Raw genomic sequence first — 139630 nt, 5'->3', positions numbered from 1 at the left:
TGTAAGTGCAAGAGAACCTGAAGCACTCACTCATCATGGGAAAGTACCAATGCGTTTCTTCATTGGTTGATGGAAGAAACATCTTACAAAAACTCTCCAGATTATTGACTTTTTAAAGTTTTCTAGGAAACGTTCTAGATGAATGCTTATTAGCCTTTGTCAGTATGTACTTTTGCAAAGTGTCTCTGTGGTGCAATCGGTTAGTGTGTTTGGTTATTAACCAAAGGGTTGGTGGTTCAATCCCACCCTGGGATGTTATTGACCTTGTCATCAGATTTTGGTGATCTTTAAGTAGACAAGTCAAAATTTCAAACCCCCTCTTATGGTGTAGGGTACCTGGCCTACTCTGATGTAATCAGAGTTAGAATTGATTAAGTGATTTTATCAAAAAACAGCTAGGAAGCACAATTTAGCAGTGGTTTGCAGAGAAAATGAAATATGCTGGCAGAAAAATCCAATTGAGTGATTAAACAGCTCTTCATTTTCTGGCTTTATTTTTATGCTAACTAATTTGTTCTCTGAAAAGTGTCCACAAAGCCAAGTATCGGATTAACATCTTTGTAGGGATGGTTTTTCACCTATTACTAAATTAAACTTGCTTCATTGGAAAGGCAGCAAGATGCATCCTCATTTCAATATCTACTGAAATAATACAGGTTGACACCAGGAAACATTAACGCCACTGCATCCTTGCTGCTTTCTCATGTGGAAGTCTGTTTAATGTGAAAACAAGGTGATATCTAATTAGCACACAGGTAAGGAATTAAGAAAATCTTTATTTAAGGGTGAAGATGTTTCTCACAAAATCGTTGCCCCAATGCATCATTGAAATTCAAGCTGGAAAGATGATTTTAATATATCACTTGTACATTTTGTATTGCTCTTCTGGTGACAATGTAGTTTGTTTTTGTCAATTACCATTTTAATAATCGGGTAAAGAAAATTAAGTGGATTTTTGAAAGAAAACAATACTGTCAATATACTATTAAAACAAATTAAAATGGTAAAAGTTATTGTACTTTAAGTAAAAATAAAAGAGCAAAAATATCAATACCAGTTTTGGATTACTTTAATTAACAAAAAAAAATGCATATAGCAGAGGATAGTTTCAATCTGCCTACCTCTGGGTTATGGACCCAGCATGCTTCCATTACAGTCCTCTGCTGCACATGTAAGTGCAAGAGATCCTGAAGCACTCACTCATCATGGGAAAGTACCAATGTGTTTCTTCATTGGTTGATGGAAGAAACATCTTACAAAAACTCTCCACATTATTGACTTTTTAAAATGTTTCTAGGAATCGTTCTAGATGAATGCTTATTAGCCTTTGTCAGTATGAACTTTTGCAAAGTGTTGCTGTGGCGCAATCAGTTACTGTGTAAGGCTATTAACCAAAAGGTTGGTGGTTCAATCCCACCCAGGGATGTAATTGACCTTGTTATCAGATTTTGGTGATCTTTAAGTAGACAAGTCAAAATTTCGAAAACCCCTGTTATGGTGTAGGGTACCTGGCCTTCTCTGATGTAATCAGAGTTAGATTTGATTCAGTGATTTTATAAAAACAGCTAGGAAGCACAATTTAGCAGTGGGTTGCAGAGAAAAAGAAATATGCTGGCAAAAAAATCCAATTGAGTGATTAAATAGCTCTTCATTTTCTGGCTTTATTTTTATGCTAACAAATTTGTTCTCTGAAAAGTGTCCACAAAGCCAAGTATCTGATTAACATCTTTGTAGGGATGGTTTTTCACCTATTACTAAATTAAACTTGCTTCATTGGAAAGGCAGCAAGATGCATCCTCATTTCAATATCTACTGAAATAATACAGGTTGACACCAGGAAACATTAACGCCACTGCATCCTTGCTGCTTTCTCATGTGGAAGTCTGTTTAATGTGAAAACAAGGTGATATCTAATTAGCACACAGGTAAGGAATTAAGAAAATCTTTATTTAAGGGTGAAGATGTTTCTCACAAAATCGTTGCCCCAATGCATCATTGAAATTCAAGCTGGAAAGATGATTTTAATATATCATTTGTACATTTTGTATTGCTCTTCTGGTGACAATGTAGTTTGTTTTTGTCAATTACCATTTTAATAATCGGGTAAAGAAAATTAATTGGATTTTTGAAAGAAAACAATACTGTCAATATACTATTAAAACAAATTAAAATGGTAAAAGTTATTGTACTTTAAGTAAAAATAAAAGAGCAAAAATATCAATCCCAGTTTTGGATTACTTTAATTAACAAAAAAAAATGCATATAGCAGAGGATAGTTTCAATCTGCCTACCTCTGGGTTATGGACCCAGCATGCTTCCATTACAGTACTCTGCTGCACATGTAAGTGCAAGAGATCCTGAAGCACTCACTCATCATGGGAAAGTACCAATGTGTTTCTTCATTGGTTGATGGAAGAAACATCTTACAAAAACTCTCCACATTATTGACTTTTTAAAATGTTTCTAGGAATCGTTCTAGATGAATGCTTATTAGCCTTTGTCAGTATGGACTTTCGCAAAGTGTTGCTGTGGCGCAATCAGTTACTGTGTAAGACTATTAACCAAAAGGTTGGTGGTTTAATCCCACCCAGGGACGTAATTGACCTTGTTATCAGATTTTGGTGATCTTTATGTAGACAAGTCAAAATTTCAAACCCCCTCCTATGGTGTAGGGTACCTGGCCTTCTCTGATGTAATCAGAGTTAGATTTGATTCAGTGATTTTATAAAAACAGCTAGGAAGCACAATTTAGCAGTGGGTTGTAGAGAAAAAGAAATATGCTGGCAAAAAAATCCAATTGAGTGATTAAACAGCTCTTCATTTTCTGGCTTTATTTTTATGCTAACAAATTTGTTCTCTGAAAAGTGTCCACAAAGCCAAGTTTCTGATTAACACCTTTGTAGGGATGGTTTTTCACCTATTACTAAATTAAACTTGCTTCATTGGAAAGGCAGCAAGATGCATCCTCATTTGAATATCTACTGAAATAATACAGGTTGACACCAGGAAACATTAACGCCACTGCATCCTTGCTGCTTTCTCATGTGGAAGTCTGTTTAATGTGAAAACAAGGTGATATCTAATTAGCACACAGGTAAGGAATTAAGAAAATCTTTATTTAAGGGTGAAGATGTTTCTCACAAAATCGTTGCCCCAATGCATCATTGAAATTCAAGCTGGAAAGATGATTTTAATATAACACTTGTACATTTTGTATTGCTCTTCTGGTGACAATGTAGTTTGTTTTTGTCAATTACCATTTTAATAATCGGGTAAAGAAAATTAAGTGGATTTTTGAAAGAAAACAATACTGTCAATATACTATTAAAACAAATGAAAATGGTAAAAGTTATTGTACTTTAAGTAAAAATAAAAGAGCAAAAATATCAATCCCAGTTTTGGATTACTTTAATTAACAAAAAAAAACGCATATAGCAGAGGATAGTTTCAATCTGCCTACCTCTGGGCTATGGACCCAGCATGCTTCCATTACAGTACTCTGCTGCACATGTAATTGCAAGAGATCCTGAAGTACTTACTCATCATGGGAAAGTACCAATGTGTTTCTTCATTGGTTGATGGAAGAAACATCTTACAAAAACTCTCCAGATTATTGACTATTTAAAGTTTTTCTAGGAAACGTTCTAGATGAATGCTTATTAGCCTTTGTCAGTATGTACTTTTGCAAAGTGTCGCTGTGGCGCAATCAGTTAGTGTGTACGGCTATTAACCAAAAGGTTGGTGGTTCAATCCCACCCAGGGATGTAATTGACCTTGTTATCAGATTTTGGTGATCTTTAAGTAGACAAGTCAAAATTTCAAAAACCCCTGTTATGGTGTAGGGTACCTGGCCTTCTCTGATGTAATCAGAGTTAGATTTGATTCAGTGATTTTATAAAAACAGCTAGGAAGCACAATTTAGCAGTGGTTTGCAGAGAAAAAGAAATATGCTGGCAAAAAAATCCAATTGAGTGATTAAACAGCTCTTCATTTTCTGGCTTTATTTTTATGCTAACAAATTTGTTCTCTGAAAAGTGTCCACAAAGCCAAGTATCTGATTAACATCTTTGTAGGGATGGTTTTTCACCTATTACTAAATTAAACTTGCTTCATTGGAAAGGCAGCAAGATGCATCCTCATTTCAATATCTACTGAAATAATACAGGTTGACACCAGGAAACATTAACGCCACTGCATCCTTGCTGCTTTCTCATGTGGAAGTCTGTTTAATGTGAAAACAAGGTGATATCTAATTAGCACACAGGTAAGGAATTAAGAAAATCTTTATTTAAGGGTGAAGATGTTTCTCACAAAATCGTTGCCCCAATGCATCATTGAAATTCAAGCTGGAAAGATGATTTTAATATATCATTTGTACATTTTGTATTGCTCTTCTGGTGACAATGTAGTTTGTTTTTGTCAATTACCATTTTAATAATCGGGTAAAGAAAATTAATTGGATTTTTGAAAGAAAACAATACTGTCAATATACTATTAAAACAAATTAAAATGGTAAAAGTTATTGTACTTTAAGTAAAAATAAAAGAGCAAAAATATCAATCCCAGTTTTGGATTACTTTAATTAACAAAAAAAATGCATATAGCAGAGGATAGTTTCAATCTGCCTACCTCTGGGTTATGGACCCAGCATGCTTCCATTACAGTACTCTGCTGCACATGTAAGTGCAAGAGATCCTGAAGCACTCACTCATCATGGGAAAGTACCAATGTGTTTCTTCATTGGTTGATGGAAGAAACATCTTACAAAAACTCTCCACATTATTGACTTTTTAAAATGTTTCTAGGAATCGTTCTAGATGAATGCTTATTAGCCTTTGTCAGTATGGACTTTCGCAAAGTGTTGCTGTGGCGCAATCAGTTACTGTGTAAGACTATTAACCAAAAGGTTGGTGGTTCAATCCCACCCAGGGACGTAATTGACCTTGTTATCAGATTTTGGTGATCTTTATGTAGACAAGTCAAAATTTCAAACCCCCTCCTATGGTGTAGGGTACCTGGCCTTCTCTGATGTAATCAGAGTTAGATTTGATTCAGTGATTTTATAAAAACAGCTAGGAAGCACAATTTAGCAGTGGGTTGTAGAGAAAAAGAAATATGCTGGCAAAAAAATCCAATTGAGTGATTAAACAGCTCTTCATTTTCTGGCTTTATTTTTATGCTAACAAATTTGTTCTCTGAAAAGTGTCCACAAAGCCAAGTTTCTGATTAACACCTTTGTAGGGATGGTTTTTCACCTATTACTAAATTAAACTTGCTTCATTGGAAAGGCAGCAAGATGCATCCTCATTTGAATATCTACTGAAATAATACAGGTTGACACCAGGAAACATTAACGCCACTGCATCCTTGCTGCTTTCTCATGTGGAAGTCTGTTTAATGTGAAAACAAGGTGATATCTAATTAGCACACAGGTAAGGAATTAAGAAAATCTTTATTTAAGGGTGAAGATGTTTCTCACAAAATCGTTGCCCCAATGCATCATTGAAATTCAAGCTGGAAAGATGATTTTAATATAACACTTGTACATTTTGTATTGCTCTTCTGGTGACAATGTAGTTTGTTTTTGTCAATTACCATTTTAATAATCGGGTAAAGAAAATTAAGTGGATTTTTGAAAGAAAACAATACTGTCAATATACTATTAAAACAAATGAAAATGGTAAAAGTTATTGTACTTTAAGTAAAAATAAAAGAGCAAAAATATCAATCCCAGTTTTGGATTACTTTAATTAACAAAAAAAAACGCATATAGCAGAGGATAGTTTCAATCTGCCTACCTCTGGGCTATGGACCCAGCATGCTTCCATTACAGTACTCTGCTGCACATGTAATTGCAAGAGATCCTGAAGTACTTACTCATCATGGGAAAGTACCAATGTGTTTCTTCATTGGTTGATGGAAGAAACATCTTACAAAAACTCTCCAGATTATTGACTATTTAAAGTTTTTCTAGGAAACGTTCTAGATGAATGCTTATTAGCCTTTGTCAGTATGTACTTTTGCAAAGTGTCGCTGTGGCGCAATCAGTTAGTGTGTACGGCTATTAACCAAAAGGTTGGTGGTTCAATCCCACCCAGGGATGTAATTGACCTTGTTATCAGATTTTGGTGATCTTTAAGTAGACAAGTCAAAATTTCAAAAACCCCTGTTATGGTGTAGGGTACCTGGCCTTCTCTGATGTAATCAGAGTTAGATTTGATTCAGTGATTTTATAAAAACAGCTAGGAAGCACAATTTAGCAGTGGTTTGCAGAGAAAAAGAAATATGCTGGCAAAAAAATCCAATTGAGTGATTAAACAGCTCTTCATTTTCTGGCTTTATTTTTATGCTAACAAATTTGTTCTCTGAAAAGTGTCCACAAAGCCAAGTATCTGATTAACATCTTTGTAGGGATGGTTTTTCACCTATTACTAAATTAAACTTGCTTCATTGGAAAGGCAGCAAGATGCATCCTCATTTCAATATCTACTGAAATAATACAGGTTGACACCAGGAAACATTAACGCCACTGCATCCTTGCTGCTTTCTCATGTGGAAGTCTGTTTAATGTGAAAACAAGGTGATATCTAATTAGCACACAGGTAAGGAATTAAGAAAATCTTTATTTAAGGGTAAGATGTTTCTCACAAAATCGTTGCCCCAATGCATCATTGAAATTCAAGCTGGAAAGATGATTTTAATATATCACTTGTACATTTTGTATTGCTCTTCTGGTGACAAAGTAGTTTGTTTTTGTCAATTACCATTTTAATAATCGGGTAAAGAAAATTAAGTGGATTTTTGAAAGAAAACAATACTGTCAATATACTATTAAAACAAATTAAAATGGTAAAAGTTATTGTACTTTAAGTAAAAATAAAAGAGCAAAAATATCAATACCAGTTTTGGATTACTTTAATTAACAAAAAAAAAATGCATATAGCAGAGGATAGTTTCAATCTGCCTACCTCTGGGTTATGGACCCAGCATGCTTCCATTACAGTCCTCTGCTGCACATGTAAGTGCAAGAGATCCTGAAGCACTCACTCATCATGGGAAAGTACCAATGTGTTTCTTCATTGGTTGATGGAAGAAACATCTTACAAAAACTCTCCACATTATTGACTTTTTAAAATGTTTCTAGGAATCGTTCTAGATGAATGCTTATTAGCCTTTGTCAGTATGGACTTTTGCAAAGTGTTGCTGTGGCGCAATCAGTTACTGTGTAAGGCTATTAACCAAAAGGTTGGTGGTTCAATCCCACCCAGGGATGTAATTGACCTTGTTATCAGATTTTGGTGATCTTTATGTAGACAAGTCAAAATTTCGAAAACCCCTGTTATGGTGTAGGGTACCTGGCCTTCTCTGATGTAATCAGAGTTAGATTTGATTCAGTGATTTTATAAAAACAGCTAGGAAGCACAATTTAGCAGTGGGTTGCAGAGAAAAAGAAATATGCTGGCAAAAAAATCCAATTGAGTGATTAAATAGCTCTTCATTTTCTGGCTTTATTTTTATGCTAACAAATTTGTTCTCTGAAAAGTGTCCACAAAGCCAAGTATCTGATTAACATCTTTGTAGGGATGGTTTTTCACCTATTACTAAATTAAACTTGCTTCATTGGAAAGGCAGCAAGATGCATCCTCATTTCAATATCTACTGAAATAATACAGGTTGACACCAGGAAACATTAACGCCACTGCATCCTTGCTGCTTTCTCATGTGGAAGTCTGTTTAATGTGAAAACAAGGTGATATCTAATTAGCACACAGGTAAGGAATTAAGAAAATCTTTATTTAAGGGTGAAGATGTTTCTCACAAAATCGTTGCCCCAATGCATCATTGAAATTCAAGCTGGAAAGATGATTTTAATATATCATTTGTACATTTTGTATTGCTCTTCTGGTGACAATGTAGTTTGTTTTTGTCAATTACCATTTTAATAATCGGGTAAAGAAAATTAATTGGATTTTTGAAAGAAAACAATACTGTCAATATACTATTAAAACAAATTAAAATGGTAAAAGTTATTGTACTTTAAGTAAAAATAAAAGAGCAAAAATATCAATCCCAGTTTTGGATTACTTTAATTAACAAAAAAAAATGCATATAGCAGAGGATAGTTTCAATCTGCCTACCTCTGGGTTATGGACCCAGCATGCTTCCATTACAGTACTCTGCTGCACATGTAAGTGCAAGAGATCCTGAAGCACTCACTCATCATGGGAAAGTACCAATGTGTTTCTTCATTGGTTGATGGAAGAAACATCTTACAAAAACTCTCCACATTATTGACTTTTTAAAATGTTTCTAGGAATCGTTCTAGATGAATGCTTATTAGCCTTTGTCAGTAAGGACTTTTGCAAAGTGTTGCTGTGGCGCAATCAGTTACTGTGTAAGGCTATTAACCAAAAGGTTGGTGGTTCAATCCCACCCAGGGACGTAATTGACATAGTTATCAGATTTTGGTGATCTTTATGTAGACAAGTCAAAATTTCAAACCCCCTCTTATGGTGTAGGGTACCTGGCCTTCTCTGATGTAATCAGAGTTAGATTTGATTCAGTGATTTTATAAAAACAGCTAGGAAGCACAATTTAGCAGTGGGTTGCAGAGAAAAAGAAATATGCTGGCAAAAAAATCCAATTGAGTGATTAAACAGCTCTTCATTTTCTGGCTTTATTTTTATGCTAACAAATTTGTTCTCTGAAAAGTGTCCACAAAGCCAAGTTTCTGATTAACACCTTTGTAGGGATGGTTTTTCACCTATTACTAAATTAAACTTGCTTCATTGGAAAGGCAGCAAGATGCATCCTCATTTGAATATCTACTGAAATAATACAGGTTGACACCAGGAAACATTAACGCCACTGCATCCTTGCTGCTTTCTCATGTGGAAGTCTGTTTAATGTGAAAACAAGGTGATATCTAATTAGCACACAGGTAAGGAATTAAGAAAATCTTTATTTAAGGGTGAAGATGTTTCTCACAAAATCGTTGCCCCAATGCATCATTGAAATTCAAGCTGGAAAGATGATTTTAATATATCACTTGTACATTTTGTATTGCTCTTCTGGTGACAATGTAGTTTGTTTTTGTCAATTACCATTTTAATAATCGGGTAAAGAAAATTAAGTGGATTTTTGAAAGAAAACAATACTGTCAATATACTATTAAAACAAATGAAAATGGTAAAAGTTATTGTACTTTAAGTAAAAATAAAAGAGCAAAAATATCAATCCCAGTTTTGGATTACTTTAATTAACAAAAAAAAACGCATATAGCAGAGGATAGTTTCAATCTGCCTACCTCTGGGTTATGGACCCAGCATGCTTCCATTACAGTACTCTGCTGCACATGTAAGTGCAAGAGATCCTGAAGCACTCACTCATCATGGGAAAGTACCAATGTGTTTCTTCATTGGTTGATGGAAGAAACATCTTACAAAAACTCTCCAGATTATTGACTATTTAAAGTTTTTCTAGGAAACGTTCTAGATGAATGCTTATTAGCCTTTGTCAGTATGTACTTTCACAAAGTGTCGCTGTAGCGCAATCAGTTAGTGTGTACGGCTATTAACCAAAAAGTTGGTGGTTCAATCCCACCCAGGGACGTAATTGACCTTGTGATCAGATTTTGGTGATATTTAAGTAGACAAGTCAAAATTTCAAACCCTCTCTTATGGTGTAGGGTACCTGGCCTACTCTGATGTAATCAGTTAGATTTGATTAAGTGATTTTATGAAAAAAAACAGCTAGGAAGCACAATTTAGCAGTGGGTTGCAGAGAAAAAGAAATATGCTGGCAGAAAAATCCAATTGAGTGATTAAACAGCTCTTCATTTTCTGGCTTTATTTTTATGCTAACAAATTTGTTCTCTGAAAAGAGTCCACAAAGCCAAGTATCTGATTAACACCTTTGTAGGGATGGTTTTTCACCTATTACTAAATTAAACATGCTTCATTGGAAAGGCAGCAATATGCATCCTCATTTCAATATCTACTGAAATAATACAGGTTGACACCAGGAAACATTAACGCCACTGCATCCTTGCTGCTTTCTCATGTGGAAGTCTGTTTAATGTGAAAACAAGGTGATATCTAATTAGCACACAGGTAAGGAATTAAGAAAATCTTTATTTAAGGGTGAAGAGGTTTCTCACAAAATCGTTGCCCCAATGCATCATTGAAATTCAAGCTGGAAAGATGATTTTAATATATCACTTGTACATTTTGTATTGCTCTTCTGGTGACAATGTAGTTTGTTTTTGTCAATTACCATTTGAATAATAGGGTAAAGAAAATTAAGTGGATTTTTGAAAGAAAACAATACTGTCAATATACTATTAAAACAAATTAAAATAATAAAAGTTATTGTACTTTAAGTAAAAATAAAAGAGCAAAAATATCAATCCCAGTTTTGGATTACTTTAATTAACAAAAAAAAATGCATATAGCAGAGGATAGTTTCAATCTGCCTACCTCTGGGTTATGGGCCCAGCATGCTTCCATTGCAGTACTCTGCTGCACATGTAAGTGCAAGAGATCCTGAAGCACTCACTCATCATGGGAAAGTACCAATGTGTTTCTTCATTGGTTGATGGAAGAAACATCTTACAAAAACTCTCCAGATTATTGACTTTTTAAAGTTTTTCTAGGAAACGTTCTAGATGAATGCTTATTAGCCTTTGTCAGTATATACTTTTGCAATGTGTCTCTGTGGCGCAATCAGTTAGCGTGTTCGGTTATTAACCAAAAGGTTGGTGGTTCAATCTTACCCAGGGACGTAATTTACCTTGTTATCAGATTTTGGTGATCTTTAAGTAGACAAGTCAAAATTTCAAACCCCCTCTTATGGTGTAGGGTACCTGGCCTTCTCTGATGTAATCAGAGTTAGATTTGATTAAGTGATTTTATAAAAGAACAGCTAGGAAGCACAACTTAGCAGTGGGTTGCAGAGAAAAAGAAATACGCTTGCAGAAAAATCCAATTGAGTGATTAAACAGCTCTTCATTTTTCTGGCTTTATTTTTATGCTAACTAATTTGTTCTCTGAAAAGTGTCCACAAAGCCAAGTATCTGATTAACACCTTTGTAGGGATGGTTTTTCACCTATTACTAAATTAAACTTGCTTCATTGGAAAGGCAGCAAGTGATGTCATCCAAGCAGTGGGTCAAAGTTGGCTTCATCCCTCGTCTGCTTATGAAAAGAGAAAAGGGATATGCAGGGCATGGCGGCCTTTTGCGACGCTTGGATGACCCCTAGTTCGCATTAAACACCCCCACCCTCCTTCGGTGTGGGGCTCATGTTGGCCATGCCCCAGCCCCTAAAGCATTCAAGCTGATTTCTTGCAGCAGCTGGGTACTGTAACAGCTCCAGAGCTGCTCTGTAAGGCAAGTAAAAGGGTGTGGGCCCTGCAGCACTACCTGTAGTTTGCATTGTGCATTGGAAGGCACAAAGTAAGCAGACGGGAGGAGAAGTCAGGATAGTGCACAAGGTTATAGAAGGGATGGGCTCAAGAAAAGAGAAGTGGAAACAGACAGCATACTAGGCTGGAGAGAGACCTGAGACAAAGAGATCTGAATTATACGAGAGCCGTCCAGGGGAAACACAAATTATGCAGTCAAGTTTCCCACATTTGGGGAAATCGCAAGGGGCAGCACACCCAGAGTGCAATGGGTGAGCCTTGCCCTGGGAGAAGCACCTTCATGATCATAGTATCTCACCTGGCAGGTTAGTAGGAGTTGGGCTAGAGCTGGGGAGGGTCGCTGCTCGGGCACTACCTTTCAAGTGAAGGAGATCCAACTGAGGCAGCACAAGGGAACTCTCAAAAGAAGAACAAGGCTAGAGGAAGATCTGAGACAAAGAAATCTGACTTTTACCAGAGCTGACCAGAGGAAAGCACAAACACAGTCCACCACTACCACAAATAATGCAGTCGAGTTTCCCACATTTGGGGAAATCACAGGGGTCAGCATACCCAGAATGCAATGAATGAACCTCACCCTGGGAGAACAATCTTCATGACAATAGTATCTCCTATGCAAAATAAGTATGATTTGGGATAGGGCTGGGGAGGGCCGTTGCTCAGGCACATCTCTGTCAAGTAAAGGAGATTCAACTGAGGCAGCACAAGGGAACTCTCATCTGGGGACAACAACTGCAGGGAGAACACATATTTTCAGATGAACATGGGGTGGCAGAAGGCTGCCTAATACTGAAGCACCCCCAAACAACAAACCAAATGCAACAACTAGTGCAAGCATTCCTGGGGGATGGCCTGCAGCAGATGGATTTGAATATGGTGATGTCATCCAAGCAGTGGGTCAAAGTTGGCTTCAACCCTCGTCTGCATATGAAAAGAGAAAAGGAGCGTGCAGGGCATGGAGGCCTTTTGTGGTGCTTGGATGACCCCTAGTTCGCATTAAGCACCCCCACCCTCCTTCGGTGTGGGGCTCATGTTGTCCATTCCCCAGCCCCTGAAGCATTCAAGCTGATTTCTTGCAGCAGCTGGGCACTGTAACAGCTCCAGAGCTGCTCTGTAAAGCAAGTAAAAGGGTGTGGGCCCTGCAGCACTACCCGTAGTTTGCATTGTGCATTGGGAGGCACAAAGTAAGCAGACGGGAGGAGAAGTCAGGATAGTGCACAAGGGTATAGAAGGGAGGGGCTCAAGAAAAAAGAAGTGGAACCAGACAGCAAACTAGGCTGGAGAGAGACCTGAGACAAAGAGATCTGAATTACATGAGAGCCGACCAGGGAAAACTCAAATTATGCAGTCAAGTTTCCCACATTTGGGGAAATCGCAGGGGCAGCACACCCAGAGTGCAATGGGTGAGCCTTGCCCTGGGAGAAGCAACTTCATGATCATAGTATCTCACCTGGCAGGTAAGTAGGAGTTGGGCTAGAGCTGGGGAGGGTCGCTGCTCGGGCACCCCCCTGTCAAGTGAAGGAGATCCAACTGAGGCAGCACAAGGGAACTCTCGAAAGAAGACAAAGGCTAGAGGAAGATCTGAGACAAAGAAATCTGACTTTTACCAGAGCTGACCAGAGGAAAGCACAAACACAGTCCCCCACTACCACAAATAATGCAGTCGAGTTTCCCACATTTGGGGAAATCACAGGGGTCAGCATACCCAGAATGCAATGAATGAACCTAACCCTGGGAGAACAATCTTCATGACCATGGTATCTCCTATGCAAAATAAGTATGATTTGGGATAGGGCTGGGGAGGGCCGTTGCTCAGGCACATCTCTGTCAAGTAAGTTGCATTTGATTTGTTGTTTGGGGGTGCTTCAGTATTAGGCAGCCTTCTGCCCTCCCATGTTCATCTGAAAATATGTGTTCTCCCTGCAGTTGTTGTCCCCAGATGAGAGTTCCCTTGTGCTGCCTCAGTTGAATCTCCTTTTGAAGAAGACCTCAATAAGATTGTAGCTGATCTGGCTACTGCTAAAACAGCTTGCCTACCTAGTATGACTCCTACCACGCAGAAGGCTAAAAGTACTTTTCTTGGCCCTTTCATCCTCCAGGTAAAGCGTACCCAAGGTCAGGCATACCCAAAGCAAGCTCATGTTTCCAGACCTGCCAAGCCCAGACTGAAGCAATCCTGGGCTGCCCATCAGCCTGCTTCCAAAACGGACAAGCCTGCCGCATGACGGTGCAGGCCTCCCTCTGGGGGATCCCAGGGTGGGGGGCCCGACTTCTAGGTTTGGCAAAGAAAGGTATAATTCTAAGCTAGAGAATTCTGTTTGGAGCTCACCTTGTACTTTGTGAAGAAATAATCAGCATTGTGGCTGAGCAGATACATGTAGTGTGTGGCTGCAAACTGCATGGATCTGCTGCGTTGTAATGCTGATTCTTTTTTTTTGCAAAGTACCAATAGCTTCATATAATGTTCACAATTTTTATGCAGGATCAAATAGCTCAATAGGTAGGGTGTTTGATTAGAATTCAACAGGTTATAGGTTTGAATCCTGGGTATGGTAGTTTGAGATGTGTTATTTAATAAAGTATGTTGTTCTGACTGCCGGCATCCTATCACCTGGGATATCATACTAAATAAATGGAGTTGATAAAAAAATTTTTTTTTTTTTAACTAGGGACAATTTCCAGATACTTCTCTTTATAACTGAGATTGCCCCCTGGAACTTCACATCAGTTGACAACTATGCATGAGTGGGCAGTGCTTGCCCTGGATCTGTCCACCCATTTATGTGCCGCCATAAAATAAAGCATGACTAACAGTTATCCTGGGCGTACACTACACAATTATCTGTCAGGCTATCTATCCAGTCTGGATGGATGGAATGAAAATCTGGTAATGTATAGGAGCAAATGTCAATTAACCATTTGCTCCCAAACACTAGAAAAGTGGTCAAAAATGGTCATTACACAAATTGGTTAAACCCAAAATTTAACCAATTTGTTTAGGGGACCATTTTTGTCCATTTTTTAGTGTTTGAGAGTAAATCGTTGATGGTCATTTGCTCACATAGATAACCGGATTTCTATTCCAACCAGCCAGTGTTGGAGAGATGGTCTGCCAGATTACATAATGCATACCAGAGCCATAACTAGACTTTTTGGTGCCCTGTGACAGAGAATTATATGCCCTCCCCCCCATTTTTGCAATATGGACAAAAGGCGCATGCCTTGTGGGGAAGGGGCATAACAAGATTGGTCTCAGAGAAAGCACATGAGATATGAAGATATATCTAGTATACTTGACACTCAATGGTTTGTGGTATTGCAGGGGTGCCCTCCTTAAATGCATATACAGTCACACATGGCATGTTTGTGTAAATGGCATATCAGCAGTCAGCACTAACTGGTGACATGCCATTTGTACAAGTAAGCCATGTGTGACTAATATATAAACATACTTTATTAAATAACACCTCAAACTATCATACCCAGGATTCAAACCTATAACCTGTTAAATTCTAATCAAACACCCTACCCATTGAGCTACTTGATCCTGCATCTATTCTAACCTCCAAAAACAGATTCAGTTGCATTTTCCAGCGTGTTTTGTTTGCGCCTTTGCAAATGTCTTACATCGACAAACTTATTTAGTACTATTTTGCAAATAGGGTTACATTGTCGCAACATTGTGTTCCCTAATTGCTTGATTTTTTAAATGCAAAAATTGATAAAGACACCTGATAATTGCTCTGTGGAGTCTTCTTTTGTGTCTACTTCTTATCTACATTTAATTCCCTACCTATAATCAAGGCATTTTTAAATGCTGGGTGCTGCCAGGACGTGAGGCCTACCTAGTCTTTAGATCTGAATTTGAATGTACTTGTGAACTAACTTAATTTCCTACTTCTAAACTCATTCCTAAATTCACTACTTACATTAATCCTGTAGTTGGGCATTTTGAGCCTTCAATTGTGGGCATTGTTTTGTGTCCAGACCAGCAGCTGGTGGTGTGCATTTGCTGGAAAGGCATCGAAGACCTCCGATATGCTGCATCTCCTGATGTGTGTCTGCCTCAAGTGGCTGTCAGCAAATGCATGCTAGACACCCCATTCCAAGCTGATTGTGACATCACGGAACATGCATCATAGAACAGGCATGCTAGAACATGGGTCTTCAACCTGCGACCCTCCAGCTGCTGTGGAACTACATATCCCAGCATGCCCTGCCTCAGTTTTAGCATACCTTAATAGCAAAACTGTGGCAGGGCATGCTGGGATGTGTAGTTTCACAGCAGCTGGAGGGCCACAGGATGAAGACCCATGTGCTAGAACCAAACCGCAGGTACATTGAATGCTAGCAAGCTGAATGTTTAAATCCTTTTTGTTCCGCAGCATTCCAATGCGGAAGATTCCATGGAACCAGAGATTATTCCATTGAGAAGGACATGCTGCCTGGATGACTGCACTGTGCAAATTAAATCACGGAGCCAGTTGGCTTGTGGGTGGCTCTGGTGACTGGGTGGTTGGGTGGGCGGTGTGTCGGAGGTGGAGCACATGCAAATGAATGTGTATCATCCAGCTAGTGAGAGAGAAAACTCATGCAGGAGTGTGCCTGCTTGTCAGTGAGTTATGCACCTTGCCATACGTCAAATCTACATGGAGCAACTGGAGGGGACAAGAGCAGGTTTGGAAAATATACACAGAAGAGCATATATGCTGGCGCATTCTCCATGATTGTGTCAGCTTATGTTTTGGTGCACTGCACTTTCCTCCACTAAGTTTTAGCCATTTTGTTTAAACGCAAGTGTAGTTGCTTCTCGCTCTTTTGGCTGTGATATTGTATTGTGGTTGAAGAGTCTGCTGGAGGGATTGTTTTCTTCATTGGCGAGAGACTGAAGATATTCCAGGATGGAAGGCTTGGGAACACTATCCGTTTTTCAGTTGTGGAAGAGTTGAAAGACCGGATTGGACTACATTCTATAGTAAAGGGTATCTTTGTATTTATTAATCCTCCCTTTATATGTGTCTGTCTTTCAATAAAGCTTTGGGCTTGTGATTCCGTCACCCTCTTACACTCCACACCCATAGCCTTATTAACTATTGTATTGTTTAAATGTATAGTGCAGTTCATGATTTATAGTGTAGGCTGACCTGTACTGTAGTTCTTGAACTGTACTATACCGACAGCATTTGTATTGTGTTTTGGCTGTGCTGCAACACAGTACTTATGTGTGTAATGTTTATGTATGTTTTTTTGCTTCTTTATGTCAATAAAGACAGCTTTTTCAATCCAATATCTGAAAACAATCAATGTTTATCTTTGATGGCAATAGAAGTGGTATGATATTTGCTGCTTTTGAAAGGCAATATCTGATATGTCCCCTATCTGGGAACCATATATTAAATGGCTTTTCAGAAAAGGGAGATGGGAGAAGAGCTTTCAGTACTTGTAGGACCGATGCACATTTCCTATTCTAGCCTCCAAAAACAGATTCAGTTGCATTTTCCAGCGTGTTTTGGATGCGCCTTTGCAAATGTCTTACATCGACAAACTTATTTAGTACTATTTTGCAAATAGGGTTACATTGTTGCAACATTGTGTTCCCTAATTGCTTGATTTTTTAAATGCAACAATTGATAAAAACACCTGATAACTGCTCTGCGGAGTCTTATTTTGTGTCTACTTCTTATCTACATTTAATTCCGTACCTCTAATCAAGGCATTTTTAAATGCTGGCGGCTGCCAGGACGTGAGGCCTACCTAGACTTTAGATCTGAATTTGAATGTACTTGTGAACTAACTTAATTTCCTACTTCTAAATTCATTCCTAAATTCACTACTTACATGAATCCTGTAGTTGGGCATTTTGGGACTTCGATTGTGGGCATTGTTTTGTGTCCAGACCAGCAGCAGGTGGTGTGCATTTGCTGGAAAGGCATCAAAGACCTCCGATATGCTGCATCTCCTGATGTGTGTCTCCCTCAAGTGGCTGTCAGCAAATGCCTGCTAGACACCCCATTCCAAGCTGATTGTGACATCACGGAACATGCATCATAGAACAGGCATGCTAAAACATGGGTCTTCAACCTGCGACCCTCCAGCTGCTGTGGAACTACACATCCCAGCATGCCCTGCCTCAGTTTTAGCATACCTTATAGCAAAACTGTGGCAGGGCGTGCTGGGATGTGTAGTTTCACAGCAGCTGGAGGGCCACAGGATGAAGACCCATGTGCTAGAGCCAAGCCGCAGGTACATTGAATGCTAGCAAGCTGAATATTTAAATCCTTTTTGTTCCGCAGCATTCCAATGCGGAAGATTCCATGGAACCAGAGATCCTTCCATTGAGAAGGACATGCTGCCTGGATGACTACACTGTGCAAATTAAATCACGGAGCCAGTTGGTTTGTGGGTGGCTCTGGTGACTGGGTGGTTGGGTGGGTGGTGTGTCGGAGGTGGAGCACATGCAAATGATTGTGTATCATCCAGCTAGTGAGAGTGAAAACTCATGCAGGAGTGTGCCTGCTTGTCAGTGGGTTATGCACCTTGCCAGACGTTAAATCTACATAGAGCAGCTGGAGGGGACAAGAGCATGTTTGCAAAATATAGATAGAAGAGCATATATGCTGGCGCATTCTCCATGATTGTGTCAGCTTATGTTTTGGTGCACTGCACTTTCCTCCACTAAGTTTTAGCCATTTTTGTTAAGCTCAAGTGTAGTTGCTTCTCGGCCTTTTGGCTGTGATCTTGTATTGTGGTTGAAGGGTCTGCTGGAGGGAGGGATTGCTTTCTTCATTGGCGAAAGACCAAAGATATTCCAGGATGGAAGGCTTGGGAACACTATCTGTTTTTCAGTTGTGGAAGAGCACAGAGGTCGGATTGGACTACATTCTATAGTAAAGGATGTCTTTCTATTTATTAAACCTCCCCTTATATGTGTCAGTCTTTCAATAAAGCTTCGGGCTTGTGATTCCCTCACCCTCTTACACTCCACACCCATAGCCTTATTAACTGTTGTATTATTGTACAGTTTAAATGTATAGTGCAGTTCATGATTTATAGTGTAGGCTGGCCTGTGCTGTAGTTCTTGAACTGTACTATACCATCAGCATTTCTATTGTGTTTTGGCTGTGCCGCAACGCGGTACTTATGTGTGTAATGTTTATGTATGTTTTTTTGCTTCTTTATGTGCATCGGTCCTACAAGTAATGAAAGCTCTTCTCCCATCTCCCTTTTCTGAAAAGCCATTTAATATATGGTTCCCAGATAGGGGACATATCAGATATTGGATTTCAAAAGCATCAAATATCATACCACTTTTATTGCCATCAAAGATAAACATTGATTGTTTTCAGATATTGGCTTGAAAAAGCAGTCTTTATTGACATAAAAAAAAACATACATAAACATTGCACACATAAATACAGTGTTGCAGCACAGCCAAAACACAATACAAATGCTGACGGTATAGTACAGTTCAAGAACTACAGCACAGGCCAGTCTACACTATAAATCATGAACTGCACTATACATTTAAAGTATACAATAATACAACAGTTAATAAGGCTATGGGTGTGGAGTGTAAGAGGGTGAGGGATTCACAAAACCGAAGCTTTATTGTAACACAGACACATATAAGGGGAGGGTCAATAAATAGAAAGATATCCTTTACTATAGAATGTAGTCCAATCCGACCTCTGTGCTCTTCCACAACTGAAAAACAGATAGTGTTCCCAAGCCTTCCATCCTGGAATATCTTTGGTCTTTCGCCAATGAAGAAAACAATCCCTCCCTCCAGCAGACCCTTCAACCACGATACAAGATCACAGCCAAAAGTCCGAGAAGCAACTACACTTGAGCTTAACAAAAATGGCTAAAACTTAGTGGAGGAAAGTGCAGTGCACCAAAACATAAGCTGACACAATCATGGAGAATGCGCCAGCATATATGCTCTTCTATCTATATTTTGCAAACCTGCTCTTGTCCCCTCCAGCTGCTCTATGTAGATTTAACGTCTGGCAAGGTGCATAACCCACTGACAAGCAGGAACACTCCTGCATGAGTTTTCTCTCTCACTAGCTGGATGATACACAATCATTTGCATGCGCTCCACTTCCGACACACCACCCACCCAACCACCCAGTCACCAGAGCCACCCACAAGCCAACTGGCTCCGTGATTTAATTTGCACAGTGTAGTCATCCAGGCAGCATGTCCTTCTCAATGGAAGGATCTCTGGTTCCATGGAATCTTCCGCATTGGAATGCTGCGGAACAAAAAGGATTTAAATATTCAGCTTGCTAGCATTCAATGTACCTGCGGCTTGGCTCTAGCACATGGGTCTTCATCCTGTGGCCCTCCAGCTGCTGTGAAACTACACATCCCAGCATGCCCTGCCACAGTTTTGCTATTAAGGTATGCTAAAACTGAGGCAGGGCATGCTGGGATGTGTAGTTCCACAGCAGCTGGAGGGTCGCAGGTTGAAGACCCATGTTTTAGCATGCCTGTTCTATGATGCATGTTCCATGATGTCACAATCAGCTTGGAATGGGGTGTCTAGCAGGCATTTGCTGACAGCCACTTGAGGGAGACACACATCAGGAGATGCAGCATATCGGAGGTCTTCGATGCCTTTCCAGCAAATGCACACCACCTGCTGCTGGTCTGGACACAAAACAATGCCCACAATCGAAGTCCCAAAATGCCCAACTACAGGATTCATGTAAGTAGTGAATTTAGGAATGAATTTAGAAGTAGGAAATTAAGTTAGTTCACAAGTACATTCAAATTCAGATCTAAAGACTAAACACAAAACACAAAATAAGACTCCACAGAGCAATTATCAGGTGTCTTTATCAATTGTTGCATTTAAAAAATCAAGCAATTAGGGAACACAATGTTGCGACAATGTAACCCTATTTGCAAAATAGTACTAAATAAGTTTGTCGATGTAAGACATTTGCAAAGGCGCAAACAAAACACGCTGGAAAATGCAACTGAATCTGTTTTTGGAGGTTAGAAAAGATGCAGGATCAAGTAGCTCCATGGGTAGGGTGTTTGATTAGAATTCAACAGGTTATAGGTTTGAATCCTGGGTATGATAGTTTGAGGTGTTATTTAATAAAGCATGTTTATATATTAGTCACACATGGCTTACTTGTACAAATGGCATGTCACCAGTTAGTGCTGACTGCTGATATGCCATTTGCACTAAAACAAATTAAAATGGTAAAAGTTATTGTACTTTAAGTAAAAATAAAAGCTAAAATATCAATCCCAGTTTTGGATTACTTTAATGAACAAAAAAAAAATGCATATAGCAAAGGATAGTTTCAATCTGCCTACCTCTGGGTTATGGACCCAGCATGCTTCCATTACAGTACTCTGCTGCACATGTAAGTGCAAGAGATCCTGAAGCACTCACTCATCATGGGAAAGTACCAATGTGTTTCTTCATTGGTTGATGGAAGAAACATCTTACAAAAACTCTCCACATTATTGACTTTTTAAAATGTTTCTAGGAATCGTTCTAGATGAATGCTTATTAGCCTTTGTCAGTATGGACTTTTACAAAGTGTTGCTGTGGCGCAATCAGTTACTGTGTAAGGCTATTAACCAAAAGGTTGGTGGTTCAATCCCACCCAGGGACGTAATTGACCTTGTTATCAGATTTTGGTGATCTTTATGTAGACAAGTGAAAATTTCAAACCCCCTCTTATGGTGTAGGGTACCTGGCCTTCTCTGATGTAATCAGAGTTAGATTTGATTCAGTGATTTTATAAAAACAGCTAGGAAGCACAATTTAGCAGTGGGTTGCAGAGAAAAAGAAATATGCTGGCAAAAAAATCCAATTGAGTGATTAAACAGCTTTTCATTTTCTGGCTTTATTTTTATGCTAACAAATTTGTTCTCTGAAAAGTGTCCACAAAGCCAAGTTTCTGATTAACACATTTGTAGGGATGGTTTTTAACCTATTACTAAATTAAACTTGCTTCATTGGAAAGGCAGCAAGATGCATCCTCATTTCAATATCTACTGAAATAATACAGGTTGACACCAGGAAACATTAACGCCACTGCATCCTTTGTGCTTTCTCATGTGGAAGTCTGTTTAATGTGAAAACAAGGTGATATCTAATTAGCACACAGGTAAGGAATTAAGAAAATCTTTATTTAAGGGTGAAGATGTTTCTCACAAAATCGTTGCCCCAATGCATCATTGAAATTCAAGCTGGAAAGATGATTTTAATATATCACTTGTACATTTTGTATTGCTCTTCTGGTGACAATGTAGTTTGTTTTTGTCAATTACCATTTTAATAATCGGGTAAAGAAAATTAAGTGGATTTTTGAAAGAAAACAATACTGTCAATATACTATTAAAACAAATGAAAATGGTAAAAGTTATTGTACTTTAAGTAAAAATAAAAGAGCAAAAATATCAATCCCAGTTTTGGATTACTTTAATTAACAAAAAAAAAACGCATATAGCAGAGGATAGTTTCAATCTGCCTACCTCTGGGCTATGGACCCAGCATGCTTCCATTACAGTACTCTGCTGCACATGTAATTGCAAGAGATCCTGAAGCACTCACTCATCATGGGAAAGTACCAATGTGTTTCTTCATTGGTTGATGGAAGAAACATCTTACAAAAACTCTCCAGATTATTGACTATTTAAAGTTTTTCTAGGAAACGTTCTAGATGAATGCTTATTAGCCTTTGTCAGTATGTACTTTTGCAAAGTGTCGCTGTGGCGCAATCAGTTAGTGTGTACAGCTATTAACCAAAAGGTTGGTGGTTCAATCCCACCCAGGGATGTAATTGACCTTGTTATCAGATTTTGGTGATCTTTAAGTAGACAAGTCAAAATTTCAAAAACCCCTGTTATGGTGTAGGGTACCTGGCCTTCTCTGATGTAATCAGAGTTAGATTTGATTCAGTGATTTTATAAAAACAGCTAGGAAGCACAATTTAGCAGTGGTTTGCAGAGAAAAAGAAATATGCTGGCAAAAAAATCAAATTGAGTGATTAAACAGCTCTTCATTTTCTGGCTTTATTTTTATGCTAACAAATTTGTTCTCTGAAAAGTGTCCACAAAGCCAAGTATCTGATTAACATCTTTGTAGGGATGGTTTTTCACCTATTACTAAATTAAACTTGCTTCATTGGAAAGGCAGCAAGATGCATCCTCATTTCAATATCTACTGAAATAATACAGGTTGACACCAGGAAACATTAACGCCACTGCATCCTTGCTGCTTTCTCATGTGGAAGTCTGTTTAATGTGAAAACAAGGTGATATCTAATTAGCACACAGGTAAGGAATTAAGAAAATCTTTATTTAAGGGTGAAGATGTTTCTCACAAAATCGTTGCCCCAATGCATCATTGAAATTCAAGCTGGAAAGATGATTTTAATATATCACTTGTACATTTTGTATTGCTCTTCTGGTGACAATGTAGTTTGTTTTTGTCAATTACCATTTTAATAATAGGGTAAAGAAAATTAAGTGGATTTTTGAAAGAAAACAATACTGTCAATATACTATTAAAACAAATTAAAATGGTAAAAGTTATTGTACTTTAAGTAAAAATAAAAGAGCAAAAATATCAATCCCAGTTTTGGATTACTTTAATTAACAAAAAAAAAAATGCATATAGCAGAGGATAGTTTCAATCTGCCTACCTCTGGGTTATGGACCCAGCATGCTTCCATTACAGTCCTCTGCTGCACATGTAAGTGCAAGAGATCCTGAAGCACTCACTCATCATGGGAAAGTACCAATGTGTTTCTTCATTGGTTGATGGAAGAAACATCTTACAAAAACTCTCCACATTATTGACTTTTTAAAATGTTTCTAGGAATCGTTCTAGATGAATGCTTATTAGCCTTTGTCAGTATGGACTTTTACAAAGTGTTGCTGTGGCGCAATCAGTTACTGTGTAAGGCTATTAACCAAAAGGTTGGTGGTTCAATCCCACCCAGGGACGTAATTGACCTTGTTATCAGATTTTGGTGATCTTTATGTAGACAAGTGAAAATTTCAAACCCCCTCTTATGGTGTAGGGTACCTGGCCTTCTCTGATGTAATCAGAGTTAGATTTGATTCAGTGATTTTATAAAAACAGCTAGGAAGCACAATTTAGCAGTGGGTTGCAGAGAAAAAGAAATATGCTGGCAAAAAAATCCAATTGAGTGATTAAACAGCTTTTCATTTTCTGGCTTTATTTTTATGCTAACAAATTTGTTCTCTGAAAAGTGTCCACAAAGCCAAGTTTCTGATTAACACATTTGTAGGGATGGTTTTTAACCTATTACTAAATTAAACTTGCTTCATTGGAAAGGCAGCAAGATGCATCCTCATTTCAATATCTACTGAAATAATACAGGTTGACACCAGGAAACATTAACGCCACTGCATCCTTTGTGCTTTCTCATGTGGAAGTCTGTTTAATGTGAAAACAAGGTGATATCTAATTAGCACACAGGTAAGGAATTAAGAAAATCTTTATTTAAGGGTGAAGATGTTTCTCACAAAATCGTTGCCCCAATGCATCATTGAAATTCAAGCTGGAAAGATGATTTTAATATATCACTTGTACATTTTGTATTGCTCTTCTGGTGACAATGTAGTTTGTTTTTGTCAATTACCATTTTAATAATCGGGTAAAGAAAATTAAGTGGATTTTTGAAAGAAAACAATACTGTCAATATACTATTAAAACAAATGAAAATGGTAAAAGTTATTGTACTTTAAGTAAAAATAAAAGAGCAAAAATATCAATCCCAGTTTTGGATTACTTTAATTAACAAAAAAAAAACGCATATAGCAGAGGATAGTTTCAATCTGCCTACCTCTGGGCTATGGACCCAGCATGCTTCCATTACAGTACTCTGCTGCACATGTAATTGCAAGAGATCCTGAAGCACTCACTCATCATGGGAAAGTACCAATGTGTTTCTTCATTGGTTGATGGAAGAAACATCTTACAAAAACTCTCCAGATTATTGACTATTTAAAGTTTTTCTAGGAAACGTTCTAGATGAATGCTTATTAGCCTTTGTCAGTATGTACTTTTGCAAAGTGTCGCTGTGGCGCAATCAGTTAGTGTGTACAGCTATTAACCAAAAGGTTGGTGGTTCAATCCCACCCAGGGATGTAATTGACCTTGTTATCAGATTTTGGTGATCTTTAAGTAGACAAGTCAAAATTTCAAAAACCCCTGTTATGGTGTAGGGTACCTGGCCTTCTCTGATGTAATCAGAGTTAGATTTGATTCAGTGATTTTATAAAAACAGCTAGGAAGCACAATTTAGCAGTGGTTTGCAGAGAAAAAGAAATATGCTGGCAAAAAAATCAAATTGAGTGATTAAACAGCTCTTCATTTTCTGGCTTTATTTTTATGCTAACAAATTTGTTCTCTGAAAAGTGTCCACAAAGCCAAGTATATGATTAACATCTTTGTAGGGATGGTTTTTCACCTATTACTAAATTAAACTTGCTTCATTGGAAAGGCAGCAAGATGCATCCTCATTTCAATATCTACTGAAATAATACAGGTTGACACCAGGAAACATTAACGCCACTGCATCCTTGCTGCTTTCTCATGTGGAAGTCTGTTTAATGTGAAAACAAGGTGATATCTAATTAGCACACAGGTAAGGAATTAAGAAAATCTTTATTTAAGGGTGAAGATGTTTCTCACAAAATCGTTGCCCCAATGCATCATTGAAATTCAAGCTGGAAAGATGATTTTAATATATCACTTGTACATTTTGTATTGCTCTTCTGGTGACAATGTAGTTTGTTTTTGTCAATTACCATTTTAATAATAGGGTAAAGAAAATTAAGTGGATTTTTGAAAGAAAACAATACTGTCAATATACTATTAAAACAAATTAAAATGGTAAAAGTTATTGTACTTTAAGTAAAAATAAAAGAGCAAAAATATCAATCCCAGTTTTGGATTACTTTAATTAACAAAAAAAAAAATGCATATAGCAGAGGATAGTTTCAATCTGCCTACCTCTGGGTTATGGACCCAGCATGCTTCCATTACAGTCCTCTGCTGCACATGTAAGTGCAAGAGATCCTGAAGCACTCACTCATCATGGGAAAGTACCAATGTGTTTCTTCATTGGTTGATGGAAGAAACATCTTACAAAAACTCTCCACATTATTGACTTTTTAAAATGTTTCTAGGAATCGTTCTAGATGAATGCTTATTAGCCTTTGTCAGTATGGACTTTTACAAAGTGTTGCTGTGGCGCAATCAGTTACTGTGTAAGGCTATTAACCAAAAGGTTGGTGGTTCAATCCCACCCAGGGACGTAATTGACCTTGTTATCAGATTTTGGTGATCTTTATGTAGACAAGTGAAAATTTCAAACCCCCTCTTATGGTGTAGGGTACCTGGCCTTCTCTGATGTAATCAGAGTTAGATTTGATTCAGTGATTTTATAAAAACAGCTAGGAAGCACAATTTAGCAGTGGGTTGCAGAGAAAAAGAAATATGCTGGCAAAAAAATCCAATTGAGTGATTAAACAGCTTTTCATTTTCTGGCTTTATTTTTATGCTAACAAATTTGTTCTCTGAAAAGTGTCCACAAAGCCAAGTTTCTGATTAACACATTTGTAGGGATGGTTTTTAACCTATTACTAAATTAAACTTGCTTCATTGGAAAGGCAGCAAGATGCATCCTCATTTCAATATCTACTGAAATAATACAGGTTGACACCAGGAAACATTAACGCCACTGCATCCTTTGTGCTTTCTCATGTGGAAGTCTGTTTAATGTGAAAACAAGGTGATATCTAATTAGCACACAGGTAAGGAATTAAGAAAATCTTTATTTAAGGGTGAAGATGTTTCTCACAAAATCGTTGCCCCAATGCATCATTGAAATTCAAGCTGGAAAGATGATTTTAATATATCACTTGTACATTTTGTATTGCTCTTCTGGTGACAATGTAGTTTGTTTTTGTCAATTACCATTTTAATAATCGGGTAAAGAAAATTAAGTGGATTTTTGAAAGAAAACAATACTGTCAATATACTATTAAAACAAATGAAAATGGTAAAAGTTATTGTACTTTAAGTAAAAATAAAAGAGCAAAAATTTCAATCCCAGTTTTGGATTACTTTAATTAACAAAAAAAAAACGCATATAGCAGAGGATAGTTTCAATCTGCCTACCTCTGGGCTATGGACCCAGCATGCTTCCATTACAGTACTCTGCTGCACATGTAATTGCAAGAGATCCTGAAGCACTCACTCATCATGGGAAAGTACCAATGTGTTTCTTCATTGGTTGATGGAAGAAACATCTTACAAAAACTCTCCAGATTATTGACTATTTAAAGTTTTTCTAGGAAACGTTCTAGATGAATGCTTATTAGCCTTTGTCAGTATGTACTTTTGCAAAGTGTCGCTGTGGCGCAATCAGTTAGTGTGTACAGCTATTAACCAAAAGGTTGGTGGTTCAATCCCACCCAGGGATGTAATTGACCTTGTTATCAGATTTTGGTGATCTTTAAGTAGACAAGTCAAAATTTCAAAAACCCCTGTTATGGTGTAGGGTACCTGGCCTTCTCTGATGTAATCAGAGTTAGATTTGATTCAGTGATTTTATAAAAACAGCTAGGAAGCACAATTTAGCAGTGGTTTGCAGAGAAAAAGAAATATGCTGGCAAAAAAATCAAATTGAGTGATTAAACAGCTCTTCATTTTCTGGCTTTATTTTTATGCTAACAAATTTGTTCTCTGAAAAGTGTCCACAAAGCCAAGTATATGATTAACATCTTTGTAGGGATGGTTTTTCACCTATTACTAAATTAAACTTGCTTCATTGGAAAGGCAGCAAGATGCATCCTCATTTCAATATCTACTGAAATAATACAGGTTGACACCAGGAAACATTAACGCCACTGCATCCTTGCTGCTTTCTCATGTGGAAGTCTGTTTAATGTGAAAACAAGGTGATATCTAATTAGCACACAGGTAAGGAATTAAGAAAATCTTTATTTAAGGGTGAAGATGTTTCTCACAAAATCGTTGCCCCAATGCATCATTGAAATTCAAGCTGGAAAGATGATTTTAATATATCACTTGTACATTTTGTATTGCTCTTCTGGTGACAATGTAGTTTGTTTTTGTCAATTACCATTTTAATAATAGGGTAAAGAAAATTAAGTGGATTTTTGAAAGAAAACAATACTGTCAATATACTATTAAAACAAATTAAAATGGTAAAAGTTATTGTACTTTAAGTAAAAATAAAAGAGCAAAAATATCAATCCCAGTTTTGGATTACTTTAATTAACAAAAAAAAAAATGCATATAGCAGAGGATAGTTTCAATCTGCCTACCTCTGGGTTATGGACCCAGCATGCTTCCATTACAGTCCTCTGCTGCACATGTAAGTGCAAGAGATCCTGAAGCACTCACTCATCATGGGAAAGTACCAATGTGTTTCTTCATTGGTTGATGGAAGAAACATCTTACAAAAACTCTCCACATTATTGACTTTTTAAAATGTTTCTAGGAATCGTTCTAGATGAATGCTTATTAGCCTTTGTCAGTATGGACTTTTACAAAGTGTTGCTGTGGCGCAATCAGTTACTGTGTAAGGCTATTAACCAAAAGGTTGGTGGTTCAATCCCACCCAGGGACGTAATTGACCTTGTTATCAGATTTTGGTGATCTTTATGTAGACAAGTGAAAATTTCAAACCCCCTCTTATGGTGTAGGGTACCTGGCCTTCTCTGATGTAATCAGAGTTAGATTTGATTCAGTGATTTTATAAAAACAGCTAGGAAGCACAATTTAGCAGTGGGTTGCAGAGAAAAAGAAATATGCTGGCAAAAAAATCCAATTGAGTGATTAAACAGCTTTTCATTTTCTGGCTTTATTTTTATGCTAACAAATTTGTTCTCTGAAAAGTGTCCACAAAGCCAAGTTTCTGATTAACACATTTGTAGGGATGGTTTTTAACCTATTACTAAATTAAACTTGCTTCATTGGAAAGGCAGCAAGATGCATCCTCATTTCAATATCTACTGAAATAATACAGGTTGACACCAGGAAACATTAACGCCACTGCATCCTTTGTGCTTTCTCATGTGGAAGTCTGTTTAATGTGAAAACAAGGTGATATCTAATTAGCACACAGGTAAGGAATTAAGAAAATCTTTATTTAAGGGTGAAGATGTTTCTCACAAAATCGTTGCCCCAATGCATCATTGAAATTCAAGCTGGAAAGATGATTTTAATATATCACTTGTACATTTTGTATTGCTCTTCTGGTGACAATGTAGTTTGTTTTTGTCAATTACCATTTTAATAATCGGGTAAAGAAAATTAAGTGGATTTTTGAAAGAAAACAATACTGTCAATATACTATTAAAACAAATGAAAATGGTAAAAGTTATTGTACTTTAAGTAAAAAAAAAAGAGCAAAAATATCAATCCCAGTTTTGGATTACTTTAATTAACAAAAAAAAACGCATATAGCAGAGGATAGTTTCAATCTGCCTACCTCTGGGCTATGGACCCAGCATGCTTCCATTACAGTACTCTGCTGCACATGTAATTGCAAGAGATCCTGAAGCACTCACTCATCATGGGAAAGTACCAATGTGTTTCTTCATTGGTTGATGGAAGAAACATCTTACAAAAACTCTCCAGATTATTGACTATTTAAAGTTTTTCTAGGAAACGTTCTAGATGAATGCTTATTAGCCTTTGTCAGTATGTACTTTTGCAAAGTGTCGCTGTGGCGCAATCAGTTAGTGTGTACAGCTATTAACCAAAAGGTTGGTGGTTCAATCCCACCCAAGGATGTAATTGACCTTGTTATCAGATTTTGGTGATCTTTAAGTAGACAAGTCAAAATTTCAAAAACCCCTGTTATGGTGTAGGGTACCTGGCCTTCTCTGATGTAATCAGAGTTAGATTTGATTCAGTGATTTTATAAAAACAGCTAGGAAGCACAATTTAGCAGTGGTTTGCAGAGAAAAAGAAATATGCTGGCAAAAAAATCAAATTGAGTGATTAAACAGCTCTTGATTTTCTGGCTTTATTTTTATGCTAACAAATTTGTTCTCTGAAAAGTGTCCACAAAGCCAAGTATCTGATTAACATCTTTGTAGGGATGGTTTTTCACCTATTACTAAATTAAACTTGCTTCATTGGAAAGGCAGCAAGATGCATCCTCATTTCAATATCTACTGAAATAATACAGGTTGACACCAGGAAACATTAACGCCACTGCATCCTTGCTGCTTTCTCATGTGGAAGTCTGTTTAATGTGAAAACAAGGTGATATCTAATTAGCACACAGGTAAGGAATTAAGAAAATCTTTATTTAAGGGTGAAGATGTTTCTCACAAAATCGTTGCCCCAATGCATCATTGAAATTCAAGCTGGAAAGATGATTTTAATATATCACTTGTACATTTTGTATTGCTCTTCTGGTGACAATGTAGTTTGTTTTTGTCAATTACCATTTTAATAATAGGGTAAAGAAAATTAAGTGGATTTTTGAAAGAAAACAATACTGTCAATATACTATTAAAACAAATGAAAATGGTAAAAGTTATTGTACTTTAAGTAAAAATAAAAGAGCAAAAATATCAATCCCAGTTTTGGATTACTTTAATTAACAAAAAAAAAATGCATATAGCAGAGGATAGTTTCAATCTGCCTACCTCTGGGTTATGGACCCAGCATGCTTCCATTACAGTCCTCTGCTGCACATGTAAGTGCAAGAGATCCTGAAGCACTCACTCATCATGGGAAAGTACCAATGTGTTTCTTCATTGGTTGATGGAAGAAACATCTTACAAAAACTCTCCACATTATTGACTTTTTAAAATGTTTCTAGGAATCGTTCTAGATGAATGCTTATTAGCCTTTGTCAGTATGGACTTTTACAAAGTGTTGCTGTGGCGCAATCAGTTACTGTGTAAGGCTATTAACCAAAAGGTTGGTGGTTCAATCCCACCCAGGGACGTAATTGACCTTGTTATCAGATTTTGGTGATCTTTATGTAGACAAGTGAAAATTTCAAACCCCCTCTTATGGTGTAGGGTACCTGGCCTTCTCTGATGTAATCAGAGTTAGATTTGATTCAGTGATTTTATAAAAACAGCTAGGAAGCACAATTTAGCAGTGGGTTGCAGAGAAAAAGAAATATGCTGGCAAAAAAATCCAATTGAGTGATTAAACAGCTTTTCATTTTCTGGCTTTATTTTTATGCTAACAAATTTGTTCTCTGAAAAGTGTCCACAAAGCCAAGTTTCTGATTAACACATTTGTAGGGATGGTTTTTAACCTATTACTAAATTAAACTTGCTTCATTGGAAAGGCAGCAAGATGCATCCTCATTTCAATATCTACTGAAATAATACAGGTTGACACCAGGAAACATTAACGCCACTGCATCCTTTGTGCTTTCTCATGTGGAAGTCTGTTTAATGTGAAAACAAGGTGATATCTAATTAGCACACAGGTAAGGAATTAAGAAAATCTTTATTTAAGGGTGAAGATGTTTCTCACAAAATCGTTGCCCCAATGCATCATTGAAATTCAAGCTGGAAAGATGATTTTAATATATCACTTGTACATTTTGTATTGCTCTTCTGGTGACAATGTAGTTTGTTTTTGTCAATTACCATTTTAATAATCGGGTAAAGAAAATTAAGTGGATTTTTGAAAGAAAACAATACTGTCAATATACTATTAAAACAAATGAAAATGGTAAAAGTTATTGTACTTTAAGTAAAAATAAAAGAGCAAAAATATCAATCCCAGTTTTGGATTACTTTAATTAACAAAAAAAAAACGCATATAGCAGAGGATAGTTTCAATCTGCCTACCTCTGGGCTTAGGACCCAGCATGCTTCCATTACAGTACTCTGCTGCACATGTAATTGCAAGAGATCCTGAAGCACTCACTCATCATGGGAAAGTACCAATGTGTTTCTTCATTGGTTGATGGAAGAAACATCTTACAAAAACTCTCCAGATTATTGACTATTTAAAGTTTTTCTAGGAAACGTTCTAGATGAATGCTTATTAGCCTTTGTCAGTATGTACTTTTGCAAAGTGTCGCTGTGGCGCAATCAGTTAGTGTGTACAGCTATTAACCAAAAGGTTGGTGGTTCAATCCCACCCAGGGATGTAATTGACCTTGTTATCAGATTTTGGTGATCTTTAAGTAGACAAGTCAAAATTTCAAAAACCCCTGTTATGGTGTAGGGTACCTGGCCTTCTCTGATGTAATCAGAGTTAGATTTGATTCAGTGATTTTATAAAAACAGCTAGGAAGCACAATTTAGCAGTGGTTTGCAGAGAAAAAGAAATATGCTGGCAAAAAAATCAAATTGAGTGATTAAACAGCTCTTCATTTTCTGGCTTTATTTTTATGCTAACAAATTTGTTCTCTGAAAAGTGTCCACAAAGCCAAGTATCTGATTAACATCTTTGTAGGGATGGTTTTTCACCTATTACTAAATTAAACTTGCTTCATTGGAAAGGCAGCAAGATGCATCCTCATTTCAATATCTACTGAAATAATACAGGTTGACACCAGGAAACATTAACGCCACTGCATCCTTGCTGCTTTCTCATGTGGAAGTCTGTTTAATGTGAAAACAAGGTGATATCTAATTAGCACACAGGTAAGGAATTAAGAAAATCTTTATTTAAGGGTGAAGATGTTTCTCACAAAATCGTTGCCCCAATGCATCATTGAAATTCAAGCTGGAAAGATGATTTTAATATATCACTTGTACATTTTGTATTGCTCTTCTGGTGACAATGTAGTTTGTTTTTGTCAATTACCATTTTAATAATAGGGTAAAGAAAATTAAGTGGATTTTTGAAAGAAAACAATACTGTCAATATACTATTAAAACAAATTAAAATGGTAAAAGTTATTGTACTTTAAGTAAAAATAAAAGAGCAAAAATATCAATCCCAGTTTTGGATTACTTTAATTAACAAAAAAAAAAAATGCATATAGCAGAGGATAGTTTCAATCTGCCTACCTCTGGGTTAAGGGGCCCAGCATGCTTCCATTGCAGTACTCTGCTGCACATGTAAGTGCAAGAGATCCTGAAGCACTCACTCATCATGGGAAAGTACCAATGCGTTTCTTCATTGGTTGATGGAAGAAACATCTTACAAAAACTCTCCAGATTATTGACTTTTTAAAGTTTTCTAGGAAACGTTCTAGATGAATGCTTATTAACCTTTGTCAGTATGTACTTTTGCAAAGTGTCTCGGTGGTGCAATCGGTTAGTGTGTTTGGTTATTAACCAAAGGGTTGGTGGTTCAATCCCACCCAGGGATGTTATTGACCTTGTCATCAGATTTTGGTGATCTTTAAGTAGACAAGTCAAAATTTCAAACCCCCTCTTATGGTGTAGGGTACCTGGCGTTCTCTGATGTAATCAGAGTTAGATTTGATTAAGTGATTTTATAAAAGAACAGCTAGGAAGCACAACTTAGCAGTGGGTTGCAGAGAAAAAGAAATACGCTTGCAGAAAAATCCAATTGAGTGATTAAACAGCTCTTCATTTTCTGGCTTTATTTTTATGCTAACTAATTTGTTCTCTGAAAAGTGTCCACAAAGCCAAGTATCTGATTAACACCTTTGTAGGGATGGTTTTTCACCTATTACTAAATTAAACTTGCTTCATTGGAAAGGCAGCAAGTGATGTCATCCAAGCAGTGGGTCAAAGTTGGCTTCAACCCTCGTCTGCTTATGAAAAGAGAAAAGGGATATGCAGGGCATGGCGGCCTTTTGCGACGCTTGGATGACCCCTAGTTCGCATTAAACACCCCCACCCTCCTTCGGTGTGGGGCTCATGTTGGCCATGCCCCAGCCCCTGAAGCATTCAAGCTGATTTCTTGCAGCAGCTGGGTACTGTAACAGCTCCAGAGCTGCTCTGTAAGGCAAGTAAAAGGGTGTGGGCCCTGCAGCACTACCTGTAGTTTGCATTGTGCATTGGAAGGCACAAAGTAAGCAGACGGGAGGAGAAGTCAGGATAGTGCACAAGGTTATAGAAGGGAGGGGCTCAAGAAAAGAGAAGTGGAAACAGACAGCATACTAGGCTGGAGAGAGACCTGAGACAAAGAGATCTGAATTATACGAGAGCCGTCCAGGGGAAACACAAATTATGCAGTCAAGTTTCCCACATTTGGGGAAATCGCAAGGGGCAGCACACCCAGAGTGCAATGGGTGAGCCTTGCCCTGGGAGAAGCACCTTCATGATCATAGTATCTCACCTGGCAGGTTAGTAGGAGTTGGGCTAGAGCTGGGGAGGGTCGCTGCTCGGGCACTACCTTTCAAGTGAAGGAGATCCAACTGAGGCAGCACAAGGGAACTCTCAAAAGAAGAACAAGGCTAGAGGAAGATCTGAGACAAAGAAATCTGACTTTTACCAGAGCTGACCAGAGGAAAGCACAAACACAGTCCACCACTACCACAAATAATGCAGTCGAGTTTCCCACATTTGGGGAAATCACAGGGGTCAGCATACCCAGAATGCAATGAATGAACCTCACCCTGGGAGAACAATCTTCATGACAATAGTATCTCCTATGCAAAATAAGTATGATTTGGGATAGGGCTGGGGAGGGCCGTTGCTCAGGCACATCTCTGTCAAGTAAAGGAGATTCAACTGAGGCAGCACAAGGGAACTCTCATCTGGGGACAACAACTGCAGGGAGAACACATATTTTCAGATGAACATGGGGTGGCAGAAGGCTGCCTAATACTGAAGCACCCCCAAACAACAAACCAAATGCAACAACTAGTGCAAGCATTCCTGGGGGATGGCCTGCAGCAGATGGATTTGAATATGGTGATGTCATCCAAGCAGTGGGTCAAAGTTGGCTTCAACCCTCGTCTGCATATGAAAAGAGAAAAGGAGCGTGCAGGGCATGGAGGCCTTTTGTGGTGCTTGGATGACCCCTAGTTCGCATTAAGCACCCCCACCCTCCTTCGGTGTGGGGCTCATGTTGGCCATTCCCCAGCCCCTGAAGCATTCAAGCTGATTTCTTGCAGCAGCTGGGCACTGTAACAGCTCCAGAGCTGCTCTGTAAAGCAAGTAAAAGGGTGTGGGCCCTGCAGCACTACCCGTAGTTTGCATTGTGCATTGGGAGGCACAAAGTAAGCAGACGGGAGGAGAAGTCAGGATAGTGCACAAGGGTATAGAAGGGAGGGGCTCAAGAAAAAAGAAGTGGAACCAGACAGCAAACTAGGCTGGAGAGAGACCTGAGACAAAGAGATCTGAATTACATGAGAGCCGACCAGGGAAAACTCAAATTATGCAGTCAAGTTTCCCACATTTGGGGAAATCGCAGGGGCAGCACACCCAGAGTGCAATGGGTGAGCCTTGCCCTGGGAGAAGCAACTTCATGATCATAGTATCTCACCTGGCAGGTAAGTAGGAGTTGGGCTAGAGCTGGGGAGGGTCGCTGCTCGGGCACCCCCCTGTCAAGTGAAGGAGATCCAACTGAGGCAGCACAAGGGAACTCTCGAAAGAAGACAAAGGCTAGAGGAAGATCTGAGACAAAGAAATCTGACTTTTACCAGAGCTGACCAGAGGAAAGCACAAACACAGTCCCCCACTACCACAAATAATGCAGTCGAGTTTCCCACATTTGGGGAAATCACAGGGGTCAGCATACCCAGAATGCAATGAATGAACCTAACCCTGGGAGAACAATCTTCATGACCATGGTATCTCCTATGCAAAATAAGTATGATTTGGGATAGGGCTGGGGAGGGCCGTTGCTCAGGCACATCTCTGTCAAGTAAGTTGCATTTGATTTGTTGTTTGGGGGTGCTTCAGTATTAGGCAGCCTTCTGCCCTACCATGTTCATCTGAAAATATGTGTTCTCCCTGCAGTTGTTGTCCCCAGATGAGAGTTCCCTTGTGCTGCCTCAGTTGAATCTCCTTTTGAAGAAGACCTCAATAAGATTGTAGCTGATCTGGCTACTGCTAAAACAGCTTGCCTACCTAGTATGACTCCTACCACGCAGAAGGCTAAAAGTACTTTTCTTGGCCCTTTCATCCTCCAGGTAAAGCGTACCCAAGGTCAGGCATACCCAAAGCAAGCTCATGTTTCCAGACCTGCCAAGCCCAGACTGAAGCAATCCTGGGCTGCCCATCAGCCTGCTTCCAAAACGGACAAGCCTGCCGCATGACGGTGCAGGCCTCCCTCTGGGGGATCCCAGGGTGGGGGGCCCGACTTCTAGGTTTGGCAAAGAAAGGTATAATTCTAAGCTAGAGAATTCTGTTTGGAGCTCACCTTGTACTTTGTGAAGAAATAATCAGCATTGTGGCTGAGCAGATACATGTAGTGTGTGGCTGCAAACTGCATGGATCTGCTGCGTTGTAATGCTGATTCTTTTTTTTTGCAAAGTACCAATAGCTTCATATAATGTTCACAATTTTTATGCAGGATCAAATAGCTCAATAGGTAGGGTGTTTGATTAGAATTCAACAGGTTATAGGTTTGAATCCTGGGTATGGTAGTTTGAGATGTGTTATTTAATAAAGTATGTTGTTCTGACTGCCGGCATCCTATCACCTGGGATATCATACTAAATAAATGGAGTTGATAAAATTTTTTTTTTTTTTTTAACTAGGGACAATTTCCAGATACTTCTCTTTATAACTGAGATTGCCCCCTGGAACTTCACATCAGTTGACAACTATGCATGAGTGGGCAGTGCTTGCCCTGGATCTGTCCACCCATTTATGTGCCGCCATAAAATAAAGCATGACTAACAGTTATCCTGGGCGTACACTACACAATTATCTGTCAGGCTATCTATCCAGTCTGGATGGATGGAATGAAAATCTGGTAATGTATAGGAGCAAATGTCAATTAACCATTTGCTCCCAAACACTAGAAAAGTGGTCAAAAATGGTCATTACACAAATTGGTTAAACCCAAAATTTAACCAATTTGTTTAGGGGACCATTTTTGTCCATTTTTTAGTGTTTGAGAGTAAATCGTTGATGGTCATTTGCTCACATAGATAACCGGATTTCTATTCCAACCAGCCAGTGTTGGAGAGATGGTCTGCCAGATTACATAATGCATACCAGAGCCATAACTAGACTTTTTGGTGCCCTGTGACAGAGAATTATATGCCCTCCCCCCCATTTTTGCAATATGGACAAAAGGCGCATGCCTTGTGGGGAAGGGGCATAACAAGATTGGTCTCAGAGAAAGCACATGAGATATGAAGATATATCTAGTATACTTGACACTCAATGGTTTGTGGTATTGCAGGGGTGCCCTCCTTAAATGCATATACAGTCACACATGGCATGTTTGTGTAAATGGCATATCAGCAGTCAGCACTAACTGGTGACATGCCATTTGTACAAGTAAGCCATGTGTGACTAATATATAAACATACTTTATTAAATAACACCTCAAACTATCATACCCAGGATTCAAACCTATAACCTGTTAAATTCTAATCAAACACCCTACCCATTGAGCTACTTGATCCTGCATCTATTCTAACCTCCAAAAACAGATTCAGTTGCATTTTCCAGCGTGTTTTGTTTGCGCCTTTGCAAATGTCTTACATCGACAAACTTATTTAGTACTATTTTGCAAATAGGGTTACATTGTCGCAACATTGTGTTCCCTAATTGCTTGATTTTTTAAATGCAAAAATTGATAAAGACACCTGATAATTGCTCTGTGGAGTCTTCTTTTGTGTCTACTTCTTATCTACATTTAATTCCCTACCTATAATCAAGGCATTTTTAAATGCTGGGTGCTGCCAGGACGTGAGGCCTACCTAGTCTTTAGATCTGAATTTGAATGTACTTGTGAACTAACTTAATTTCCTACTTCTAAACTCATTCCTAAATTCACTACTTACATTAATCCTGTAGTTGGGCATTTTGAGCCTTCAATTGTGGGCATTGTTTTGTGTCCAGACCAGCAGCTGGTGGTGTGCATTTGCTGGAAAGGCATCGAAGACCTCCGATATGCTGCATCTCCTGATGTGTGTCTGCCTCAAGTGGCTGTCAGCAAATGCATGCTAGACACCCCATTCCAAGCTGATTGTGACATCACGGAACATGCATCATAGAACAGGCATGCTAGAACATGGGTCTTCAACCTGCGACCCTCCAGCTGCTGTGGAACTACATATCCCAGCATGCCCTGCCTCAGTTTTAGCATACCTTAATAGCAAAACTGTGGCAGGGCATGCTGGGATGTGTAGTTTCACAGCAGCTGGAGGGCCACAGGATGAAGACCCATGTGCTAGAACCAAACCGCAGGTACATTGAATGCTAGCAAGCTGAATGTTTAAATCCTTTTTGTTCCGCAGCATTCCAATGCGGAAGATTCCATGGAACCAGAGATTATTCCATTGAGAAGGACATGCTGCCTGGATGACTGCACTGTGCAAATTAAATCACGGAGCCAGTTGGCTTGTGGGTGGCTCTGGTGACTGGGTGGTTGGGTGGGCGGTGTGTCGGAGGTGGAGCACATGCAAATGAATGTGTATCATCCAGCTAGTGAGAGAGAAAACTCAGGCAGGAGTGTGCCTGCTTGTCAGTGAGTTATGCACCTTGCCAGACGTCAAATCTACATGGAGCAACTGGAGGGGACAAGAGCAGGTTTGGAAAATATACACAGAAGAGCATATATGCTGGCGCATTCTCCATGATTGTGTCAGCTTATGTTTTGGTGCACTGCACTTTCCTCCACTAAGTTTTAGCCATTTTGTTTAAACGCAAGTGTAGTTGCTTCTCGCTCTTTTGGCTGTGATATTGTATTGTGGTTGAAGAGTCTGCTGGAGGGATTGTTTTCTTCATTGGCGAGAGACTGAAGATATTCCAGGATGGAAGGCTTGGGAACACTATCCGTTTTTCAGTTGTGGAAGAGTTGAAAGACCGGATTGGACTACATTCTATAGTAAAGGGTATCTTTGTATTTATTAATCCTCCCTTTATATGTGTCTGTCTTTCAATAAAGCTTTGGGCTTGTGATTCCGTCACCCTCTTACACTCCACACCCATAGCCTTATTAACTATTGTATTGTTTAAATGTATAGTGCAGTTCATGATTTATAGTGTAGGCTGACCTGTACTGTAGTTCTTGAACTGTACTATACCGACAGCATTTGTATTGTGTTTTGGCTGTGCTGCAACACAGTACTTATGTGTGTAATGTTTATGTATGTTTTTTTGCTTCTTTATGTCAATAAAGACAGCTTTTTCAATCCAATATCTGAAAACAATCAATGTTTATCTTTGATGGCAATAGAAGTGGTATGATATTTGCTGCTTTTGAAAGGCAATATCTGATATGTCCCCTATCTGGGAACCATATATTAAATGGCTTTTCAGAAAAGGGAGATGGGAGAAGAGCTTTCAGTACTTGTAGGACCGATGCACATTTCCTATTCTAGCCTCCAAAAACAGATTCAGTTGCATTTTCCAGCGTGTTTTGGATGCGCCTTTGCAAATGTCTTACATCGACAAACTTATTTAGTACTATTTTGCAAATAGGGTTACATTGTTGCAACATTGTGTTCCCTAATTGCTTGATTTTTTAAATGCAACAATTGATAAAAACACCTGATAACTGCTCTGCGGAGTCTTATTTTGTGTCTACTTCTTATCTACATTTAATTCCGTACCTCTAATCAAGGCATTTTTAAATGCTGGCGGCTGCCAGGACGTGAGGCCTACCTAGACTTTAGATCTGAATTTGAATGTACTTGTGAACTAACTTAATTTCCTACTTCTAAATTCATTCCTAAATTCACTACTTACATGAATCCTGTAGTTGGGCATTTTGGGACTTCGATTGTGGGCATTGTTTTGTGTCCAGACCAGCAGCAGGTGGTGTGCATTTGCTGGAAAGGCATCGAAGACCTCCGATATGCTGCATCTCCTGATGTGTGTCTCCCTCAAGTGGCTGTCAGCAAATGCCTGCTAGACACCCCATTCCAAGCTGATTGTGACATCATGGAACATGCATCATAGAACAGGCATGCTAAAACATGGGTCTTCAACCTGCGACCCTCCAGCTGCTGTGGAACTACACATCCCAGCATGCCCTGCCTCAGTTTTAGCATACCTTATAGCAAAACTGTGGCAGGGCGTGCTGGGATGTGTAGTTTCACAGCAGCTGGAGGGCCACAGGATGAAGACCCATGTGCTAGAGCCAAGCCGCAGGTACATTGAATGCTAGCAAGCTGAATATTTAAATCCTTTTTGTTCCGCAGCATTCCAATGCGGAAGATTCCATGGAACCTGAGATCCTTCCATTGAGAAGGACATGCTGCCTGGATGACTACACTGTGCAAATTAAATCACGGAGCCAGTTGGTTTGTGGGTGGCTCTGGTGACTGGGTGGTTGGGTGGGTGGTGTGTCGGAGGTGGAGCACATGCAAATGATTGTGTATCATCCAGCTAGTGAGAGTGAAAACTCATGCAGGAGTGTGCCTGCTTGTCAGTGGGTTATGCACCTTGCCAGACGTTAAATCTACATAGAGCAGCTGGAGGGGACAAGAGCATGTTTGCAAAATATAGATAGAAGAGCATATATGCTGGCGCATTCTCCATGATTGTGTCAGCTTATGTTTTGGTGCACTGCACTTTCCTCCACTAAGTTTTAGCCATTTTTGTTAAGCTCAAGTGTAGTTGCTTCTCGGCCTTTTGGCTGTGATCTTGTATTGTGGTTGAAGGGTCTGCTGGAGGGAGGGATTGCTTTCTTCATTGGCGAAAGACCAAAGATATTCCAGGATGGAAGGCTTGGGAACACTATCTGTTTTTCAGTTGTGGAAGAGCACAGAGGTCGGATTGGACTACATTCTATAGTAAAGGATGTCTTTCTATTTATTAAACCTCCCCTTATATGTGTCAGTCTTTCAATAAAGCTTCGGGCTTGTGATTCCCTCACCCTCTTACACTCCACACCCATAGCCAAGTAAGTCAAGTAAGTTGCATTTGATTTGTTGTTTGGGGGTGCTTCAGTATTAGGCAGCCTTCTGCCCTACCATGTTCATCTGAAAATATGTGTTCTCCCTGCAGTTGTTGTCCCCAGATGAGAGTTCCCTTGTGCTGCCTCAGTTGAATCTCCTTTTGAAGAAGACCTCAATAAGATTGTAGCTGATCTGGCTACTGCTAAAACAGCTTGCCTACCTAGTATGACTCCTACCACGCAGAAGGCTAAAAGTACTTTTCTTGGCCCTTTCATCCTCCAGGTAAAGCGTACCCAAGGTCAGGCATACCCAAAGCAAGCTCATGTTTCCAGACCTGCCAAGCCCAGACTGAAGCAATCCTGGGCTGCCCATCAGCCTGCTTCCAAAACGGACAAGCCTGCCGCATGACGGTGCAGGCCTCCCTCTGGGGGATCCCAGGGTGGGGGGCCCGACTTCTAGGTTTGGCAAAGAAAGGTATAATTCTAAGCTAGAGAATTCTGTTTGGAGCTCACCTTGTACTTTGTGAAGAAATAATCAGCATTGTGGCTGAGCAGATACATGTAGTGTGTGGCTGCAAACTGCATGGATCTGCTGCGTTGTAATGCTGATTCTTTTTTTTTGCAAAGTACCAATAGCTTCATATAATGTTCACAATTTTTATGCAGGATCAAATAGCTCAATAGGTAGGGTGTTTGATTAGAATTCAACAGGTTATAGGTTTGAATCCTGGGTATGGTAGTTTGAGATGTGTTATTTAATAAAGTATGTTGTTCTGACTGCCGGCATCCTATCACCTGGGATATCATACTAAATAAATGGAGTTGATAAAAAATTTTATTTTTTTTTTAACTAGGGACAATTTCCAGATACTTCTCTTTATAACTGAGATTGCCCCCTGGAACTTCACATCAGTTGACAACTATGCATGAGTGGGCAGTGCTTGCCCTGGATCTGTCCACCCATTTATGTGCCGCCATAAAATAAAGCATGACTAACAGTTATCCTGGGCGTACACTACACAATTATCTGTCAGGCTATCTATCCAGTCTGGATGGATGGAATGAAAATCTGGTAATGTATAGGAGCAAATGTCAATTAACCATTTGCTCCCAAACACTAGAAAAGTGGTCAAAAATGGTCATTACACAAATTGGTTAAACCCAAAATTTAACCAATTTGTTTAGGGGACCATTTTTGTCCATTTTTTAGTGTTTGAGAGTAAATCGTTGATGGTCATTTGCTCACATAGATAACCGGATTTCTATTCCAACCAGCCAGTGTTGGAGAGATGGTCTGCCAGATTACATAATGCATACCAGAGCCATAACTAGACTTTTTGGTGCCCTGTGACAGAGAATTATATGCCCTCCCCCCCATTTTTGCAATATGGACAAAAGGCGCATGCCTTGTGGGGAAGGGGCATAACAAGATTGGTCTCAGAGAAAGCACATGAGATATGAAGATATATCTAGTATACTTGACACTCAATGGTTTGTGGTATTGCAGGGGTGCCCTCCTTAAATGCATATACAGTCACACATGGCATGTTTGTGTAAATGGCATATCAGCAGTCAGCACTAACTGGTGACATGCCATTTGTACAAGTAAGCCATGTGTGACTAATATATAAACATACTTTATTAAATAACACCTCAAACTATCATACCCAGGATTCAAACCTATAACCTGTTAAATTCTAATCAAACACCCTACCCATTGAGCTACTTGATCCTGCATCTATTCTAACCTCCAAAAACAGATTCAGTTGCATTTTCCAGCGTGTTTTGTTTGCGCCTTTGCAAATGTCTTACATCGACAAACTTATTTAGTACTATTTTGCAAATAGGGTTACATTGTCGCAACATTGTGTTCCCTAATTGCTTGATTTTTTAAATGCAAAAATTGATAAAGACACCTGATAATTGCTCTGTGGAGTCTTCTTTTGTGTCTACTTCTTATCTACATTTAATTCCCTACCTATAATCAAGGCATTTTTAAATGCTGGGTGCTGCCAGGACGTGAGGCCTACCTAGTCTTTAGATCTGAATTTGAATGTACTTGTGAACTAACTTAATTTCCTACTTCTAAACTCATTCCTAAATTCACTACTTACATTAATCCTGTAGTTGGGCATTTTGAGCCTTCAATTGTGGGCATTGTTTTGTGTCCAGACCAGCAGCTGGTGGTGTGCATTTGCTGGAAAGGCATCGAAGACCTCCGATATGCTGCATCTCCTGATGTGTGTCTGCCTCAAGTGGCTGTCAGCAAATGCATGCTAGACACCCCATTCCAAGCTGATTGTGACATCACGGAACATGCATCATAGAACAGGCATGCTAGAACATGGGTCTTCAACCTGCGACCCTCCAGCTGCTGTGGAACTACATATCCCAGCATGCCCTGCCTCAGTTTTAGCATACCTTAATAGCAAAACTGTGGCAGGGCATGCTGGGATGTGTAGTTTCACAGCAGCTGGAGGGCCACAGGATGAAGACCCATGTGCTAGAACCAAACCGCAGGTACATTGAATGCTAGCAAGCTGAATGTTTAAATCCTTTTTGTTCCGCAGCATTCCAATGCGGAAGATTCCATGGAACCAGAGATTATTCCATTGAGAAGGACATGCTGCCTGGATGACTGCACTGTGCAAATTAAATCACGGAGCCAGTTGGCTTGTGGGTGGCTCTGGTGACTGGGTGGTTGGGTGGGCGGTGTGTCGGAGGTGGAGCACATGCAAATGAATGTGTATCATCCAGCTAGTGAGAGAGAAAACTCATGCAGGAGTGTGCCTGCTTGTCAGTGAGTTATGCACCTTGCCAGACGTCAAATCTACATGGAGCAACTGGAGGGGACAAGAGCAGGTTTGGAAAATATACACAGAAGAGCATATATGCTGGCGCATTCTCCATGATTGTGTCAGCTTATGTTTTGGTGCACTGCACTTTCCTCCACTAAGTTTTAGCCATTTTGTTTAAACGCAAGTGTAGTTGCTTCTCGCTCTTTTGGCTGTGATATTGTATTGTGGTTGAAGAGTCTGCTGGAGGGATTGTTTTCTTCATTGGCGAGAGACTGAAGATATTCCAGGATGGAAGGCTTGGGAACACTATCCGTTTTTCAGTTGTGGAAGAGTTGAAAGACCGGATTGGACTATATTCTATAGTAAAGGGTATCTTTGTATTTATTAATCCTCCCTTTATATGTGTCTGTCTTTCAATAAAGCTTTGGGCTTGTGATTCCGTCACCCTCTTACACTCCACACCCATAGCCTTATTAACTATTGTATTGTTTAAATGTATAGTGCAGTTCATGATTTATAGTGTAGGCTGACCTGTACTGTAGTTCTTGAACTGTACTATACCGACAGCATTTGTATTGTGTTTTGGCTGTGCTGCAACACAGTACTTATGTGTGTAATGTTTATGTATGTTTTTTTGCTTCTTTATGTCAATAAAGACAGCTTTTTCAATCCAATATCTGAAAACAATCAATGTTTATCTTTGATGGCAATAGAAGTGGTATGATATTTGCTGCTTTTGAAAGGCAATATCTGATATGTCCCCTATCTGGGAACCATATATTAAATGGCTTTTCAGAAAAGGGAGATGGGAGAAGAGCTTTCAGTACTTGTAGGACCGATGCACATTTCCTATTCTAGCCTCCAAAAACAGATTCAGTTGCATTTTCCAGCGTGTTTTGGATGCGCCTTTGCAAATGTCTTACATCGACAAACTTATTTAGTACTATTTTGCAAATAGGGTTACATTGTTGCAACATTGTGTTCCCTAATTGCTTGATTTTTTAAATGCAACAATTGATAAAAACACCTGATAACTGCTCTGCGGAGTCTTATTTTGTGTCTACTTCTTATCTACATTTAATTCCGTACCTCTAATCAAGGCATTTTTAAATGCTGGCGGCTGCCAGGACGTGAGGCCTACCTAGACTTTAGATCTGAATTTGAATGTACTTGTGAACTAACTTAATTTCCTACTTCTAAATTCATTCCTAAATTCACTACTTACATGAATCCTGTAGTTGGGCATTTTGGGACTTCGATTGTGGGCATTGTTTTGTGTCCAGACCAGCAGCAGGTGGTGTGCATTTGCTGGAAAGGCATCAAAGACCTCCGATATGCTGCATCTCCTGATGTGTGTCTCCCTCAAGTGGCTGTCAGCAAATGCCTGCTAGACACCCCATTCCAAGCTGATTGTGACATCACGGAACATGCATCATAGAACAGGCATGCTAAAACATGGGTCTTCAACCTGCGACCCTCCAGCTGCTGTGGAACTACACATCCCAGCATGCCCTGCCTCAGTTTTAGCATACCTTATAGCAAAACTGTGGCAGGGCGTGCTGGGATGTGTAGTTTCACAGCAGCTGGAGGGCCACAGGATGAAGACCCATGTGCTAGAGCCAAGCCGCAGGTACATTGAATGCTAGCAAGCTGAATATTTAAATCCTTTTTGTTCCGCAGCATTCCAATGCGGAAGATTCCATGGAACCTGAGATCCTTCCATTGAGAAGGACATGCTGCCTGGATGACTACACTGTGCAAATTAAATCACGGAGCCAGTTGGTTTGTGGGTGGCTCTGGTGACTGGGTGGTTGGGTGGGTGGTGTGTCGGAGGTGGAGCACATGCAAATGATTGTGTATCATCCAGCTAGTGAGAGTGAAAACTCATGCAGGAGTGTGCCTGCTTGTCAGTGGGTTATGCACCTTGCCAGACGTTAAATCTACATAGAGCAGCTGGAGGGGACAAGAGCATGTTTGCAAAATATAGATAGAAGAGCATATATGCTGGCGCATTCTCCATGATTGTGTCAGCTTATGTTTTGGTGCACTGCACTTTCCTCCACTAAGTTTTAGCCATTTTTGTTAAGCTCAAGTGTAGTTGCTTCTCGGCCTTTTGGCTGTGATCTTGTATTGTGGTTGAAGGGTCTGCTGGAGGGAGGGATTGCTTTCTTCATTGGCGAAAGACCAAAGATATTCCAGGATGGAAGGCTTGGGAACACTATCTGTTTTTCAGTTGTGGAAGAGCACAGAGGTCGGATTGGACTACATTCTATAGTAAAGGATGTCTTTCTATTTATTAAACCTCCCCTTATATGTGTCAGTCTTTCAATAAAGCTTCGGGCTTGTGATTCCCTCACCCTCTTACACTCCACACCCATAGCCTTATTAACTGTTGTATTATTGTACAGTTTAAATGTATAGTGCAGTTCATGATTTATAGTGTAGGCTGGCCTGTGCTGTAGTTCTTGAACTGTACTATACCATCAGCATTTCTATTGTGTTTTGGCTGTGCCGCAACGCGGTACTTATGTGTGTAATGTTTATGTATGTTTTTTTGCTTCTTTATGTGCATCGGTCCTACAAGTAATGAAAGCTCTTCTCCCATCTCCCTTTTCTGAAAAGCCATTTAATATATGGTTCCCAGATAGGGGACATATCAGATATTGGATTTCAAAAGCATCAAATATCATACCACTTTTATTGCCATCAAAGATAAACATTGATTGTTTTCAGATATTGGCTTGAAAAAGCAGTCTTTATTGACATAAAAAAAAAACATACATAAACATTGCACACATAAATACAGTGTTGCAGCACAGCCAAAACACAATACAAATGCTGACGGTATAGTACAGTTCAAGAACTACAGCACAGGCCAGTCTACACTATAAATCATGAACTGCACTATACATTTAAAGTATACAATAATACAACAGTTAATAAGGCTATGGGTGTGGAGTGTAAGAGGGTGAGGGATTCACAAAACCGAAGCTTTATTGTAACACAGACACATATAAGGGGAGGGTCAATAAATAGAAAGATATCCTTTACTATAGAATGTAGTCCAATCCGACCTCTGTGCTCTTCCACAACTGAAAAACAGATAGTGTTCCCAAGCCTTCCATCCTGGAATATCTTTGGTCTTTCGCCAATGAAGAAAACAATCCCTCCCTCCAGCAGACCCTTCAACCACGATACAAGATCACAGCCAAAAGTCCGAGAAGCAACTACACTTGAGCTTAACAAAAATGGCTAAAACTTAGTGGAGGAAAGTGCAGTGCACCAAAACATAAGCTGACACAATCATGGAGAATGCGCCAGCATATATGCTCTTCTATCTATATTTTGCAAACCTGCTCTTGTCCCCTCCAGCTGCTCTATGTAGATTTAACGTCTGGCAAGGTGCATAACCCACTGACAAGCAGGAACACTCCTGCATGAGTTTTCTCTCTCACTAGCTGGATGATACACAATCATTTGCATGCGCTCCACTTCCGACACACCACCCACCCAACCACCCAGTCACCAGAGCCACCCACAAGCCAACTGGCTCCGTGATTTAATTTGCACAGTGTAGTCATCCAGGCAGCATGTCCTTCTCAATGGAAGGATCTCTGGTTCCATGGAATCTTCCGCATTGGAATGCTGCGGAACAAAAAGGATTTAAATATTCAGCTTGCTAGCATTCAATGTACCTGCGGCTTGGCTCTAGCACATGGGTCTTCATCCTGTGGCCCTCCAGCTGCTGTGAAACTACACATCCCAGCATGCCCTGCCACAGTTTTGCTATTAAGGTATGCTAAAACTGAGGCAGGGCATGCTGGGATGTGTAGTTCCACAGCAGCTGGAGGGTCGCAGGTTGAAGACCCATGTTTTAGCATGCCTGTTCTATGATGCATGTTCCATGATGTCACAATCAGCTTGGAATGGGGTGTCTAGCAGGCATTTGCTGACAGCCACTTGAGGGAGACACACATCAGGAGATGCAGCATATCGGAGGTCTTCGATGCCTTTCCAGCAAATGCACACCACCTGCTGCTGGTCTGGACACAAAACAATGCCCACAATCGAAGTCCCAAAATGCCCAACTACAGGATTCATGTAAGTAGTGAATTTAGGAATGAATTTAGAAGTAGGAAATTAAGTTAGTTCACAAGTACATTCAAATTCAGATCTAAAGACTAAACACAAAACACAAAATAAGACTCCACAGAGCAATTATCAGGTGTCTTTATCAATTGTTGCATTTAAAAAATCAAGCAATTAGGGAACACAATGTTGCGACAATGTAACCCTATTTGCAAAATAGTACTAAATAAGTTTGTCGATGTAAGACATTTGCAAAGGCGCAAACAAAACACGCTGGAAAATGCAACTGAATCTGTTTTTGGAGGTTAGAAAAGATGCAGGATCAAGTAGCTCCATGGGTAGGGTGTTTGATTAGAATTCAACAGGTTATAGGTTTGAATCCTGGGTATGATAGTTTGAGGTGTTATTTAATAAAGCATGTTTATATATTAGTCACACATGGCTTACTTGTACAAATGGCATGTCACCAGTTAGTGCTGACTGCTGATATGCCATTTGCACTAAAACAAATTAAAATGGTAAAAGTTATTGTACTTTAAGTAAAAATAAAAGCTAAAATATCAATCCCAGTTTTGGATTACTTTAATGAACAAAAAAAAAATGCATATAGCAAAGGATAGTTTCAATCTGCCTACCTCTGGGTTATGGACCCAGCATGCTTCCATTACAGTACTCTGCTGCACATGTAAGTGCAAGAGATCCTGAAGCACTCACTCATCATGGGAAAGTACCAATGTGTTTCTTCATTGGTTGATGGAAGAAACATCTTACAAAAACTCTCCACATTATTGACTTTTTAAAATGTTTCTAGGAATCGTTCTAGATGAATGCTTATTAGCCTTTGTCAGTATGGACTTTTACAAAGTGTTGCTGTGGCGCAATCAGTTACTGTGTAAGGCTATTAACCAAAAGGTTGGTGGTTCAATCCCACCCAGGGACGTAATTGACCTTGTTATCAGATTTTGGTGATCTTTATGTAGACAAGTGAAAATTTCAAACCCCCTCTTATGGTGTAGGGTACCTGGCCTTCTCTGATGTAATCAGAGTTAGATTTGATTCAGTGATTTTATAAAAACAGCTAGGAAGCACAATTTAGCAGTGGGTTGCAGAGAAAAAGAAATATGCTGGCAAAAAAATCCAATTGAGTGATTAAACAGCTTTTCATTTTCTGGCTTTATTTTTATGCTAACAAATTTGTTCTCTGAAAAGTGTCCACAAAGCCAAGTTTCTGATTAACACATTTGTAGGGATGGTTTTTAACCTATTACTAAATTAAACTTGCTTCATTGGAAAGGCAGCAAGATGCATCCTCATTTCAATATCTACTGAAATAATACAGGTTGACACCAGGAAACATTAACGCCACTGCATCCTTTGTGCTTTCTCATGTGGAAGTCTGTTTAATGTGAAAACAAGGTGATATCTAATTAGCACACAGGTAAGGAATTAAGAAAATCTTTATTTAAGGGTGAAGATGTTTCTCACAAAATCGTTGCCCCAATGCATCATTGAAATTCAAGCTGGAAAGATGATTTTAATATATCACTTGTACATTTTGTATTGCTCTTCTGGTGACAATGTAGTTTGTTTTTGTCAATTACCATTTTAATAATCGGGTAAAGAAAATTAAGTGGATTTTTGAAAGAAAACAATACTGTCAATATACTATTAAAACAAATGAAAATGGTAAAAGTTATTGTACTTTAAGTAAAAATAAAAGAGCAAAAATATCAATCCCAGTTTTGGATTACTTTAATTAACAAAAAAAAAACGCATATAGCAGAGGATAGTTTCAATCTGCCTACCTCTGGGCTATGGACCCAGCATGCTTCCATTACAGTACTCTGCTGCACATGTAATTGCAAGAGATCCTGAAGCACTCACTCATCATGGGAAAGTACCAATGTGTTTCTTCATTGGTTGATGGAAGAAACATCTTACAAAAACTCTCCAGATTATTGACTATTTAAAGTTTTTCTAGGAAACGTTCTAGATGAATGCTTATTAGCCTTTGTCAGTATGTACTTTTGCAAAGTGTCGCTGTGGCGCAATCAGTTAGTGTGTACAGCTATTAACTAAAAGGTTGGTGGTTCAATCCCACCCAGGGATGTAATTGACCTTGTTATCAGATTTTGGTGATCTTTAAGTAGACAAGTCAAAATTTCAAAAACCCCTGTTATGGTGTAGGGTACCTGGCCTTCTCTGATGTAATCAGAGTTAGATTTGATTCAGTGATTTTATAAAAACAGCTAGGAAGCACAATTTAGCAGTGGTTTGCAGAGAAAAAGAAATATGCTGGCAAAAAAATCAAATTGAGTGATTAAACAGCTCTTCATTTTCTGGCTTTATTTTTATGCTAACAAATTTGTTCTCTGAAAAGTGTCCACAAAGCCAAGTATCTGATTAACATCTTTGTAGGGATGGTTTTTCACCTATTACTAAATTAAACTTGCTTCATTGGAAAGGCAGCAAGATGCATCCTCATTTCAATATCTACTGAAATAATACAGGTTGACACCAGGAAACATTAACGCCACTGCATCCTTGCTGCTTTCTCATGTGGAAGTCTGTTTAATGTGAAAACAAGGTGATATCTAATTAGCACACAGGTAAGGAATTAAGAAAATCTTTATTTAAGGGTGAAGATGTTTCTCACAAAATCGTTGCCCCAATGCATCATTGAAATTCAAGCTGGAAAGATGATTTTAATATATCACTTGTACATTTTGTATTGCTCTTCTGGTGACAATGTAGTTTGTTTTTGTCAATTACCATTTTAATAATAGGGTAAAGAAAATTAAGTGGATTTTTGAAAGAAAACAATACTGTCAATATACTATTAAAACAAATTAAAATGGTAAAAGTTATTGTACTTTAAGTAAAAATAAAAGAGCAAAAATATCAATCCCAGTTTTGGATTACTTTAATTAACAAAAAAAAAAATGCATATAGCAGAGGATAGTTTCAATCTGCCTACCTCTGGGTTAAGGGGCCCAGCATGCTTCCATTGCAGTACTCTGCTGCACATGTAAGTGCAAGAGATCCTGAAGCACTCACTCATCATGGGAAAGTACCAATGCGTTTCTTCATTGGTTGATGGAAGAAACATCTTACAAAAACTCTCCAGATTATTGACTTTTTAAAGTTTTCTAGGAAACGTTCTAGATGAATGCTTATTAACCTTTGTCAGTATGTACTTTTGCAAAGTGTCTCGGTGGTGCAATCGGTTAGTGTGTTTGGTTATTAACCAAAGGGTTGGTGGTTCAATCCCACCCAGGGATGTTATTGACCTTGTCATCAGATTTTGGTGATCTTTAAGTAGACAAGTCAAAATTTCAAACCCCCTCTTATGGTGTAGGGTACCTGGCCTTCTCTGATGTAATCAGAGTTAGATTTGATTAAGTGATTTTATAAAAGAACAGCTAGGAAGCACAACTTAGCAGTGGGTTGCAGAGAAAAAGAAATACGCTTGCAGAAAAATCCAATTGAGTGATTAAACAGCTCTTCATTTTCTGGCTTTATTTTTATGCTAACTAATTTGTTCTCTGAAAAGTGTCCACAAAGCCAAGTATCTGATTAACACCTTTGTAGGGATGGTTTTTCACCTATTACTAAATTAAACTTGCTTCATTGGAAAGGCAGCAAGTGATGTCATCCAAGCAGTGGGTCAAAGTTGGCTTCAACCCTCGTCTGCTTATGAAAAGAGAAAAGGGATATGCAGGGCATGGCGGCCTTTTGCGACGCTTGGATGACCCCTAGTTCGCATTAAACACCCCCACCCTCCTTCGGTGTGGGGCTCATGTTGGCCATGCCCCAGCCCCTGAAGCATTCAAGCTGATTTCTTGCAGCAGCTGGGTACTGTAACAGCTCCAGAGCTGCTCTGTAAGGCAAGTAAAAGGGTGTGGGCCCTGCAGCACTACCTGTAGTTTGCATTGTGCATTGGAAGGCACAAAGTAAGCAGACGGGAGGAGAAGTCAGGATAGTGCACAAGGTTATAGAAGGGAGGGGCTCAAGAAAAGAGAAGTGGAAACAGACAGCATACTAGGCTGGAGAGAGACCTGAGACAAAGAGATCTGAATTATACGAGAGCCGTCCAGGGGAAACACAAATTATGCAGTCAAGTTTCCCACATTTGGGGAAATCGCAAGGGGCAGCACACCCAGAGTGCAATGGGTGAGCCTTGCCCTGGGAGAAGCACCTTCATGATCATAGTATCTCACCTGGCAGGTTAGTAGGAGTTGGGCTAGAGCTGGGGAGGGTCGCTGCTCGGGCACTACCTTTCAAGTGAAGGAGATCCAACTGAGGCAGCACAAGGGAACTCTCAAAAGAAGAACAAGGCTAGAGGAAGATCTGAGACAAAGAAATCTGACTTTACCAGAGCTGACCAGAGGAAAGCACAAACACAGTCCACCACTACCACAAATAATGCAGTCGAGTTTCCCACATTTGGGGAAATCACAGGGGTCAGCATACCCAGAATGCAATGAATGAACCTCACCCTGGGAAAACAATCTTCATGACAATAGTATCTCCTATGCAAAATAAGTATGATTTGGGATAGGGCTGGGGAGGGCCGCTGCTCAGGCACATCTCTGTCAAGTAAAGGAGATTCAACTGAGGCAGCACAAGGGAACTCTCATCTGGGGACAACAACTGCAGGGAGAACACATATTTTCAGATGAACATGGGGTGGCAGAAGGCTGCCTAATACTGAAGCACCCCCAAACAACAAACCAAATGCAACAACTAGTGCAAGCATTCCTGGGGGATGGCCTGCAGCAGATGGATTTGAATATGGTGATGTCATCCAAGCAGTGGGTCAAAGTTGGCTTCAACCCTTGTCTGCATATGAAAAGAGAAAAGGAGCGTGCAGGGCATGGAGGCCTTTTGTGGTGCTTGGATGACCCCTAGTTCGCATTAAGCACCCCCACCCTCCTTCGGTGTGGGGCTCATGTTGGCCATTCCCCAGCCCCTGAAGCATTCAAGCTGATTTCTTGCAGCAGCTGGGCACTGTAACAGCTCCAGAGCTGCTCTGTAAAGCAAGTAAAAGGGTGTGGGCCCTGCAGCACTACCCGTAGTTTGCATTGTGCATTGGGAGGCACAAAGTAAGCAGACGGGAGGAGAAGTCAGGATAGTGCACAAGGGTATAGAAGGGAGGGGCTCAAGAAAAAAGAAGTGGAACCAGACAGCAAACTAGGCTGGAGAGAGACCTGAGACAAAGAGATCTGAATTACATGAGAGCCGACCAGGGAAAACTCAAATTATGCAGTCAAGTTTCCCACATTTGGGGAAATCGCAGGGGCAGCACACCCAGAGTGCAATGGGTGAGCCTTGCCCTGGGAGAAGCAACTTCATGATCATAGTATCTCACCTGGCAGGTAAGTAGGAGTTGGGCTAGAGCTGGGGAGGGTCGCTGCTCGGGCACCCCCCTGTCAAGTGAAGGAGATCCAACTGAGGCAGCACAAGGGAACTCTCGAAAGAAGAACAAGGCTAGAGGAAGATCTGAGACAAAGAAATCTGAATTTTACCAGAGCTGACCAGAGGAAAGCACAAATACAGTCCCCCACTACCACAAATAATGCAGTCGAGTTTCCCACATTTGGGGAAATCACAGGGGTCAGCATACCCAGAATGCAATGAATGAACCTAACCCTGGGAGAACAATCTTCATGACCATGGTATCTCCTATGCAAAATAAGTATGATTTGGGATAGGGCTGGAGAGGGCCGTTGCTCAGGCACATCTCTGTCAAGTAAGTTGCATTTGATTTGTTGTTTGGGGGTGCTTCAGTATTAGGCAGCCTTCTGCCCTACCATGTTCATCTGAAAATATGTGTTCTCCCTGCAGTTGTTGTCCCCAGATGAGAGTTCCCTTGTGCTGCCTCAGTTGAATCTCCTTTTGGAGAAGACCTCAATAAGATTGTAGCTGATCTGGCTACTGCTAAAACAGCTTGCCTACCTAGTATGACTCCTACCACGCAGAAGGCTAAAAGTACTTTTCTTGGCCCTTTCATCCTCCAGGTAAAGCGTACCCAAGGTCAGGCATACCCAAAGCAAGCTCATGTTTCCAGACCTGCCAAGCCCAGACTGAAGCAATCCTGGGCTGCCCATCAGCCTGCTTCCAAAACGGACAAGCCTGCCGCATGACGGTGCAGGCCTCCCTCTGGGGGATCCCAGGGTGGGGGGCCCGACTTCTAGGTTTGGCAAAGAAAGGTATAATTCTAAGCTAGAGAATTCTGTTTGGAGCTCACCTTGTACTTTGTGAAGAAATAATCAGCATTGTGGCTGAGCAGATACATGTAGTGTGTGGCTGCAAACTGCATGGATCTGCTGCGTTGTAATGCTGATTCTTTTTTTTTGCAAAGTACCAATAGCTTCATATAATGTTCACAATTTTTATGCAGGATCAAATAGCTCAATAGGTAGGGTGTTTGATTAGAATTCAACAGGTTATAGGTTTGAATCCTGGGTATGGTAGTTTGAGATGTGTTATTTAATAAAGTATGTTGTTCTGACTGCCGGCATCCTATCACCTGGGATATCATACTAAATAAATGGAGTTGATCAAATTTTTTTTTTTTTTTTAACTAGGGACAATTTCCAGATACTTCCCTTTATAACTGAGATTGCCCCCTGGAACTTCACATCAGTTGACAACTATGCATGAGTGGGCAGTGCTTGCCCTGGATCTGTCCACCCATTTATGTGCCGCCATAAAATAAAGCATGACTAACAGTTATCCTGGGCGTACACTACACAATTATCTGTCAGGCTATCTATCCAGTCTGGATGGTTGGAATGAAAATCTGGTAATGTATAGGAGCAAATGTCAATTAACCATTTGCTCCCAAACACTAGAAAAGTGGTCAAAAATGGTCATTACACAAATTGGTTAAACCCAAAATTTAACCAATTTGTTTAGGGGACCATTTTTGTCCATTTTTTAGTGTTTGAGAGTAAATCGTTGATGGTCATTTGCTCACATAGATAACCGGATTTCTATTCCAACCAGCCAGTGTTGGAGAGATGGTCTGCCAGATTACATAATGCATACCAGAGCCATAACTAGACTTTTTGGTGCCCTGTGACAGAGAATTATATGCCCTCCCCCCCATTTTTGCAATATGGACAAAAGGCGCATGCCTTGTGGGGAAGGGGCATAACAAGATTGGTCTCAGAGAAAGCACATGAGATATGAAGATATATCTAGTATACTTGACACTCAATGGTTTGTGGTATTGCAGGGGTGCCCTCCTTAAATGCATATACAGTCACACATGGCATGTTTGTGTAAATGGCATATCAGCAGTCAGCACTAACTGGTGACATGCCATTTGTACAAGTAAGCCATGTGTGACTAATATATAAACATACTTTATTAAATAACACCTCAAACTATCATACCCAGGATTCAAACCTAAAACCTGTTAAATTCTAATCAAACACCCTACCCATTGAGCTACTTGATCCTGCATCTATTCTAACCTCCAAAAACAGATTCAGTTGCATTTTCCAGCGTGTTTTGTTTGCGCCTTTGCAAATGTCTTACATCGACAAACTTATTTAGTACTATTTTGCAAATAGGGTTACATTGTCGCAACATTGTGTTCCCTAATTGCTTGATTTTTTAAATGCAAAAATTGATAAAGACACCTGATAATTGCTCTGTGGAGTCTTCTTTTGTGTCTACTTCTTATCTACATTTAATTCCCTACCTATAATCAAGGCATTTTTAAATGCTGGGTGCTGCCAGGACGTGAGGCCTACCTAGTCTTTAGATCTGAATTTGAATGTACTTGTGAACTAACTTAATTTCCTACTTCTAAATTCATTCCTAAATTCACTACTTACATTAATCCTGTAGTTGGGCATTTTGAGCCTTCAATTGTGGGCATTGTTTTGTGTCCAGACCAGCAGCTGGTGGTGTGCATTTGCTGGAAAGGCATCGAAGACCTCCGATATGCTGCATCTCCTGATGTGTGTCTGCCTCAAGTGGCTGTCAGCAAATGCATGCTAGACACCCCATTCCAAGCTGATTGTGACATCACGGAACATGCATCATAGAACAGGCATGCTAGAACATGGGTCTTCAACCTGCGACCCTCCAGCTGCTGTGGAACTACATATCCCAGCATGCCCTGCCTCAGTTTTAGCATACCTTAAAAGCAAAACTGTGGCAGGGCATGCTGGGATGTGTAGTTTCACAGCAGCTGGAGGGCCACAGGATGAAGACCCATGTGCTAGAACCAAACCGCAGGTACATTGAATGCTAGCAAGCTGAATGTTTAAATCCTTTTTGTTCCGCAGCATTCCAATGCGGAAGATTCCATGGAACCAGAGATTATTCCATTGAGAAGGACATGCTGCCTGGATGACTGCACTGTGCAAATTAAATCACGGAGCCAGTTGGCTTGTGGGTGGCTCTGGTGACTGGGTGGTTGGGTGGGCGGTGTGTCGGAGGTGGAGCACATGCAAATGAATGTGTATCATCCAGCTAGTGAGAGAGAAAACTCATGTAGTAGTGTGCCTGCTTGTCAGTGAGTTATGCACCTTGCCAGACGTCAAATCTACATGGAGCAACTGGAGGGGACAAGAGCAGGTTTGGAAAATATAGACAGAAGAGCATATATGCTGGCGCATTCTCCATGATTGTGTCAGCTTATGTTTTGGTGCACTGCACTTTCCTCCACTAAGTTTTAGCCATTTTGTTTAAACGCAAGTGTAGTTGCTTCTCGCTCTTTTGGCTGTGATATTGTATTGTGGTTGAAGAGTCTGCTGGAGGGATTGTTTTCTTCATTGGCGAGAGACTGAAGATATTCCAGGATGGAAGGCTTGGGAACACTATCCGTTTTTCAGTTGTGGAAGAGTTGAAAGACCGGATTGGACTACATTCTATAGTAAAGGGTATCTTTGTATTTATTAATCCTCCCTTTATATGTGTCTGTCTTTCAATAAAGCTTTGGGCTTGTGATTCCGTCACCCTCTTACACTCCACACCCATAGCCTTATTAACTATTGTATTGTTTAAATGTATAGTGCAGTTCATGATTTATAGTGTAGGCTGACCTGTGCTGTAGTTCTTGAACTGTACTATACCGACAGCATTTGTATTGTGTTTTGGCTGTGCTGCAACACAGTACTTATGTGTGTAATGTTTATGTATGTTTTTTTGCTTCTTTATGTCAATAAAGACTGCTTTTTCAATCCAATATCTGAAAACAATCAATGTTTATCTTTGATGGCAATAGAAGTGGTATGATATTTGCTGCTTTTGAAAGGCAATATCTGATATGTCCCCTATCTGGGAACCATATATTAAATGGCTTTTCAGAAAAGGGAGATGGGAGAAGAGCTTTCAGTACTTGTAGGACCGATGCACATTTCCTATTCTAGCCTCCAAAAACAGATTCAGTTGCATTTTCCAGCGTGTTTTGGATGCGCCTTTGCAAATGTCTTACATCGACAAACTTATTTAGTACTATTTTGCAAATAGGGTTACATTGTTGCAACATTGTGTTCCCTAATTGCTTGATTTTTTAAATGCAACAATTGATAAAAACACCTGATAACTGCTCTGCGGAGTCTTATTTTGTGTCTACTTCTTATCTACATTTAATTCCGTACCTCTAATCAAGGCATTTTTAAATGCTGGCGGCTGCCAGGACGTGAGGCCTACCTAGACTTTAGATCTGAATTTGAATGTACTTGTGAACTAACTTAATTTCCTACTTCTAAATTCATTCCTAAATTCACTACTTACATGAATCCTGTAGTTGGGCATTTTGGGACTTCGATTGTGGGCATTGTTTTGTGTCCAGACCAGCAGCAGGTGGTGTGCATTTGCTGGAAAGGCATCGAAGACCTCCGATATGCTGCATCTCCTGATGTGTGTCTCCCTCAAGTGGCTGTCAGCAAATGCCTGCTAGACACCCCATTCCAAGCTGATTGTGACATCACGGAACATGCATCATAGAACAGGCATGCTAAAACATGGGTCTTCAACCTGCGACCCTCCAGCTGCTGTGGAACTACACATCCCAGCATGCCCTGCCTCAGTTTTAGCATACCTTATAGCAAAACTGTGGCAGGGCATGCTGGGATGTGTAGTTTCACAGCAGCTGGAGGGCCACAGGATGAAGACCCATGTGCTAGAGCCAAGCCGCAGGTACATTGAATGCTAGCAAGCTGAATATTTAAATCCTTTTTGTTCCGCAGCATTCCAATGCGGAAGATTCCATGGAACCAGAGATCCTTCCATTGAGAAGGACATGCTGCCTGGATGACTACACTGTGCAAATTAAATCACGGAGCCAGTTGGTTTGTGGGTGGCTCTGGTGACTGGGTGGTTGGGTGGGTGGTGTGTCGGAGGTGGAGCACATGCAAATGATTGTGTATCATCCAGCTAGTGAGAGTGAAAACTCATGCAGGAGTGTGCCTGCTTGTCAGTGGGTTATGCACCTTGCCAGACGTTAAATCTACATAGAGCAGCTGGAGGGGACAAGAGCAGGTTTGCAAAATATAGATAGAAGAGCATATATGCTGGCGCATTCTCCATGATTGTGTCAGCTTATGTTTTGGTGCACTGCACTTTCCTCCACTAAGTTTTAGCCATTTTTGTTAAGCTCAAGTGTAGTTGCTTCTCGGCCTTTTGGCTGTGATCTTGTATTGTGGTTGAAGGGTCTGCTGGAGGGAGGGATTGCTTTCTTCATTGGCGAAAGACCAAAGATATTCCAGGATGGAAGGCTTGGGAACACTATCCGTTTTTCAATTGTGGAAGAGTTGAAAGACCGGATTGGACTACATTCTATAGTAAAGGATGTCTTTCTATTTATTAATCCTCCCCTTATATGTGTCAGTCTTTCAATAAAGCTTCGGGCTTGTGATTCCCTCACCCTCTTACACTCCACACCCATAGCCTTATTAACTGTTGTATTATTGTACAGTTTAAATGTATAGTGCAGTTCATGATTTATAGTGTAGGCTGGCCTGTGCTGTAGTTCTTGAACTGTACTATACCGTCAGCATTTCTATTGTGTTTTGGCATTGCCGCAACGCGGTACTTATGTGTGTAATGTTTATGTATGTTTTTTTGCTTCTTTATGTGCATCGGTCCTACAAGTACTGAAAGCTCTTCTCCCATCTCCCTTTTCTGAAAAGCCATTTAATATATGGTTCCCAGATAGGGGACATATCAGATATTGCCTTTCAAAAGCATCAAATATCATACCACTTTTATTGCCATCAAAGATAAACATTGATTGTTTTCAGATATTGGCTTGAAAAAGCAGTTTTTATTGACATTAAAAAAACATACATAAACATTACACACATAAGTACAGTGTTGCAGCACAGCCAAAACACAATACAAATGCTGACGGTATAGTACAGTTCCAGAACTACAGCACAGGCCAGCCTACACTATAAATCATGAACTGCACTATACATTTAAACTATACAATAATACAACAGTTAATAAGGCTATGGGTGTGGAGTGTAAGAGGGTGAGGGATTCACAAAACCGAAGCTTTATTGTAACACAGACACATATAAGGGGAGGGTCAATAAATAGAAAGATATCCTTTACTATAGAATGTAGTCCAATCCGACCTCTGTGCTCTTCCACAACTGAAAAACAGATAGTGTTCCCAAGCCTTCCATCCTGGAATATCTTTGGTCTTTCGCCAATGAAGAAAACAATCCCTCCCTCCAGCAGACCCTTCAACCACGATACAAGATCACAGCCAAAAGGCCGAGAAGCAACTACACTTGAGCTTAACAAAAATGGCTAAAACTTAGTGGAGGAAAGTGCAGTGCACCAAAACATAAGCTGACACAATCATGGAGAATGCGCCAGCATATATGCTCTTCTATCTATAATTTGCAAACCTGCTCTTGTCCCCTCCAGCTGCTCTATGTAGATTTAACGTCTGGCAAGGTGCATAACCCACTGACAAGCAGGCACACTCCTGCATGAGTTTTCTCTCTCACTAGCTGGATGATACACAATCATTTGCATGCGCTCCACTTCCGACACACCACCCACCCAACCACCCAGTCACCAGAGCCACCCACAAGCCAACTGGCTCCGTGATTTAATTTGCACAGTGTAGTCATCCAGGCAGCATGTCCTTCTCAATGGAAGGATCTCTGGTTCCATGGAATCTTCCGCATTGGAATGCTGCGGAACAAAAAGGATTTAAATATTCAGCTTGCTAGCATTCAATGTACCTGCGGCTTGGCTCTAGCACATGGGTCTTCATCCTGTGGCCCTCCAGCTGCTGTGAAACTACACATCCCAGCATGCCCTGCCACAGTTTTGCTATTAAGGTATGCTAAAACTGAGGCAGGGCATGCTGGGATGTGTAGTTCCACAGCAGCTGGAGGGTCGCAGGTTGAAGACCCATGTTTTAGCATGCCTGTTCTATGATGCATGTTCCATGATGTCACAATAAGCTTGGAATGGGGTGTCTAGCAGGCATTTGCTGACAGCCACTTGAGGGAGACACACATCAGGAGATGCAGCATATCGGAGGCCTTCGATGCCTTTCCAGCAAATGCACACCACCTGCTGCTGGTCTGGACACAAAACAATGCCCACAATCGAAGTCCCAAAATGCCCAACTACAGGATTCATGTAAGTAGTGAATTTAGGAATGAATTTAGAAGTAGGAAATTAAGTTAGTTCACAAGTACATTCAAATTCAGATCTAAAGACTAAACACAAAACACAAAATAAGACTCCACAGAGCAATTATCAGGTGTCTTTATCAATTGTTGCATTTAAAAAATCAAGCAATTAGGGAACACAATGTTGCGACAATGTAACCCTATTTGCAAAATAGTACTAAATAAGTTTGTCGATGTAAGACATTTGCAAAGGCGCAAACAAAACACGCTGGAAAATGCAACTGAATCTGTTTTTGGAGGTTAGAAAAGATGCAGGATCAAGTAGCTCCATGGGTAGGGTGTTTGATTAGAATTCAACAGGTTATAGGTTTGAATCCAGGGTATGATAGTTTGAGGTGTTATTTAATAAAGTATGTTTATATATTAGTCACACATGGCTTACTTGTACAAATGGCATGTCACCAGTTAGTGCTGACTGCTGATATGCCTTTTGCACTAAAACAAATTAAAATGGTAAAAGTTATTGTACTTTAAGTAAAAATAAAAGCTAAAATATCAATCCCAGTTTTGGATTACTTTAATGAACAAAAAAAAAATGCATATAGCAAAGGATAGTTTCAATCTGCCTACCTCTGGGTTATGGGCCCAGCATGCTTCCATTGCAGTACTATGCTGCACATGTAAGTGCAAGAGATCCTGAAGCACTCACTCATCATGCGAAAGTACCAATGTGTTTCTTCATTGGTTGCTGGAAGAAACATCTTACAAAAACTCTCCAGATTATTGACTTTTTAAAGTTTTTCTAGGAAACGTTCTAGATGAATGCTTATTAATCTTTGTCAGTATGTACTTTTTGCAAAGTGTCTCTGTGGCGCAATCGGTTAGTGTGTTCAGCTATTAATCAAAAGGTTGGTGGTTCAATCCCACCCAGGGACGTAATTGACCTTGTAATCAGATTTTGGTGATATTTAAGTAGACAAGTCAAAATTGCAAACCCCCTCTTATGGTGTAGGGTACCTGGCCTTCTCTGATGTAATCAGAGTTAGATTTGATTAAGTGATTTTATAAAAAAAACAGCTAGGAAGCACAATTTAGCAGTGGGTTGCAGAGAAAAAGAAAAATGCTGGCAGAAAAATCCAATTGAGTGATTAAACAGCTCTTCATTTTCTGGGTTTATTTTTATGATAACAAATTTGTTCTCTGAAAAGTGTCCACAAAGCCAAGTATCTGATTAACATCTTTGTAGGGATGTTTTTTCACCTATTACTAAATTAAACTTGCTTCATTGGAAAGGCAGCAAGATGCATCCTCATTTCAATATCTACGGAAATAATACAGGTTGACACCAGGAAACATTAACGCCACTGCATCTTTGCTGTTTTCTCATGTGGAAGTCTGTTTAATGTGAAAACAAGGTGATATCTAATTAGCACACAGGTAAGGAATTAAGAAAATCTTTATTTAAGGGTGAAGATGTTTCTCACAAAATCGTTGCCCCAATGCATCATTGAAATTCAAGCTGGAAAGATGATTTTAATATATCACTTGTACATTTTGTATTGCTCTTCTGGTGACAATGTAGTTTGTTTTTGTCAATTACCATTTTAATAATCGGGTAAAGAAAATTAATTGGATTTTTGAAAGAAAACAATACTGTCAATATACTATTAAAACAAATTAAAATGGTAAAAGTTATTGTACTTTAAGTAAAAATAAAAGAGCAAAAATATCAATCCCAGTTTTGGATTAATTTAATTAACAAAAAAAAATGCATATAGTAGAGGATAGTTTCAATCTGCCTACCTCTGGGTTATGGACCCAGCATGCTTCCATTACAGTACTCTGCTGCACATGTAAGTGCAAGAGATCCTGAAGCACTCACTCGTCATGGGAAAGTACCAATGTGTTTCTTCATTGGTTGATGGAAGAAACATCTTACAAAAACTCTCCACATTATTGACTTTTTAAAATGTTTCTAGGAATCGTTCTAGATGAATGCTTATTAGCCTTTGTCAGTATGTACTTTTGCAAAGTGTCGCTGTGGCGCAATCAGTTAGTGTGTAAGGCTATTAACCAAAAGGTTGGTGGTTCAATCCCACCCAGGGACTTAATTGACCTTGTTATCAGATTTTGGTGATCTTTAAGTAGACAAGTCAAAATTTCAAACCCCCTGTTATGGTGTAGGGTACCTGGCCTTCTCTGATGTAATCAGAGTTAGATTTGATTCAGTGATTTTATAAAAACAGCTAGGAAGCACAATTTAGCAGTGGGTTGCAGAGAAAAAGAAATATGCTGGCAGAAAAATCCAATTGAGTGATTAAACAGCTCTTCATTTTCTGGCTTTATTTTTATGCTAACTAATTTGTTCTCTGAAAAGTGTCCACAAAGCCAAGTATCTGATTAACATATTTGTAGGGATGGTTTTTCACCTATTACTAAATTAAACTTGCTTCATTGGAAAGGCAGCAAGATGCATCCTCATTTCAATATCTACTGAAATAATACAGGTTGACACCAGGAAACATTAACGCCACTGCATCCTTGCTGCTTTCTCATGTGGAAGTCTGTTTAATGTGAAAACAAGGTGATATCTAATTAGCACACAGGTAAGGAATTAAGAAAATCTTTATTTAAGGGTGAAGATGTTTCTCACAAAATCGTTGCCCCAATGCATCATTGAAATTCAAGCTGGAAAGATGATTTTAATATATCACTTGTACATTTTGTATTGCTCTTCTGGTGACAATGTAGTTTGTTTTTGTCAATTACCATTTTAATAATAGGGTAAAGAAAATTAAGTGGATTTTTGAAAGAAAACAATACTGTCAATATACTATTAAAACAAATTAAAATGGTAAAAGTTATTGTACTTTAAGTAAAAATAAAAGCTAAAATATCAATCCCAGTTTTGGATTACTTTAATGAACAAAAAAAAATGCATATAGCAAAGGATAGTTTCAATCTGCCTACTTCTGGGTTATGGGCCCAGCATGCTTCCATTGCAGTACTCTGCTGCACATGTAAGTGCAAGAGATCCTGAAGCACTCACTCATCATGCGAAAGTACCAATGTGTTTCTTCATTGGTTGCTGGAAGAAACATCTTACAAAAACTCTCCAGATTATTGACTTTTTAAAGTTTTTCTAGGAAACGTTCTAGATGAATGCTTATTAGTCTTTGTCAGTATGGACTTTTTGCAAAGTGTCTCTGTGGCGCAATCGGTTAGTGTGTTCAGCTATTAGTCAAAAGGTTGGTGGTTCAATCCCACCCAGGGACGTAATTGACCTTGTGATCAGATTTTGGTGATATTTAAGTAGACAAGTCAAAATTGCAAACCCCCTCTTATGGTGTAGGGTACCTGGCCTTCTCTGATGTAATCAGAGTTAGATTTGATTAAGTGATTTTATAAAAAATCAGCTAGGAAGCACAATTTAGCAGTGGGTTGCAGAGAAAAAGAAAAATGCTGGCAGAAAAATCCAATTGAGTGATTAAACAGCTCTTCATTTTCTGGCTTTATTTTTATGATAACAAATTTGTTCTCTGAAAAGTGTCCACAAAGCCAAGTATCTGATTAACATCTTTGTAGGGATGGTTTTTCACCTATTACTAAATTAAACTTGCTTCATTGGAAAGGCAGCAAGATGCATCCTCATTTCAATATCTACGGAAATAATACAGGTTGACACCAGGAAACATTAACGCCACTGCATCTTTGCTGTTTTCTCATGTGGAAGTCTGTTTAATGTGAAAACAAGGTGATATCTAATTAGCACACAGGTAAGGAATTAAGAAAATCTTTATTTAAGGGTGAAGATGTTTCTCACAAAATCGTTGCCCCAATGCATCATTGAAATTCAAGCTGGAAAGATGATTTTAATATATCACTTGTACATTTTGTATTGCTCTTCTGGTGACAATGTAGTTTGTTTTTGTCAATTACCATTTTAATAATCGGGTAAAGAAAATTAATTGGATTTTTGAAAGAAAACAATACTGTCAATATACTATTAAAACAAATTAAAATGGTAAAAGTTATTGTACTTTAAGTAAAAATAAAAGAGCAAAAATATCAATCCCAGTTTTGGATTACTTTAATTAACAAAAAAAATGCATATAGCAGAGGATAGTTTCAATCTGCCTACCTCTGGGTTATGGACCCAGCATGCTTCCATTACAGTACTCTGCTGCACATGTAAGTGCAAGAGATCCTGAAGCACTCACTCATCATGGGAAAGTACCAATGTGTTTCTTCATTGGTTGATGGAAGAAACATCTTACAAAAACTCTCCACATTATTGACTTTTTAAAATGTTTCTATGAATCGTTCTAGATGAATGCTTATTAGCCTTTGTCAGTATATAGTTTTGCAAAGTGTCGCTGTGGCGCAATCAGTTAGTGTGTAAGGCTATTAACCAAAAGGTTGGTGGTTCAATCCCACCCAGGGACTTAATTGACCTTGTGATCAGATTTTGGTGATCTTTAAGTAGACAAGTCAAAATTTCAAACCCCCTGTTATGGTGTAGGGTACCTGGCCTTCTCTGATGTAATCAGAGTTAGATTTGATTCAGTGATTTTATAAAAACAGCTAGGAAGCACAATTTAGCAGTGGGTTGCAGAGAAAAAGAAATATGCTGGCAGAAAAATCCAATTGAGTGATTAAACAGCTCTTCATTTTCTGGCTTTATTTTAATGCTAACTAATTTGTTCTCTGAAAAGTGTCCACAAAGCCAAGTATCTGATTAACATATTTGTAGTGATGGTTTTTCACCTATTACTAAATTAAACTTGCTTCATTGGAAAGGCAGCAAGATGCATCCTCATTTCAATATCTACTGAAATAATACAGGTTGACACCAGGAAACATTAACGCCACTGCATCCTTGCTGCTTTCTCATGTGGAAGTCTGTTTAATGTGAAAACAAGGTGATATCTAATTAGCACACAGGTAAGGAATTAAGAAAATCTTTATTTAAGGGTGAAGATGTTTCTCACAAAATCGTTGCCCCAATGCATCATTGAAATTCAAGCTGGAAAGATGATTTTAATATATCACTTGTACATTTTGTATTGCTCTTCTGGTGACAATGTAGTTTGTTTTTGTCAATTACCATTTTAATAATCGGGTAAAGAAAATTAATTGGATTTTTGAAAGAAAACAATACTGTCAATATACTATTAAAACAAATTAAAATGGTAAAAGTTATTGTACTTTAAGTAAAAATAAAAGCTAAAATATCAATCCCAGTTTTGGATTACTTTAATGAACAAAAAAAAATGCATATAGCAAAGGATAGTTTCAATCTGCCTACCTCTGGGTTATGGGCCCAGCATGCTTCCAGTGCAGTACTCTGCTGCACATGTAAGTGCAAGAGATCCTGAAGCACTCACTCATCATGCGAAAGTACCAATGTGTTTCTTCATTGGTTGCTGGAAGAAACATCTTACAAACACTCTCCAGATTATTGACTTTTTAAAGTTTTTCTAGGAAACGTTCTAGATGAATGCTTATTAGTCTTTGTCAGTATATACTTTTTGCAAAGTGTCTCTGTGGCGCAATCGGTTAGTGTGTTCAGCTATTAATCAAAAGGTTGGTGGTTCAATCCCACCCAGGGACGTAATTGACCTTGTGATCAGATTTTGGTGATATTTAAGTAGACAAGTCAAAATTGCAAACCCCCTCTTATGGTGTAGGGTACCTGGCCTTCTCTGATGTAATCAGAGTTAGATTTGATTCAGTGATTTTATAAAAACAGCTAGGAAGCACAATTTAGCAGTGGGTTGCAGAGAAAAAGAAATATGCTGGCAGAAAAATCCAATTGAGTGATTAAACAGCTCTTCATTTTCTGGCTTTATTTTTATGCTAACTAATTTGTTCTCTGAAAAGTGTCCACAAAGCCAAGTATCTGATTAACATATTTGTAGTGATGGTTTTTCACCTATTACTAAATTAAACTTGCTTCATTGGAAAGGCAGCAAGATGCATCCTCATTTCAATATCTACTGAAATAATACAGGTTGACACCAGGAAACATTAACGCCACTGCATCCTTGCTGCTTTCTCATGTGGAAGTCTGTTTAATGTGAAAACAAGGTGATATCTAATTAGCACACAGGTAAGGAATTAAGAAAATCTTTATTTAAGGGTGAAGATGTTTCTCACAAAATCGTTGCCCCAATGCATCATTGAAATTCAAGCTGGAAAGATGATTTTAATATATCACTTGTACATTTTGTATTGCTCTTCTGGTGACAATGTAGTTTGTTTTTGTCAATTACCATTTTAATAATCGGGTAAAGAAAATTAATTGGATTTTTGAAAGAAAACAATACTGTCAATATAGTATTAAAACAAATTAAAATGGTAAAAGTTATTGTACTTTAAGTAAAAATAAAAGCTAAAATATCAATCCCAGTTTTGGATTACTTTAATGAACAAAAAAAAAATGCATATAGCAAAGGATAGTTTCAATCTGCCTACCTCTGGGTTATGGGCCCAGCATGCTTCCAGTGCAGTACTCTGCTGCACATGTAAGTGCAAGAGATCCTGAAGCACTCACTCATCATGCGAAAGTACCAATGTGTTTCTTCATTGGTTGCTGGAAGAAACATCTTACAAACACTCTCCAGATTATTGACTTTTTAAAGTTTTTCTAGGAAACGTTCTAGATGAATGCTTATTAGTCTTTGTCAGTATGTACTTTTTGCAAAGTGTCTCTGTGGCGCAATCGGTTAGTGTGTTCAGCTATTAATCAAAAGGTTGGTGGTTCAATCCCACCCAGGGACGTAATTGACCTTGTGATCAGATTTTGGTGATATTTAAGTAGACAAGTCAAAATTTCGAAAACCCCTGTTATGGTGTAGGGTACCTGGCCTTCTCTGATGTAATCAGAGTTAGATTTGATTCAGTGATTTTATAAAAACAGCTAGGAAGCACAATTTAGCAGTGGGTTGCAGAGAAAAAGAAATATGCTGGCAAAAAAATCCAATTGACTGATTAAACAGCTCTTCATTTTCTGGCTTTATTTTTATGCTAACAAATTTGTTCTCTGAAAAGTGTCCACAAAGCCAAGTATCTGATTAACATCTTTGTAGGGATGGTTTTTCACCTATTACTAAATTAAACTTGCTTCATTGGAAAGGCAGCAAGATGCATCCTCATTTCAATATCTACTGAAATAATACAGGTTGACACCAGGAAACATTAACGCCACTGCATCCTTGCTGCTTTCTCATGTGGAAGTCTGTTTAATGTGAAAACAAGGTGATATCTAATTAGCACACAGGTAAGGAATTAAGAAAATCTTTATTTAAGGGTGAAGATGTTTCTCACAAAATCGTTGCCCCAATGCATCATTGAAATTCAAGCTGGAAAGATGATTTTAATATATCACTTGTACATTTTGTATTGCTCTTCTGGTGACAATGTAGTTTGTTTTTGTCAATTACCATTTTAATAATCGGGTAAAGAAAATTAATTGGATTTTTGAAAGAAAACAATACTGTCAATATACTATTAAAACAAATTAAAATGGTAAAAGTTATTGTACTTTAAGTAAAAATAAAAGAGCAAAAATATCAATCCCAGTTTTGGATTACTTTAATTAACAAAAAAAAAATGCATATAGCAGAGGATAGTTTCAATCTGCCTACCTCTGGGTTATGGACCCAGCATGCTTCCATTACAGTACTCTGCTGCACATGTAAGTGCAAGAGATCCTGAAGCACTCACTCATCATGGGAAAGTACCAATGTGTTTCTTCATTGGTTGATGGAAGAAACATCATACAAAAACTCTCCACATTATTGACTTTTTAAAATGTTTCTAGGAATCGTTCTAGATGAATGCTTATTAGCCTTTGTCAGTATGTACTTTTGCAAAGTGTCGCGGTGGCGCAATCAGTTAGTGTGTAAGGCTATTAACCAAAAGGTTGGTGGTTCAATCCCACCCAGGGACTTAATTGACCTTGTTATCAGATTTTGGTGATCTTTAAGTAGACAAGTCAAAATTTCAAACCCCCTGTTATGGTGTAGGGTACCTGGCCTTCTCTGATGTAATCAGAGTTAGATTTGATTCAGTGATTTTATAAAAACAGCTAGGAAGCACAATTTAGCAGTGGGTTGCAGAGAAAAAGAAAAATGCTGGCAGAAAAATCCAATTGAGTAATTAAACAGCTCTTCATTTTCTGGCTTTATTTTTATGCTAACTAATTTGTTCTCTGAAAAGTGTCCACAAAGCCAAGTATCTGATTAACATATTTGTAGGGATGGTTTTTCACCTATTACTAAATTAAACTTGCTTCATTGGAAAGGCAGCAAGATGCATCCTCATTTCAATATCTACTGAAATAATACAGGTTGACACCAGGAAACATTAACGCCACTGCATCCTTGCTGCTTTCTCATGTGGAAGTCTGTTTAATGTGAAAACAAGGTGATATCTAATTAGCACACAGGTAAGGAATTAAGAAAATCTTTATTTAAGGGTGAAGATGTTTCTCACAAAATCGTTGCCCCAATGCATCATTGAAATTCAAGCTGGAAAGATGATTTTAATATATCACTTGTACATTTTGTATTGCTCTTCTGGTGACAATGTAGTTTGTTTTTGTCAATTACCATTTTAATAATAGGGTAAAGAAAATTAAGTGGATTTTTGAAAGAAAACAATACTGTCAATATACTATTAAAACAAATTAAAATGGTAAAAGTTATTGTACTTTAAGTAAAAATAAAAGCTAAAATATCAATCCCAGTTTTGGATTACTTTAATGAACAAAAAAAAATGCATATAGCAAAGGATAGTTTCAATCTGCCTACCTCTGGGTTATGGACCCAGCATGCTTCCATTGCAGTACTCTGCTGCACATGTAAGTGCAAGAGATCCTGAAGCACTCACTCATCATGCGAAAGTACCAATGTGTTTCTACATTGGTTGCTGGAAGAAACATCTTACAAACACTCTCCAGATTATTGACTTTTTAAAGTTTTTCTAGGAAACGTTCTAGATGAATGCTTATTAGTCTTTGTCAGTATATACTTTTTGCAAAGTGTCTCTGTGGCGCAATCGGTTAGTGTGTTCAGCTATTAATCAAAAGGTTGGTGGTTCAATCCCACCCAGGGACGTAATTGACCTTGTGATCAGATTTTGGTGATATTTAAGTAGACAAGTCAAAATTGCAAACCCCCTCTTATGGTGTAGGGTACCTGGCCTTCTCTGATGTAATCAGAGTTAGATTTGATTCAGTGATTTTATAAAAACAGCTAGGAAGCACAATTTAGCAGTGGGTTGCAGAGAAAAAGAAATATGCTGGCAGAAAAATCCAATTGAGTGATTAAACAGCTCTTCATTTTCTGGCTTTATTTTTATGCTAACTAATTTGTTCTCTGAAAAGTGTCCACAAAGCCAAGTATCTGATTAACATATTTGTAGTGATGGTTTTTCACCTATTACTAAATTAAACTTGCTTCATTGGAAAGGCAGCAAGATGCATCCTCATTTCAATATCACCTGAAATAATACAGGTTGACACCAGGAAACATTAACGCCACTGCATCCTTGCTGCTTTCTCATGTGGAAGTCTGTTTAATGTGAAAACAAGGTGATATCTAATTAGCACACAGGTAAGGAATTAAGAAAATCTTTATTTAAGGGTGAAGATGTTTCTCACAAAATCGTTGCCCCAATGCATCATTGAAATTCAAGCTGGAAAGATGATTTTAATATATCACTTGTACATTTTGTATTGCTCTTCTGGTGACAATGTAGTTTGTTTTTGTCAATTACCATTTTAATAATCGGGTAAAGAAAATTAATTGGATTTTTGAAAGAAAACAATACTGTCAATATACTATTAAAAAAAATTAAAATGGTAAAAGTTATTGTACTTTAAGTAAAAATAAAAGCTAAAATATCAATCCCAGTTTTGGATTACTTTAATGAACAAAAAAAAATGCATATAGCAAAGGATAGTTTCAATCTGCCTACCTCTGGGTTATGGGCCCAGCATGCTTCCAGTGCAGTACTCTGCTGCACATGTAAGTGCAAGAGATCCTGAAGCACTCACTCATCATGCGAAAGTACCAATGTGTTTCTTCATTGGTTGCTGGAAGAAACATCTTACAAAAACTCTCCAGATTATTGACTTTTTAAAGTTTTTCTAGGAAACGTTCTAGATGAATGCTTATTAGTCTTTGTCAGTATGTACGTTTTGCAAAGTGTCTCTGTGGCGCAATCGGTTAGTGTGTTCAGCTATTAATCAAAAGGTTGGTGGTTCAATCCCACCCAGGGACGTAATTGACCTTGTGATCAGATTTTGGTGATATTTAAGTAGACAAGTCAAAATTTCGAAAACCCCTGTTATGGTGTAGGGTACCTGGCCTTCTCTGATGTAATCAGAGTTAGATTTGATTCAGTGATTTTATAAAAACAGCTAGGAAGCACAATTTAGCAGTGGGTTGCAGAGAAAAAGAAATATGCTGGCAAAAAAATCCAATTGACTGATTAAACAGCTCTTCATTTTCTGGCTTTATTTTTATGCTAACAAATTTGTTCTCTGAAAAGTGTCCACAAAGCCAAGTATCTGATTAACATCTTTGTAGGGATGGTTTTTCACCTATTACTAAATTAAACTTGCTTCATTGGAAAGGCAGCAAGATGCATCCTCATTTCAATATCTACTGAAATAATACAGGTTGACACCAGGAAACATTAACGCCACTGCATCCTTGCTGCTTTCTCATGTGGAAGTCTGTTTAATGTGAAAACAAGGTGATATCTAATTAGCATACAGGTAAGGAATTAAGAAAATCTTTATTTAAGGGTGAAGATGTTTCTCACAAAATCGTTGCCCCAATGCATCATTGAAATTCAAGCTGGAAAGATGATTTTAATATATCACTTGTACATTTTGTATTGCTCTTCTGGTGACAATGTAGTTTGCTTTTGTCAATTACCATTTTAATAATCGGGTAAAGAAAATTAATTGGATTTTTGAAAGAAAACAATACTGTCAATATACTATTAAAACAAATTAAAATGGTAAAAGTTATTGTACTTTAAGTAAAAATAAAAGAGCAAAAATATCAATCCCAGTTTTGGATTACTTTAATTAACAAAAAAAAAATGCATATAGCAGAGGATAGTTTCAATCTGCCTACCTCTGGGTTATGGACCCAGCATGCTTCCATTACAGTACTCTGCTGCACATGTAAGTGCAAGAGATCCTGAAGCACTCACTCATCATGGGAAAGTACCAATGTGTTTCTTCATTGGTTGCTGGAAGAAACATCTTACAAAAACTCTCCAGATTATTGACTTTTTAAAGTTTTTCTAGGAAACGTTCTAGATGAATGCTTATTAGTCTTTGTCAGTATGGACTTTTTGCAAAGTGTCTCTGTGGCGCAATCGGTTAGTGTGTTCAGCTATTAATCAAAAGGTTGGTGGTTCAATCCCACCCAGGGACGTAATTGACCTTGTGATCAGATTTTGGTGATATTTAAGTAGACAAGTCAAAATTGCAAACCCCCTCTTATGGTGTAGGGTACCTGGCCTTCTCTGATGTAATCAGAGTTAGATTTGATTAAGTGATTTTATAAAAAATCAGCTAGGAAGCACAATTTAGCAGTGGGTTGCAGAGAAAAAGAAAAATGCTGGCAGAAAAATCCAATTGAGTGATTAAACAGCTCTTCATTTTCTGGCTTTATTTTTATGATAACAAATTTGTTCTCTGAAAAGTGTCCACAAAGCCAAGTATCTGATTAACATCTTTGTAGGGATGGTTTTTCACCTATTACTAAATTAAACTTGCTTCATTGGAAAGGCAGCAAGATGCATCCTCATTTCAATATCTACGGAAATAATACAGGTTGACACCAGGAAACATTAACGCCACTGCATCTTTGCTGTTTTCTCATGTGGAAGTCTGTTTAATGTGAAAACAAGGTGATATCTAATTAGCACACAGGTAAGGAATTAAGAAAATCTTTATTTAAGGGTGAAGATGTTTCTCACAAAATCGTTGCCCCAATGCATCATTGAAATTCAAGCTGGAAAGATGATTTTAATATATCACTTGTACATTTTGTATTGCTCTTCTGGTGACAATGTAGTTTGTTTTTGTCAATTACCATTTTAATAATCGGGTAAAGAAAATTAATTGGATTTTTGAAAGAAAACAATACTGTCAATATACTATTAAAACAAATTAAAATGGTAAAAGTTATTGTACTTTAAGTAAAAATAAAAGAGCAAAAATATCAATCCCAGTTTTGGATTACTTTAATTAACAAAAAAAATGCATATAGCAGAGGATAGTTTCAATCTGCCTACCTCTGGGTTATGGACCCAGCATGCTTCCATTACAGTACTCTGCTGCACATGTAAGTGCAAGAGATCCTGAAGCACTCACTCATCATGGGAAAGTACCAATGTGTTTCTTCATTGGTTGATGGAAGAAACATCTTACAAAAACTCTCCACATTATTGACTTTTTAAAATGTTTCTAGGAATCGTTCTAGATGAATGCTTATTAGCCTTTGACAGTATATAGTTTTGCAAAGTGTCGCTGTTGCGCAATCAGTTAGTGTGTAAGGCTATTAACCAAAAGGTTGGTGGTTCAATCCCACCCAGGGACTTAATTGACCTTGTTATCAGATTTTGGTGATCTTTAAGTAGACAAGTCAAAATTTCAAACCCCCTGTTATGGTGTAGGGTACCTGGCCTTCTCTGATGTAATCAGAGTTAGATTTGATTCAGTGATTTTATAAAAACAGCTAGGAAGCACAATTTAGCAGTGGGTTGCAGAGAAAAAGAAATATGCTGGCAGAAAAATCCAATTGAGTGATTAAACAGCTCTTCATTTTCTGGCTTTATTTTTATGCTAACTAATTTGTTCTCTGAAAAGTGTCCACAAAGCCAAGTATCTGATTAACATATTTGTAGTGATGGTTTTTCACCTATTACTAAATTAAACTTGCTTCATTGGAAAGGCAGCAAGATGCATCCTCATTTCAATATCTACTGAAATAATACAGGTTGACACCAGGAAACATTAACGCCACTGCATCCTTGCTGCTTTCTCATGTGGAAGTCTGTTTAATGTGAAAACAAGGTGATATCTAATTAGCACACAGGTAAGGAATTAAGAAAATCTTTATTTAAGGGTGAAGATGTTTCTCACAAAATCGTTGCCCCAATGCATCATTGAAATTCAAGCTGGAAAGATGATTTTAATATATCACTTGTACATTTTGTATTGCTCTTCTGGTGACAATGTAGTTTGTTTTTGTCAATTACCATTTTAATAATCGGGTAAAGAAAATTAATTGGATTTTTGAAAGAAAACAATACTGTCAATATACTATTAAAACAAATTAAAATGGTAAAAGTTATTGTACTTTAAGTAAAAATAAAAGCTAAAATATCAATCCCAGTTTTGGATTACTTTAATGAACAAAAAAAAAATGCATATAGCAAAGGATAGTTTCAATCTGCCTACCTCTGGGTTATGGGCCCAGCATGCTTCCAGTGCAGTACTCTGCTGCACATGTAAGTGCAAGAGATCCTGAAGCACTCACTCATCATGCGAAAGTACCAATGTGTTTCTTCATTGGTTGCTGGAAGAAACATCTTACAAAAACTCTCCAGATTATTGACTTTTTAAAGTTTTTCTAGGAAACGTTCTAGATGAATGCTTATTAGTCTTTGTCAGTATGTACTTTTTGCAAAGTGTCTCTGTGGCGCAATCGGTTAGTGTGTTCAGCTATTAATCAAAAGGTTGGTGGTTCAATCCCACCCAGGGATGTAATTGACCTTGTGATCAGATTTTGGTGATATTTAAGTAGACAAGTCAAAATTTCGAAAACCCCTGTTATGGTGTAGGGCATAGGTTCTCAAACTCGGTCCTCAGGACCCCACACAGTGCATGTTTTGCAGGTAACCCAGCAGGTGCACAGGTGTATTAATTACTCACTGACACATTTTTAGAGGTCCACAGGTGGAGCTAATTATTTCTCTTGCGATTCTGTGAGGAGACCTGCAAAACATGCACTGTGTGGGGTCCTGAGGACTGAGTTTGAGAACCTGTGGTGTAGGGTACCTGGCCTTCTCTGATGTAATCAGAGTTAGATTTGATTCAGTGATTTTATAAAAACAGCTAGGAAGCACAATTTAGCAGTGGGTTGCAGAGAAAAAGAAATATGCTGGCAAAAAAATCCAATTGACTGATTAAACAGCTCTTCATTTTCTGGCTTTATTTTTATGCTAACAAATTTGTTCTCTGAAAAGTGTCCACAAAGCCAAGTATCTGATTAACATCTTTGTAGGGATGGTTTTTCACCTATTACTAAATTAAACTTGCTTCATTGGAAAGGCAGCAAGATGCATCCTCATTTCAATATCTACTGAAATAATACAGGTTGACACCAGGAAACATTAACGCCACTGCATCCTTGCTGCTTTCTCATGTGGAAGTCTGTTTAATGTGAAAACAAGGTGATATCTAATTAGCACACAGGTAAGGAATTAAGAAAATCTTTATTTAAGGGTGAAGATGTTTCTCACAAAATCGTTGCCCCAATGCATCATTGAAATTCAAGCTGGAAAGATGATTTTAATATATCACTTGTACATTTTGTATTGCTCTTCTGGTGACAATGTAGTTTGCTTTTGTCAATAACCATTTTAATAATCGGGTAAAGAAAATTAATTGGATTTTTGAAAGAAAACAATACTGTCAATATACTATTAAAACAAATTAAAATGGTAAAAGTTATTGTACTTTAAGTAAAAATAAAAGAGCAAAAATATCAATCCCAGTTTTGGATTACTTTAATTAACAAAAAAAAAATGCATATAGCAGAGGATAGTTTCAATCGGCCTACCTCTGGGTTATGGACCCAGCATGCTTCCATTACAGTACTCTGCTGCACATGTAAGTGCAAGAGATCCTGAAGCACTCACTCATCATGGGAAAGTACCAATGTGTTTCTTCATTGGTTGATGGAAGAAACATCATACAAAAACTCTCCACATTATTGACTTTTTAAAATGTTTCTAGGAATCGTTCTAGATGAATGCTTATTAGCCTTTGTCAGTATGTACTTTTGCAAAGTGTCGCGGTGGCGCAATCAGTTAGTGTGTAAGGCTATTAACCAAAAGGGTGGTGGTTCAATCCCACCCAGGGACTTAATTGACCTTGTTATCAGATTTTGGTGATCTTTAAGTAGACAAGTCAAAATTTCAAACCCCCTGTTATGGTGTAGGGTACCTGGCCTTCTCTGATGTAATCAGAGTTAGATTTGATTCAGTGATTTTATAAAAACAGCTAGGAAGCACAATTTAGCAGTGGGTTGCAGAGAAAAAGAAAAATGCTGGCAGAAAAATCCAATTGAGTGATTAAACAGCTCTTCATTTTCTGGCTTTATTTTTATGCTAACTAATTTGTTCTCTGAAAAGTGTCCACAAAGCCAAGTATCTGATTAACATATTAGTAGGGATGGTTTTTCACCTATTACTAAATTAAACTTGCTTCATTGGAAAGGCAGCAAGATGCATCCTCATTTCAATATCTACTGAAATAATACAGGTTGACACCAGGAAACATTAACGCCACTGCATCCTTGCTGCTTTCTCATGTGGAAGTCTGTTTAATGTGAAAACAAGGTGATATCTAATTAGCACACAGGTAAGGAATTAAGAAAATCTTTATTTAAGGGTGAAGATGTTTCTCACAAAATCGTTGCCCCAATGCATCATTGAAATTCAAGCTGGAAAGATGATTTTAATATATCACTTGTACATTTTGTATTGCTCTTCTGGTGACAATGTAGTTTGTTTTTGTCAATTACCATTTTAATAATAGGGTAAAGAAAATTAAGTGGATTTTTGAAAGAAAACAATACTGTCAATATACTATTAAAACAAATTAAAATGGTAAAAGTTATTGTACTTTAAGTAAAAATAAAAGCTAAAATATCAATCCCAGTTTTGGATTACTTTAATGAACAAAAAAAAATGCATATAGCAAAGGATAGTTTCAATCTGCCTACCTCTGGGTTATGGACCCAGCATGCTTCCATTGCAGTACTCTGCTGCACATGTAAGTGCAAGAGATCCTGAAGCACTCACTCATCATGCGAAAGTACCAATGTGTTTCTTCATTGGTTGCTGGAAGAAACATCTTACAAACACTCTCCAGATTATTGACTTTTTAAAGTTTTTCTAGGAAACGTTCTAGATGAATGCTTATTAGTCTTTGTCAGTATATACTTTTTGCAAAGTGTCTCTGTGGCGCAATCGGTTAGTGTGTTCAGCTATTAATCAAAAGGTTGGTGGTTCAATCCCACCCAGGGACGTAATTGACCTTGTGGTCAGATTTTGGTGATATTTAAGTAGACAAGTCAAAATTGCAAACCCCCTCTTATGGTGTAGGGTACCTGGCCTTCTCTGATGTAATCAGAGTTAGATTTGATTCAGTGATTTTATAAAAACAGCTAGGAAGCACAATTTAGCAGTGGGTTGCAGAGAAAAAGAAATATGCTGGCAGAAAAATCCAATTGAATGATTAAACAGCTCTTCATTTTCTGGCTTTATTTTTATGCTAACTAATTTGTTCTCTGAAAAGTGTCCACAAAGCCAAGTATCTGATTAACATATTTGTAGTGATGGTTTTTCACCTATTACTAAATTAAACTTGCTTCATTGGAAAGGCAGCAAGATGCATCCTCATTTCAATATCTACTGAAATAATACAGGTTGACACCAGGAAACATTAACGCCACTGCATCCTTGCTGCTTTCTCATGTGGAAGTCTGTTTAATGTGAAAACAAGGTGATATCTAATTAGCACACAGGTAAGGAATTAAGAAAATCTTTATTTAAGGGTGAAGATGTTTCTCACAAAATCGTTGCCCCAATGCATCATTGAAATTCAAGCTGAAAAGATGATTTTAATATATCACTTGTACATTTTGTATTGCTCTTCTGGTGACAATGTAGTTTGTTTTCGTCAATTACCATTTTAATAATCGGGTAAAGAAAATTAATTGGATTTTTGAAAGAAAACAATACTGTCAATATACTATTAAAAAAAATTAAAATGGTAAAAGTTATTGTACTTTAAGTAAAAATAAAAGCTAAAATATCAATCCCAGTTTTGGATTACTTTAATGAACAAAAAAAAAATGCATATAGCAAAGGATAGTTTCAATCTGCCTACCTCTGGGTTATGGGCCCAGCATGCTTCCAGTGCAGTACTCTGCTGCACATGTAAGTGCAAGAGATCCTGAAGCACTCACTCATCATGCGAAAGTACCAATGTGTTTCTTCATTGGTTGCTGGAAGAAACATCTTACAAAAACTCTCCAGATTATTGACTTTTTAAAGTTTTTCTAGGAAACGTTCTAGATGAATGCTTATTAGTCTTTGTCAGTATGTAGTTTTTGCAAAGTGTCTCTGTGGCGCAATCGGTTAGTGTGTTCAGCTATTAATCAAAAGGTTGGTGGTTCAATCCCACCCAGGGACGTAATTGACCTTGTGATCAGATTTTGGTGATATTTAAGTAGACAAGTCAAAATTTCGAAAACCCCTGTTATGGTGTAGGGTACCTGGCCTTCTCTGATGTAATCAGAGTTAGATTTGATTCAGTGATTTTATAAAAACAGCTAGGAAGCACAATTTAGCAGTGGGTTGCAGAGAAAAAGAAATATGCTGGCAAAAAAATCCAATTGACTGATTAAACAGCTCTTCATTTTCTGGCTTTATTTTTATGCTAACAAATTTGTTCTCTGAAAAGTGTCCACAAAGCCAAGTATCTGATTAACATCTTTGTAGGGATGGTTTTTCACCTATTACTAAATTAAACTTGCTTCATTGGAAAGGCAGCAAGATGCATCCTCATTTCAATATCTACTGAAATAATACAGGTTGACACCAGGAAACATTAACGCCACTGCATCCTTGCTGCTTTCTCATGTGGAAGTCTGTTTAATGTGAAAACAAGGTGATATCTAATTAGCACACAGGTAAGGAATTAAGAAAATCTTTATTTAAGGGTGAAGATGTTTCTCACAAAATCGTTGCCCCAATGCATCATTGAAATTCAAGCTGGAAAGATGATTTTAATATATCACTTGTACATTTTGTATTGCTCTTCTGGTGACAATGTAGTTTGCTTTTGTCAATTACCATTTTAATAATCGGGTAAAGAAAATTAATTGGATTTTTGAAAGAAAACAATACTGTCAATATACTATTAAAACAAATTAAAATGGTAAAAGTTATTGTACTTTAAGTAAAAATAAAAGAGCAAAAATATCAATCCCAGTTTTGGATTACTTTAATTAACAAAAAAAAAATGCATATAGCAGAGGATAGTTTCAATCTGCCTACCTCTGGGTTATGGACCCAGCATGCTTCCATTACAGTACTCTGCTGTACATGTAAGTGCAAGAGATCCTGAAGCACTCACTCATCATGGGAAAGTACCAATGTGTTTCTTCATTGGTTGATGGAAGAAACATCATACAAAAACTCTCCACATTATTGACTTTTTAAAATGTTTCTAGGAATCGTTCTAGATGAATGCTTATTAGCCTTTGTCAGTATGTACTTTTGCAAAGTGTCGCGGTGGCGCAATCAGTTAGTGTGTAAGGCTATTAACCAAAAGATTGGTGGTTCAATCCCACCCAGGGACTTAATTGACCTTGTTATCAGATTTTGGTGATCTTTAAGTAGACAAGTCAAAATTTCAAACCCCCTGTTATGGTGTAGGGTACCTGGCCTTCTCTGATGTAATCAGAGTTAGATTTGATTCAGTGATTTTATAAAAACAGCTAGGAAGCACAATTTAGCAGTGGGTTGCAGAGAAAAAGAAAAATGCTGGCAGAAAAATCCAATTGAGTGATTAAACAGCTCTTCATTTTCTGGCTTTATTTTTATGCTAACTAATTTGTTCTCTGAAAAGTGTCCACAAAGCCAAGTATCTGATTAACATATTTGTAGGGATGGTTTTTCACCTATTACTAAATTAAACTTGCTTCATTGGAAAGGCAGCAAGATGCATCCTCATTTCAATATCTACTGAAATAATACAGGTTGACACCAGGAAACATTAACGCCACTGCATCCTTGCTGCTTTCTCATGTGGAAGTCTGTTTAATGTGAAAACAAGGTGATATCTAATTAGCACACAGGTAAGGAATTAAGAAAATCTTTATTTAAGGGTGAAGATGTTTCTCACAAAATCGTTGCCCCAATGCATCATTGAAATTCAAGCTGGAAAGATGATTTTAATATATCACTTGTACATTTTGTATTGCTCTTCTGGTGACAATGTAGTTTGTTTTTGTCAATTACCATTTTAATAATCGGGTAAAGAAAATTAATTGGATTTTTGAAAGAAAACAATACTGTCAATATACTATTAAAACAAATTAAAATGGTAAAAGTTATTGTACTTTAAGTAAAAATAAAAGAGCAAAAATATCAATCCCAGTTTTGGATTACTTTAATTAACAAAAAAAAAATGCATATAGCAGAGGATAGTTTCAATCTGCCTACCTCTGGGTTATGGACCCAGCATGCTTCCATTACAGTACTCTGCTGCACATGTAAGTGCAAGAGATCCTGAAGCACTCACTCATCATGGGAAAGTACCAATGTGTTTCTTCATTGGTTGATGGAAGAAACATCATACAAAAACTCTCCACATTATTGACTTTTTAAAATGTTTCTAGGAATCGTTCTAGATGAATGCTTATTAGCCTTTGTCAGTATGTACTTTTGCAAAGTGTCGCGGTGGCGCAATCAGTTAGTGTGTAAGGCTATTAACCAAAAGGTTGGTGGTTCAATCCCACCCAGGGACTTAATTGACCTTGTTATCAGATTTTGGTGATCTTTAAGTAGACAAGTCAAAATTTCAAACCCCCTGTTATGGTGTAGGGTACCTGGCCTTCTCTGATGTAATCAGAGTTAGATTTGATTCAGTGATTTTATAAAAACAGCTAGGAAGCACAATTTAGCAGTGGGTTGCAGAGAAAAAGAAAAATGCTGGCAGAAAAATCCAATTGAGTGATTAAACAGCTCTTTATTTTCTGGCTTTATTTTTATGCTAACTAATTTGTTCTCTGAAAAGTGTCCACAAAGCCAAGTATCTGATTAACATATTTGTAGGGATGGTTTTTCACCTATTACTAAATTAAACTTGCTTCATTGGAAAGGCAGCAAGATGCATCCTCATTTCAATATCTACTGAAATAATACAGGTTGACACCAGGAAACATTAACGCCACTGCATCCTTGCTGCTTTCTCATGTGGAAGTCTGTTTAATGTGAAAACAAGGTGATATCTAATTAGCACACAGGTAAGGAATTAAGAAAATCTTTATTTAAGGGTGAAGATGTTTCTCACAAAATCGTTGCCCCAATGCATCATTGAAATTCAAGCTGGAAAGATGATTTTAATATATCACTTGTACATTTTGTATTGCCCTTCTGGTGACAATGTAGTTTGTTTTTGTCAATTACCATTTTAATAATAGGGTAAAGAAAATTAAGTGGATTTTTGAAAGAAAACAATACTGTCAATATACTATTAAAACAAATTAAAATGGTAAAAGTTATTGTACTTTAAGTAAAAATAAAAGCTAAAATATCAATCCCAGTTTTGGATTACTTTAATGAACAACAAAAAAATGCATATAGCAAAAGGATAGTTTCAATCTGCCTACCTCTGGGTTATGGACCCAGCATGCTTCCATTGCAGTACTCTGCTGCACATGTAAGTGCAAGAGATCCTGAAGCACTCACTCATCATGCGAAAGTACCAATGTGTTTCTTCATTGGTTGCTGGAAGAAACATCTTACAAACATTCTCCAGATTATTGACTTTTTAAAGTTTTTCTAGGAATCGTTCTAGATGAATGCTTATTAGTCTTTGTCAGTATATACTTTTTGCAAAGTGTCTCTGTGGCGCAATCGGTTAGTGTGTTCAGCTAACCCTTGTGCACTATCCTGACTTCTCCTCCTGTCTGCTTACTTTGTGCCTTCCAATGCACAATGCAAACTACAGGTAGTGCTGCAGGGCCCACACCCTTTTACTTGCCTTACGGAGCAGCTCTGGAGCTGTTTCAGTGCCAAGCTGCTGTAAGAAATAAGCTTGAATGCTTCAGAGGCTGGGGCATTGTCAACATGAGCCCCACACCAAAGGAGGGTGGAGGTGTTTAATGCGAACTAGGGGTCATCCAAGCGCCGCAAAAGGCCGCCATGCCCTGCATGCCCCTTTTCTCTTTTCATATGCAGATGAGGGTTCCAGCCAACTTTGGCCCACTGCTTGGATGACATCACCGTATGCAAATCCATCTTCTGCAGAACTTCCCCCAGGAATGCTTGTACTAGTTGTTGCATTTGGTTTGTTGTTTGGGGGTGCTTCAGTATTAGGCAGCCTTCTGCCCTCCCATGTTCATCTGAAAATATGTGTTCTCCCTGCAGTTGTTGTCCCCAGATGAGAGTTCCCTTGTGCTGCCTCAGTTGAATCTCCTATACTTGACAGAGATGTGCCTGAGCAGCGGCCCTCCCCAGCCCTATCCCAAATCATACTTATTTTGCATAGGCGATACCATGGTCATGAAGATTGTTCTCCCAGGGTGAGGTTCATTCATTGCATTCTGGGTATGCTGACCCCTGTGATTTCCAAAATGTGGGAAACTCGACTGCATTATTTGTGGTAGTGGGGGACTGTGTTTGTGCTTTCCTCTGGTCAGCTCTGGTAAAAGTCAGATTTCTTTGTCTCAGATCTTCCTCTAGCCTTGTTCTTCTTTCGAGAGTTCCCTTGTGCTGCCTCAGTTGGATCTCCTTCACTTCACAGGGGGTGCCCGAGCAGCAATCCTCCACAGCTCTGGCCCAACTCCTACTTACCTGCCAGGTGAGATACTATGATCTTCACTGTTAGGGCAATCAGGATGTGGAATTCCCTGCCAGGGAAGGTGGTAATGGCGGACTCTGTAATTGGATTTAAAAAAGGAATGGATACATTTCTGAATGAAAAAGCTATCCAAGTTTATAATACTTAAAATATCAACATGGTTAATCCGGGGGTAACATGAGTTGTAGTAGCTAACTAGTCATAATACATTATTAAGCAAGTATGTAGAATCATCACAACTTAAAACAGGTTGAACACGATGGGCAATTTGCCTCTATTCAACCTCAAAAACTATGTTACTATATGTTACTATATTACTATGTTACTGTAGTATACAGAACACCACAATGCAATGAGCAGTGATAGTGAGCACTGATGAGGATACTAGAACTGACACTGAGCAGCAAGATGCAGCACTGGACTATTAGTAATGTACTGTAGTATGCTGAGCACAACAATGCAGCACAAGACAATGAGCAGTGATACTGAGCACTGATGAGGATACTACTGAGAACTGACACTGAGCAGGAGAGACACACTACTAGTATTACTGAGCAGCAATAAGTATCCACTGATACTGAGCACTGATATTGAGATTTCCACTGAGAGAACATAGCCACGTCCTCTCCGCTCTCTCTTCAATGCACGAGTAAAAATGGCGGCAACGCGCAGCTCTTTATATGGAATCCGAATCTCGCGAGAATCCGACAGCGGGATGATGACATTTTCCCTTGTTCATAGAATTTGGGAGTCATTTTGATCCCAAAGTATTATTAACCTCAATAACCATAATTTCCACTCATTTTCAGTCTATTCTTAACACCTTACACCTCACAATATTATTTTTAGTCCTAAAATTTGCACCGAGGTCGCTGGATGACTAAGCTCAGCGACCCAAGTGGCCGACACAAACACCTGGCCCATCTAGGAGTGGCACTGCAGTGTCACGCAGGATAGCCCTTCCAAAAAACACTCCCCAAACAGCACATGACGCAAAGAAAAAAAGAGGCGCAATGAGGTAGCTGTGTGACTAAGCTCAGCGACCCAAGTGGCCGACACAAACACCTGGCCCATCTAGGAGTGGCACTGCAGTGTCACGCAGGATGGCCCTTCCAAAAACCACTCCCCAAACAGCACATGACGCAAAGAAAAAAAGAGGCGCAATGAGGTAGCTGTGTGACTAAGCTCAGCGACCCAAGTGGCCGACACAAACACCTGGCCCATCTAGGAGTGGCACTGCAGTGTCACGCAGGATGGCCCTTCCAAAAACACTCCCCAAACAGCACATGACGCAAAGAAAAAAAGAGGCGCAATGAGGTAGCTGTGTGACTAAGCTCAGCGACCCAAGTGGCCGACACAAACACCTGGCCCATCTAGGAGTGGCACTGCAGTGTCACGCAGGATGGCCCTTCCAAAAAACACTCCCCAAACAGCACATGACGCAAAGAAAAAAAGAGGCGCAATGAGGTAGCTGTGTGACTAAGCTCAGCGACCCAAGTGGCCGACACAAACACCTGGCCCATCTAGGAGTGTCACTGCAGTGTCACGCAGGATGGCCCTTCCAAAAAACACTCCCCAAACAGCACATGACGCAAAGAAAAAAAGAGGCGCAATGAGGTAGCTGTGTGACTAAGCTCAGCGACCCAAGTGGCCGACACAAACACCTGGCCCATCTAGGAGTGGCACTGCAGTGTCACGCAGGATGGCCCTTCCAAAAAACACTCCCCAAACAGCACATGACGCAAAGAAAAATGAAAGAAAAAAGAGGTGCAAGATGGAATTGTCCTTGGGCACTCCCACCCACCCTTATGTTGTATAAACAGGACATGCACACTTTAACCAACCCATCATTTCAGTGACAGGGTCTGCCACACGACTGTGACTGAAATGACGGGTTGGTTTGGACCCCCACCAAAAAAGAAGCAATTAATCTCTCCTTGCACAAACTGGCTCTACAGAGGCAAGATGTCCACCTCATCATCATCCTCCGATTCATCACCGTGTACATCCCCCTCCTCACAGATTATCAATTCGTCCCCACTGGAATCTACCATCTCAGCTCCCTGTGTACTTTGTGGAGGCAATTGCTGCTGGTCAATGTCTCCACGGAGCAATTGATTATAATTCATTTTAATGAACATCATCTTCTCCACATTTTCTGGAAGTAACCTCGTACGCCGATTGCTGACAAGGTGAGCGGCGGCACTAAACACTCTTTCGGAGTACTACTTGTTGGAGGGCAACTTAGGTAGAATAAAGCCAGTTTGTGCAAGGGCCTCCAAATTGCCTCTTTTTCCTGCCAGTATACGTACGGACTGTCTGACGTGCCTACAGGTACTTGGATGCGGTCACTCATATAATCCTCCACCATTCTTTCAATGGTGAGAGAATCATATGCAGTGACAGTAGACGTCATGTCCGTAATCGTTGGCAGGTCCTTCAGTCCGGACCAGATGTCAGCATCAGCAGTCGCTCCAGACTGCCCTGCATCACCGCCAGCGGGTGGGCTCGGAATTCTGAGCCTTTTCCTCGCACCCCCAATTGCGGGAGAATGTGAAGGAGGAGCTGTTGACCGATCAAGTTCCACTTGACTTGATAATTTTCTCACCAGCAGGTCTTTGAACCCCTGCAGACTTGTGTCTGCCGGAAAGAGAGATACAACGTAGGTTTTAAATCTAGGATCGAGCACGGTGGCCAAACTGTAGTGCTCTGATTTCAACAGATTGACCACCCGTGAATCCTGGTTAAGCGAATGAAGGGCTCCATCCACAAGTCCCACATGCCTAGCGGAATCGCTCTGTCTTAGCTCCTCCTTCAATGTCTCCAGCTTCTTCTGCAAAAGCCTGATGACGGGAATGACCTGACTCAGGCTGGCAGTGTCTGAACTGACTTCACGTGTGGCAAGTTCAAAAGGTTGCAGAACCTTGCACAACGTTGAAATCATTCTCCACTGCGCTTGAGACAGGTGCATTCCACCTCCTATATCGTGGTCAGATGTATAGGCTTGAATGGCCTTTTGCTGCTCCTCCATCCTCTGAAGCATATAGAGGGTTGAATTCCACCTCGTTACCACTTCTTGCTTCAGATGATGGCAGGGCAGGTTCAGGCGTTTTTGGTGTTGCTCCAGTCTTCTGTACGTGGTGCCTGTACGCCGAAAGTGTCCCGCAATTCTTCTGGCCACCGACAGCATCTCTTGCACACCCCTGTCGTTTTTTAAATAATTCTGCACCACCAAATTCAAGGTATGTGCAAAACATGGGACGTGCTGGAATTTGCCCAGATATAATGCACGCACAATATTGCTGGCGTTGTCCGATGCCACAAATCCACAGGAGAGTCCAATTGGGGTAAGCCATTCTGCGAAGATCTTCCTCAGTTGCCGTAAGAGGTTTTCAGCTGTGTGCGTATTCTGGAAAGCGGTGATACAAAGCGTAGCCTGCCTAGGAAAGAGTTGGCGTTTGCGAGATGCTGCTACTGGTGCCGCCGCTGCTGTTCTTGCGGCGGGAGTCAATACATCTACCCAGTGGGCTGTCACAGTCATATAGTCCTGAGTCTGCCCTGCCCCATTTGTCCACATGTCCGTGGTTAAGTGGACATTGGGTACAACTGCATTTTTTAGGACACTGGTGAGTCTTTTTCTGAGGTCTGTGTACATTTTCGGTATCGCCTGCCTAGAGAAATGGAACCTAGATGGTATTTGGTACCGGGGACACAGTACCTCAATCAAGTCTATAGTTGGCTCTGAAGTAATGATGGATACCGGAACCACGTTTCTCACCGCCCAGGATGCCAAGGCCTCAGTTATCCGCTTTGCAGCAGGATGACTGCTGTGATATTTCATCTTCCTTGCAAAGGACTGTTGGACAGTCAATTGCTTGGTGGAAGTAGTAAAAGTGGTCTTACGACTTCCCCTCTGGGATGACCATCGACTCCCAGCAGCAACAACAGCAGCGCCAGCAGCAGTAGGCGTTACACTCAAGGATGCATCGGAGGAATCCCAGGCAGGAGAGAACTCGTCAGAATTGCCAGTGACATGGCCTGCAGGACTATTGGCATTCCTGGGGAAGGAGGAAATTGACACTGAGGGAGTTGGTGGGGTGGTTTGCGTGAGCTTGGTTACAAGAGGAAGGGATTTACTGGTCAGTGGACTGCTTCCGCTGTCGCCCAAAGTTTTTGAACTTGTCACTGACTTATGATGAATGCGCTGCAGGTGACGTATAAGGGAGGATGTTCTGAGGTGGTTAACGTCCTTACCCCTACTTATTACAGCTTGACAAAGGCAACACACGGCTTGACACCTGTTGTTCGCATTTCTGTTGAAATACTTCCACACCGAAGAGCAGTTTTTTTTGGTATTTTCACCAGGCATGTCAATGGCCATATTCCTCCCACGGACAACAGGTGTCTCCCCGGGTGCCTGACTTAAACAAACCACCTCACCTCCCCAGCGCCAGCAACACCCATATCCTCCTCATCCTGGTGTACTTCAACACTGACATCTTCAATCTGACTATCAGGAACTGGACTGCAGGTGCTCCTTCCAGCACTTGCAGGGGGTGTGCAAATGGTGGAAGGTGCATGCTCTTCACGTCCAGTGTTGGGAAGGTCAGGCATCGCAACCGACACAATTGGACTCTCCTTGTGGATTTGTGATTTTGAAGAACGCACAGTTCTTTGCTGTGCTTTTGCCAGCTTAAGTCTTTTCATTTTTCTAGCGAGAGGCTGAGTGCTTCCATCCTCATGTGAAGCTGAACCACTAGCCATGAACATAGGCCAGGGCCTCAGCCGTTCCTTGCCACTCCGTGTGGTAAATGGCATATTGGCAAGTTTACGCTTCTCCTCCGACGATTTTTATTTAGATTTTTGAGTCCTTTTTTTTACTGATCTTTTGTGTTTTGAATTTTACATGCTCTGTACTATGACATTGGGCATCGGCCTCGGCAGACGACGTTGATGGAATTTCATCGTCTCGGCCATGACTAGTGGCAGCAGCTTCAGCACGAGGTGGAAGTGGATCTTGATCTTTCCCTATTTTTGGAACCTCAACATTTTTGTTCTCCATATTTTAATAGGCACAACTAAAAGGCACCTCAGGTAAACAATGGAGATGGATGGATACTAGTATACTTATGGATGACGAGTGACTGACGACACAGAGGTAGCTACAGCCGTGGACTACCGTACTGCGTCTGCTAGTATAGAGATGATAATTAATGATATAAAAAAAATATATATATAACTACTGTAGGTATATATTATATAATGACGGACCTGGTGGACACTGTCAGCAGACTGCTAAACTACTAGTATGATGAAGATAGAAAAAAAAACCCCACCACAGGTAGGTAGGTATACAATTATGGACGAGCACTGACGACACAGAGATAGCCACAGCCGTGGCCTACCGTACTGCGTCTGCTAGTATAGAGATGATAATTAATGATATAAAAAAAAATATATATAACTACTGTAGGTATATATAATGTAATGACGGACCTGGTGGACACTGTCAGCAGACTGCTAAACTACTAGTATGAAGAAGATAGAAAAAAAACTTCACCACAGGTAGGTATACAATTATGGACGAGTGACGACACAGAGGTAGGTACAGCCGTGGACTACCGTACTGCGTCTGCTAGTATAGATAATATACTAAATATATTACTACTGTAGGTATATAATATAATGACGGACCTGGTGGACACTGTCAGCAGACTCCTAAACTACTAGTATGAAGAAGATAGAAAAAAAAACCACCACAGGTAGGTAGGTATACAATTATGGACGAGCACTGACGACACAGAGATAGCCACAGCCGTGGCCTACCGTACTGCGTCTGCTAGCATAGATAATATACTAAATATATTACTACTGTAGGTATATAATATAATGACGGACCTGGTGGACACTGTCAGCAGACTGCTAAACTACTAGTATGAAGAAGATAGAAAAAAAAACCCCACCACAGGTAGGTATACAATTATGGACGAGTGACGACACAGAGGTAGGTACAGCCGTGGACTACAGTACTGCGTCTGCTAGTATAGATAATATACTAAATATATTACTACTGTAGGTATATAATATAATGACGGACCTGGTGGACACTGTCAGCAGACTCCTAAACTACTAGTATGAAGAAGATAGAAAAAAAACCCCCACCACAGTTAGGTATACAATTATGGACGAGTGACGACACAGAGGTAGGTACAGCCGTGGACTACCGTACTGCGTCTGCTAGTATAGATAATATACTAAATATATTACTACTGTAGGTATATAATATAATGACGGACCTGGTGGACACTGTCAGCAGACTCCTAAACTACTAGTATGAAGAAGATAGAAAAAAAACACCCCACCACAGGTAGGTATACAATTATGGACGAGCACTGACGACACAGAGATAGCCACAGCCGTGGACTACCGTACTGCGTCTGCTAGTATAGATAATATAATAAATATATTACTACTGTAGGTATATAATATAATGATGGACCTGGTGGACACTGTCAGCAGACTCCTAAACTACTAGTATGAAGAAGATAGAAAAAAAAAAACCACCACAGGTAGGTAGGTATACAATTATGGACGAGCACTGACGACACAGAGATAGCCACAGCCGTGGACTACCGTACTGCGTCTGCTAATATAGAGATGATAAAGATGATAGAGATGAAAAAAAAATATAACACTACTGCAGGTAAATATTTATATAATATAATGTATGACCGACCTGCTGGACACTGTCAGCAGAATGCGTTTATAGAATAAAAAAAAAAAACACCACAGGAGTGTTTAACTTTTTCAGGCAGACAATATACTGGTGGTCACACTGGCAGCAAAAGTGTGCACTGTACTCCTGCTATAACTGCTCCCCAGTCTCCCCCACAATTAAGCTGTGTGAGCAGTGAGCACTCAGCACAGTCAGATATACATAGATGATATATCATGCAGCACACTGAGGCTGAGCACATATATGGTATGTGTATCGTTTTTTTTCAGGCAGAGAACGGATTATAAATAATAAAACTGGTGGTCACTATCAGCAAAACTCTGCACTACTGAGTACTCCTGACAAGTTCAACTGCTCCCCAAATTAGTAGTAAATCAAATGTCACTCGTCTCTATCTTCTAATCTAAACGGAGAGGACGCCAGCCACGTCCTCTCCCTATCAATCTCAATGCACGTGTGAAAATGGCGGCGACGCGCGGCTCCTTATATAGAATCCGAGTCTCGTGAGAATCCGACAGCGGGATGATGACGTTCGGGCGCGCTCGGGATAACCGAGCAAGGCGGGAGGATCCGAGTCTGCTCGGACCCGTGCAAAAAAGGGTGAAGTTCGGGCGGGTTCGGATTCCGAGGAACCGAACCCGCTCATCTCTAATGGCCACCCAGCATGACGCCTCCCTTCTTGACCATGCTGTAATTGCAGTCGCACTGCAGTTCAGCGTGATCATAAAAAATGGTGTAGCCTCCTGCTGGTGCAGACTGTATGTGCGCGCAGGAAGCCGCCACCATTTTTGTGATCACAGCGGCTGAATGTGATGTCATACAGCCGCTGTGACCACGCCCCCTGTGTCTCCTCCATTGCAGACCCCATTTTGAAGCCTTGCCCCCGCACCGCTCCATCCCTGACTTGGAAATGGAGTGTTGCTGACCCCCCTCTCCCCCCCTGCCCCGATTGACAGGCAGAGGCGATCGCATTCTCTGCGGGGTGCCGCAGAAAATGCAGGCACATGCGTATGCTCTTAGCAATTTTTGCAGTTGGATCGCTTATTGTGATTGCAATCCAACCTGAATCAGGCCCTATTACCTATCACAATGCGCTGCGGGCAGTACAAAATTGGTTTAATATAGGAGAAAAACCCCCAGACCTGTGCTCCTTAACTGTACCTGGTGGCTAGTGGAGCGGCTGCCCAGTAATCAGTGTCCACGCCAGTGCGCACACGGTCCACCCCCTACGGCCACGCTCCCCTTCATCAGCGGCCTCGTGATCCGGAAGGGCGGTGTGTGTGTGTGACTGACCTTAGGAAGAAACCGGAGCCTCCGCTGCAGTGACCCAGCAACCAGGGCACGGGAGTATACAGCGCCGCTGGGAGTGATGAAGCTGCAGTAAAGATGTCTATTAGACCTAGCCTGCTGCAGCCCTTGTAGATTCTCATAAAACAAGTTCTTCTTTTCTTGTCAAAATTAATAGCTAAGAATAGGCTGCCTGAGGCAGGCCCCTGTTAAGTGGCCTGCTACTGAAGGCACCAACTACAAACTGAGCTCCCTGTTCATGGAAGCGGGGTTATAGAGGAGAATGCACTGAGCTTCTTGGGAACAGTCAAAAGCTTTGAGCCGGTTGGTGCCTCAGATCAAGATCCTACTCTACACCCCAATGTGAATCCTTGTGGAGTCCAGTGTACCCCACAGAAGAAATTAATGTGTCACACCCATTGGCAGCAACCTTAGAATAGCTGCTGACGGGCACAATTGAGAAAGGAAGGGGGGGGGGACATTTGAATCCAACACATAGATGCAATTCAAATATGTAATTTGTACCTTCCTATTTTAAAATATAATGGATGAACCTCACCCTGTGAGAACAATCTTCATGATCAAGAGATCTCATATGCAAAATAAGTATGAGTTGGGATAGGGCTGGGGAGGGTGGCTGCTCGGGCAGCCCCTCCCCCGTCAAGTTAAGGAGATTCAACTGAGGAAGCACAAGGGAACTTTCGTCTGGGGACAACAACTGCAGGGAGACCACATCTTTTCAGATGAACATGGGAGGGCGGAAGGCTGCCTAATACTGAAGCACCATCAAATATCAAACCATATGCAACAACTAGTACAAGCATTCCTGGGGGAAGGTCTGCAGAAGACGGATTTGCATACGGTGATGTCATCCAAGCAGTGGGCCAAAGTTGGCTGGAACCCTCATCTGCATATGAAAAGAGAAAAGGGGCATGCAGGGCATGGCGGCCTTTTGCGGTGCTTGGATGACCCTTAGTTCGCATTAAACACCCCCACCCTCCTTTTGTGTGGGGCTCATGTTGGCTATGCCCCAGCCCCTGAAGCATTCAAGCTGATTTCTTGCAGCAGCTGGGCACTGTAACAGCTCCAGAGCTGCTCTGTAAGGCAACTAAAAGGGTGTGGGCCCTGCAGCACTACCTGTAGTTCGCATTGTGCGTTTGAAGGCACAAAGTAAGCAGACAGGAGGATAAGTCAGGATAGTGCGCAAGGGCATAGAAGGGAGCGGCTCAAGAAAAGAGAAGTGGAAACAGACAGCAAACTAGGCTGGAGAGAGACCTGAGACAAAGAGATCTGAATTATACGAGAGCCGACCAGGGGAAACACAAATTATGCAGTCAAGTTTCCCACATTTGGGGAAATCGCAGGGGCAGCACACCCAGAGTGCAATGGGTGAGCCTTGCCCTGGGAGAAGCACCTTCATGATCATAGTATCTCACCTGGCAGGTAAGTAGGAGTTGGGCTAGAGCTGGGGAGGGTCGCTGCTCGGGTACCCCCCTGTAAAGTGAAGGAGATCCAACTGAGGCAGCACAAGGGAACTCTCGAAAGAAGAACAAGGCTAGAGGAAAATCTGAGACAAAGAAATCTGACTTTTACCAGAGCTGACCAGAGGAAAGCACAAACACAGTCCCCCACTACCAAAAATAATGCAGTCAAGTTTCCCACATTTGGGGAAATCACAGGGGTCAGCATACCCAAAATGCAATGAATGAACCTCACCCTGGGAGAACAATCTTCATGACCATGGTATCTCCTATGCAAAATAAGTATGATTTGGAATAGGGCTGGGGAGGGCCGCTGCTCAGGCACATCTCTGTCAAGTAAAGGAGATTCAACTGAGGCAGCACAAGGGAACTCTCATCTGGGGACAACAACTGCAGGGAGAACACATATTTTCAGATGAACATGGGAGGGCAGAAGGCTGCCTAATACTGAAGCACCCCCAAACAACAAACCAAATGCAACAACTAGTGCAAGCATTCCTGGGGGAAGTTCTGCAGAAGACGGATTTGCATACGGTGATGTCATCCAAGCAGTGGGTCAAAGTTGGCTTCAACCCTCATCTGCATATGAAAAGAGAAAAGGGGCGTGCAGGGCTTGGCGGCCTTTTGCGGTGCTTGGATGACCCCTAGTTCGCATTAAACTCCTCCACCCTCCTTTGGTGTGGGGCTCATGTTGGCCATGCCCCATCCCCTGAAGCATTCAAGCTGATTTCTTGCAGCAGCTGGGCACTGTAACAGCTCCAGAGCTGCTCTGTAAGGCAAGTAAAAGGGTGTGGGCCCTGCAGCACTACCTGTAGTTTGCATTGTGCATTGGAAGGCACAAAGTAAGCAGACGGGAGGAGAAGTCAGGATAGTGCACAAGGGTATAGAAGGGAGCGGCTAAAGAAAAGAGAAGTGGAAACAGACAGCAAACTAGGCTGGAGAGAGACCTGAGACAAAGAGATCTGAATTATACGAGAGCCGACCAGGGGAAACACAAATTATGCAGTCAAGTTTCCCACATTTGGGGAAATCGCAGGGGCAGCACACCCAGAGTGCAATGGGTGAGCCTTGCCCTGGGAGAAGCACCTTCATGATCATAGTATCTCACCTGGCAGGTAAGTAGGAGTTGGGCTAGAGCTGGGGAGGGTCGCTGCTCGGGCACCCCCCTGTCAAGTGAAGGAGATCCAACTGAGGCAGCACAAGGGAACTCTCGAAAGAAGAACAAGGCTAGAGGAAGATCTGAAACAAAGAAATCTGACTTTTACCAGAGCTGACCAGAGGAAAACACAAACACAGTCCCCCACTACCACAAATAAAGCAGTCGAGTTTCCCACATTTGGGGAAATCACAGGGGTCAGCATACCCAGAATGCAATGAATGAACCTCACCCTGGGAGAATAATCTTCATGACCATGGTATCTCCTATGCAAAATAAGTATGATTTGGGATAGAGCTGGGGAGGGCCGCTGCTCAGGCACATCTCTGTCAAGTAAAGGAGATTCAACTGAGGCAGCACAAGGGAACTCTCATCTGGGGATAACAACTGCAGGGAGAACACATATTTTCAGATGAACATGGAGGGCAGAAGGCTGCCTAATACTGAAGCACCCCCAAACAACAAACCAAATGCAACAACTAGTGCAAGCATTCCTGGGGGAAGGCCTGCCGCAGATGGATTTGCATATGGTGATGTCATCCAAGCAGTGGGTCAAAGTTGGCTTCAACCCTCGTCTGCATATGAAAAGAGAAAAGGGGCGTGCATGGCATGGTGGCCTTTTGCGGCGCTTGGCTGACCCCTAGTTTGCATTAAACACCTCCACCCTCCTTCGGTGTGGGGCTCATGTTGGCTATGCCCCAGCCCCTGAAGCATTCAAGCTGATTTCTTGCAGCAGCTGGGCACTGTAACAGCTCCAGAGCTGCTCTGTAAGGCAAGTAAAAGGGTGTGGGCCCTGCAGCACTACCTGTAGTTTGCATTGTGCATTGGAAGGCACAAAGTAAGCAGACGGGAGGAGAAGTCAGGATAGTGCACAAGGGTATAGATGGGAGGGGCTCAAGAAAAAAGAAGTGGAAACAGACAGCAAACTAGGCTGGAGAGAGACCTGAGACAAAGAGATCTAAATTATACGAGAGCCGACCAGGGGAAACACAAATTATGCAGTCAAGTTTCCCACATTTCGGGAAATCGCAGGGGCAGCACACCCAGAGTGCAATGGTGGGCCTTGCCCTGGGAGAAGCACCTTCATGATCATAGTATCTCACCTGGCAGGTAAGTAGGAGTTGGGCTAGAGCTGGGGAGGGTCGCTGCTCGGGCACCCCCCTGTCAAGTGAAGGAGATCCAACTGAGGCAGCACAAGGGAACTCTCGAAAGAAGAACAAGGCTAGAGGAAGATCTGAAACAAAGAAATCTGACTTTTACCAGAGCTGACCAGAGGAAAACACAAACACAGTCCCCCACTACCACAAATAAAGCAGTCGCGTTTCCCACATTTGGGGAAATCACAGAGGTCAGCATACCCAGAATGCAATGAATGAACCTCACCCTGGGAGAACAATCTTCATGACCATGGTATCTCCTATGCAAAATAAGTATGATTTGGAATAGGGCTGGGGAGGGCCGCTGCTCATGCACATCTCTGTCAAGTAAAGGAGATTACACTGAGGCAGCACAAGGGAACTCTCATCTGGGGACAACAACTGCAGGGAGAACACATATTTTCAGATGAACATGGGAGGGCAGAAGGCTGCCTAATACTGAAGCACCCCCAAACAACAAACCAAATGCAACAACTAGTACAAGCATTCCTGGGGGAAGTTCTGCAGAAGACGGATTTGCATATGGTGATGTCATCCAAGCAGTGGGTCAAAGTTGGCTTCAACCCTCGTCTGCATATGAAAAGAGAAAAGGGGCGTGCAGGGCATGGCGGCCTTTTGCGGCGCTTGGATGACCCCTAGTTCGCATTAAACACCTCCACCCTCCTTCGGTGTGGGGCTCATGTTGGCTATGCCCCAGCCCCTGAAGCATTCAAGCTGATTTCTTGCAGCAGCTGGGCACTGTAACAGCTCCAGAGCTGCTCTGTAAGGCAAGTAAAAGGGTGTGGGCCCTGCAGCACTACCTGTAGTTCGCATTGTGCGTTGGAAGGCACAAAGTAAGCAGAGAGGAGGAGAAGTCAGGATAGTGCGCAAGGGCATAGAAGGGAGCGGCTCAAGAAAAGAGAAGTGGAAACAGACAGCAAACTAGGCTGGAGAGAGACCTGAGACAAAGAGATCTGAATTATACGAGAGCCGACCAGGGGAAACACAAATTATGCAGTCAAGTTTCCCACATTTGGGGAAATCGCAGGAGCAGCACACCCAGAGTGCAATGGGTGAGCCTTGCCCTGGGAGAAGCACCTTCATGATCATAGTATCTCACCTGGCAGGTAAGTAGGATTTGGGCTAGAGCTGGGGAGGGTCGCTGCTCGGGTACCCCCCTGTCAAGTGAAGGAGATCCAACTGAGGCAGCACAAGGGAACTCTCGAAAGAAGAACAAGGCTAGAGTAAAATATGAGACAAAGAAATCTGACTTTTACCAGAGCTGACCAGAGGAAAGCACAAACACAGTCCCCCACTACCACAAATAATGCAGTCAAGTTTCCCACATTTGGGGAAATCACAGGGGTCAGCATACCCAAAATGCAATGAATGAACCTCACCCTGAGAGAACAATCTTCATGACCATGGTATCTCCTATGCAAAATAAGTATGATTTGGAATAGGGCTGGGGAGGGCCGCTGCTCATGCACATCTCTGTCAAGTAAAGGAGATTCAACTGAGGCAGCACAAGGGAACTCTCATCTGGGGACAACAACTGCAGGGAGAACACATATTTTTAGATGAACATGGGAGGGCAGAAGGCTGCCTAATACTGAAGCACCCCCAAACAACAAACCAAATGCAACAACTAGTGCAAGCATTCCTGGGGGAAGTTCTGCAGAAGACGGATTTGCATACGGTGATGTCATCCAAGCAGTTGGTCAAAGTTGGCTTCAACCCTCATCTGCATATGAAAAGAGAAAAGGGGCGTGCAGGGCATGGCGGCCTTTTGCGGTGCTTGGATGACCCCTAGTTCGCATTAAACACCTCCACCCTCCTTTGGTGTGGGGCTCATGTTGGCCATGCCCCATCCCCTGAAGCATTCAAGCAGATTTCTTGCAGCAGCTGGGCACTGTAACAGCTCCAGAGCTGCTCTGTAAGGCAAGTAAAAGGGTGTGGGCCCTGCAGCACTACCTGTAGTTTGCATTGTACATTGGAAGGCACAAAGTAAGCAGACGGGAGGAGAAGTCAGGATAGTGCACAAGGGTATAGAAGGGAGCGGCTGAAGAAAAGAGAAGTGGAAACAGACAGCAAACTAGGCTGTAGAGAGATCTGAGACAAAGAGATCTGAATTATACGAGAGCCGACCAGGGGAAACACAAATTATGCAGTCAAGTTTCCCACATTTGGGGAAATCGCAGGGGCAGCACACCCAGAGTGCAATGGGTGAGCCTTGCCCTGGGAGAAGCACCTTCATGATCATAGTATCTCACCTGGCAGGTAAGTAGGAGTTGGGCTAGAGCTGGGGAGGGTCGCTGCTCGGGCACCCCCCTGTTAAGAGAAGGAGATCCAACTGAGGCAGCACAAGGGAACTCTCAAAAGAAGAACAAGGCTAGAGGAAGATCTGAAACAAAGAAATCTGACTTTTACCAGAGCTGACCAGAAGAAAACACAAACACAGTCCCCCACTACCACAAATAAAGCAGTCGAGTTTCCCACATTTGGGGAAATCACAGGGGTCAGCATACCCAGAATGCAATGAATGAACCTCACCCTGGGAGAATAATCTTCATGACCATGGTATCTCCTATGCAAAATAAGTATGATTTGGGATAGAGCTGGGGAGGGCCGCTGCTCAGGCACATCTCTGTCAAGTTAAGGAGATTCAACTGAGGCAGCACAAGGGAACTCTCATCTGGGGACAACAACTGCAGGGAGAACACATATTTTCAGATGAACATGGGAGGGCAGAAGGCTGCCTAATACTGAAGCACCCCCAAACAACAAACCAAATGCAACAACTAGTGCAAGCATTCCTGGGGGAAGGCCTGCCGCAGATGGATTTGCATATGGTGATGTCATCCAAGCAGTGGGTCAAAGTTGGCTTCAACCCTCGTCTGCATATGAAAACAGAAAAGGGGCGTGCAGGGCATGGTGGCCTTTTGCGGCGCTTGACTGACCCCTAGTTTGCATTAAACACCTCCACCCTCCTTCGGTGTGGGGCTCATGTTGGCTATGCCCCAGCCCCTGAAGCATTCAAGCTGATTTCTTGCAGCAGCTGGGCACTGTAACAGCTCCAGAGCTGCTCTGTAAGGCAAGTAAAAGGGTGTGGGCCCTGCAGCACTACCTGTAGTTTGCATTGTGCATTGGAAGGCACAAAGTAAGCAGACGGGAGGAGAAGTCAGTATAGTGCACAAGGGTATAGAAGGAAGCGGCTGAAGAAAAGAGAAGTGGAAACAGACAGCAAACTAGGCTGGAGAGAGACCTGAGACAAAGAGATCTGAATTATACGAGAGCCGACCAGGGGAAACACAAATTATGCAGTCAAGTTTCCCACATTTGGGGAAATCGCAGGAGCAGCACACCCAGAGTACAATGGGTGAGCCTTGCCCTGGGAGAAGCACCTTCATGATCATAGTATCTCACCTGGCAGGTAAGTAGGAGTTGGTCTAGAGCTGGGGAGGGTTGCTGCTCGGGTACCCCCCTGTAAAGTGAAGGAGATCCAACTGAGGCAGCACAAGGGAACTCTCGAAAGAAGAACAAGGCTAAAGGAAAATCTGAGACAAAGAAATCTGACTTTTACCAGAGCTGACCAGAAGAAATCACAAACACAGCATCCCACTACCACAAATAATGCAGTCAAGTTTCCCACATTTGGGGAAATCACAGGGGTCAGCATACCCAAAATGCAATGAATGAACCTCACCCTGGGAGAAAAATCTTCATGACCATGGTATCTCCTATGCAAAATAAGTATGATTTGGAATAGGGCTGGGGAGGGCCGCTGCTCATGCACATCTCTATCAAGTAAAGGAGATTCAACTGAGGCAGCACAAGGGAACTCTCATCTGGGGACAACAACTGCAGGGAGAACATATATTTTCAGATGAACATGGGAGGGCAGAAGGCTGCCTAATACTGAAGCACCCCCAAACAACAAACCAAATGCAACAACTAGTGCAAGCATTCCTGGGGGAAGGCCTGCCGCAGATGGATTTGCATATGGTGATGTCATCCAAGCAGTGGGTCAAAGTTGGCTTCAACCCTCGTCTGCATATGAAAAGAGAAAAGGGGCGTGCAGGGCATGGTGGCCTTTTGCGGCGCTTGGCTGACCCCTAGTTTGCATTAAACACCTCCAACCTCCTTTGGTGTGGGGCTCATGTTGGCTATGCCCCAGCCCCTGAAGCATTCAAGCTGATTTCTTGCAGCAGCTGGGCACTGTAACAGCTCCAGAGCTGCTCTGTAAGGCAAGTAAAAGGGTGTGGGCCCTGCAGCACTACCTGTAGTTCGCATTGTGCGTTGGAAGGCACAAAGTAAGCAGACAGGAGGAGAAGTCAGGATAGTGCGCAAGGGCATAGAAGGGAGCGGCTCAAGAAAAGAGAAGTGGAAACAGACAGCAAACTAGGCTGGAGAGAGACCTGAGACAAAGAGATCTGAATTATACGAGAGCCGACCAGGGGAAACACAAATTATGCAGTCAAGTTTCCCACATTTGGGGAAATCGCAGGGGCAGCACACCCAGAGTGCAATGGGTAAGCCTTGCCCTGGGAGAAGCACCTTCATGATCATAGAATCTCACCTGGCAGGTAAGTAGGAGTTGGGCTAGAGCTGGGGAGGGTCTCTGCTCGGGCACCCCCCTGTCAAGTGAAGGAGATCCAACTGAGGCAGCACAAGGGAACTCTCGAAAGAAGAACAAGGCTAGAGGAAGATCTGAAACAAAGAAATCTGACTTTTACCAGAGCTGACCAGAGGAAAACACAAACACAGTCCCCCACTACCACAAATAAAGCAGTCAAGTTTCCCACATTTGGGGAAATCACAGGGGTCAGCATACCCAGAATGCAATGAATGAACCTCACCCTGGGAGAATAATCTTCATGACCATGGTATCTCCTATGCAAAATAAGTATGATTTGGGATAGAGCTGGGGAGGGCCGCTGCTCAGGCACATCTCTGTCAAGTTAAGGAGATTCAACTGAGGCAGCACAAGGGAACTCTCATCTGGGGACAACAACTGCAGGGAGAACACATATTTTCAGATGAACATGGGAGGGCAGAAGGCTGCCTAATACTGAAGCACCCCCAAACAACAAACCAAATGCAACAACTAGTGCAAGCATTCCTGGGGGAAGGCCTGCCGCAGATGGATTTGCATATGGTGATGTCATCCAAGCAGTGGGTCAAAGTTGGCTTCAACCCTCGTCTGCATATGAAAACAGAAAAGGGGCGTGCAGGGCATGGTGGCCTTTTGCGGCGCTTGTCTGACCCCTTGTTTGCATTAAACACCTCCACCCTCCTTCGGTGTGGGGCTCATGTTGGCTATGCCCCAGCCCCTGAAGCATTCAAGCTGATTTCTTGCAGGAGCTGGGCACTGTAACAGCTCCAGAGCTGCTCTGTAAGGCAAGTAAAAGGGTGTGGGCCCTGCAGCACTACCTGTAGTTTGCATTGTGCATTGGAAGGCACAAAGTAAGCAGACGGGAGAAGTCAGGATAGTGCACAAGGGTATAGAAGGGAGCGGCTGAAGAAAAGAGAAGTGGAAACAGACAGCAAACTAGGCTGGAGAGAGACCTGAGACAAAGAGATCTGAATTATACGAGAGCCGACCAGGGGAAACACAAATTATGCAGTCAAGTTTCCCACATTTGGGGAAATCGCAGGAGCAGCACACCCAGAGTACAATGGGTGAGCCTTGCCCTGGGAGAAGCACCTTCATGATCATAGTATCTCACCTGGCAGGTAAGTAGGAGTTGGGCTAGAGCTGGGGAGGGTCGCTGCTCGTGTACCCCCCTGTAAAGTGAAGGAGATCAAACTGAGGCAGCACAAGGGAACTCTCGAAAGAAGAACAAGGCTAAAGGAAAATCTGAGACAAAGAAATCTGACTTTTACCAGAGCTGACCAGAGGAAAGCACAAACACAGTCTCCCACTACCACAAATAATGCAGTCAAGTTTCCCACATTTGGGGAAATCACAGCGGTCAGCATACCCAAAATGCAATGAATGAACCTCACCCTGGGAGAAAAATCTTCATGACCATGGTATCTCCTATGCAAAATAAGTATGATTTGGAATAGGGCTGGGGAGGGCCGCTGCTCATGCACATCTCTGTCAAGTAAAGGAGATTCAACTGAGGCAGCACAAGGGAACTCTCATCTTGGGACAACAACTGCAGGGAGAACATATATTTTCAGATGAACATGGGAGGGCAGAAGGCTGCCTAATACTGAAGCACCCCCAAACAACAAACCAAATGCAACAACTAGTGCAAGCATTCCTGGGGGAAGGCCTGCCACAGATGGATTTGCATATGGTGATGTCATCCAAGCAGTGGGTCAAAGTTGGCTTCAACCCTCGTCTGCATATGAAAATAAAAAAGGGGTGTGCAGGGCATGGCGGCCTTTTGCGGCGCTTGGATGACCCCTAGTTCGCATTAAACACCTCCACCCTCCTTCGGTGTGGGGCTCATGTTGGCTATGCCCCAGCCCCTGAAGCATTCAAGCTGATTTCTTGCAGCAGCTGGGCACTGTAACAGCTCCAGAGCTGCTCTGTAAAGCAAGTAAAAGGGTGTGGGCCCTGCAGCACTACCTGTAGTTTGCATTGTGCGTTGGAAGGCACAAAGTAAGCAGACGGGGAAGTCAGGATAGTGCACAAGGGCATAGAAGGGAGCGGCTCAAGAAAAGAGAAGTGGAAACAGACAGCAAACTAGGCTGGAGAGAGACCTGAGACAAAGAGATCTGAATTATACGAGAGCCGACCAGAGGAAACACAAATTATGTAATCAAGTGTCCCACATTTGGGGAAATCTTAGGAGCAGCACACCCAGAGTGCATTGGGTGAGCCTTGCCCTGGGAGAAGCACCTTCCTGATCATAGTATCTCACCTGGCAGGTAAGTAGGAGTTGGGCTAGAGCTGGGGAGGGTCGCTGTTCGGGCACCCCCCTGCCAAGTGAAGGAGATCCATCTGAGGCAGCACAAGGAAACTCTCGAAAAAAGAACAAGGCTAGAGGAAGATCTGAGACAAAGAAATCTGACTTTTACCAGAGCTGACCAGAGGAAAGCACAAACACAGTCCCCCACTACCACAAATAATGCAGTCGAGTTTCCCACATTTGGGGAAATCACAGGGGTCAGCATACCCAGAATGCAATGAATGAACCTCACCCTGGGAGAACAATCTTCATGATAATGGTATCTCCTATGCAAAATAAGTATGATTTGGGATAGGGCTGGGGAGGGCCGCTGCTCAGGCACATCTCTGTCAAGTAAAGGAGATTCAACTGAGGCAGCACAAGGGAACTCTCATCTGGGGACAACAACAGCAGGGAGAACACATATTTTCAGATGAAAATGGGAGAGCAGAAGGCTGCCTAATACTGAAGCACCCCCAAACAACAAACCAAATGCAACAACTAGTACAAGCATTCCTGGGAAAAGGTCTGCAGAAGACGGATTTGCATACGGTGATGTCATCCAAGCAGTGGGCCAAGGTTGGCTGGAACCCTCATCTGCATATGAAAAGAGAAAAGGGTTATGCAGGGCATGGCGGCCTTTTGCGGTGCTTGGATGACCCTTAGTTCGCATTAAACACCTCCACCCTCCGTCGGTGTGGGGCTCATGTTGGCTATGCCCCAGCCCCTGAAGCATTCAAGCTGATTTCTTGCAGCAGCTGGGCACTGTAACAGCTCCAGAGCTGCTCTGTAAGGCAAGTAAAAGGGTGTTGGCCCTGCAGCACTACCTGTAGTTTGCATTGTGCGTTGGAAGGCACAAAGTAAGCAGACAGGAGAAGTCAGGAGAGTGCACAAGGGCATAGAAGGCAGGGGCTCAAGAAAAGAGAAGTGGAAACAGACAGCAAACTAGGCTAAAGAGAGACCTGAGACAAAGAGATCTGAATTATACGAGTAGCCGACCAGAGGAAACACAAATTATGCAATCAAGTGTCCCACATTTGGGGAAATCGTAGGAGCAGCACACCCAGAGTGCAATGGGTGAGCCTTGCCCTGGGAGAAGCACCTTCCTGATCATAGTATCTCACCTGGCAGGTAAGTAGGAGTTGGGCTTGAGCTGGGGAGGGTCGCTGCTCGGGCACCCCCCTGTCAAGTGAAGGAGATCCAACTGAGGCAGCACAAGGAAACTCTCAAAAAGAGAACAAGGCTAGAGGAAGATCTGAGACAAAGAAATCTGACTTTTACCAGAACTGACCAGAGGAAAGCACAAACACAGTCCCCCACTACCACAAATAATGCAGTCGAGTTTCCCACATTTGGGGAAATCACAGGGGTCAGCATACCCAGAATGCAATGAATGAACCTCACCCTGGGAGAACAATCTTCATGACCATGGTATCTCCTATGCAAAATAAGTATGATTTGGGATAGGGCTGGGGAGGGCCGCTGCTCAGGCACATCTCTGTCAAGTAAAGGAGATTCAACTGAGGCAGCACAAGGGAACTCTCATCTGGGGACAACAACTGCAGGGAGAACACATATTTTCAGATGAACATGGGAGAGCAGAAGGCTGCCTAATACTGAAGCACCCCAAACAACAAACCAAATGCAACAAATAGTACAAGCATTCCTGGGGGAAGGTCTGCAGAAGACGGATTTGCATACGGTGATGTCATCCAAGCAGTGGGCCAAAGTTGGCTGGAACCCTCATCTGCATATGAAAAGAGAAAAGGGGTATGCAGGGCATGGCGGCCTTTTGCGGCGCTTGGATGACCCTTAGTTCGCATTAAACACCTCCACCCTCCGTCGGTGTGGGGCTCATGTTGGCTATGCCCCAGCCCCTGAAGCATTCAAGCTGATTTCTTGCAGCAGCTGGGCACTGTAACAGCTCCAGAGCTGCTCTGAAAGGCAAGTAAAAGGGTGTGGGCCCTGCAGCACTACCTGTAGTTTGCATTGTGCGTTGGAAGGCACAAAGTAAGCAGACAGGAGGAGAAGTCAAGAGAGTCCACAAGGGTATAGAAGGAGGGTCTCAAGAAAAAAGAAGTGGAAACAGACAGCAAACTAGGCTGGAGAGAGACCTGAGACAAAGAGATCTGAATTATATGAGAGCCGACCAGGGGAAACACAAATTATGCAGTCAAGTTTCCCACATTTGGGGAAATCGCAGGGGCAGCACACCCAGAGTGCAATGGGTGAGCCTTGCCCTGGGAGAAGCACCTACATGATCATAGTATCTCACCTGGCAGGTAAGTAGGAGTTGGGCTAGAGCTGGGGAGGGTCGCTGCTCGGGCACCCCCCTGTCAAGTGAAGGAGATCCAACTGAGGCAACACAAGGGAACTCTCGAAAGAAGAACAAGGCTAGAGGAAGATCTGAGACAAAGAAATCTGACTTTTACCAGAGCTGACCAGAGGAAAGCACAAACACAGTCCCCCACTACCACAAATAATGCAGTTGAGTTTCCCACATTTGGGGAAATCACAGGGGTCAGCATACCCAGAATGCAATGAATGAACCTAACCCTGGGAGAACAATCTTCATGACCATGGTATCTCCTATGCAAAATAAGTATGATTTGGGATAGGGCTGGGGAGGGCCGCTGCTCAGGCACATCTCTGTCAAGTAAAGGAGATTCAACTGAGGCAGCACAAGGGAACTCTCATCTGGGGACAACAACTGCAGGGAGAACACATATTTTCAGATGAACATGGGAGGGCAGAAGGCTGCCTAATACTGAAGCACCCCCAAACAACAAACCAAATGCAACAACTAGTAAAAGCATTCCTGGGAGAAGGTCTGCAGAAGACGGATTTGCATACGGTGATGTCATCCAAGCAGTGGGCCAAAGTTGGCTGGAACCCTCATCTGCATATGCAAAGAAAAAAGGGTTATGTAGGGCATGGCGGCCTTTTGCGGTGCTTGGATGACCCCTAGTTCGCATTAAACACCTCCATTCTCCTTCGGTGTGGGGCTCATGTTGGCTATGCCCCAGCCCCTGAAGTATTCAAGCTGATTTCTTGCAGCAGCTGGGCACTGTAACAGCTCCAGAGCTGCTCTGTAAGGCAAGTAAAAGGGTGTGGGCCCTGCAGCACTACCTGTAGTTCGCATTGTGCGTTGGAAGGCACAAAGTAAGCAGACGGGAGAAGTCAGGAGAGTGCACAAGGGCATAGAAGGCAGGGGCTCAAGAAAAGAGAAGTGGAAACAGACAGCAAACTAGGCTAAAGAGAGACCTGAGACAAAGAGATCTGAATTATACGAGTAGCCGACCAGAGGAAACACAAATTATGCAATCAAGTGTCCCACATTTGGGGAAATCGTAGGAGCAGCACACCCAGAGTGCAATGGGTGAGCCTTGCCCTGGGAGAAGCACCTTCCTGATCATAGTATCTCACCTGGCAGGTAAGTAAGAGTTGGGCTTGAGCTGGGGAGGGTCGCTGCTCGGGCACCCCCCTGTCAAGTGAAGGAGATCCAACTGAGGCAGCACAAGGAAACTCTCAAAAAGAGAACAAGGCTAGAGGAAGATCTGAGACAAAGAAATCTGACTTTTACCAGAGCTGACCAGAGGAAAGCACAAACACAGTCCCCCACTACCACAAATAATGCAGTCGAGTTTCCCACATTTGGGGAAATCACAGGGGTCAGCATACCCAGAATGCAATGAATGAACCTCACCCTGGGAGAACAATCTTCATGACCATGGTATCTCCTATGCAAAATAAGTATGATTTGGGATAGGGCTGGGGAGGGCCGCTGCTCAGGCACATCTCTGTCAAGTAAAGGAGATTCAACTGAGGCAGCACAAGGGAACTCTCATCTGGGGACAACAACTGCAGGGAGAACACATATTTTCAGATGAACATGGGAGAGCAGAAGGCTGCCTAATACTGAAGCACCCCAAACAACAAACCAAATGCAACAAATAGTACAAGCATTCCTGGGGGAAGGTCTGCAGAAGACGGATTTGCATACGGTGATGTCATCCAAGCAGTGGGCCAAAGTTGGCTGGAACCCTCATCTGCATATGAAAAGAGAAAAGGGGTATGCAGGGCATGGCGGCCTTTTGCGGCGCTTGGATGACCCTTAGTTCGCATTAAACACCTCCACCCTCCGTCGGTGTGGGGCTCATGTTGGCTATGCCCCAGCCCCTGAAGCATTCAAGCTGATTTCTTGCAGCAGCTGGGCACTGTAACAGCTCCAGAGCTGCTCTGAAAGGCAAGTAAAAGGGTGTGGGCCCTGCAGCACTACCTGTAGTTTGCATTGTGCGTTGGAAGGCACAAAGTAAGCAGACAGGAGGAGAAGTCAAGAGAGTCCACAAGGGCATAGAAGGGAGGGGCTCAAGAAAAAAGAAGTGGAAACAGACAGCAAACTAGGCTGGAGAGAGACCTGAGACAAAGAGATCTTAATTATATGAGAGCCGACCAGGGGAAACACAAATTATGCAGTCAAGTTTCCCACATTTGGGGAAATCGCAGGGGCAGCACACCCAGAGTGCAATGGGTGAGCCTTGCCCTGGGAGAAGCACCTACATGATCATAGTATCTCACCTGGCAGGTAAGTAGGAGTTGGGCTAGAGCTGGGGAGGGTCGCTGCTCGGGCACCCCCCTGTCAAGTGAAGGAGATCCAACTGAGGCAACACAAGGGAACTCTCGAAAGAAGAACAAGGCTAGAGGAAGATCTGAGACAAAGAAATCTGACTTTTACCAGAGCTGACCAGAGGAAAGCACAAACACAGTCCCCCACTACCACAAATAATGCAGTTGAGTTTCCCACATTTGGGGAAATCACAGGGGTCAGCATACCCAGAATGCAATGAATGAACCTAACCCTGGGAGAACAATCTTCATGACCATGGTATCTCCTATGCAAAATAAGTATGATTTGGGATAGGGCTGGGGAGGGCCGCTGCTCAGGCACATCTCTGTCAAGTAAAGGAGATTCAACTGAGGCAGCACAAGGGAACTCTCATCTGGGGACAACAACTGCAGGGAGAACACATATTTTCAGATGAACATGGGAGGGCAGAAGGCTGCCTAATACTGAAGCACCCCCAAACAACAAACCAAATGCAACAACTAGTAAAAGCATTCCTGGGAGAAGGTCTGCAGAAGACGGATTTGCATACGGTGATGTCATCCAAGCAGTGGGCCAAAGTTGGCTGGAACCCTCATCTGCATATGCAAAGAAAAAAGGGTTATGCAGGGCATGGCGGCCTTTTGCGGTGCTTGGATGACCCCTAGTTCGCATTAAACACCTCCATTCTCCTTCGGTGTGGGGCTCATGTTGGCTATGCCCCAGCCCCTGAAGTATTCAAGCTGATTTCTTGCAGCAGCTGGGCACTGTAACAGCTCCAGAGCTGCTCTGTAAGGCAAGTAAAAGGGTGTGGGCCCTGCAGCACTACCTGTAGTTCGCATTGTGCGTTGGAAGGCACAAAGTAAGCAGACAGGAGAAGTCAGGAGAGTGCACAAGGGCATAGACGGCAGGGGCTCAAGAAAAGAGAAGTGGAAACAGACAGCAAACTAGGCTGGAGAGAGACCTGAGACAAAGAGATCTGAATTATACAAGCGCCGACCAGGGGAAACACAAATTATGCAGTCAAGTTTCCCACATTTGGGGAAATCGCAGGAGCAGCACACCCAGAGTGCAATGGGTGAGCCTTGCCCTGGGAGAAGCACCTTCATGATCATAGTATCTCACCTGGCAGGTATGTAGGAGTTGGGCTAGAGCTGGGGAGGGTCGCTACTCGGGTACCCCCCTGTCAAGTGAAGGAGATCAAACTGAGGCAGCACAATGGAACTCTCGAAAGAAGAACAAGGCTAGAGGAAGATCTGAGACAAAGAAATCTGACTTTTATTAGAGCTGACCAGAGGAAAACACAAAAACAGTCCCCCACTACCACAAATAATGCAGTTGAGTTTCCCACATTTGGGGAAATCACAGGGGTCAGCATACCCAGAATGCAATGAATGAACCTCATCCTGGGAGAACAGTCTTTATGACCATGGTATCTCCTATGCAAAATAAGTATGATTTGGGATAGGGCTGGGGAGGGCCGCTGCTCAGGCACATCTCTGTCAAGTAAAGGAGATTCAACTGAGGCAGCACAAGGGAACTCTCATCTGGGGACAACAACTGCAGGGAGAACACATATTTTCAGATGAACATGGGAGGGCAGAAGGCTGCCTAATACTGAAGCACGCCCAAACAACAAACCAAATGCAACAACTAGTACAAGCATTCCTGGGGGAAGGTCTGCAGAAGACGGATTTGCATACGGTGATGTCATCCAAGCAGTGGGCCAAAGTTGGCTGGAACCCTCATCTGCATATGAAAAGAGAAAAGGGGTATGCAGGGCATGGCGGCCTTTTGCGGCACTTGGATGACCCTTAGTTCGCATTAAACACCCCCACCCTCCTTCGGTGTGGGGCTCATGTTGGCCATGCCCCAGCCCCTGAAGCATTCAAGCTGATTTCTTGCAGCAGCTTGGCACTGTAACAGCTCCAGAGCTGCTCTGTAAGGCAAGTAAAAGGGTGTGGGCCCTGCAGCACTACCTGTAGTTTGCATTGTGCATTGGAAGGCACTTAAGAAAAGAGAAGTGGAAACAGACAGCAAACTAGGCTGGAGAGAGACCTGAGACAAAGAGATCTGAATTATACGAGAGCCGACCAGGGGAAACACAAATTATGCAGTCAAGTTTCCCACATTTGGGGAAATCGCAGGAGCAGCACACCCAGAGTGCAATGGGTGAGCCTTGCCCTGGGAGAAGCACCTACGTGATCATAGTATCTCACCTGGCAGGTAAGTAGGAGTTGGGCTAGAGCTGGGGAGGGTCGCTGCTCGGGTACCCCCCCTGTCAAGTGAAGGAGATCCAACTGAGGCAGCACAAGGGAATTCTCGAAAGAAGAACAAGGCTAGAGGAAGATCTGAGACAAAGAAATCTGACTTTTACCAGAGCTGACCAGAGGAAAACACAAACACAGTCCCCCACTACCACAAATAATGCTGTCGAGTTTCCCACATTTGGGGAAATCACAGGGGTCAGCATACCCAGAATGCAATGAATGAACCTCATACTGGGAGAATAATCTTCATGACCATGGTCTCTCCTATGCAAAATAAGTATGATTTGGGATAGGGCTGGGGAGGGCCGCTGCTCAGGCACATCTCTGTCAAGTAAAGGAGATTCAACTGAGGCAGCATAAAGGAACTCTCATCTGGGGACAACAACTGCAGGGAGAACACATATTTTCAGATGAACATGGGAGGGCAGAAGGCTGCCTAATACTGAAGCACCCCCAAACAACAAACCAAATGCAACAACTAGTGCAAGCATTCCTGGGGGAAGGCCTGCAGCAGATGGATTTGCATATGGTGATGTCATCCAAGCAGTGGGTCAAAGTTGGCTTCAACCCTCGTCTTTATATGAAAAGAGAAAAGGGGCGTGCAGGGCATGGCGGCCTTTTGCGGCGCTTGGATGACCCCTAGTTCGCATTAAACACCTCCACCCTCCTTCGGTGTGGGGCTCATGTTGGCTATGCCCCAGCCCCTGAAGCATTCAAGCTGATTTCTTGCATTAGCTGGGCACTGTAACTGCTCCAGAGCTGCTCTGTACGGCAAGTAAAAGGGTGTGGGCCCTGCAGCACTACCTGTAGTTTGCATTGTGCATTGGAAGGCACAAAGTAAGCAGACGGGAGAAGTAAGGATAGTGCGCAAGGCCATAGAATGGAGCGGCTTAAGAAAAGAGAAGTGGAAACAGACAGCAAACTAGGCTGGAGAGAGACCTGAGACAAAGAGATCTGAATTATACCAGAGCCGACCAGGGGAAACACAAATTATGCAGTCAAGTTTCCCACATTTGGGGAAATCGCAGGGGCAGCACATCCAGAGTGCAATGGGTGAGCCTTGCCCTGGGAGAAGCACCTTCATGATTATAGCATCTCACCTGGCAGGTAAGTAGAAGTTGGGCTAGAGCTGGGGAGAGTCGCTGCACGGGCACCCCCCTGTCAAGTGAAGGAGATCCAACTGAGGCAGCACAAGGGAACTCTCGAAAGAAGAACAAGGCTAGAGGAAGATCTGAAACAAAGAAATCTGACTTTTACCAGAGCTGACCAGAGGAAAGCACAAACACAGTCCCCCACTACCACAAATAATGCAGTTGAGTTTCCCACATTTGGGGAAATCACAGGGGTCAGCATACCCAGAATGCAATGAATGAACCTCACCCTGGAAGAACAATCTTCAAGACCATGGTCTCTCCTATGCAAAATAAGTATGATTTGGGATATGGCTGGGGAGGGCCGCTGCTCAGGCACATCTCTGTCAAGTAAAGGAGATTCAACTGAGGCAGCACAAGGGAACTCCCATCTGGGGACAACAACTGCAGGGAGAACACATATTTTCAGATGAACATGGGAGGGCAGAAGGCTGCCTAATACTGAAGCACCCCCAAACAACAAACCAAATGCAACAACTAGTACAAGCATTCCTGGGGGAAGTTCTGCAGAAGACGGATTTGCATACGGTGATGTCATCCAAGCAGTGGGCCAAAGTTGGCTGGAACCCTCATCTGCATATGAAAAGAGAAAAGGGGTATGCAGGGCATGGCGGCCTTTTGCGGCGCTTGGATGACCCTTAGTTCACATTAAACACCCCCACCCTCCTTCGGTGTGGGGCTCATGTTTGCTATGCCCCAGCCCCTGAAGCATTCAAGCTGATTTCTTGCAGCAGCTGGGCACTGTAACAGCTCCAGAGCTGCTCTGTACGGCAAGTAAAAGGGTGTGGGCCCTGTAGCACTACCTGTAGTTTGCATTGTGCATTGGAAGGCACTTAAGAAAAGAGAAGTGGAAACAGACAGCAAACTAGGCTGGAGAGAGACCTGAGACAAAGAGATCTGAATTATACGAGAGCCGACCAGGGGAAACACAAATTATGCAGTCAAGTTTCCCACATTTGGGGAAATCGCAGGAGCAGCACACCCAGAGTGCAATGGGTGAGCCTTGCCCTGGGAGAAGCACCTACGTGATCATAGTATCTCACCTGGCAGGTAAGTAGGAGTTGGGCTAGAGCTGGGGAGGGTCGCTGCTCGGGTACCCCCCTGTCAAGTGAAGGAGATCCAACTGAGGCAGCACAAGGGAATTCTCAAAAGAAGAACAAGGCTAGAGGAAGATCTGAGACAAAGAAATCTGACTTTTACCAGAGCTGACCAGAGGAAAACACAAACACAGTCCCCCACTACCACAAATAATGCTGTCGAGTTTCCCACATTTGGGGAAATCACAGGGGTCAGCATACCCAGAATGCAATGAATGAACCTCACACTGGGAGAATAATCTTCATGACCATGGTATCTCCTATGCAAAATAAGTATGATTTGGGATAGGGCTGGGGAGGGCCGCTGCTCAGGCACATCTCTTTCAAGTAAAGGAGATTCAACTGAGGCAGCATAAGGGAACTCTCATCTGGGGACAACAACTGCAGGGAGAACACATATTTTCAGATGAACATGGGAGGGCAGAAGGCTGCCTAATACTGAAGCACCCCCAAACAACAAACCAAATGCAACAACTAGTGCAAGCATTCCTGGGGGAAGGCCTGCAGCAGATGGATTTGCATATGGTGATGTCATCCAAAGCAGTGGGTCAAAGTTGGCTTCAACCCTCGTCTGCATATGAAAAGAGAAAAGGGGCGTGCAGGGCATGGCGGCCTTTTGCGGCGCTTGGATGACCCCTAGTTCGCATTAAACACCTCCACCCTCCTTCGGTGTGGGGCTCATGTTGGCTATGCCCCAGCCCCTGAAGCATTCAAGCTGATTTCTTGCAGTAGCTGGGCACTGTAACTGCTCCAGAGCTGCTCTGTACGGCAAGTAAAAGGGTGTGGGCCCTGCAGCACTACCTGTAGTTTGCATTGTGCATTGGAAGGCACAAAGTAAGCAGACGGGAGAAGTAAGGATAGTGCGCAAGGCCATAGAATGGAGCGGCTTAAGAAAAGAGAAGTGGAAACAGACAGCAAACTAGGCTGGAGAGAGACCTGAGACAAAGAGATCTGAATTATACGAGAGCCGACCAGGGGAAACACAAATTATGCAGTCAAGTTTCCCACATTTGGGGAAATCGCAGGGGCAGCACATCCAGAGTGCAATGGGTGAGCCTTGCCCTGGGAGAAGCACCTTCATGATTATAGTATCTCACCTGGCAGGTAAGTAGAAGTTGGGCTAGAGCTGGGGAGAGTCGCTGCACGGGCACCCCCCTGTCAAGTGAAGGAGATCCAACTGAGGCAGCACAAGGGAACTCTCGAAAGAAGAACAAGGCTAGAGGAAGATCTGAAACAAAGAAATCTGACTTTTACCAGAGCTGACCAGAGGAAAGCACAAACACAGTCCCCCACTACCACAAATAATGCAGTTGAGTTTCCCACATTTGGGGAAATCACAGGGGTCAGCATACCCAGAATGCAATGAATGAACCTCACCCTGGGAGAACAATCTTCAAGACCATGGTCTCTCCTATGCAAAATAAGTATGATTTGGGATAGGGCTGGGGAGGGCCGCTGCTCAGGCACATCTCTTTCAAGTAAAGGAGATTCAACTGAGGCAGCACAAGGGAACTCTCATCTGGGGACAACAACTGCAGGGAGAACACATATTTTCAGATGAACATGGGAGGGCAGAAGGCTGCCTAATACTGAAGCACCCCCAAACAACAAACCAAATGCAACAACCAGTGCAAGCATTCCTGGGGGAAGGCCTGCAGCAGATGGATTTGCATATGGTGATGCCATCCAAGCAGTGGGTCAAAGTTGGCTTCAACCCTCGTCTGCATATGAAAAGAGAAAAGGGGCGTGCAGGGCATGGCGGTCTTTTGCGGCGCTTGGATGACCCCTAGTTCGCATTACACACCTCCACCCTCCTTCGGTGTGGGGCTCATGTTGGCTATGCCCCAGCCCCTGAAGCATTCAAGCTGATTTCTTGCAGCAGCTGGGCACTGTAACTGCTCCAGAGCTGCTCTGTAAGGCAAGTAAAAGGGTGTGGGCCCTGCAGCACTACCTGTAGTTTGCATTGTGCGTTGGAAGGCACGAAGTAAGCAGACGGGAGAAGTCAGGATAGTGCGCAAGGGCATAGAAGGGAGCGGCTCAAGAAAAGAGAAGTGGAAACAGACAGCAAACTAGGCTGGAGAGAGACCTGAGACAAAGAGATCTGAATTATACGAGAGATGACCAAGGGAAACACAAATTATGCAGTCAAGTTTCCCACATTTGGGGAAATCGCAGGGGCAGCACAACCAGAGTGCAATGGGTGAGCCTTGCCCTGGGAGAAGCACCTTCATGATCATAGTATCTCACCTGGCAGGTAAGTAGGAGTTGGGCTAGAGCTGGGGAGGGTCGCTGCTCGGGCACCCCCCTCTCAAGTGAAAGAGATCCAACTGAGGCAGCACAAGGGAACTCTCGAAAGAAGAACAAGGCTAGAGGAAGATCTGATATAAAGAAATCTGATTTTTACCAGAGCTGACCAGAGGAAAGCACAAACACAGTCCCCCACTACCACAAATAATGCAGTCGAGTTTCCCACATTTGGGGAAATCACAGGGGTCAGCATACCCAGAATGCAATGAATGAACCTCACCCTGGGAGAACAATCTTCATGACCATGGTATCGCCTATGCAAAATAAGTATGATTTGGGATAGGGCTGGGGAGGGCCGCTGCTCAGGCACATCTCTGTCAAGTAAAGGAGATTCAACTGAGGCAGCACAAGGGAACTCTCATCTGGGGACAACAACTGCAGGGAGAACACATATTTTCAGATGAACATGGGAGGGCAGAAGGCTGCCTAATACTGAAGCACCCCCAAACAACAAACCAAATGCAACAACTAGTGCAAGCATTCCTGGGGGAAGGCCTGCAGCAGATGGATTTGCATATGGTGATGTCATCCAAACAGTGGGTCAAAGTTGGCTTCAACCCTCGTCTGCATATGAAAAGAGACAAGGGGCGTGCAGGGCATGGCGGCCTTTTGCGGCGCTTGGATGACCCCTAGTTCGCATTACACACCTCCACCCTCCTTCGGTGTGGGGCTCATGTTGGCTATGCCCCAGCCCCTGAAGCATTCAAGCTGATTTCTTGCAGCAGCTGGGCACTGTAACTGCTCCAGAGACGCTCTGTAAGGCAAGTAAAAGGGTGTGGGCCCTGCAGCACTACCTGTAGTTTGCATTGTGCGTTGGAAGGCACGAAGTAAGCAGACGGTAGAAGTCAGGATAGTGCACAAGGGCATAGAAGGGAGCGGCTCAAGAAAAGAGAAGTGGAAACAGACAGCAAACTAGGCTGGAGAGAGACCTGAGACAAAGAGATCTGAATTATACGAGAGCCGACCAGGGGAAACACAAATTATGCAGTCAAGTTTCCCACATTTGGGGAAAACGCAGAAGCAGCACACCCAGAGTGCAATGGGTGAGCCTTGCCCTGGGAGAAGCACCTTCATGATCATAGTATCTCACCTGGCAGGTAAGTAGGAGTTGGGCTAGAGCTGGGGAGGGTCGCTGCTCGAGCATCCCCCTGTCAAGTAAAGGAGATTCAACTGAGGCAGCACAAGGGAACTCTCATCTGGGGACAACAACTGCAGGGAGAACACATATTTTCAGATAAAAATCTTGGTCATGCTCTGGTTTCTCTTCAGAACGAACAAATCTTTCGCCTTTTACTAAAGATTTCCGTGGAGAGGAGCAAAACCGAGTTTTATCTCAATTTTTGCATGCCCCATCTTTTTGGGGTTTCTTTTATCGGTTTAAAGATAGAATGAGTGTGCTTTAATGTAAGCTCATTTGCATAGAAATGACAGTAAATGTTTGTTTCTTTTCAAACAGAACTTTCTTGACCATGCGACTTGCTTGAAAGATCTGGGAGCACATGGAATACAGTACAAACCATGCTTATAGCAAGGAGAAGACAGGTGAGAAATCTGCTTTCTTTCAAATTGGGCGCTCACTTTGATCTGAATGAGGACTGCTGGCACGGCACTCAGGCGACAGGTGGAATCTTGGTCATGCTCTGGTTTCTCTTCAGAACGAACAAATCTTTCGCCTTTTACTAAAGATTTCCGTGGAGAGGAGCAAAACTGAGTTTTATCTCAATTTTTGCATGCCCCATATTATTGGGGTTTCTTTTATCGGATTAAAGACAGAACGAGTGTGCTTTCTTGTTAGCTTTAATGTAAGTTTATTTGCATAACAATGACAATAAATGTCTGTTTCTTTTCAAGCAGAACTTTCTTGACCATACTAATTGCTTGAAAGATCTGGGAGCACATGGAAAAGAGTACAAACCATGCTTATAGCAAGGGGAAGCCTAGTGAGAAATCTGCTTTCTTTCTTTCAAATTGGGTGCTCACTTTGAGCTGAATGAGGACTGCTGGCATGGCACTCAGGCGACAGGTGGAATCTTGGTCATGCTCTGGTTTCTCTTCAGAACGAACAAATCTTTCGCCTTTTACTAAAGATTTCCGTGGAGAGGAGCAAAACTGAGTTTTATCTCAATTTTTGCATGCCCCGTCTTATTGGGGTTTCTTTTATCAGTTTAAAGATAGAACGAGTGTGCTTTAATGTAAGCACATTTGCATAGAAATGACAGTAAATGTTTGTTTCTTTTCAAACAGAACTTTCTTGACTATACTAATTGCTTGAAAGATGTGGGAGCACATGGAAAAGAGTACAAACCATGTTTATAGCAAGGGGAAGCCTGGTGAGAAATCTGCTTTCTTTCTTTCTTTCAAATTGGGTGCTCACTTTGAGCTGAATGAGGACTGCTGGCATGGCACTCAGGCGACAGGTAGAATCTTGGTCATGCTGTGGTTTCTCTTCAGAACGAACAAATCTTTCGCCTTTTACTAAAGATTTCCGTGAAGAGGAGCAAAACTGAGTTTTATCTCAATTTTTGCATGCCCCATCTTATTGGGGTTTTATTTTATCGGTTTAAAGATAGAACGAGTGTGCTTTAATGTAAGCTCATTTGCATAGAAATGACAGTCAATGTTTGTTTCTTTTCAAACAGAACTTTCTTGACCACACTAATTGTTTGAAAGATCTGGGAGCACATGGAAAAGAGTACAAACCATGTTTATAGCAAGGGGAAGCCTGGTGAGAAATCTGCTTTCTTTCATTCAAATTGGGTGCTCACTTTGAGCTGAATGAGAACTGCTGGCATGGCACTCAGGCGACAGGTGGAATCTTGGTCATGCTCTGGTTTCTCTTCAGAACTAACAAATATTTCGCCTTTTATTAAAGATTTCCGTGGAGAGGAGCAAAACTGAGTTTTATCTAAATTTTTGCATGCTCCATATTATTGGGGTTTCTTTTATCAGTTTAAAGACAGAACGAGTGTGCTTTCTTGTTAGCTTTAATGTAAGTTTATTTGCATAACAATGACAGTAAATGTTTGTTTCTTTTCAAACAGAACTTTCTTGACCATGCTACTTGCTTGAAAGATCTGGGAGCACATGGAAAACAGTACAAACCATGCAGTATCACAAGAGCCTTTATTTGATCTTTCATGAAGATAGAGCAGAATTGAGGACACGTCAACAATTTCTGCCAAAGGTGGTTCATCTTTCCACATGGTGCCTTTGGCCACTGACACCTTCGTTGAGTCAAAGTCTCTGGCTGTGGTCAGAACTTTGAAAATTTATGTCACCAGAACGGTTCAGATTAGGAAAACAGAGGCTCTGTTTGTCCTGTATGCTCCCAACAGGATTGGGTGTCCTGCTTCCATGCAGACCATTATGCGCTGAATCTGTGGTAAGATTCAGCATGCTCATTCCACGGCAGGATTGCCGTTACTGAATTAGGTGAAGACCCATTCTACTAGAAAGGTGGGTTCATCCTGGGCAGCTGGTCGGGGAGTCTCAGCATTGCAACTTTGCCGAGCAGCTATTTAGTAAACACTTTTGCTAAGTTTTACAAGTTTGATACCTTGGCTGATGATAACCTCAAGTTGGGTCATTCGGTGCTGCAGAGTCGTACGCACTCTCCCACCCGTTCAAGAGCTTTGGTATAACCCCATGGTTCTTAATGTGACCCCAGCATCCTCTAGGTCGTATGAGAAAATAGGATTTTAATACCTACCGGTAAATCCTTTTCTCTTAGTACGTAGAGGATGCTGGGCACCCGTCCCAGTCCATACTGTGTCTGCAGTTATTACTTGTGGTTATACACATGTTGTGTTACGGTTCTGGTCAGCTTTTTGCTGCAATTGTTCATGCCGTTGGCTTGTGTTCTGTTGAATGCCACGTTCTGCGGCATGCTTAAGGTGTGAGCTGGTAAGATGCTCACCTTAGTTTAACAATAAATCCTTTCCTTGAAATGTCCGTCTCCCTGGGCACAGTTCCTATAACTGGAGTCTGGAGGAGGGGCATAGAGGGAGGAGCCAGTTCACACCCTTTGAAAGTCTTAAAGTGCCCATGTCTCTTGCGGATCCCGTCTATACCCCATGGTTCTTAATGTGACCCCAGCATCCTTTACGGACTAAGAGAAAAGGATGCCCTTGTGTACTATCCTGACTTCTCCTCCCGTCTGCTTACTTTGTGCCTTCCAACGCACAATGCGAACTACAGGTGGTGCTGCAGGGCCCACACCCTTTTACTTGCCTTACAGAGCAGCTCTGGAGCTGTTACAGTGCCCAGCTGCTGCAAGAAATCAGCATGAATGCTTCAGGGGATGGGGCATGGCCAACATGAGCCCCACACCAAAGGAGGGTGGGGGTGTTTAATGCAAACTAGGGGTCATCCAAGCACTGCAAAAGGCCGCCATGCCCTGCATGCCCCTTTTCTCTTTTTATATGCAGATGAGGGTTCCAGCCAACTTTGGCCCACTGCTTGGATGACATCACCGTATGCAAATCCGTCTGCTGCAGACCTTCCCCCAGGAATGCTTGTACTAGTTGTTGGATATGGTTTGATATTTGATGGTGCTTCAGTATTAGGCAGCCTTCCGCCCTCCCATGTTCATCTGAAAAGATGTGGTCTCCCTGCAGTTGTTGTCCCCAGACGAGAGTTCCCTTGTGCCTCCTCAGTTGAATCTCCTTAACTTGACGGGGGAGGGGCTGCCCGAGCTGCCACCCTCCCCAGCCCTATCCCAACTCATACTTATTTTACATATTAGATCTCTTGATCATGAAGATTGTTCTCACAGGGTGAGGTTCATCCATTATATTTTAAAATAGGAAGGTACAAATTACATATTTGAATTGCATCTATGTGCTGGATTCAAATGCCCCCCCCCCCCCCCTTCCTTTCTCAATTGTGCCCGTCAGCAGCTATTCTAAGGTTGCTGCCAATGGGTGTGACACATTAATTTCTTCTGTGGGGTACACTGGACTCCACAAGGATTCACATTGGGGTGTAGAGTAGGATCTTGATCTGAGGCACCAACCGGCTCAAAGCTTTTGACTGTTCCCAAGATGCTCAGCGCATCCTCCTCTATAACCCCGCTTCCATGAACAGGGAGCTCAGTTTGTAGTTGGTGCCTTCAGTAGCAGGCCACTTAACAGGGGCCTGCCTCAGGCAGCCTATTCTTAGCTATTAATTTTGACAAGAAAAGAAGAACTTGTTTTATGAGAATCTACAAGGGCTGCAGCAGGCTAGGTCTAATAGACATCTTTACTGCAGCTTCATCACTCCCAGCGGCGCTGTATACTCCCGTGCCCTGGTTGCTGGGTCACTGCAGCGGAGGCTCCGGTTTCTTCCTAAGGTCAGTCACACACACACACCGCCCTTCCGGATCACGAGGCCGCTGATTAAGGGGAGCGTGGCCGTAGGGGGTGGGCCGTGTGCGCACTGGGGTGGACACTGATTACTGGGCAGCCGCTCCACTAGCCACCAGGTACAGTTAAGGAGCACAGGTCTGGGGGTTTTTCTCCTATATTAACCCAATTTTGTACTGCCCGCAGCGCATTGTGATAGGTAATAGGGCCTGTTTCAGGTTGGATTGCAATCACAATAAGCGATCCAACTGCAAAAATTGCTAAGAGCATACGCATGTGCCTGCATGCGATCGCCTCTGCCTGTCAATCGGGGCAGGGGGGGAGAGTGGGGTCAGCAACACTCCATTTCCAAGTCAGGGATGGAGCAGTGCGGGGGCAAGGCTTCAAAATGGGGTCTGCAATGGAGGAGACACAGGGGGCGTGGTCACAGCGGCTGTATGACATCACATTCAGCCGCTGTGATCACAAAAATGGTGGCGGCTTCCTGCGCGCACATACAGTCTGCACCAGCAGGAGGCTACACCATTGTTTATGATCACGCTGAACTGCAGTGCGACTGCAATTACAGCATGGTCAAGAAGGGAGGTGTCATACTGGGTGGCCATTCCCTGTCACTGTGCAGGAGCCAGCACCGCTTACACACTAGTCCCCGGGTGCAGCACCCAACCCCCGGGACACCCGGAGCAACAAAATGTAGATTCAGGCCACCAGGCCACGCCCCTACCTATGAAATCATGCCTCCTTTTTACCATTGCGCTGCTTATTTGCACGCACTGCATTACAATCTCCCTCGACACCTCTCTGGGTGTCACCAGTGATAGTGACACCTCTGCCATGCTTGTAGCAGCTAGTCCAAAGATCTATGCCTCAAGCCCTGAGTGTTTGCCCTTGTGACTTGTTGATCATCATAGCGAAGCAGATGCTTACAGAAAACTGCAGGGGCTTAGATTGAAAATAAAAAAAATTGATGGGTATAAGGTAGAGAGGAGCGGGTTCGGTTCTCCGAGAACCGAATTCCCCACGAACTCCACGTGGTTTACACTGGTCTGAGGCAGGCTCGGTTGTTCCCGCCTGACTCGGAAAACCTGAACAAGGGAAAATGTCATCATCCCGCTGTCGGATTCTCGCGAGATTCGGATATTATATATAGAGCAGCGCGTTGCCGCCATTTTTACTCGTGCATTGAAGAGAGAGCGGAGAGGACGTGGCTATGTTCTCTCAGTGGAAATCTCAATATCAGTGCTCAGTATCAGTGGTTACTTATTGCTGCTCAGTAATACTAGTAGTGTGTCTCTCCTGCTCAGTGTCAGTTCTCAGTAGTATCCTCATCAGTGCTCAGTATCACTGCTCATTGTCTTGTGCTGCATTGTGGTGCTCAGCATACTACAGTACATTACTAATAGTCCAGTGCTGCATCTTGCTGCTCAGTGTCAGTTCTAGTATCCTCATCAGTGCTCACTATCACTGCTCATTGCATTGTGGTGTTCTGTATACTACAGTAATATAGTAACATATAGTAACATAGTTTTTGAGGTTGAATAGAGGCAAATTGCCCATCGTGTTCAACCTGTTTTAAGTTGTGATGATTCTACATACTTGCTGAATAATGTTTTATGACTAGTTAGCTACTATAACTCATGTTACCCCCGGATTAACCATGTTGATATTTTAAGTATTATAACCTTGGATAGCTTTTTCATTCAGAAATGTATCCATTCCTTTTTTAAATCCAATTACAGAGTCCGCCATTACCACCTTCCCTGGCAGGGAATTCCACATCCTGATTGCCCTAACAGTGAAGAAACCTTTCCTCCATTGCGTTCTGAACTTTCCTCCAGTCGCAGCGAGTGACCACGTGTTCTTTTAATAAATAATTCCTCTGATAACTCTTTGTTATGTATCTTTACATATTTGAAGATATTAATAATATCTCCTCTTAGGCACCTCTTTTCTAGTGTATACATATTCAGCCTAGTAAGTCTTTCCTTATAGTCCAGTACTTTTAGGCCTTTAATCAATTTAGTCTTCAGGATCTCTCGGACTTCCATGAGCAGCAGAGTAGTGCAATGGAAGGATGCTGGGCGCATAACCCAGAGGTCGATTAATCGAAACTATCCTCTGCTATGTGCATTTTTTTTTATAATTAAAGTAATCAAAAACTGGGATTGATATTTTGGCTCTTTTATTTTTACTTAAAGTACAATAACTTTTATCATTTTAATTTGTTTTAATAGTATATTGACAGCATTGTTTTCTTTAAAAAATCCACTTAATTTTCTTTACCCTATTACTGAAATGGTAATTGACAAAAACAAACTACATTGTCACCAGAAGAGCAATGCAAAATGTACAAGTGATATATTAAAATCATCTTCCATCTTGAATTTCAATGATGCATTGGGACAACAATTTTGTGAGAAACATCTTCACCCATAAAGAAAGATTTTCTTAATTCCTTATCTGTGTGCTGATTAGATATTACCTTGTTTTCACATTAAACAGACTTCCACATGAGAAAGCAGCAAGGATGCAGTAACGTTTATGTTTCCTGGTGTCAACCTGTATTATTTCAGTAGACATTGAAATGAGGATGCATCTTGCTGCCTTTCCAATGTAGTAAGTTTAATTCAGTAATAGGTGAAAAAACATTCCTACAAAGGTGTTAATCAGAGACTTGGCTTTGTGGACACTTTTCAGAGAGCAAATTTGTTAGCATAAAAATAAAGTCAGAAAATGAAGAGCTGTTTAATCACTCAATTGGACTTTTCTGCCAGCATAATTTTTTTTTCTCTGCAACCCACTGCTAAATTGTGCTTCCTAGCTGTTTTTTATAAAATCACTTAATCAAATCTAACTCTGATTACATCAGAGAAGGCCAGGTACCCTACACCATAAGAGGGGGTTTGAAATTTTGACTTGTCTACTTAAAGATCACCAAAATCTGATCACAAGGTCAATTACATCCCTGGGTGGGATTGAACCACCAACCTTTTGGTTAATAGCCAAACATGCTAACCGATTGCACCACAGAGACACCTCGTAAAAGTCCATTCTGACAAAGGCTAATAAGCATTCATCTAGAACGTTTCCTAGAAAAACTTTAAAAAGTCAATAATCTGGAGAGTTTTTGTAAGAAACACATTGCTACTTTCCCATGATGAGTGAGTGCTTCAGGATCTCTTGCACTTACATGAGCAGCAGAGTACTGCAACGGAAGCATGCTGGGCCCATAACCCAGATGTAGGCAGATTGAAACTATCTTCTGCTATATGCATTGTTTTTTGTTAATTAAAGTAATCCAAAACTGGGATTATTATTTTGGCTCTTTTATTTTTACTTAAAGTACAATAACTTTTACCATTTTAATTTGTTTTAATAGTAAATTGACAGTATTGTTTTCTTTCAAAAATCCACTTAATTTTCTTTACCCTATTATTAAAATGGTAATTGACAAAAACAAACTACATTGTCACCAGAAGAGCAGTATAAAATGTACAAGTGATATATTAAAATCATCATTCCAGCTTGAATTTCAATGATGCTTTGGTGCAACAATTTTGTGAGAAACATCTTCACCCATAAAGAAAGATTTTCTTAATTCCTTACCTGTGTGCTGATTAGATATCACCTTGTTTTCACATTAAACAGACTTCCCCATGAGGAAGCAGCAAGGATGCAGTGACGTTTATGTTTCCTGGTGTCAACCTGTATTATTTCAGTAGACATTGAAATGAGGATGCATCTTGCTGCCTTTCCAATGAAGCAAGTTTAATTCAGTAATAGGTGAAAAACCATTCCTACAAAGGTGTTAATCAGAGACTTTACTTTGTGGACACTTTTCAGAGAGCAAATTTGTTAGCATAAACATAAAATCAGAAAATGAAGAGCTGTTTAATCACTCAATTGGACTTTTCTGCCAGCATAGTTTTTTTTCTCTGCAACCCACTGCTAAATTGTGCTTCCTAGCTGTTTTTTATAAAATCACTTAATCAAATCTAACTCTGATTACATCAGAGAAGGCCAGGTACCCTACACCATAAGAGGGAGTTTGACATTTTGACTTGTCTACTTAAAGATTACCAAAATCTAATCACAAGGTCAATTACATCCATGGGTGGGATTGAACCACCAACCTTTTGGTTAATAGCCAAACATGCTAACCGATTGCACCACAGAGACACCTCGTAAAAGTATATACTGACAAAGGCTAATAAGCATTCATCTAGAACGTTTCCTAGAAAAACTTTAAAAAGTCAATAATCTGGAGAGTTTTTGTAAGAAACACATTGGTACTTTCCCATGATGAGTGAGTGCTTCAGGATCTCTTGCACTTACATGAGCAGCAGAGTACTGCAACGGAAGCATGCTGGGCCCATAACCCAGAGGTAGGCAGATTGAAACTATCCTCTGCTATATGCATTGTTTTTTGTTAATTAAAGTAATCCAAAACTGGGATTGATATTTTGGCTCTTTTATTTTTACTTAAAGTACAATAACTTTTACCATTTTAATTTGTTTTAATAGTATATTGACAGTATTGTTTTCTTTCAAAAATCCACTTAATTTTCTTTACCCTATTATTAAAATGGTAATTGACAAAAACAAACTACATTGTCACCAGAAGAGCAGTACAAAATGTACAAGTGATATATTAAAATCATCTTTCCAGCTTGAATTTCAATGATGCTTTGGTGCAACAATTTTGTGAGAAACATCTTCACCCATAAAGAAAGATTTTCTTAATTCCTTACCTGTGTGCTGATTAGATATCACCTTGTTTTCACATTAAACAGACTTCCCCATGAGGAAGCAGCAAGGATGCAGTGACGTTTATGTTTCCTGGTGTCAACCTGTATTATTTCAGTAGACATTGAAATGAGGATGCATCTTGCTGCCTTTCCAATGAAGCAAGTTTAATTCAGTAATAGGTGAAAAACCATCCCTACAAAGGTGTTAATCAGAGACTTGGCTTTGTGGACACTTTTCAGAGAGCAAATTTGTTAGCATAAACATAAAATCAGAAAATGAAGAGCTGTTTCGTCACTAAATTGGACTTTTCTGCCAGCATAATTTTTTTTCTCTGCAACCCACTGCTAAATTGTGCTTCCTAGCTGTTTTTTTATAAAATCACTTAATCAAATCTAACTCTGATTACATCAGAGAAGGCCAGGTACCCTACACCATAAGAGGGGGTTTGAAATTTTGACTTGTCTATTTAAAGATCACCAAAATCTGATTACAAGGTTATTTACATCCCTGGGTGGGATTGAACCACCAACCTTTTGGTTAATAGCCAAACATGCTAACCGATTGCGCCACATAGACACCTTGCAAAAGTAGATACTGACAAAGGCTAATAAGCATTTATCTAGAACGTTTCCTAGAAAAACTTTAAAAAGTCAATAATCTGGAGAATTTTTGTAAGAAACACATTGGTACTTTCCCATGATGAGTGAGTGCTTCAGGATCTCTTTCACTTACATGGGCTATTAACCAAAAGGTTGGTGGTTCAATCCCACCCAGGGATGTAATTGACCTTGTGATCAGATTTTGGTGATCTTTAAGTAGACAAGTCAAAATGTCAAACCCCCTCTTATGGTGTAGGGTACCTGGCCTTCTCTGACGTAATCAGAGTTAGATTTAATTAAGTGATTTTATAAAAAACAGCTAGGAAGCACAATTTAGCAGTGGGTTGCAGAGAAAAAAATAACATTTTAAACCTACCGGTAAATTTTTTTTCTCGTAGTCCGTAGAGGATGATGGGGACTCCGTAAGGACCATGGGGGATAGACGGGCTCCGCAGCAGACATGGGCAATTTAAGAAAGACTTTAGATCTGGGTGTGCACTGGCTCCTCCCTCTATGCCCCTCCTCCATACCTCAGTTAGAGAAACTGTGCCCAGAGGAGACGGACAGTACGAGGAAAGGATTTTTGTTAATCCAAGGTCAAGATTCATACCAGCCACACCAATCACACCGTATAACTTGTGATATACTACCCAGTTAACAGTATGAAAACAACATAGCATCAGTCCAAGACCGATGAAAACTAACATATAACCCTTATGTAAGCAATAACTATATACAAGTCTTGCAGAAGTAGTCCGCACTTGGGACGGGCACCCAGCATCCTCTACGGACTACGAGAAAAAGATTTACCGGTAGGTTTAAAATCTTATTTTCTCTTACGTCCTAAAAGATGCTGGGGACTCCGTAAGTACCATGGGGATTATACCAAAGCTCCCAAACGGGCTCCTGCGGATGACTCTGCAGCACCGATTGAGCAAACAGGAGGTCCTCCTCAGCCAGGGTATCAAACTTATAGAACTTTGCAAAGGTGTTTGAACCCGACCAAGTAGCAGCTCGGCACAGCTGTAGTGCCGAGACCCCCGGGCAGCTGCCCAAGAAGAGCCCACCTTCCTAGTGGAATGGGCCTTGACTGAATTAGGCAACGGCAATCCCGCCATAGAATGCGCCTGCTGAATCGTGTTACAGATCCAGAGAGCAATAGTCTGATTTGAAGCAGGGGTGCCAATCTTGTTGGCTGCATACAGGACAAACAGTGCTTCTGTTTTTCTGACTCTAGCCGTTCTGGCCACGTAAATTTTCAAAGCCCTGACCACATCAAGGGACTCGGAATCCTCCAAGTCACGCGTAGCCACAGGCACCACAATAGGTTGGTTCATATGAAAGGATGAGTCCACTTTTAGCAGGAATTGAGGACGGGTCTGCAATTCCGCTCTATCCATATGGAAAACCAGATAGGGGATTTTATGTGATAAAGCTGCTAATTCCGACACTCGCCTAGCGGAAGCCAAGGCTAATAACATGACCACCTTCCAAGTGAGATATTTAAACTCCACCATTTTAAGTGGTTCAAACCATAACCTTAACACCACGTTAAGGTCCCAAGGGACCACCGGAGGTACAAAAGGAGGCTGAATATGCAGTACTCCCTTCACAAAAGTTTGTACTTACTTCAGGAAGAGAGGCCAATTCCTTTTGAAAGAAAATGGATAAGGCCAAAATCTGAACCTTAATAGAGCCTAATTTTAGGCCCAAATTCACTCCAGTTTGTAGGAAGTGAAGGAAGTGGCCCAGGTGGAATTCTTACGTATGAGCATTCCTGGCCTCACACAAAGAAACATATTTTCGCCATATACAGTGATAATGTTTAGATGTCACGTCCTTCCTAGCCTTTATTAGCGTAGGAATGACCTCATCTGGAATACCCTTTTCCGCTAGGATCCGGCGTTCAACCGCCATGCCGTCAAACGCAGCCGCGGTAAGTCTTGGAACAGACAGGGCCCCTGTTGCAACAGGTCCTGTCTTAGAGGAAGTGGCCACGGATCTTCTGTGAGCATTTCCTGCAGATCTGGATACCAGGTCCTTCGCGGCCAATCTGGAACAATGAGAATTGTTCTTACTCCTCTTTTTCTTACTATTATCAACACCTTGGGTATGAGAGGTAGAGGAGGAAATACATAGACCGACCGGAACACCCACGGTGTCACTAGGGCGTCTACAGCTACTGCCCGAGGGTCTCTTGACCTGTTGCAATACCTCTGTAGCTTTTTGTTGAGGCGGGACGCCATCATGTCTATCTGGAACAGTCCCCACCGACTTGCAATCTGTGCGAAGACTTCCTGATGGAGTCCCCACTCTCCTGGATGTAGGTCGTGTCTGCTGAGGAAGTCTGCATCCCAGTTGTCCACTCCCGGAATGAACACTGCTGACAGTGCGCTTTGATAAAGCTAAATATTTATCTTATTTAAAACCCTTTGTGAGGTCTAAGAACACTGTACGCTATTTGCGTATGGAGTACCGTAAGGGTACGCTCGTTGCGTAACAATCGCTTAGCCGTGGTCGAGACGCTCAAGCGTCACGTTCGCTCACGGCCAAGAGATCACAGGCAGGCACGCTATTGGCTGCTGACTAACGTAATGGTTCGCTATAGCGTAACGGACGCTGTATCGGGAGCGGGCTGCTCGAGCGATACAGACGCTCACGAGAATACGCTGTTGGTATCGGGCACACTTATAGGTGAGCGACTACCGTAATGCTACGCTATCAGCGTAGCGGACGCTCGAGACCACGAGGAGATCACGAGCGGCGCCGACGCTCACAATGTTAAACCTTTATGTCTAAACCACAAACAATGTAATTTGCTGTAAAACCTTAGTGTAGAGATAGGGTGTAAATGCAACACTGTATAACCTTATTAACTCAAAAGCTGTTCGAGCGTCACCGACGCTCTGAGAATACTTAACACTATAAGAAATACACAAATACCGTGCTTAGGGTCCAACGCCTAATATATATATTATGAATGTTATACTTGCAAAAGAATTAATACAATACAAGTCATACACTACAATATAACATAGACTAACTAACCAGGTAACTACACAGTAAATACAATACAAGTACGTTTAAGAGAAAATGAGAGAAAGAGAAGAGAGAGAGAGAAAGATATGGCCCATAATAACAAGAAAAGACAATATGATTACGGAGAAAACTTACGCACAAAGGAAACGATCGCATGCGCCTCTGGACATCCAGCTCCCGATTTTCAGCAATGATAACCGATGAAGAGTGAGTGCTGGATGTGATCGGCCTGTCTATTTATGCCCCACACACAATACAATTCAATGGTCCCTACAATCTCATTGTTCATTGGACACAGGAATTCGTCTTCGCATTATAACAAAAGGTCATAGGTTGATTCATACAGGTGGGCTGTGACTATTTCCAACAGCTCAGGTGGGAGGGAAACTGGGTTTCCCGCCGCATGGATAAGTAAGTGCAAATACAGTAAATGTTCATAAACTTCTTATGTCCATAACTATTCGCACGAGCGATTGATCCGCTTCAAACCAACACCGGAATATTGCTAATTAAATACTCTTCCGATGGATACTAAACACCACTGTATTACTCCTGTCTGACCCTTCGTATCAAACAATGAGGGATCTCTCTGTCCAGGAACATACTACATTAACTAAACTTTCAGAATCTATCAAAGGGACCATAATCTACAAAATGCATTATATGGTGAAAATATGTAACGAAAGAGTCGCCCGCTAGACGCACACAATCTCTACCGTAAATGTGCATACCGTGCGCCTGCGGGTGCCCGCAACAGCGAGTATGCGCACGCACGGTAGAGCGCACGCATGCGCAGCAGGGACACATATGAGGTGCAAATATGGCAGTGTGCATCGTGATATTTTTCTGACTTTGACAGTCCACCCTTTGGCAGTCAACAATAACTGCCACTTCCTAAAACATTTCAAAAAGAGAAAAATATATGTCAGGGGTTAATACATTTACATGGTTGGGTAGGGGAGGAGAGGAGAAGGTAGGAAAAGGGTATGACCTAGTGAGATAGCAGAAGCATGTGTGTATGAATCCATGTTTGGGGGGTCATGTATCATCGTGCCGTACGTGTTTTAAATCAAGCTTTGAGGTATTGCGAAGTATACATTTGAATTCCTTCTTATCCCGTGGTACGGGTCTGTGGATGGGCTGTCAAACTTTACCGAGCTTTTTTCGGATTTTGGTTGTAACAAAAATGGGGAGCACATTTTAGTTGATGATACATGAATGGGGGAATATGTGATTGCTGATATCTGTGCCTGTATTCCCTATACTATGTGTGTAATTACCTGAAGGTTGTAGAGATGAAGAAAATACATAGTTACGGTAAATGCAGTGGTATTCTATGTCAGGTTAATGAACATTCGTCGATTGAGGTCTTGTTTGGTGTCTGTTGAATGCAGTCTTCTTTGTGCTTTTGCCCATAAGGTGCGAGCAAAAAGCTTTGTCAATGTCCATAGATTTACAAAAGTGTTGGGCTAGAGTAATTTTAAAATTTCTAGGGAAACTGGGGATCTATGGCATAGTTCATCAAAAATCTGTGTATAAGGTTGTCAAAACTTCTTCTTTAATCCATCTGTTGTCTGTATATCGGCTCATCAAATTCCTCGTCCAAGTGGGTCTTTTTACCTCAGAGAAAAACGGAAAAACAGGTGAAAGAAACGGACCGTAGAAATCGCATTACAATTTCCTCACTCCTTAAACTCATCACCCTGGTACTTCGTTTGCACTTCGTTAAAGCCTGACCGCATCTAAATATCAAGCCAATCGTTATGATAACACCTAAGATACATAGGAGAAACTTCCCTACATCCATTATAACTCCTTGAGCCCATTCTCCTAAACCGGAGAACCAATTTCGCGGGTTCAACCATGACACCCAACTAGTCAGCTCATTACTCACAGCAGCAAGGGTGAGATTGTGTCTCCTGCGAAATTCCCACTTCAATTGGAGAATATCGTCCATCTTTTGGTCTATGACCTCGACCGGGTCCTCGGTACTATTCGTTATATATGTGCAGCATTTCACGCCGTACTGCGTTGCCAGTGTGACACAATATCCACCTGTTACTGCTGTGAGATAATTGAGAATCATTCTATGCTGAACTAGTTCTGTTTTATAAGCTTGAAGTTCTCTTCCAGTATACCTAAACGTGTCATCATACATTTCTGTGATATTGTCTAACAAATTTGCGAGCGCAGATATGTATTTATAATTCAACACTCCTCTGGCGGTGCGAGTGAGGTCTAACGCAAGTAGAAACTGAATCCCGGTGGATTCATGGATCATGTCAGAGGCCGGGTGCTCTGTTCTTTCTATCAGGTGCCGTTTAACTACGTGCTCGTAATGGGTGTGAGTATAAGGAGTTTGGGCAACACGGTGTATGTCTTTCATTTTGGCATGTGATACAGTCATTACCTCAGGCAATACTTTTCCAATATAACACAATCCTTCAGAGTTTGGGGCAAGCCACTTATACGCCTTCCTCCCGCATATGAAATATGCATCATCGGGGAGAACATATGGGACGGAGTAGGACATAACCATATTACACATTTTCCATGTGAAATCTCCTAACCCTAATTCTCCCATCTGTCTAGTACACGTATCAGCTTGTACGATATGTGCACAGTATCCTGGTGATACCTCTCCAACTCTCGTAATCCTACTTCCTAGGGTATACCTATACCGGAAAGATTTTCCTCTACTGGCTATGTGGCGTATAAGCTCTGTATCTGTCGGCATTCTATCTGCTCTATATGAAAAGGTCATGGTTTGGTTACTCCATGACACTTCCCAATTTCCCGGCTTTCGGGGATTGGAAATGTTAAAACATATGAGGGATCTATCCACATGATATTGGTGGAGCTTCAAACTAGGAGGACTGGAGATATTAAACCTCCTGTCCACCGGTCTCCCACCACTTAGCTCAAGTACCTCCCCTATCGTTAAAGGAAATGGTACTAGTCCTGATTTGCTATGACCTTGAGGTACTTGAGAGCATACCCAACAATCTGTTTGATTTAACACGCTACCCACTAAGGAGTGATAGTCACTCAAGGGATGCCGGTCCATGTGGATATTAAAACTGGATTGGCATTTCTTAATGCACCCATCCTCGACTACGTTGTCACAGAGCCTACAGATACAGTTTTCTTCAGCTAACAATCCTTCACAATTCCTTCTATTGTCAATGCTATCGGATCGTTTTCTGATACTCGCCTTTGCTTGTTGATTATGTTGTTCTCGGAAAACTACGCCTCCATCTCTGTCATCAGAACCCATTCCAGAACCTCTCTCGACCTCCATGGTACTCTCGCCGGAACAGACTGCTCTGGTCAACATCATGGTCAACAGGAAAATCCGGATCACAGTCTCTTGGGGCAAGTCCATCTTATAGGAGGAAACGAAGAAGAATGAGAAGGGGGGGAAAATAATTTGAGGGAGAGGGGATGAGAAGTTGGAGAAAAACAATAAAAGGGAACAGGGAATCGACAACTGCTTTTGATCTTGTGATTTTCAATGCTCAGGTGCCGCCTCAGTCCTCCTGGAACAGACACTCCAGTGATACAACGTCCTCTACCGTCTGTTCCTTATCACGGGACCTCTCTGGATCAGCAACCTTCTTACAATGGGACGAATGAACCCAAGTCTCTCTCTCGGCAACTTTCAATGCTGTAGTGCTAGTCAATAAGACTTGGTATGGTCCTTCCCATCTGTCAATAAGGCAACCTGAGCGTAGAAAATTTTGTATCATTACATACTCCCCAGGTTCAATGTCATGACAATTACTATCTGGTAAATCAGGAATCACCAACTTCAAATTATTATTTTGATTCCTTAGCTGTTTACTCATATTAACCAGGTACTTTACAGTCACTTCATTGTTACACTTCAAATCATCCTGAGGGTTAATCATAACATGCGGTTGTCGACCAAACAAGATTTCAAAAGGGGACAGATTAAGAGGGGACCTGGGAGTGGTTCTGATGCTGTACAGTACAATGGGTAAAGCTTCTGGCCATGTCAATCCTGTTTCTGCCATAACTTTGCTCAAATTATTTTTAATAGTGCTATTCACTCTTTCCACCTTCGCACTCGCCTGTGGACGGTATGGAGTGTGCAGCTTGCTATCAATTCCCATCAACTTACACATTCCTTGAAAGACATCACCTGTAAAATGGGTACCCCTATCACTTTCGATAATTCTAGGGATACCATATCTACATACAAATTCCTGCACAATTTTCTTAGCAGTAAACATAGCGGTATTTGTGGCCGCCGGGAATGCTTCAACCCAATTTGAGAACACATCTATACAAACAAGTACATATTTCAAATTTCGACAAGGGGGTAATTGAATGAAGTCAATCTGTATTGCCTGGAAAGGACCGCCTGCAGGTGGGATATGAGATGGTTCTGTTGGTATTGCCTTTCCGATATTCTTTCTCAAACAGGTAAGGCATGACATTGCTCTCTTACTTGCATGAGATGAAAATCCTGGGGCGCACCAATATGCTCTTACCAACTTGCACATTCCTTCCTTGCCCAGATGAGCCAGCCCGTGAGCTGCCTCAGCTAAACATGGAAGATATGCTCTGGGGGCCACCGGTTTACCTTGTCCATCCGTCCAGAGTCCTGAGGACTCCTGGCCATATCCCTTCGCCTTCCAGACTGCCTTTTCCTGTGTGGAACACAAATTTTGCATTTCACACAACTTCTGTGTGTTGATGGTATTAAATACCATCAGTTGTGTGGTGTCTGTCTGTCTGGGGGTACCAGCTGCTAACTTAGCTGCTTCGTCTGCTCGGCTGTTACCAAGTGATACTGGGTCCTGGCTATATGTGTGTGCTTTACACTTGATAACAGCCACTCTGTCGGGTTCCTGTATCGCTGTTAGAAGCCTTTTGATGTGAGCTGCATGCGCTACCGGTGTACCAGCTGCCGTCATGAAATTTCTGAGGCGCCATAGGGCTCCGAAATCATGGACTACCCCGAATGCGTATCTAGAGTCGGTGTAGATATTGGCTGATTTGCCCTTAGCCAATTCACATGCTCTGGTTAGGGCGACCAGTTCAGCAACCTGGGCTGAGTGAGGTGGGCCTAGCGGTTCCGCTTCTATGGTGCCTTGGTCATCTACGACTGCGTATCCAGTACACAAGTCTCCCGAGTCTGACTGTCTGTGACAACTACCGTCCGTGTAGAAAGTTAGATCTACATTTTCCAGCGGGTTGTCACTGATGTCAGGCCTTGCGGTAAAATTTTGGGTCAAATATTCCATACAATCATGTGTGTCCTCCTGTGTGTTAAATTCTCCTTCCCCACCACTCTCATCCTCCACCCTTTGTGCCTGTCCAGGCACACCTGGGAGATATGTTGCAGGATTTAATGCACTGCATCTCCTTATGGTGATGTTTACGGGGGCCATTAGTGCCAATTCCCATCTTGTAAACTGCGCTGATGAGACGTGCCTGGTTTGGGCAGAATTTAGCAAGGCTGACACTGCATGTGGTGTATGAATTGTGAGGTTGTGACCTAGCACTACATCTTCGCTTTTCGTTACTAGCAATGCTATCGCAGCGACGCTTCGCAAGCATGTGGGGAGGGATCGCGCTACCGTGTCTAGCTGAGCGCTGTAGTATGCTACTGGCCTGCTGGCATCACCGTGCTTTTGGGTTAAGACGCCTGCCGCGCAACCAGCACTTTCTGTTCCGTACAGCTCAAAGGGTTTCCCATAGTCTGGCATACCTAATGCTGGTGCCTGCGTTAGGCACTGTTTAAGTCTCTCAAATGCCATCTCGGACTCGTCTGTATGCGAAATCCGATCAGGTTTGTTTGAGGAGACCATCTCCTGCAGAGGTAACGCTAGAATGGAAAACCCTGGGATCCAGTTACGGCAATACCCACACATTCCTAAAAATGTTCTGATCTGTTGCTGGGTTTTTGGCAGAGTCATGTCTCTAATTGCTTGAATTCTATCAGTGGTCAGGTGTCTCAGTCCTTGTGTTAGACAGTGTCCCAAATATTTTACCTTAGTTTGGCATAATTGCAACTTGTCTTTGGAAACCTTGTGTCCTGTGTCTGAAAGATGAAACAGGAGCTGTTTCGTATCCTTCAGGGATGCTTCCAATGAATCAGAACACAGTAGTAGATCATCCACGTACTGTATTAATACTGATCCACTCTCTGGTTGGAAAGACTGTAAACAATCATGCAAAGCCTGGGAAAATATACTTGGACTGTCTATGAAACCTTGTGGTAATCGAGTCCATGTGTATTGGACTCCTCTGTATGTGAATGCAAACAAATATTGGCTGTCAGGGTGCAGAGGTACCGAAAAGAAAGCGGAGCAGAGGTCAATAACAGTGAAAAATTTCGCAGTGGGAGGGATTTGCATAAGGATGACAGCTGGATTTGGCACTACGGGGAACTGACTCTCAACTATTTTGTTGATCCCCCTTAGATCCTGCACTAGCCGGTAACCCCTCCCCCCACTCTTTTTCACAGGGAAGATGGGACTATTGGCAGTGCTGGACGTTCTTACCAGAATACCCTGTTGTAGCAAGCGCTCTATTACGGGATACACTCCTAACTCCACCTCTGGCTTCAGAGGGTACTGTGGGATTTTTGGAGCTATCCTACCATCTTTTACTTGTACAACTACTGGAGCTACGTTTGCCATTAATCCAGTGTCCTGTCCATCTTTAGTCCAAAGTGACTCTGGTATCTGGGATGTCATTTCTTCTACTTTGGATGGAGTCCTATTTGTCATAATGGTATGTGACATTAATTTTGATGGGGAGTCTAACATGTCTCGCACTTCCTGAGCGTGATTCTCAGGTATGTCCAAGAATACACCTTCAGGAGTACAATAAATGACGCACCCCATTTTACACAATAAGTCTCTTCCCAGGAGATTAGTCGGTGCCGATGCAGCCAGCAAAAAGGAATGCTTGGTATGTAAAGGCCCTACTGTAATCTCGGCTGGTTTGCTAACAGGGTAGTGCTGGACTACTCCCGTTACCCCTATGGCTGGAATTGTCTTACCAGTGGTTCTCATGCCCACTGTCGAATTTATCACTGATTTGGCCGCCCCTGTGTCTACAAGAAAGTTTAATGATTTACCAGCTACATTGATTGCAATTTCAGGTTCACTCCCAAGGCTTGCAATCAATTTTACTGGCTGCAGATTACAGGTATGGCTACACCCCTATTGGGTATGGTGACCTCCCTGAATCCCGCTGGCAGCAACTACTTGTGAAGGGGTTAAATGGGAACTGCCAGGAGTTTGCCAGTCTCTGTTCGGGGGGTATCTTTTTGTTTCTCCTGCATGAGGCTCATAACTCCGTCTCTGCGGACCTTGCTCCCAATGTCGTGTGTCGTGTCGTTGTCTAGGGGGTTGGTAAGATCTTTGCGAATTTTTCGCTCTACAGTCTCGTGCTATGTGTCCCTGTTTATGACAAAAATAACATGTTACCACATTTGACTTACCCACAGGGTTTGGTGATATAAACACAGGCTGTTTTGTGGTCAGGGCCTGTATACTTACTGACATTAACTTATCACCTTGCGACTCCCTGTGTCTGGTGATATTCCGGTCGTGATCAATAGCAGCCTCTCTCAAAGTAGCCACTGACAGACCTCGCCAACATGGTTGCGTGGTCTGTACCCTTGTCTTTAATGCTTCTTTTAAACCATCCATTAGCACAGATACTGCTACTTCTTGATGGTTTGCATTGGTCCTAATGTCCTCTATGCCAGTGTACTTTGCCATTTCTAATAATGCCCGGTGAAAATAATCAGCAGCTGTTTCTGTCTCTTTTTGTTTAATGGAAAAAATTCTATTCCATTTGGCTACAGCTGGGAAATACTCCTTTAACTGTAAATTTATTCTTTTTACGTTATCTTTGTTGTACACATCTGTAAGAGGTACATCCAGATCCAATCCACAGTCAGCTAAAAATTGAGCTGAGTCGACATTGGAGGGTAAACATGCCCTCAGCAATATCTGCCAGTCTTTGTTATTGGGCTCTAAAGTGTTTCCTAGGTCTCTGATGTATTTTTGGCTAGCAACTAAGTCTTTTCTGGGGTCAGGGAATTCAGACACTATGGTCCTTAATTCCATTCTGGAAAATGGGATATACATGGCAATGTTCCTGATAGGAGTGACTCCTGATGTGTCAGTTTTCCCATTTGGAACAGCTATTACCCTAACAGGATTAAGTCTACTAACATCATTCTGTGTAGATTCTACAGCCTGTGGTGAAATGGTTTCAGCATAGTGTAAGGTGCCGTACTTACCCGTTGATACGACCTCACCTGTCCCTCCACTAGGGGGCTTTGTTACTAATCTTATGGGTTGGGCCGTGCCTACTGTCGTTTCTGATATAGTGGCTGCTAGAGAGAGCGCCGATATTGTTGCCGATTCGTCCTCTTGATCACACTCCTGGGGAAAGTTCAAAACAGGGTACAACTTGCACGGGTTAATGCTTGCATTGGTTAACTTATTAACATTATCCTTAACATTTATACAGTTGCTAAGTGCCTGTTTGTTACCCCCTGATGCGTCATTCTCCGCAACCAATTTCTCTCCTGATATGTATGGTGGCGGCGGGGCCGTGGCTATCAGTTTCCTGATAGGGCCAGATCCCGCCGCCAGAGCCAATCCTCTCTGTATTTCACCCTCCTGTTGCCATAGCTGCAAATAATCATAATGTTGGATTCGTCTCTTTGTTGATTTAATGAGACATATCCTCCTCCTTAAATTCATTAACACTTCTGGGCTGAAGCTACCTACTCTTGGGAATTTCTCCCCGTCATGTACTGTCATTCTCTCCCATTCATCACATAAAATTTCTGTATGTAAACCATATTTTTCACACATTACATACCTTGCCGACCCGACTGGTCGGTTTACTGAATCAACCCGAACCGAGGTTGATCGCCCCCTTCCTGAACAACTGGCCCCCATAATTTGCAGGTGTTGCTTGCTCTACCTCTGACCTTTATCTCAGGGTCTTCAGCGAACCCTTACAAAAAACCAAAATATTAAAAGATAGGTTGACGGTGAAGTTTACCGAGCACCTCACTCACTCGCCCACGCCGACCAATACGCCCACACACTGATATAGCGCTGGCGTACTCGACCCAGGGCCCCTATGAACCTCTATTTACTGGAACATGCGAGAGATATCCGAAGAACACTTACTCTTTCCAGTAACTATTGGTTGTTGGACAATTCCTGAGTGACCAGCGAACTTCCCTTCAGAAAATAAAAAATTACACAAATAACGTCAGAATGTACAAATAGTTTTATGACCGGGTTTGTACACAAATGGTACTGGTCAGACTAACTTAATGCACACAATTACGTGCGGTACAATCGTTCAGCACATAAGCAACTAATCTTATGTACGGAGCGACCAGTGGAATCGACATTCAGCAGCTGCGAATTCCTTCAGCCTGAGCTTTTTATGGCCTATATGGGTGTCGCACCAACCCTTCTTGGTGTTGTGCCTTGTCTCTATAGCGGACTTCCTTGTCTGCTGTACTTGGACCTCCTGGTCTGTTATGCGACCTCCTGGTCTGACCTCCTGGTCTGTTACAGTATGACCTCCTGGTCTGCTACACTCTAATGCTCAAATTTTATGTTTAACCAGAGATGCCTCCCTAGCCACCACGTATGTCACTTACACGTATGTACTTCACGAGAACTCGATGATTTCTGTGGTTCAATCCCCAAAATTGTAAAAACAAACACTCACTCACCACATACACACTTTTGTTTCTATTTCTATTTCTGCGCAGAAATTTTTCTTTAGACCAGATGTGTTGTAAATTTGGAGAAGGATCTGTTAATTTAAATTTCGGATTTAAAATAGATTTGCGCTATTTATCGCCTGTTGCGCTATTTATCGCTTGTTGCGCTATTTATCGCCTGTTGCGATATTTATCGCTTATTGCGCTATTTATCGCTTATTGTGCTATTTAAAAATCAACACTATCGTGTGATTTGAGTTACGTGGGCGTACCCAGACGCTCCGTTGCATAATTTACGCTGCGTGCGTCGGCCTTTGCGTACGCGAGTCTCAGCCTTTTGTTAGAGACACGTGTATACAAAACCAATGTCCACCGTAACACAACTAACACGTTTTATCAATGTAGATGATCCTCAGTCGTCTACCGTGCAACACACCAATCTCTCCTTTTACCTTTAGGTAGAGCTGCGTGTGTGCTTTACACTTTATCCCTTAACGCATTACTTTTACACTTTAACTATGAAATAGCGACAAATCTCTCTTAGCACGTTTTATCAATTATAAAATGGCAAACAGGAGAGTGATATATGAAAATACACGAATGAAAAAGAAATGCAGATATGCGTGTGTGCGTACGCAAGATAGAAATAAACAGTTTTAAAAGACACTAGTGTGTTGTTCTTACCTCCGGTTCCCGGATTCCTTCAGCACCCTTTACTAAGCGAAACAGACGCTTATCCCGTCAGCACTGCGAAGAATATGATCTCCCGCCCTTTGCTGATGGATAATGTCTGCTGAAATTACCTAGCAGAGATATGTGAAGGACAGGACGAGCCGCCAATTGATAAAGCTAAATATTTATCTTATTTAAAACCCTTTGTGAGGTCTAAGAACACTGTACGCTATTTGCGTATGGAGTACCGTAAGGGTACGCTCGTTGCGTAACAATCGCTTAGCCGTGGTCGAGACGCTCAACCGTCACGTTCGCTCACGGCCAAGAGATCACAGGCAGGCACGCTATTGGCTGCTGACTAACGTAATGGTTCGCTATAGCGTAACGGACGCTGTATCGGGAGCGGGCTGCTCAAGCGATACAGACGCTCACGAGAATACGCTGTTGGTATCGGGCACACTTATAGGTGAGCGACTACCGTAATGCTACGCTATCAGCGTAGCGGACGCTCGAGACCATGAGGAGATCACGAGCGGCGCCGACGCTCACAATGTTAAACCTTTATGTCTAAACCACAAACAATGTAATTTGCTGTAAAACCTTAGTGTAGAGATAGGGTGTAAATGCAACACTGTATAACCTTATTAACTCAAAAGCTGTTCGAGCGTCACCGACGCTCTGAGAATACTTAACACTATAAGAAATACACAAATACCGTGCTTAGGGTCCAACGCCTAATATATATATTATGAATGTTATACTTGCAAAAGAATTAATACAATACAAGTCATACACTACAATATAACATAGACTAACTAACCAGGTAACTACACAGTAAATACAATACAAGTACGTTTAAGAGAAAATGAGAGAAAGAGAAGAGAGAGAGAGAAAGATATGGCCCATAATAACAAGAAAAGACAATATGATTACGGAGAAAACTTACGCACAAAGGAAACGATCGCATGCGCCTCTGGACATCCAGCTCCCGATTTTCAGCAATGATAACCGATGAAGAGTGAGTGCTGGATGTGATCGGCCTGTCTATTTATGCCCCACACACAATACAATTCAATGGTCCATACAATCTCATTGTTCATTGGACACAGGAATTCGTCTTCGCATTATAACACAAGGTCATAGGTTGATTCATACAGGTGGGCTGTGACTATTTCCAACAGCTCAGGTGGGAGGGAAACTGGGTTTCCCGCCGCATGGATAAGTAAGTGCAAATACAGTAAATGTTCATAAACTTCTTATGTCCATAACTATTCGCACGAGCGATTGATACGCTTCAAACCAACACCGGAATATTGCTAATTAAATACTCTTCCGATGGATACTAAACACCACTGTATTACTCCTGTCTGACCCTTCGTATCAAACAATGAGGGATCTCTCTGTCCAGGAACATACTACATTAACTAAACTTTCAGACTCTATCAAAGGGACCATAATCTACAAAATGCATTATATGGTGAAAATATGTAACGAAAGAGTCGCCCGCTAGACGCACACAATCTCTACCGTAAATGCGCATACCGTGCGCCTGCGGGTGCCCGCAACAGCGAGTATGCGCACGCACGGGAGAGCGCACACATGCGCAGCAGGGACACATATGAGGTGCAAATATGGCAGTGTGCATCGTGATATTTTTCTGACTTTGACAGCTTACATGATTCTCCGCCCAGCGAAGAATTCTGGTGGCTTCCGCCATCGCCACTCTGCTCCTTGTGCCGCCTTGGCGGTTTACATGAACTAGTGCGGTGACGTTGTCTGACTGGATCAGAACTGGTTGGTCGCGAAGTAAGGTCTCCGCTTGACATAGGGCGTTGTATATGGCCCTTAGCTCCAGGATGTTGATGTGAAGACAAGTCTCCTGACTTGACCAAAGACCTTGGAAATTTCTTCCCTGTGTGGCTGCTCCCCAACCTCGGAGGCTCGCGTTCGTGGTCACCAGGATCCAGTCCTGAATGCCGAACCTGCGGCCCTCTAGAAGGTGAGCACTCTGCAGCCACCACAGGAGAGATACCCTGGCCCTGGGGGACAGGGTGATCAACTGATGAATCTGTAGATGTGACCCGGACCACTTGTCCAGTAGGTCCCATTGCAAGATCCTCGCATGGAACCTGCCGAAGGGAATGGCCTCGTATGATGCCACCATCATTCCCAGGACTCGAGTGCAGTGATGCACTGACACCTGTTTTGGTTTCAATAGGTTCCTGACCAGAGTCATGAGTTCCTGGGCCTTTTCTATCGGAAGATAAACCCTTTTCTGGTCCGTATCCAGAATAATGCCCAAGCAAAGTCAGACGAGTCGTAGGAACCAACTGCGACTTCGGGATATTGAGAATCCAGCCGTGTTGCTGTAACACCTTCAGTGAAAGTTATACGCTGTTCAGCAACTGCTCTCTTGATCTCGCTTTTATGAGGAGATCGTTCAAGTACGGGATAATTGTGACACCTTGCTTTCGCAGGAGCACCATAATTTCCGTCATTACCTTGGTGAAAATTCTCGGAGAAAATTCTGGAGAGACCAAACGGCAACGTCTGAAATTGGTAATGACAATACTGTACCGCAAATCTTAGGTACGCCTGATGAGGTGGATAAATGAGTACATGAAGGTATGCATCCTTTATGTCCAGAGATATCATAAAATCCCCCCCTTCTAGGCTGGCGATGACCGCTCTTAGCGATTCCATCTTGAACTTGAACCTTTTCAAGTATAGGTTCAGGGATTTTAAATTTAATATGGGTCTGACCAAACCGTCCGGTTTTGGGACTACAAACAGGGTCGAATAATTTCCATTTCCTTGTTGAAGCAGGGGAACCTTGACCACCACCTGTTGAAGATACAATTTGTGAATTGCATTTAACACTATCTCCCTTTCCTGGGGAGAAGATGGTAGGGCCGATTTGAAAAACCGGCGAGGAGGCACCTCTTCGAATTTCAGCTTGTAACCCTGAGAAACAATTTCTATTGCCTAGGGATCCACCTGCGAATGAACCCAGATGTGGCTGAAAACTCGAAGACGTGCCCCCAACTGGGCGGACTCCTTTAGCGGAGCCCCAGCGTCATGCGGTGGATTTTGTAGAGGCCGGGGAGGACTTCTGTTCCTGGGAACTAGCTGTGTTGTGCAGCTTCTTCCCTCTGCCCTTACCTCTGGCAAGAAAGGACACACCTCGTACTTTCTTGTTTCTCTGTGATCGAAAGGACTGCATTTGATAATGTGGTGCTTTCTTAGGCTGTGAGGGAATATAAGGCAAAAAATTTGATTTACCAGCTGTAGCTGTGGAGACTAGGTCCGAGAGACCTTCCCCAAACAATTCCTCACCCCTGTAAGGTAAAACCTCCATATACCTTTTTGAGTCGGCATCACCTGTCCATTGCCGGGTCCATAGGACTCGTCTAGCAGAAATTGACATAGCGTTTATTCTAGAACCCAGTAGACTAATGTCACTTTGAGCATCTCTTATATATAGGACAGCATCTTTTATATGCCCTATG

General features: G+C 41.9%; 54 non-coding genes and 4 pseudogenes across 54 annotated transcripts; 6 read left to right on the top strand and 52 right to left on the bottom strand.

Annotated features, from left to right (window-relative positions):
• Window positions 1-11573: 11573 nt before the first annotated feature.
• Window positions 11574-11737, bottom strand: LOC135029541 (U1 spliceosomal RNA). Its single transcript, XR_010225665.1, has one exon. It is a non-coding gene; the product is annotated as a U1 spliceosomal RNA (small nuclear RNA).
• Window positions 11738-11888: 151 nt separating this feature from the next.
• Window positions 11889-12052, bottom strand: LOC135029496 (U1 spliceosomal RNA). Its single transcript, XR_010225623.1, has one exon. It is a non-coding gene; the product is annotated as a U1 spliceosomal RNA (small nuclear RNA).
• A 674-nt stretch (window positions 12053-12726) lies between these two features.
• On the bottom strand, window positions 12727-12889 carry LOC135029584 (U1 spliceosomal RNA). Its single transcript, XR_010225702.1, has one exon. It is a non-coding gene; the product is annotated as a U1 spliceosomal RNA (small nuclear RNA).
• Window positions 12890-13041: 152 nt separating this feature from the next.
• LOC135029703 (U1 spliceosomal RNA) lies at window positions 13042-13205 on the bottom strand. Its single transcript, XR_010225804.1, has one exon. It is a non-coding gene; the product is annotated as a U1 spliceosomal RNA (small nuclear RNA).
• Window positions 13206-33563: 20358 nt separating this feature from the next.
• Window positions 33564-33727, bottom strand: LOC135029540 (U1 spliceosomal RNA). The gene has a single exon (XR_010225664.1). It is a non-coding gene; the product is annotated as a U1 spliceosomal RNA (small nuclear RNA).
• Window positions 33728-33878: 151 nt separating this feature from the next.
• On the bottom strand, window positions 33879-34042 carry LOC135029495 (U1 spliceosomal RNA). Its single transcript, XR_010225622.1, has one exon. It is a non-coding gene; the product is annotated as a U1 spliceosomal RNA (small nuclear RNA).
• Window positions 34043-34716: 674 nt separating this feature from the next.
• LOC135029583 (U1 spliceosomal RNA) lies at window positions 34717-34879 on the bottom strand. Its single transcript, XR_010225701.1, has one exon. It is a non-coding gene; the product is annotated as a U1 spliceosomal RNA (small nuclear RNA).
• A 152-nt stretch (window positions 34880-35031) lies between these two features.
• On the bottom strand, window positions 35032-35195 carry LOC135029702 (U1 spliceosomal RNA). The gene has a single exon (XR_010225803.1). It is a non-coding gene; the product is annotated as a U1 spliceosomal RNA (small nuclear RNA).
• Window positions 35196-51363: 16168 nt separating this feature from the next.
• Window positions 51364-51527, bottom strand: LOC135029538 (U1 spliceosomal RNA). The gene has a single exon (XR_010225662.1). It is a non-coding gene; the product is annotated as a U1 spliceosomal RNA (small nuclear RNA).
• A 150-nt stretch (window positions 51528-51677) lies between these two features.
• On the bottom strand, window positions 51678-51841 carry LOC135029499 (U1 spliceosomal RNA). The gene has a single exon (XR_010225626.1). It is a non-coding gene; the product is annotated as a U1 spliceosomal RNA (small nuclear RNA).
• A 674-nt stretch (window positions 51842-52515) lies between these two features.
• LOC135029582 (U1 spliceosomal RNA) lies at window positions 52516-52678 on the bottom strand. The gene has a single exon (XR_010225700.1). It is a non-coding gene; the product is annotated as a U1 spliceosomal RNA (small nuclear RNA).
• A 152-nt stretch (window positions 52679-52830) lies between these two features.
• LOC135029687 (U1 spliceosomal RNA) lies at window positions 52831-52994 on the bottom strand. The gene has a single exon (XR_010225789.1). It is a non-coding gene; the product is annotated as a U1 spliceosomal RNA (small nuclear RNA).
• A 28514-nt stretch (window positions 52995-81508) lies between these two features.
• On the top strand, window positions 81509-81671 carry LOC135029511 (U1 spliceosomal RNA). Its single transcript, XR_010225637.1, has one exon. It is a non-coding gene; the product is annotated as a U1 spliceosomal RNA (small nuclear RNA).
• A 9477-nt stretch (window positions 81672-91148) lies between these two features.
• On the bottom strand, window positions 91149-91311 carry LOC135029546 (U1 spliceosomal RNA). Its single transcript, XR_010225670.1, has one exon. It is a non-coding gene; the product is annotated as a U1 spliceosomal RNA (small nuclear RNA).
• A 152-nt stretch (window positions 91312-91463) lies between these two features.
• On the bottom strand, window positions 91464-91627 carry LOC135029693 (U1 spliceosomal RNA). Its single transcript, XR_010225794.1, has one exon. It is a non-coding gene; the product is annotated as a U1 spliceosomal RNA (small nuclear RNA).
• A 674-nt stretch (window positions 91628-92301) lies between these two features.
• Window positions 92302-92464, bottom strand: LOC135029545 (U1 spliceosomal RNA). Its single transcript, XR_010225669.1, has one exon. It is a non-coding gene; the product is annotated as a U1 spliceosomal RNA (small nuclear RNA).
• Window positions 92465-92616: 152 nt separating this feature from the next.
• LOC135029503 (U1 spliceosomal RNA) lies at window positions 92617-92780 on the bottom strand. Its single transcript, XR_010225630.1, has one exon. It is a non-coding gene; the product is annotated as a U1 spliceosomal RNA (small nuclear RNA).
• A 694-nt stretch (window positions 92781-93474) lies between these two features.
• Window positions 93475-93615, bottom strand: LOC135029618 (U1 spliceosomal RNA; annotated as a pseudogene).
• A 152-nt stretch (window positions 93616-93767) lies between these two features.
• On the bottom strand, window positions 93768-93931 carry LOC135029520 (U1 spliceosomal RNA). Its single transcript, XR_010225646.1, has one exon. It is a non-coding gene; the product is annotated as a U1 spliceosomal RNA (small nuclear RNA).
• A 674-nt stretch (window positions 93932-94605) lies between these two features.
• LOC135029551 (U1 spliceosomal RNA) lies at window positions 94606-94768 on the bottom strand. Its single transcript, XR_010225675.1, has one exon. It is a non-coding gene; the product is annotated as a U1 spliceosomal RNA (small nuclear RNA).
• Window positions 94769-94920: 152 nt separating this feature from the next.
• On the bottom strand, window positions 94921-95084 carry LOC135029492 (U1 spliceosomal RNA). Its single transcript, XR_010225619.1, has one exon. It is a non-coding gene; the product is annotated as a U1 spliceosomal RNA (small nuclear RNA).
• Window positions 95085-95758: 674 nt separating this feature from the next.
• LOC135029544 (U1 spliceosomal RNA) lies at window positions 95759-95921 on the bottom strand. Its single transcript, XR_010225668.1, has one exon. It is a non-coding gene; the product is annotated as a U1 spliceosomal RNA (small nuclear RNA).
• A 152-nt stretch (window positions 95922-96073) lies between these two features.
• Window positions 96074-96237, bottom strand: LOC135029515 (U1 spliceosomal RNA). Its single transcript, XR_010225641.1, has one exon. It is a non-coding gene; the product is annotated as a U1 spliceosomal RNA (small nuclear RNA).
• A 674-nt stretch (window positions 96238-96911) lies between these two features.
• On the bottom strand, window positions 96912-97074 carry LOC135029567 (U1 spliceosomal RNA). The gene has a single exon (XR_010225686.1). It is a non-coding gene; the product is annotated as a U1 spliceosomal RNA (small nuclear RNA).
• A 152-nt stretch (window positions 97075-97226) lies between these two features.
• On the bottom strand, window positions 97227-97390 carry LOC135029533 (U1 spliceosomal RNA). Its single transcript, XR_010225659.1, has one exon. It is a non-coding gene; the product is annotated as a U1 spliceosomal RNA (small nuclear RNA).
• A 674-nt stretch (window positions 97391-98064) lies between these two features.
• LOC135029579 (U1 spliceosomal RNA) lies at window positions 98065-98227 on the bottom strand. The gene has a single exon (XR_010225697.1). It is a non-coding gene; the product is annotated as a U1 spliceosomal RNA (small nuclear RNA).
• Window positions 98228-98379: 152 nt separating this feature from the next.
• LOC135029517 (U1 spliceosomal RNA) lies at window positions 98380-98543 on the bottom strand. The gene has a single exon (XR_010225643.1). It is a non-coding gene; the product is annotated as a U1 spliceosomal RNA (small nuclear RNA).
• Window positions 98544-99214: 671 nt separating this feature from the next.
• Window positions 99215-99377, bottom strand: LOC135029566 (U1 spliceosomal RNA). Its single transcript, XR_010225685.1, has one exon. It is a non-coding gene; the product is annotated as a U1 spliceosomal RNA (small nuclear RNA).
• Window positions 99378-99529: 152 nt separating this feature from the next.
• LOC135029525 (U1 spliceosomal RNA) lies at window positions 99530-99693 on the bottom strand. Its single transcript, XR_010225651.1, has one exon. It is a non-coding gene; the product is annotated as a U1 spliceosomal RNA (small nuclear RNA).
• A 670-nt stretch (window positions 99694-100363) lies between these two features.
• Window positions 100364-100526, bottom strand: LOC135029628 (U1 spliceosomal RNA). The gene has a single exon (XR_010225731.1). It is a non-coding gene; the product is annotated as a U1 spliceosomal RNA (small nuclear RNA).
• A 152-nt stretch (window positions 100527-100678) lies between these two features.
• LOC135029684 (U1 spliceosomal RNA) lies at window positions 100679-100842 on the bottom strand. The gene has a single exon (XR_010225786.1). It is a non-coding gene; the product is annotated as a U1 spliceosomal RNA (small nuclear RNA).
• A 671-nt stretch (window positions 100843-101513) lies between these two features.
• On the bottom strand, window positions 101514-101677 carry LOC135029570 (U1 spliceosomal RNA). Its single transcript, XR_010225688.1, has one exon. It is a non-coding gene; the product is annotated as a U1 spliceosomal RNA (small nuclear RNA).
• A 152-nt stretch (window positions 101678-101829) lies between these two features.
• LOC135029563 (U1 spliceosomal RNA) lies at window positions 101830-101993 on the bottom strand. The gene has a single exon (XR_010225683.1). It is a non-coding gene; the product is annotated as a U1 spliceosomal RNA (small nuclear RNA).
• A 693-nt stretch (window positions 101994-102686) lies between these two features.
• LOC135029590 (U1 spliceosomal RNA) lies at window positions 102687-102828 on the bottom strand (annotated as a pseudogene).
• Window positions 102829-102980: 152 nt separating this feature from the next.
• LOC135029645 (U1 spliceosomal RNA) lies at window positions 102981-103144 on the bottom strand. The gene has a single exon (XR_010225746.1). It is a non-coding gene; the product is annotated as a U1 spliceosomal RNA (small nuclear RNA).
• A 671-nt stretch (window positions 103145-103815) lies between these two features.
• LOC135029560 (U1 spliceosomal RNA) lies at window positions 103816-103979 on the bottom strand. The gene has a single exon (XR_010225682.1). It is a non-coding gene; the product is annotated as a U1 spliceosomal RNA (small nuclear RNA).
• A 152-nt stretch (window positions 103980-104131) lies between these two features.
• Window positions 104132-104295, bottom strand: LOC135029550 (U1 spliceosomal RNA). Its single transcript, XR_010225674.1, has one exon. It is a non-coding gene; the product is annotated as a U1 spliceosomal RNA (small nuclear RNA).
• A 694-nt stretch (window positions 104296-104989) lies between these two features.
• Window positions 104990-105131, bottom strand: LOC135029589 (U1 spliceosomal RNA; annotated as a pseudogene).
• A 152-nt stretch (window positions 105132-105283) lies between these two features.
• LOC135029634 (U1 spliceosomal RNA) lies at window positions 105284-105447 on the bottom strand. Its single transcript, XR_010225735.1, has one exon. It is a non-coding gene; the product is annotated as a U1 spliceosomal RNA (small nuclear RNA).
• Window positions 105448-106118: 671 nt separating this feature from the next.
• LOC135029565 (U1 spliceosomal RNA) lies at window positions 106119-106281 on the bottom strand. The gene has a single exon (XR_010225684.1). It is a non-coding gene; the product is annotated as a U1 spliceosomal RNA (small nuclear RNA).
• Window positions 106282-106433: 152 nt separating this feature from the next.
• Window positions 106434-106597, bottom strand: LOC135029518 (U1 spliceosomal RNA). Its single transcript, XR_010225644.1, has one exon. It is a non-coding gene; the product is annotated as a U1 spliceosomal RNA (small nuclear RNA).
• Window positions 106598-107212: 615 nt separating this feature from the next.
• On the bottom strand, window positions 107213-107375 carry LOC135029577 (U1 spliceosomal RNA). The gene has a single exon (XR_010225695.1). It is a non-coding gene; the product is annotated as a U1 spliceosomal RNA (small nuclear RNA).
• A 153-nt stretch (window positions 107376-107528) lies between these two features.
• On the bottom strand, window positions 107529-107692 carry LOC135029535 (U1 spliceosomal RNA). Its single transcript, XR_010225660.1, has one exon. It is a non-coding gene; the product is annotated as a U1 spliceosomal RNA (small nuclear RNA).
• Window positions 107693-108374: 682 nt separating this feature from the next.
• Window positions 108375-108526, bottom strand: LOC135029607 (U1 spliceosomal RNA; annotated as a pseudogene).
• A 152-nt stretch (window positions 108527-108678) lies between these two features.
• Window positions 108679-108842, bottom strand: LOC135029490 (U1 spliceosomal RNA). Its single transcript, XR_010225617.1, has one exon. It is a non-coding gene; the product is annotated as a U1 spliceosomal RNA (small nuclear RNA).
• A 615-nt stretch (window positions 108843-109457) lies between these two features.
• Window positions 109458-109620, bottom strand: LOC135029576 (U1 spliceosomal RNA). Its single transcript, XR_010225694.1, has one exon. It is a non-coding gene; the product is annotated as a U1 spliceosomal RNA (small nuclear RNA).
• A 152-nt stretch (window positions 109621-109772) lies between these two features.
• Window positions 109773-109936, bottom strand: LOC135029524 (U1 spliceosomal RNA). Its single transcript, XR_010225650.1, has one exon. It is a non-coding gene; the product is annotated as a U1 spliceosomal RNA (small nuclear RNA).
• A 672-nt stretch (window positions 109937-110608) lies between these two features.
• Window positions 110609-110771, bottom strand: LOC135029593 (U1 spliceosomal RNA). The gene has a single exon (XR_010225707.1). It is a non-coding gene; the product is annotated as a U1 spliceosomal RNA (small nuclear RNA).
• A 152-nt stretch (window positions 110772-110923) lies between these two features.
• Window positions 110924-111087, bottom strand: LOC135029689 (U1 spliceosomal RNA). Its single transcript, XR_010225790.1, has one exon. It is a non-coding gene; the product is annotated as a U1 spliceosomal RNA (small nuclear RNA).
• Window positions 111088-111758: 671 nt separating this feature from the next.
• On the bottom strand, window positions 111759-111921 carry LOC135029588 (U1 spliceosomal RNA). The gene has a single exon (XR_010225705.1). It is a non-coding gene; the product is annotated as a U1 spliceosomal RNA (small nuclear RNA).
• Window positions 111922-112073: 152 nt separating this feature from the next.
• On the bottom strand, window positions 112074-112237 carry LOC135029714 (U1 spliceosomal RNA). The gene has a single exon (XR_010225814.1). It is a non-coding gene; the product is annotated as a U1 spliceosomal RNA (small nuclear RNA).
• Window positions 112238-112908: 671 nt separating this feature from the next.
• LOC135029600 (U1 spliceosomal RNA) lies at window positions 112909-113071 on the bottom strand. Its single transcript, XR_010225714.1, has one exon. It is a non-coding gene; the product is annotated as a U1 spliceosomal RNA (small nuclear RNA).
• A 144-nt stretch (window positions 113072-113215) lies between these two features.
• Window positions 113216-113331, top strand: LOC135029639 (U5 spliceosomal RNA). The gene has a single exon (XR_010225740.1). It is a non-coding gene; the product is annotated as a U5 spliceosomal RNA (small nuclear RNA).
• A 270-nt stretch (window positions 113332-113601) lies between these two features.
• LOC135029637 (U5 spliceosomal RNA) lies at window positions 113602-113717 on the top strand. The gene has a single exon (XR_010225738.1). It is a non-coding gene; the product is annotated as a U5 spliceosomal RNA (small nuclear RNA).
• A 286-nt stretch (window positions 113718-114003) lies between these two features.
• Window positions 114004-114119, top strand: LOC135029641 (U5 spliceosomal RNA). Its single transcript, XR_010225742.1, has one exon. It is a non-coding gene; the product is annotated as a U5 spliceosomal RNA (small nuclear RNA).
• A 278-nt stretch (window positions 114120-114397) lies between these two features.
• LOC135029653 (U5 spliceosomal RNA) lies at window positions 114398-114513 on the top strand. The gene has a single exon (XR_010225754.1). It is a non-coding gene; the product is annotated as a U5 spliceosomal RNA (small nuclear RNA).
• Window positions 114514-114788: 275 nt separating this feature from the next.
• Window positions 114789-114904, top strand: LOC135029674 (U5 spliceosomal RNA). The gene has a single exon (XR_010225775.1). It is a non-coding gene; the product is annotated as a U5 spliceosomal RNA (small nuclear RNA).
• Window positions 114905-120271: 5367 nt separating this feature from the next.
• On the bottom strand, window positions 120272-120345 carry TRNAN-AUU (transfer RNA asparagine (anticodon AUU)). Its single transcript has one exon. It is a non-coding gene; the product is annotated as a tRNA-Asn (tRNA).
• Between the last annotated feature and the right edge of the window lie 19285 nt (window positions 120346-139630).

Source organism: Pseudophryne corroboree, unplaced genomic scaffold, assembly GCF_028390025.1.
Source record: "Pseudophryne corroboree isolate aPseCor3 unplaced genomic scaffold, aPseCor3.hap2 scaffold_490, whole genome shotgun sequence".
NCBI lineage: Eukaryota > Metazoa > Chordata > Amphibia > Anura > Myobatrachidae > Pseudophryne > Pseudophryne corroboree.
This window is presented reverse-complemented; position numbering and strand designations above follow the sequence as displayed.